The sequence below is a fragment of the Scyliorhinus canicula genome, chromosome 20 (genome assembly GCF_902713615.1).
Source record: "Scyliorhinus canicula chromosome 20, sScyCan1.1, whole genome shotgun sequence".
Classification (NCBI taxonomy): domain Eukaryota; kingdom Metazoa; phylum Chordata; class Chondrichthyes; order Carcharhiniformes; family Scyliorhinidae; genus Scyliorhinus; species Scyliorhinus canicula.
Window position 1 is genome coordinate 28,181,898 of NC_052165.1, and position 132,894 is coordinate 28,314,791.

Consider the following 132,894-nt stretch of genomic DNA (forward strand, 5'->3'; position numbering starts at 1 on the left):
TGAGGTCAGGGAACCCAAAGACACCAAACTTGGGTGATCCTTCATGATTTCTCATGAGGATCACAAGGAGGGAGTGTAGCCACCGAAGTTGGCCATTCCCTCAATACAAAATGGAGGAATGCAAAGCTTGCTGGGTAAAATGGACAAAGTTTGCAGCACAAGCAGGCTGCAACAAGCCACTGTGTATTCTGTCTGCTAAGAGAGCAGACAGCACCGAAACAAACATTCCACATACTAATGAGGCAATCTCCGGGACAGTTAACATAGTAATGGAACAATCCCAGGGACAATGGACACAAATAGGGAAGTGATTGCAACATTGTATGGGATACCAGACACCCTGGCACCAGCGGGGTCCGAAGACAAAGCACCTGAAGGCCCGCCCAGTAGCCGAGGGACAGCCTCAGTATTGGGGGGATTCAAACAAATCGATTGGGAAGAGACCCAATCGACCCCCAGCAGATAGAGTGTCCGCCCAAAAGGGCGCAAAGCCCTAGGACCTATAAAAGACAGGTCCCAAACACAGTTCGTTCTTCTTGACCAGCCCTCCTCTCTTAACCAGCTCTCTCGACCAGCTTTTTACCGAAGAAGACCTTGACCGAGAGAGAGGAGAGGTTCGGACAGCAGCCGCCAGCAAGTAAGTGTCTCACAACGATCGCTACCAGAGATAGACACTCCTGACCCCTTTTAACCTTTACCAACCTGAAGTCTGTGGACCCAGTGCAGTGCAAGAGGCTCTTGCCCCCCCCTGATCCGGCAGTTCCTTATACAGATAAGTATTGGTCTATTTAATGGTAGGAATAGTTTAGTCATCTTAGCGTGTGCATGAGTAGTTTATAATTGTATTATAATAAACTCATTTGTTTGAACTTACTAATTGGTGTATGGTTTTATTGCTTTGAACTTGACCTTGAAACTTGTGGTGGTATCTTAACGATACCTAGCTACTCCAAAGCTAAGTAACGAAACAGAGCCAAATCGAGTGTTAAGCACACTCACCAAGAACAAGCAACAATAGTCACAGCACAGCTGTCAACACCACCCTCCATAGCACAGGTACACAGACCTCGGTGGGACGTGTTAATGGACAGGCTTCTGCGGCACAATCTGGTGACCACCATACCGCTGATGATGCACATCAGGTGGAGGCAGGAGCCTCTAGGTGAGAGAGCGGTCAGAAGTCTGCTAGATCCCTGGACCCAACTGGGTCCCAGCCTGATGCTAAGTCAATAGTACAGAATAACTCAGAGCTGATGGAGATGATAGGGACCAACCTGGGCATTCAAAGGAAGATGTCAGTGTCACTCTAGCCGATCCATAGCTGCTTGGAGGAGTTCCAGAGGCTAGGGGTGCAAGCATCGGCAATGAGTGGTACTGAGGCCCAGTGCCAATAGCAGGCTTACCTTGATTGCGGCAATACTGTGACTGCAGAGCAGGTCAGAAGCTGGGAACCCTAACACGCTTGATGACTACCCAAAGCTTACTGACCATTTACAAGGCACACCAGAAGTAATTATAATAATCTTTATTGTCACAAGGAGGCTTACACTGCAATGAAGTTACTGTGAAAAGCCCCTAGTCGCCACACTCCGGCGCCTGTTTGGGGACGCAGAGGGAGAACTCAGAATGTCCAAATTACCTAACAGCACGCCTTTCGGGACTAATGGGATCAGGATAGGTGGACAGGCCATTGGGTGAGTCAAGTGGTTGGGAAGGTTAGCCGGGTGGAGTGATAGTTGGGTCAAGGGTTTGTTGTGTTTGGGGGGATATTGGGGGAGGGAGGTTTCAGTTGGGAGAGGAGGGTGGGATTTGGGTGTCCAGAGGTGAATCTCGGGGGCCAGAAGCATTGTTACCAGGGAGTTGGAATTGCTTTCCATCCTTCTAATCTTTCCTGCTGAGCTTTGCTGTTAAGTGGGTCGGAAACATCCAGAAGTCTCCGACTCCAGCTCAGAGTTGGAGACTCTTTTGGAAGGTTCCACGCACAGCAGACCTGTCTACCAGACATCCTAAACTCCTGGGCAATTACTGCATGGTTAGTATGTTGGGACATCCAAGGTGTCTCGTAGCATATCTTTGGGGATATTTCCAGGGTGCAATCATCCAGAGATCGGAAGTTCCAGGGAATCCAATCTCTTCTTTTCAATTCAAGTATATATCCATTAAACTATACGCTGTTTTCTCACCAGTGACCTAGCCAGGTCAATAATTTACCTTACGTAATTTTTAGTTGCAACTAATTCTTGCTAAGTCATTGCAATTTCTTATGAAATATAAAACTTTGACAGGGTTGATGGTCCAGTGAGCTAATATGTGTAATTTCTTACAGCATGTAACATTGGCTGAACAATTAGCTGTTGGACTGCAGGGGCCAAGGGAAATTATAATGCAAATCATTCTTTACATCTACTCATTCCATAACTGCACTGACAGGGGAACAGGTGTTCGACCAAGCTCACTGCTAAAAAGAATACTAAGTAAGGGGGAGTGTTATCAACAGATAGACTGACCAACAGCGAGAAAATTGGAGGTGCATCATTTAAATGCTTTAATTTTATCTCGTAGCGCACTGGCCAACACACATTGCACATATGTGCTATTTTAACCTAAATAAAAAGAGTTAAGATCTGCAATACAGAGGCACATTCAGGAATTTACCACTGAAATGTTGCATAAGGATTTTAATAATCTCTACCGAGGCAGGTGCTCCATGAGACAATTTTGCAACAAAATTAAGACTATAAAATCTTTCTTTTTTTATTTTACTTACGAGTGACTTCCGATTATGGTTGTATTACAGTATTATGTATCAGCTTGAAGAGATAACATATGATATTGTGATACACAGTCATTGACTAGTTAAGTAATTCCTTGTAATATCTCATGTCTCGAGTGGAAATCCACAAGTTGAATCCCAGAATCCTGGAAATAGCCTGTTGCTGTTCACAATAAATGGCACAATAAAATTCAGCAGAACGTTCAAGTTTCTGTTTTCACTTAATTACATTAATTGAATGAAACCAACACAGAACTGGGCTGTAAAATTCTTGAGTGTTTTTTTTAGGGACAATTGCCTGTTCTGGAAATTTCCACCCAGAAGAATACAATAACTAGTCTTTGAACCATAGCAGACCCTGTATTGTTCTCTCAGCCTCCTGAGGTCATCCGACCAAAGTTTATTTTTAATTATTTGGATGACTCACAAAAGCCTCAGTCACCACAGATTGCGAGAGCAGCTATGTTATGATCTCAGTAAAACAACATTTGAACCCATGTTCCACGTAAATCTATGTTTAGGTTGCTGCAGTGAATGAAGTGCAACTTAAGCATTCAGCATTCTGGAAGATAACGGTGTTTGTTCTCTTATGGAAAACTATATAAAGAAAAAAAGCTGACACCTCATGGAGCTGATGTTTGTGACATTGCATGCTGATAAATATTGTCTTTCCATCCTCTATAATATTAAACCCTTTGCAAGTGAAATATCAATGGGAATGCTGTCATAATGAATTCAAGCAATTGTGCTGCCCTCCACTCATTTAAAGAAAACATTAGCTTCAGAGTCTGATTCACCTAGAAGTAGCCAGCTGCAAAGTGCTAAGAAATATATATTTTTCCTGCATTCTGGATAAATACTTGCATGAATTTTCTTCCAGTAAAAATGTACCTGATTCTGAGGCGGTGGGACCAACCAGTACAAAATGGAAGGATTACACCTGGGCAGGACCGGGACTGATGTCCTTAGTATTAAACTGTATTTGCCAGAATGCTTTGTTACGATCCCCGGGTGAGTGCGCGATCAATTACAGCCCCACAGACCCCGAAGTCCCAACATACGTGAATTCACCAATAATTTGTATACTTTCCTGAGACCTTTGACCCTTGACTGGAAAAGGTGGTGGGGTTGCATTTCTGGTTAAAGAGGAAATTGACGTAATAATGAGGAAGGATATTAACTCTGATGATGTGGAATACATATGTGTAAAGCTGAGAAACACTAAGGGACAAAGACATTCATGGGGCTTGCATATAGATCCCCAAACTGTAGTGGTGATGTTGGGAATGACTTTAAACAGGAAATTAGAGACACATGCACTACATGAACATCAGTAATTATGGGTAACTTTAATCAAATTAGTAATAATACTATAGAGAAGGAATTCCTGGAGTCCATACAGGATGGCTTTCTGGACCAACACGTTGAGGAACTAGTGAAGAGGCCATTCTAGACTGGGTATTGTGTGATAAGAAAGGAATAATTGGTAATCTAGTTGTGTGAGGCCTCTTGGGAATGAACAACCATAATATGATAGAATTCTTCATCAAGGTGGAGAGTGACAAAGTTGATTCTGAGATTAGGGTCCTTAATCTAAATAAAGGAAACTATGATGGTATGAGGCACGGGTTGGCTACAATAGATTGGGGAAGTTACTTAAAGAGATGACGGTGGATAGACAATGGCAAACATTGAAAGGGTGCATGAGTGAACTGCAACAATTGTTCATTACTGTCTGGCGTAAAAATAAAACAGGAGAGGCATCCAAACCATGGCTACAAGGGAAATAAGAGAAAGTATTAGATCTAAAGAAGAGGCATACAAATTGAATAGACAAAATAGCAGACCTGAGGATTGGGATCAGTTTAGAATTCAGAAAAGAAGGACAAAGTGATTAAGAAGGGGAAAATAGGATATGAGATTAAGCTTGCGGGGAACATAAAAACTGACTGCAAAAGTTTTTATAGATATGCAAAGAGAAATAAATTGGTGAAGACAAATGTAGGCCCCTCGCAGTTAAGAACAGTAGAATAAAGAAATGGCTGACCAACTAAGTACATGTTTTGGTTTTGTCTTCACAAAGGAGGACACAAATAACGTACCAGAAATGTTGGGGAACACAGAGTTTAATGAGAGGGAGGAATTGAAGGAAATCAGAATCAGTAGGGAAATGGTGTTGGGGAAATGAATGAGATTGAAGGCTGATAAATCCCCAGGGCCTGGTAATCTACAGCCCTGGGTACTTAAGGAAGTGGCCTTTGAAATAGTGGATGAATTTGTGGTCATCTTCCAATATTCTACAGAGAAAACAAAGAATTATAGACCAGTCAGCCTGACACTGGTCATGGGGTAAATGCTAGAGTCCATTATAAAAGATTTAATAGCAGAGTGCTTGGAAAACAATGGCAGGATCGGACAGAGTCAGCATGGATTTACACAAATGTAATGTACAAATGTACTGGAGTTCTTCAAGGATGTAACTAGTAGAGTTGATGAGGGGAGCCAATGGATATGGTTTATTTAGACTTTCTAAAGTCTTTCGACAAAGTTCCACATAAGAGATTAGCATGTAAAATCAAAGCCCGTGGGATTGGAGGTAACGTGATGAATGTAGGCATTTTTTATACATATTTGATGATGGGTATCTGATATAGTAATATTTTTCAAAGCCTGGGTTAGGGTTTGTATTTCTTGATATAAACTTAGAAAACCCAATTTTTTTTTCCAGTTAAGGGGCAGTTTAGGATGGCCAATCCATCTACCCTACATATCTTTCGGTTTGTGGGGATGAAACCCACGCAGACATGAGGAGAATATGCAAACTCCACACAGAGTGATCCGGTGCCGGGATCGAACCCGGGTCCTCAACGCTGTAAGTCAGAATTGCTTGCTAACCACTGCGCCACAGTGCCACCCTTGGGTTAGGATGTAAATGTATCTGCTGCAGTAATGTTTTTTAAAATCCTGGTTTAAAAGACTGGCAGACACTGTGACTTTGGAAAGTGCCATTGAGAATGTGCAAGTGAGATTATCATTATTTCAAACCAGGCTTATGTTTAAAAGGAGAAGCTAATGAGCTTTTGTTATTAATTCGGAGGAGTAGATACTTAGAGGCATTTTGTTTGAACTTAAGTAATCAGCTCATGGGATTTGAGTTGGATAATGATGATGTAACAATGGGAGAGGCAAGTTCTGTGACAATGAGTTTTGGGGGTCAGTTCTGCCAGAAGCTGTGAGCTGAACAGCAGCATTTGTCAAATGCTGTGAAGTTAAGCAATAGTCTGACACAGACTATTCAAGTAGTCTTTCCAAGACATCTCAAGTATCTCTTTGCTCGCTAACCTTATATGGGAGTGGCTTTGACCTGTGATGGACTTTATTGGTGTAAACTTTCTGCTGTGAGATGAAGTAATGTTTGCTTTTAAGTTGCTACATGGTGCTTTCCTGCTGAGACAGTGAACACTGGACTAAGGGCGGCTCTAACAGATGTATCATCCAAAGACAATGGGTCAATGATGACCAGTGCTCCACGGACTGCAGGAGGTGTTATTCTAAGCTGTCAAAACAGCTGCGACCACATCCAGGACTGGCAACTCATGACCTTATGACCATATGTAATCACATGTGCAACATATGGATTGGACAAAGGTAAACTAATATGGACAGAATTGCTAACTATATATGGCTTGAACTGTGGTACTACTAAGTGAATTAGAATTGATAACTATATATGGAATGAACTGTAGTACTAAGGGAATTGATCGGTTGCATGTAAATGAGAATGCAAACTAATTCTGCTTTTGAAAGGGTATAGTAACCAGTTTAAGCCACAGCTCAATGAGAAAGTATACCAGCAGGACCGAGGGCTCCAGGACTTTCTGCCAGAACTCTGTAACAATAAATTGCTTCTTTTGCTCACGTTAAGGTCGCTAACCTTATATATAAGTGGCTTTGACCTGTGATGGACTTTGCTTCATTTGAGATAAAACCCGTTAGCAGTAAACAGGGTGTCCAGTTTATTTTATAATAATCTTTATTGTCACTGCGATGAAGTCACTGTGAAAAACCCCTAGTCGCCACACTCTGGCACCTGTTCGGGTACACAGAGGGAGAATTCAGACTGTCCAAATTACCTACCGTAATAGACCAACTTTCAGGACTTGTGGGGGGAAACTGGAGCACCCGGAGGAAACCCACACAGACACAGGGAGAATGTGCAGACTCCACACAGACAGTGACCCAAGCCAGGAATCGAACCTGGGACCCTGGAGCTGTGAAACACAGTGCCACCCACTGTGCTACACTGCTGCCCACATAACATTTTATGATGTTAAGATACCTCCATACTCCCAGAACGCCTTAATCCACTGCAATTCACATACTGCCACAACCGGTCCACAACAGACGCAATTTCCCTGGCCGTACACTCATCCCTAGAGCATCTCGACAACAAGGACTCCTACATCAGACTCCTATTTATTCACTACAGCTCCGCCTTCCACACCATAATCCCAACCAGGCTCAAATCAAAGCTCCAAAACCTAGGACTTGGCTCCCCACTCTGCAACTGGATCCTCGACTTTCTGACCCACAGACCACAATCTAAGAATGAACAACAGCACCTCCTCCACAATAGTCCTCAATACCGGGCCCTGCAAGGCTGCGTACTTAGCCCCCGACTCTACTCTCTGTGCGCACACGACTGCGTGGCAAAATTTGGTTCCAAATCCATCTACAGGTTTGCTGACGATACGACCATAGTTGGCCGGATCTGAAATAACGACGAGTCCGAATACAGGAGGGAGATAGAGAACCTAGTGGAGTGTTGCAGCGACGACAATCTCTACTTCAGTGTCAGCAAAACTAAAGAGCTGGTCATTGACTTCAGGAAGCAAAGTACTGTACACACCCCTGTCAGCATCAACGGGGCCGAGGTGGAGATGGTTAGCAGTTTCAAATTCCTAGGGGTGCACATCACCAAAAATCTGTCCTGGTCCACCCACGTCGATGCCACCACTAAGAAAGCACAACAGCGTCTATACTTCCTCAGGAAACTAAGGAAATTCGGCATGTCCACATTAACCCTTACCAACTTTTACAGATGCACCATAGAAAGCATCCTATCTGGCTACATCACAGCCTAGTATGGTAACTGCTCAGCCCAGGACTGCAAGAAACTTCAGAGAGTCGTGAACACAGCCCAGTCCATCACACAAATCTGCCTCCCATCCATTGACTCCATCTACACCTCCCGCTGCCTGGGGAAAGCGGGCAGCATTATCAAAGACCCCTCCCTCCTGGCTTACTCACTCTTCCAACTTCTACCATCGGGCAGGAGATACAGAAGTCTGAGAACACGCATGAACAGACTCAAAAACAGCTTCTTCCCCACTGTCACCAGACTCCTAAATGACCCTCTTATGGACTGACCTCATTAACACTACACCCCGTATGCTTCATCTGATGCCGGTGTTTATGTAGTTACATTGTATACCTTGTGTTGCCCTATTATGTATTTTCTTTTATTCCCTTTTCTTCCCATGTACTTAATGATCTGTTGGTCTGCTCGCATAAAAATACTTTTCACTGTACCTCGGTACATGTGACAATTAACAAATCCAATCCAATCCAAACCATTGCATTTAGTGGATTCTTGATGTGGTTGAATCAAATTGTCTATAGATAGGCATCTATGTTGCTGGGGACTTCAGGAGGAGGCTGAGATGAATTATCTGCTCTCACCTCTGGGTTCCCAACCAGCACAAGAAGGCCTAACAGAAAGTCTTTGGCCTATCTCTGGGCCACCCACTGGTAGTTTGACCGATAGCTCCTTTACTCCTCCTAGCTGAGGTTGATACTGAGAAACAGCTTCAAAATTGTACATGTCAAAAATTGGAGTCACGGGTTATCCCAATATCTTGTAATTGGTCACATATTGTGCCTATGAGGAACATATCTCAGGACATTTCTTTCCTTCTACAACTCTCCAATGAAGTTTGTTCCACTGAATATGATTTTGTGGTTCACTTTTAAAACTGAAGATCCTTTTTATCCAATCCCCACAGCAGTTTTTATCTGAAAACAGCTTCTTTAAAACCTTCCCATAAATCTGCTCCAAATTGTTTAATAGAATTTACAGTGCAGAAGGAGGCCATTCGGCCCATCGAGTCTGCACCGGCTCTTGGAAAGAGCACCCTACCCAAGCCCATACCTCCACACTATCCCCATAACCCCGTAACCCAGTAACCCCACCTAACACTAAGGGCAATTTGGACACTAAGGGCAATTTAGCATGGCCAATCCACCTAACCTGCACATCTTTGGACTGTGGGAGGAATCCGGAGCACCCGGAGGAAACCCACGCACACACGGGGAGGATGTGCAGACTCCACACAGACAGTGACCCAAGCCGGGATTCGAACCTGGTACCCTGGAGCTGTGAAGCATTTGTGCTATCCACAATGCTACCGTGCTGCCCCAAATAGGTATCATTTGGAATTTTTCATTTGAGGAAATAAGTGCTTTGAGATATGTTCCTCATAACATAAAGTAGGAGACAACTTCCGACACGTGAATAGATATTTTTTATATGTATAATTTTAAAGTTGTATATTTATAAAGAGATCATTTGGCAGACTTTCTTAATGCTGTTAACACTGCTGCCTCACAGAGCCATGGACCCGGATTCAATTCCGGCCTTGGTGACTGTGCGGAGTCTGCACATTCTCCTGTGTCTGCATGGATTTCCTCCAAGAGCTCCGGTTTCCTCCAACAGTCCAAAGATGTGCAGGCTAGGTGGATTGGTGATGCTAAATTGCACCTTAGTGTCCAAAAGATTAGATGGTGTTGCTGGGGTCGGATTGGGCCGTGGACCTAGGTAGGGTACTCTTTCCAAGGGTCGGTGCAGACTCGATGGGCCGAATTGCCTCCTTCTGCACTGTAGAGATTCTATGATTCTATTTTTGCATGCAGCCAAAACTAATGACAATATCCTCAAGCGAGTGATTGAATTCATTGCGCTGACGATGAACATGTAAAAAGCAATGAAATGAAACATAAGCTGCAAAATTGCAGCAGAAAATTTTATGCTGAACAAACATCTCAGTTATAGGAACAAAAACGTGCTCAGTGGTAAGAGATTGCCTGTGATACAGTTTCCATAGCACACTGCTCAGAGGTTATAAAGGTATGGTGGAGGAGCGATTATACCCTAGCAATTCAGAAGCTGTTCATTCATAGGTTTGCCATAGCAAGTTTGGAAAATGGATCTAAACAATCTAATAATTGGTATTTGTCCTGAAGATTTGATTGCTTCACAAAATGTCACTCTATTGAGTCTGACCTTCATATGATTGTAACCCATACCCCCTGTGGTGACCGAACAAGGAACTCAGTTGGACAAACAAAGCAAATGAGCCAGGGGATTGGCAATGCCATGTGACCTCAGTCCATCCTGAGGACAAATAACTGAGCCAGCATGCCCCAATACCTGCTAATACTACAGTACCTTCCTACGATGCACAGGGTTTGACTCTGAGCTCTCTGAAACAAGCAATTAATATTGTAGCTGCTAAAATATAACACAAAGACGTATAGTTCTTCTCTCCAGGGGAATACTCTAACTAACAGTTTATTCCAGCTGCATTAAAAACACACACTCACCAAACACACGACTTTATGGGAGCTCCTGAAGGGTATGAGTTCAAGTTGTACTCTGTCATTTTGGTTAATTTTCCAGTGCAGTACCGACCCCAAAGCCCACCACCTGGCCACCTCTCACCACTCCCCCCAGTCCTAGAAGACGTCCCCCGGCCAGTGGTGCAGATCTCGGGCAAGTGTGGCGGCTAGACACTGTCCGCAGCTGGCACGTCAGGCTCCTGACCGCTGGGACTGCACGTGTCCCACGGCGTCAGGAGCTCGGCCCATCGGAGGCGGAGCATCGCAGGTGGACAGGTTGATGACGCGCCAACGGCGTTGTGACTGCGCGCGATGCGTGTCCCAATGATGCCGATTTGGAGGTGGTGGATAATCGGCAATCGCTGTCAAACCATGCCGGCCCCAATTTCGGCGTCGGGAGCCATTCTCCGCCCGATTGCTGTTCTTGATTTCGGCGTCGAGCTACGGAGAATGCTGTCATATATCTGAAAACCCATTGATCTGGTCATTGTCACATTGCTGTTTGTGGGAGCTTACTTCACAAATGCACTTCATTGGCTGTAAAGTACTTTGGAATGTCATGAGGTTGCAAAAGGTGCTATATAAATGCAGTTTCGTCCTTTTGTTTATTTTGTTTCTAAATGCCACCAAGCTGATACTTATCCACTTATGTTCACTGTCATGGGAACTAAAATTTTAATAAATGGCTTCAATGTCTTTATAGGAAACAAGCTGGCTGGAAACTAAACCGGGGATCAAATCTGGTGCTTCTCTGTTCTGACAGGACATGGAAAACAGGAAAGGCACAATGGAACAGAGAGAAGACTGCTTGGAATGTTCCACCTTCACCATAACAGCTTTTTATTTGTGCAGGCGGTACATGATGTTAAAGGTCTGTTCATTTACAGCAGGTTTCCTGTGTCAATGGGTGGAATTTTCAGATTTTTTAGAAGTGTCCGAAATCCGCGCCCATGGTGGCCTGCCTCTGATTCACTCACCTCACCACGACTTAATGGTTGCAAGTAGTGGGGCTCACCATTGAAACACCTGTGCCCGGCGCTTGTTCCATTTCCAGTGGGAGCTGGGGCGGGGGGGGGGGGGGGGGGGGGGGGGGGGGGTGTCTCCATTGTCACTCCATAAGAGGACGGGGCTGCAGTGTCGTAAGAATATGAGTGACCTTCTTCGTGCAGCCTGGCTAAGTCTACCTCCTCATGTCCCGTGCAGCACCACTGAACCCACCCATCACACCTCCATGAAGATCTCACTCCCACACACCTCGTGGGGCCTAAACAGTTGCCATACTGACCCCCCCCCCCCCCAAATCCCATAATCCGCTCTGGTAGCTCCTCAGCTCCTCACATCCTCGCAGCCACTCACCTCCCCACGCATGCCAGACGACATTAGCATCTGACCTGGCATGAATCCTGCCTATACTCTTCCCATCTGATCGCTGGTTAAACTCGAGCACAGCAGGCGTGTGCGGACATAACCAGATTGAATAATGCCATGGTTCAGGACCCTAACCCCATTTGAGGACCGCACATGTGCAGAGGGCGGGGTGGGGTCAAAACGCACAAGTGAGAACCCTCAACACACCCAACCATGTACAAGACTCATGTGAGTGATCTTTATCCTATCAATGTCCCCCTGTCCCACACTAAGCCATCCTTCTTCCATTGCAGGTCAATAAGCAGACCAGCCCAGATCCTCTGGAGACCAGAGACTCGAGCAGCTCCAAGGGAAATATCTCGGAGACCAGCATTGAAGAAGCGACACAGCTGTCACGCACACGCTCCACCAGTGCAGAGACTCGCACCTCAGTGGGATTAACTCATAGGCAGGTTTCTGGGTCACTCACTCTGGGAGCACCTCACACCTGAAGATCTTCAACAGGTGGAGGCAGGGATATTCCAGGGATCAGGCACTCAGAGGGATGCTGGAGCCCAGGACCCTTCAGAGCCCCAGTTCTATGATGTGCCCCTTGATTGGGTCACCCCAGAGCAGCTGAACCTGCAAAGGCAGAGTCTTGAATATCAGGAAGACATGACAGCATCCCTCCTCAACTGCAAGGCCAACTGGAGGAGACCCATCACCTTCTGTCTGAAGAGATTGTGCCGTCATTCCGGCACAATGAGGTTGACGCTGCGAGGCTGGCATCGGCATTGAAGACCGTGGTGCAGGACATGGACTCCATGGTGGGTGACATCTGCTCCATGGTTCAGGTCATGGCCCCCTTTGCTGAGGGCACCAACTCCATGTTTCAGGGCTTCAACCGCACGAGTGGGAACCCATGAGTGTTACTGTCGGAGGATAGCGGGGCTACTGGATCTCACTGCAGCTGCCCCTCTATCCCATAGAGGAACCCAGGAGCTCCTGGGTACCTGAGGTGAAGAGGATCAACAGGAGCGCAGTCTCAGACCTTACAGCCACAGGAACCTGACATTCCCATCCCTGTGCACAAGAGACCTCCAGCCTCCACATTGAGGAGGGCAGCACTGCAATACCCATGATGTCAAAAGCAGGTCTGGACCCTCGAGGTCCCGGCCCTACAACAGACCCCTGCCAAGGTCATCTTAAGCAACAGGGTCAACTTCCACTGTGCAGGTGGTAAGTACGTCCTTCACATTCCCCCACAGGGCCCTCCCAATGTCTCTTTCACCACCCTCCTCCTTGGGTTCCTAACCTGCCATAATGTAAAATTCCACCCAAATGTGTTGCCAGTGGAACTATGGGTGAGAAGAGCAGTCAGTGTTGGTTTGGTTGTTTTTATTCCTGTGAGGGTAGATATCTTGAATCTGTCATGTGATAAATATTTGCTTGAAAACTTTTATTCCCAGTTGGAAGAGAATTCTTCCTGATATGAGTCGACATCCAACGTGTGATGAGGCCATTCTAGGACGTGCTCACTAAATGTTCATTCATGAGGGGCAATGGCCTTTAACTCAGCAACGAACACACGGCATGAATGATCAGAACTGTCTTGCCAATTAATGAGAGCATTTATGAGAGGTTTTGAGTTTTTAATTCCCCCTATAATTTTGCTTGCAAATTAAAAATAATTCCCAACAGACTTTGAAGCCCTCTATAATTTTGCTTTGGAACTGGAAAAGAATTGCTTCATTCTCATCCATCGTGAATCGTGGTTAATGATGTCACCAAATTGTTGATCAAATTGCACATTTTACTTTCTCCAAACCACTCTTTAAATCTAGGTTTTATACAACCTTGTGATTCACAATGTTATATTCTGCAATGATAACATAGCACTCTGTATTAATATATCATAATTCTAACTTTACAGTTCACTGTCTTAAGAATTAATTGTATCCAGAAAATTGACAGCAGATAGACATCTTTTCAATGCAATTTTTTGAATTTAATATTTCAATTTGCTCAGGAAACATTCTTCAATCTTCATGAGGTATTAACCCACCCCAGGCTCCAATATGTTGGCTTGGATTGTCCTTCACAAAACAATGGCGAGTAAAGGGAAGTCCTGACATTGTCTCATTGTCATCTTGCCATCTGACCTCTATTTCCTGTCCCCACCTCCACAGTTATTGCCTTGTTTTCTCTTTCCCCATGGTGTGACGGATCTGGGTACCAGGCTCCTGGTAGATTTTCCCCTTAACTACCTATGTTGCTGCCATTTCCTCAGTAACAGTGGTCTGTGAAGAGGCTATAACACCCCTGAAGTGTACATATGGAGGGAGGGAGCCTAGTAGCAGCCTCTTCTCTACCTATTGTGCCCTAGATAACTTAGTTAAACCCTACCTTTCTAGGCCTTAGTCCTTGCTGCAGCCTACAGAGCTCCAATTTTTGCCATATTTGCTGCTCTTCTGTCCAAGAATCATTTGAGAACCACAAATGTCCTCATACCCAGTGTAAAGTTGCTTGCTTGTATCATTATTCCGCAATCTAAGAGACAGCAATGAGAAACCCAACACACAGCTCGGAAATTTGCAAATACTCTTGACTTGAATGGCTGCCGGAGGGAAGCTATGCTCCAGAAAATTACCCACAGGCAAGGAGACAATTGGCAGAACAGACGAGAACTATTAAACCTATCCTGCCTTCAATCCAAAATCAAAATTACTCCAACCTCAGTCACAGAGCTTCAGTATGCAGATGACATTTATGTGTGTTGCTCTGTTTGGGTGTTCTGGTGAGTGTGACAAAAATTAGGGTTGTTCTTAGGACCTGTAAACCTGGTTGACCTGTACTTTCATCCATCCTTGATTTGCTCTTCGACGATAAATGTTTTCGGCTTGTCATTCTGATCATCAGGAGATCATTCTGGAACACTTCAATGGGAGTGGATGTGATCACAAACTCAACAATTATGTCTGTGAGCACTGCATCTGAAAAATCACTGTATGTACCCTTTTCTCTGCACTTGCTGATGAAGCGGTGGATGGATTCTGTCAGCTGTTGTCGGAATGAGGTGAACTCTAGTCAATGACTACTTCAGTTTAACGTGATTCAGAGCCAGTCTTCTAATGTAGACCATAACGTTTGGGGATCCTTTAGCTCTTCTACTGTTAATACTGACACGTTCAGCTTGCATAGACTTTCATTCACATTGGCAATAAATGCTGATTTATCCAGTGACAACCACATCACGTAAATGAATTTGAAAATACACCTGAGTCAAGAAACCGTAGCATTGGAAGCTATTTAAACATTTTGCATTTAGATAGCAGATCAGCTACATCTCATTAAACGGGGGAATTTTGTGGACATTCTGATAATATTCCTTCTCCTATCATACCGGAAACAAGTGTCACTGAAGCTGCTTTTGTACGTTTTTATGAAGCTCTGATCGTTATAATCGTAACTTTCTCTGGCCAAATTTTTACGACTATTGTTTTGTTTGACTCTCCCTCACTCGCTAGCGATCTGAGCCACACTCTGGTCACTCACCTTTCCAGACTGAGCTAAGGTCCTCTTCACGCACTGTCCTATTTACTGCAGTGACAGGCTATGCACTGCAATCTCACCATGAGGGATCCGCCAGCTTACCAGCTCTTTATTTGAGCCTATCTCAGCATTGTGCCTTCAAAGCTTTTCCGTGCAGTCACCACACTGTGATTTCAACACTCTCTGAAGTTTTGACTCTGTTGTAGTCTGAGTAAAATGCCAAGAATTGGCTCATGGCATGTGACCTGATCTAAGGCAGTTCACCATGTCATACCTATGCTTAATCTTGCTGCCACACTGTTTGACCACAGCTGTGCATCATGTTGTGTTTTTGTAATGGTATAAAGGCACCAATCACTCACAAGCCAGAAGGTAAACAAGTTAATTTATCAAGACTAGGGACATGAGAACATTTATGCATAGGTAGCATGCTTGAAGGTATCAGTAGCAGAGCTGTGTGTGTGCTCTGCTCAAATGCAAAAGTGAAACTAAGACTGGATTGCATGACACCCTTTCCTACTAGTGCTGTCATGCTGCTATTACTTGAAGGCACATTACAACAGAGTGTGTGTGCGTTCATGAAGAAACTGAGCTCCAGGTCATTGTCATAGCGATCACAATATGGTGGAATTTAAAATACAGATGGAGGGTGAGAAGGTAAAATCAAACACTAGTGTTTTGTGCTTAAACAAAGGAGATTACAATGGGATGAGAGAAGAGCTAGCTAAGGTAGACTGGGAGCAAAGACTTTATGGTGGAACAGTTGAGGAACAGTGGAGAACCTTCCAAGCGATTTTTCACAGTGCTCAGTAAAGGTTTATACCAACAAAAAGGAAGGACGGTAGAAAGAGGGAAAATCGACCGTGGATATCTAAGGAAATAGGGGAGAGTATCAAATTGAAGGAAAAAGCATACAAAGTGGCAAAGATTGGTGGGAGACTAGAGGACTGGGAAATCTTTAGGGGGCAAGAGAAAGCTACTAAAAAAGCTATAAAGAAAAGTATGATAGTTTATGAGAGTAAACTTGCTCAGAATATAAAAATAGATAGTAAAGGTTTCTGCAAATATATAAAACAAAAAAGAGTGGCTAAGGTAAATATTGGCCCTTTAGAGGATGAGAAGGGAGTTTTAATAATGGGAGATGAGGAAATGGCTGAGGAACTGAACAGGTTTTTTGGGTCGATCTTCACAGTGGAAGACACAAATAACATGCCAGTGACTGATAGAAATGAGGCTATGACAGGTGAGGACCTTGAGAGGATTGTTATCACTAAGGAGGTAGTGATGGGCAAGCTAATGTGGCTAAAGGTAGACAAGTCTCCTGGCCCTGATGGAATGCATCCCAGAGTGCTAAAAGAGATGGCTAGGGGAAATTGCAAATGCACTAGTGATAATTTACCAAAATTCACTAGACTCTGGGGTGGTCCCGGTGGATTGGAAATGAGCAAATATGACACCACTGTTTAAAAAAGGAGGTAGGCAGAGAGCGGGTAATTATAGGCCAGTGAGCTTAACTTCGGTAGTAGGGAAGATGCTGGAATCTATCATCAAAGAAGAAATAGCGAGGCATCTGGATAGAAATTGTCCCATTGCGCAGACGCAGCATGGGTTCATAAAGGACAGGTCGTGCCTGACTAATTTAGTGGAATTTTTTGAGGACATTACCAGTGCAGTAGATAACGGGGAGCCAATGGATGTGGTATATCTGGATTTCCAGAAAGCCTTTGACAAGGTGCCACACAAAAGGTTGCTGCATAAGATAAAGATGCATGGCGTTAAGGGTAAAGTAGTAGCATGGATAGAGGATTGATTAATTAATAGAAAGCAAAGAGTGGGAATTAATGGGTGTTTCTCTGGTTGGCAATCAGTAGCTAGTGGTGTCCCTCAGGGATCCGTGTTGGGCCCACAATTGTTCACAATTTACATAGATGATTTGGAGTTGGGGACCAAGGGCAATGTGTCCAAGTTTGCAGATGACACTAAGATGAGTGGTAAAGCGAAAAGTGCAGAGGATACTGGAAGTCTGCAGAGGGATTTGTATAGGTTAAGTGAATGGGCTAGGGTCTGGCAGATGGAATACAATGTTGACAAATGTGAGGTTATCCATTTTGGTAGGGATAACAGCAAACGGGATTATAATTTAAATGATAAAATATTAAAGCATGCTGCTGTGCAGAGAGATCTGGGTGTGCTAGAGCATGAGTCGCAAAAAGTTGGTTTACAGGTGCATGAGGCGAATGGAATTTTGTCCTTCATTGCTAGAGGGATAGACTTTAAGACTAGGGAGGGTATGCTGCAATTGTATAAGGTGTTAATGAGGTCACGCCTGGCGTATTGTGTTCAGTTTTGGTCTCCTTACTTGAGAAAGGACATATTGGCACTGGAGGATGTTCAGAGGAGATTCACTAGGTTAATCCCAGAGCTGAAGGGGTTGGATTACGAGGAGAGGTTGAGTAGACTGGGACTGTACTCGTTGGAATTTAGAAGGATGAGGGGGGATCTTATAGAAACATATAAACTTATTAAGGGAATAGATAGGATAGATGCGGGCAGGTTGTTTCCACTGGCGGGTGAAAGCAGAACTAGGGGACATAGCCTCAAAATAAGGATTGGATTGGATTTGTTTATTGTCACGTGTACCGAGGTACAGTGAAAAGTATTTTTCTGCAAGCAGCTCAACAGATCATTCAGTACATGGGAAGAAAAGGGAATTGAACAGAATTCAAGAAAATACATGAGAATAAATAATAGGGCAACACAATATATACAATGTACTACATAAGCATTGGCATCGGATGAAGCAGACATGGGTGTAGTATTAATGAGGACAGTCCATAAAAGGGTCATTTAGGAGTCTGGTGACAGTGGGGAAGAAGCTGTTTTTGAGTCTGTTCGTCCGTGTTCTCAGACTTCTGAATCTCCTGCCCGATGGAAGAAGTTGGAAAAGTGAGTAAGCCGTGTGGGAGGGATCCTTGATTATGCTGCCTGCTTTCCCCCGGCAGCGGGAGGCGTAGATGGAATCAATGGATGGGAGGCAGGTTCGTGTGATGGACTGGGCGGTATTCACGACTCTCTGAAGTTCCTTGCGGTCCTGGGCCGAGCAGTTGCCATACCAGGCTGTGATGCAGCTCGAGAGGATGCTCTCTATAGTGCATCTGTAAAAGTTGGTAAGGGTTAATGTGGACATGCCGAATTTCCTTAGTTTCCTGAGGAAGTAAAGGCGCTGTTGTGCTTTCTTGGTGATAGCGTCGACATGAGTGGACCAGGATAGATTTTTGGTGATGTGCACCCCTAGGAATTTGAAACTGCTCACCATCTCTACCTCGGCTCCGTTGATGCTGACAGGGGTGTGTACAGTACTATCCTTCCTGAAGTCGATGACCAGCTCTTTAGTTTTGCTGGCATTAAGGGAGAGATTGTTGTCGTTGCACCACTCCACTAGGTTCTCTATCTCCCTCCTGTATTCAGACTCGTCGTTATTCGAGATCCGGCCCACTATGGTCGTATCGTCAGCAAACTTGTAGATGGAGTTGGAACCAGGTTTTGCCATGCAGTCGTGTGTGTACAGGGAGTAGAGTAGGGGGCTAAGTACGCAGCCTTGCGGGGCACCGGTGTTGAGGACTATTGTGGAGGAGGTGTTGGTGTTCATTCTTACTGACTGTGGTCTGTTGGTCAGAAAGTCAAGGATCCAGTTGCAGAGTGGAGAGCCAAGTCCTAGGTTTTGGAGCTTTGATATGAGCTTGGCTGGGATTATGGTGTTGAAGGCGGAGCTGTAGTCAATAAATAGGAGTCTGATGTAGGAGTCCTTGTTTTCGAGATGCTCTAGGGATGAGTGTAGGGCCAGGGAAATGGCATCTGATGTAGACCGGTTGCGACGGTATGCGAATTGAAGTGGGTCAAGGCGTTCCGGGAGTATGGAGGTGATGCGCTTCATGATCAGCCTCTCGAAGCACTTCATTACAACTGACGTCAGGGCCACCGGGCGGTAGTCATTGAGGCACGTTGCCTGGTTCTTCTTTGGTACCGGTATGATGGTGGTCTTCTTGAGGGGACCTCGGAGTGGAGTAGGGATAGGTTAAAGATGTCTGTGAAAACCTCTGCCAGCTGGTCCGCGCAGGTTCTGAGTGCACGACCAGGGATCCCGTCCGAGCCCATCGCCTTCCGTGGGTTCACTTTCAGGAAGGCCGATCTGACTTCGGAAACTGTGATGGTGGGTATGGGTGAATTATGGGTTGCTGGGGCACTCGATAGCGGGTTGTTGGTTACCTGCTCAAACCGAGCATAGAATGCATTAAGTTCATCGGGGAGGGGTGCACTGCTGCCAGAGATACTGCTCGGCTTCGCTTTGTAGACCGTTATGTTGCTTAGTCCTTGCCACAACCGCCGAGAGTCTGTCTGTGACTCTAGCTTAGTTTGATATTCTCTCTTGGCATCTCGGATGGCTTTGCGGAGGTCGTACCTGGATTTCTTGTATAGGACAGGGTCGTCTGCCTTGAACGCCTCAGATCTGTCCTTCAGTAGGGAGTCAATCTCGCGGTTGAGCCATGGTTTCCGGTTGGGGAACATACGTACTGCTTTCTTTGGCACGCAGTCGTCCACACATTTGCTGATGAAGTCTGTGACGGTGGTGACATACTCATTTAAGTTAGTCGCTGAGTTCTTAAATATGGGCCAGTCCACTGTCTCCAAGCAGTCATGTAAGAGCTCTTCTGTCTCCTCAGATCAGCACTGCACAACCTTCTTAGCTGGATTCTCCCGCTTGAGTTTCTGCTTGTAAGCCGGGAGAAGGAGCACAGTCTTATGGTCTGATTTCCCAAAGTGCGGTCGGGGGATGGAACGGTAGGCGCCCTTGATTTTTGAGTAGCAGTGGTCAAGAGTGTTGTCGCCCCGGGTGGTACAGGAGATGTGCTGGTGGAATTTTGGCAGTACACTCTTGAGGTTGGCTTTGTTGAAGTCTCCGGCCACAATGAACAGGGCCTCCGGGTGTTCTGTTTCATAGTTGTTTATGACTGTGTACAGTTCATCCAGCGCCTTCCTCACTTCTGCCTGGGGTGGGATGTAGACCGCTGTGATAATGGCTGAAGTGAACTCACGTGGAAGATAGTATGGGCGGCACTTTACGGTCAAGTATTCCAAGTCTGGGGAGCAGTAGGTCACCAGGGTCACCACATCCAAGCACCAGGTGGAGTTGATGAGGAGGCAAACCCCTCCACCCTTTGCTTTGCCTGAAGATGCCGTGCGGTCCGCCCGGTGAATAGAGAAGCCTTCAGGTTGTATGGCACAGTCCGGTGAGGCGGGGGTGAGCCATGTCTCTGTGAAACAGAGCACACAGCAGTCTCTTACTTCCCTCTGAGAGGTAAGTCTGGCGTTAAGTTCATCCAGCTTGTTTTCAATCGCTTGGACGTTTGCCAGGAGTATGCTGGGGAGAGGGGTCTTGAAACCGCGTTCCTTCAGTCTAACCTGCAGACCGCTGCGTTTCCCTCGCTTTCTCGGTCGGCGGCTGCTGCTGGATGATCCTGGGATCCGATGGGAGACGTCAGCCCTTGTGGAAGGTAGGTGGTTGCGTCTGGCAGGGTCCAGGGCGCTGGCGGGGTCCAGGGCGCTAGCGAGGTCCAGGGCGCTGTTTACATTTCCGGGGTCGCGTCTGGCAGGGCCCCGGGCGCTGGTTGAGGTAGAGGGGTTGCTGGGGGGAGTAGATTTAGGACTGAGTTTAGGAGGAACGTCTTCACCCAAAGGGTTGTGAATCTATGGAATGCCTTGCCCAGTGAAGCAGTAGAGGCTCCTTCATTAAATATTTTTAAGATAAAGATGGATAGTTTTTTGAAGAATAAAGGGATTAAGGGTTATGGTGTTCGGGCTGGAAAGTGGAATTGAGTCCACAAAAGATCAGCCATGATCTCATTGAATGGTGGAGCAGGCTCGAGGGACCAGATGGCCTACTCCTGTTCCTAGTTCTTATGTTCTTATATTCCTCTCTGAAGCATGAGAAAATAGGCCTTTCACTAAATATCTGAAAAACTAAGGTCCCCTTCCAACTAGCTCACACAGCAAAACACCTTCCCCCCATCGATTCAGAACAATGGCAAGGTCCTGAAGAATGTGGACCATTGCCTTTTCTTGCCAAAGGCAGGTACGGTTGACAAAATGTATCATTGCCTCTAATGTGCCAGTTCAGGCTTTGGACCCAGGAATCGAATGGCACTGTGTGAATTCATTCGTGCCAATATTTCCTGGGAATTCTGCACTGAAAAAGTGCTCAGATACCTCCTTCAATGACTGGAAATCCTGGACGAATATTATTGGTAGGCTTTTTTGATTCATATTTATTGTTTTTAAAAAATTATTCATCTTTAATTGAACTGAGACTCCAGCACATTGCTGTGGATCTGAAGTCACACATAGCCCAGAACAGGTAGGGATGGTGGATTTCCTTCCCAAACAGGACATGATCGAACCAGGCAGCAATATCAAACTCATTGTTACACTTTTAATTCCAGATTTTTATTGAATTTAAATTTCACCATCTGCTGTAATGGGATTCGAACACATGTCCCCAGACCCTGCGCCTCTGAATTACCAGCCTAATGACAATACCACTAAATGTCCCCCTCTCTAGACGATCAATGGAGAACCCCTGGAGTCCTGACCAGCAACTATCCTGCAATAAGCATCAATAGGTTACCTGACCATTTATGTCATTGTGTACATGGGGTCTTGCCGTGAGCAAATTGGCTCTGATTTTTTTCCTGCATTATAATAGTGACTAAGCTTCAAAAGTAATTCGAAGAACATTGGGATAACCCGAGGACATAAAATGAGCTATACAGATATAAATTATTTCTTTCTGTAGAAGAACATTGGGATAATAGCAAGAACATCAACATGTAAATATAGTATCCATTCATTATTCAACGGAAGTTTATTCATTGGCAGTGAAGCATTTTGAGATGCCTGGAGGCTGTGAAAGACATTATATAAAGAAACAAATTTGTTCTTTCTTTCTTTACTCAATGGTGACATTTTCTTTTGATGGTTTGTAAATGATCTGGAAGCTATATTGCTGCTCTCAGATGCTGCAAATAGCCTGCAGTACATTTGCACAGGAAATATTATTAAAACTGAATTTATATCACATCTTATTACATCGATGCAGCTCAAAGTGCTGCACAAAGGGAATTTATGAAGTACTGTGACAGTTGTTACAATGAGAATGAGAAGGAAAGATTTGTGATCATAATGACCTCGTTCAGCCCCATCGCCCTCAAACACTCCAGGCTGGATTCTCTGATTTTTGTGGCTGTGTCCGGAGGAAGTGTCTGGCCTTGCGACCAAAAAAGTCGGCAGCTGCCCCCTCATCAATGCTCCGCATGGTGGGGAGCTAGCAGCCATGCCATGTAAAACCCCAGCTTCACCTGCAGATACAGACGGAGAATCATTGGGTCCGTAGCCGCGCATGGGCACAGTGGCGATCTGTGGCGTCTGCGCCGTACAAGATGGCGCCAGCTGCACGTGGACCTGGCCTGCCAGATAGTGCCCCCCTGTAACCCCCCTGGCCCCCCCCCCCCCCCGGACCACCTCCCACCAGTCCCCCCCAGTCCCCGCCGAAGCCCCTCTTGCCAGTGGAACGGCTCCCTCCTCCCCCCCCCACCCCCCCAACTGTGGCAGCGCTGGACACAGTCCGCAGATATTACGCGAGGTCCCCGAAAGCTGAGAGGACACACGACCGACGCCATCAGGAAATCGGCTCATTGGGGAGGAGCATCGTGGGGAGGTCCTCAGATAACATCCTGAGGTCGTCCCAACGGCATGTGGCGTACTCAGCGATGATGTTGTATTTTTTCATAAATTTAAAGTACCCAATTATTTTTTTTCCCAAAGTAAGGGACAATTTAGCATGGCCAATCTATCTAACCTGCACATCTTTGGTTTGTGAGGGTGAAATCCACGCAGGTATGGGGATAATGTACAAACTCCACACTGGCTGTGACCTAGGGCCGGGATTCGAACCTTGGTCCATAGCACCATAATCCCAGTGCTAACCACTACGCACATGACGCTCCCCCCTTCACAAATTCGGCGTCGGCAATCAGAGAATCCCGCCCTAAGTGCTGACGCTAGGACAGAATCGGCAGCAAAATTGGCGCCGCTCCCAGAGCAATTCAGGAACCATTAATGGGCGAGCACCAGCGCCATGTGGAACAAGACCGATTCCAATGAAAAATGGTCAGATTTGCTGGGGTTGAGATTCGCGTTCTGGAGGCTGATAAGCTGCATCCACATATTATCACTCCATTCCCCACACAGACTCATCCTATACAAAAGATGGCACTGGTTGCACTGGAGCGCACCTATCCTGTTGTTGGGTCGGCGGAGCCAGAGGGCACCCAGGGGGGTGGCCTGAGGGGACACCCATATGACCCGTGGCATTAAGTTCACAGTGGGCAGTCAGTGGCGTGAGAAGTTGCATGACTGCCTACAGGCTGTGACGATGGTGTGCTATGCCCGTCCACCCCGACCCCAAGGCCCCCCCCTCCTGGCCATCTCCGCGACTTCCCCTGGCCCTGGCAGAAGGCCCCCAGCCAGCAGTACAACTGTCAGCAAACTATGGCAATGTTGGACATTTTCCATACTCCATCTCTCTCCCTCAGCAGCCACGGCGCCTGTTTCCCGATTTTTGAAACCACAGTGAACCTCTGTGGCCATTCTGCCTGGCAGAGTGGAGCATCAAGGAGGCCATGGGGAATATCGGATAAGGCCCGCTAGTGACATGCCAATGGCATTTACTGTATGTGCAGAATAGAACTCATTGACACCGCTGTTGAGGAGCCTGGCAGCGCCGGCAACAATTTTGGCCTCACGTTGATTCTCCGCCCAATCGCCTTTCCAAATTTTGCCGTTGGCCAATGGAGAATCCTGCCCAGTATTTCTGGAGAAAGAGAGCGAGAGAGAGAGAGAGAGACACTCACAGCTGCTCCTCTCAGCATCTAGGACCCAACTGTCCTTTACTGGGTTCTCAGAATACCATCCCATTTGGGTAGGACCCAATCACTGCCTATCATTGGGCAGAATAAGGCCTTTGACCAATTCATTGGCTACCAGCTAACCAACCAAATCAGATCCCTTCGATCTCTCGGGTGCCAGAAAATCTGAGTTATGCTGTTCAAAAACTAAATATCCAATAGCATGTATAGTATTTTAGAACCTTTCAGGGAGGAGTGGTGACCACCAATCAGAGTAACTATGGAACTATTTATTAACAATATAACTAGGCACAGGGAATGATAATAATGCTACTCCCCCACACTCAGCACCATGGTTTGTACGCTCCACCTTAATTGACCAAACAGGTCACATGACCCACCGAGAACTTCCCCTTTATAGGAGCACACTACCACATCCAACCCCCTTTACGTGCCTGACCAACACATTTCAATAACAATGGAACTAATTACAACACTATATATCAAATGGATCTCAACACAGTTCCTTATAAGTTAGTCAGTTCAGGGACTTCCTGATCTTTTTGGAGCATTGTGAATCACGAGTGGGTGTCCCAGCAGTACAGGTAACTTTGGTTTGAACCTCAATGTATCAACATTAGGGGGAGACGGTGGGGTAGTGGTATTGTCATTGGACCAGGTTTGAAACCCGCCATGGCAGATGGTGGAATTTCAATTCAATAAAATAAAATCTGGAATTAAAAATGTCCAATGATGACCATTGTTGTAAAACCCATCTGTGGGCGGCATGGTAGTCCTTAATTGTCCTCGAACTGAGTGGCATTTTAAGAGTCTACCACATTGCTGTGGATCTGGAGTCACATGTAGGCCAGACCAGGTAAGGATTGCAGATTTCCTTCCTTAAAAGACATTAGTGAATCATAGAATTTACAGTGCAGAAGGAGGCCATTCAACCCATTGAGTCTGCACTGGCCCTTGGAAAGAGCAGCCTAATCCCGCAACCCAGCAACCCCACCCAACCTTTTTGGGCACTAAGGGCAATTTAGCATGGTCAATCCACCAAACCTGCACATCTTTGGGCTGTTGCCTGGGGAAAGCGTGCAACATAATAAAAGACCCCTCCCACCTGGCTTACTCACTCTTCCAACTTCTTCCATCGGGTAGGAGATATAATAATAAGAATCTTTATTGTCACAAGTAGGCTTACATTAACCCTGCAATGAAGTTACTGTGAAAAACCCCTAGTTGCCGCTTTCCGGCGCCTGTCTGGGTACACAGAGGGAGAATTCAGAATATCCAAATTACCTAGCAGCACGTCTTTCAGGACGTGTGAGAGGGAACAGGAGCACCCGGAGGAAACCCACGCAGTCACGGGGAGAATGTGCAGGCTCCACACAGACAGTGACCCAAGCTTGGAATTGAACCTGGGATCCTGGAGCTGTGAAGCAACTGTGTTACGCACTGTGCTACTGTGCTGCTAATTCCTGCCTGGGCAAAAGATACAAAAGTCTGAGAACACGCACGAACAGATTCAAAAACAGCTTCTTTCCCGCTGTTACCAGACTCCGAAACGACCCTCTTATGGACTGGCCTGATTAACACTACATTCCTGTATGCTTCACCCGATGTCAGTGTCTATGTACTTACATTGTATATTTAAACTAAGTATTTACTTTTTCTTTTAAATAATTTTAATTCAAATTTTCACATTTTCACAAAAAAGAAAACAGTAACAGAAAATTCAAAGAACAAAAAGAACAACCTCCCCCCATATATACAAAAAAGAAACAATAAATAAACGCCCATCGTTAGCGAAGATTCAACCCAAAACAAAAACAAAGAGATCCCCCCGGGTTGCTGCTGCTGCTGACCTTTTGATTTTACCGTTCTGCCAGGAGATCTAGGAATGGTTGCCATCTCCTGAAAAACCCTTGCACTGACCCCCTTAGAGCAAATTTCACCTTCTCCAATTTAATAAACCCTGCCATATCATTGACCCAGGCCTCCACGCTGTGTTGTTCCTTGTGTCTTAATAAAGCTCGTAGTCTCAAAGGTGGAGTAGATGCTTTATTCTGAATTTGTTCTGTCTTCAGACCTTAACTTACAGCTACCTCAAATGCTGCCTGTCTGCCTGTGTCTTGTTCCCTGTGTCTTGCTACCAATTCTCCCTTCTGTGAAGTGTGTCCTCACTTCCTGTCCCTCTGTATTTATAGCTCTCCCATGCTCCCTCTAGGGCTTGCTCAGTTGTAATGCATCTACACAGATCTACAATTACCACACACGCTTGGGGGCCTTGCATCCTTCCACTGAAGAAGAATCCTCCGCCGGGCTACGAGGGACGCAAAGGCCAGAACACCGGCTTCTTTCGCCTCCTGCACTCCCGGCCCCACTGCAACCCCAAATATTGCGAGTCCCCAGCCTGGATTGACCCTGGATCCTACCACCCTCGATACCGTCCTTGCTACCCCCTTCCAAAATTCCCCCAGCGCTGGGCATGCCCAGAACATATGGACATGGTTTGCTGGGCTCCCCGAGCACCTAACACACCTGTCCTCACTCCCAAAAAACCGACTCATCCTTGTCCCGGTCATATGAGCCCTATGCAGCACCTTAAACTGTATGAGGCTAAGCCTCGCTCATGAAGAGGAGGAGTTCACCCGTTCCAGGGCATCTGCCCACGTCCCCTCCTCAATCTCCTCACCCAGCTCCTCCTCCCATTACCTTTCAGCTCCTCCACTGAGGCCTCGTCTACCTCCTGCATCACCTGGTACGCTTCCGAGATCCTCCCCTCTCCAACCCACACCCCCGAGAGCACCCTGTCCTGAACCCCACGCGGCGGGAGCAGGGGGAACCCCGCCACCTGCCGCCTGACAAACGCCCTTACTTGCATGTACCTAAAGGTGTTCCCCGGGGGGAGCCCAAACTTCCCTTCCAGCTCACCCAGGCTCGCGAACTTCCCATCTATGAACAGGTCCCCCAGCCTCCTGACACCTGCCCTGTGCCAATCAGGAACCCGCCATCGATTCTCCCCGGAACAAACTGGTGGTTCCCCCGTATAGGGGACCCCATCGAGGCTCCCACCTCCCCCCTGTGCTGCCCCCATTGCCTCCAAATCTTGAGGGTAGCTGCCACCACCGGGCTCGTGGTATACCTCGTTGGAGGGAGCGTCAGCGGCACCGTTACCAGCGCTCCCAGGCTCGTGCCCACGCAGGATGCCATCTCCATCCTCTTCCATGCTGCCCCCTCCCCGTCCATTACCCACTTAGGCACCATCGCTGCATTGGCAGCCCAATAATACCCACAGAAGTTGGGCAGCGCCAGCCCCCCCCTATCCCTGCCCCACTCTAGAAACACCCTTCTCACCCTCGGGGTCCTGTGCGCCCACACAAATCCCGTAATGCTCCTGTTAACCCGCCTGAAAAAGGCCTTCGGGATAAGGATGGGGAGATACTGGAACAGGAACAGAAACCTCGGGAGCACTGTCATCTTGACTGACTGCACCCTACCCGCCAGAGACAGCGGCAGCATGTCCCACCTCTTAAACTCCTCCTCCATTTGCTCCACCAGCCTTGTGAGGTTAAGCTTATGCAAGGCCCCCAGCTCCTGGCCACCTGAACCCCCAAGTACCTGAAGCTCCTCTCCGCCCTTTTCAGTGGGAGCCTCCCAATCCCCCCCCTCCTGGTCCCCCGAGTGTATCACAAACAGCTCGCTTTTCCCAAAGTTAAGCTTATACCCTGAGAAATCCCCAAATTCCCGGACAATCCCCATCACCACCGGCATTCCCCCCGGGTCCGCCACATACAACAATAGGTCGTCCGCATAGAGCCACATTCGGTGCTCCTCCCCACCCCGGACCAGCCCCCTCCAATCCCCCGACTCTCTCAGCGCCATAGCCAGGGGTTCAATTGCCAGCGCAAAAAGTAGGGGGGACAGGGGACACCCCTGCCTCGTCCCTCGATATAATCGAAAATACTCCGACCTCCTCTTATTCGTGGCCACACTTGCCATCGGGGCCTCATACAACAGCCTCACCCAACTGACAACCCCTCCCCAAACCCGAACCTTTCCAGCACCTCCCACAAGTACCCCCACTTGACCCTATCAAAGGCCTTCTCTGCATCTAGCGCCACCACTATCTCCGCCTCCCCTTCCACCGCCGGCATCATTATAACGTTCAAGAGCCTCTGTATATTAGTGTTCAGCTGCCTCCCCTTCACAAACCCCGTTTGATCCTCATGAATAACCTGCGGCACACAGTCCTCAATCCTCGTGGCTAAGATCATTGCCAACAATTTGGCGTCCACATTCAAGTGTGAAATCGGCCTGTATGACCCACACTGCAGGGGATCCTTGTCTCGCTTAAGAATCAAGGAGATCAGCGCCCGAGACAGCGTCGGGGGTGAAGCCCCCCCCCTCCCTTTCCTCATTAAAGGTCCTAACCAACAGGGGGCCCAGCAGATCGGCATACGTCTTGTAAAATTCAACCAGGAACCCATCCGGCCCCGGCGCCTTCCCCGACTGCATGTTCCCTATCCCTTTGACCAGCTCCTCAGCTCAACTGGCGCCCCCAGACCCTCCACCCGTCCCTCCTCCACCCTCGGAAATCTCAGCCGGTCTAAAAAGCACCCCATCCCCCCTCCTCCGCCAGAGGTTCGGACCGATATAGTCTCTCATAAAAGTCTCTGAAGACCCCATTAATCTCTACCCCCTCCGCACCACATTTCCTCCCTGATCCTTAACACCACCAATCTCCCTAGCCACATCACCCTTACGGAGCTGGTATGCCAGCATCCTGCTCGCCTTCTCTCCATACTCGTACACCGCACCCTGAGCCTTTCTCCATTCTTCACCGCCAGGCCCAGGAGTTCATCCTCGTTCTCCGAATCCTTCTGTTGCAGCTCCCGAATCTCCGCAGCCTGAGCCGTCTGAGTCGCCCCGAGCCTGTCCAGCGATGCCCTCAACGGCTCCAGGATCTCAGCCTTTAGTTCCTGGAAGGAGTGCAGCAGCAGCTCCTCCTGCTCCCTCGCCCACTGCTGCCACGCTGCCGGTTCTCCGCCCGCCGCCATCTTGTCCTTTCTGCCTCGCACCTTCTTCTGCTGCAAAGTTGATTTTCTGGTTGCTCCGACTTCTAGTCCAGCCCATCCACCGGCTGCCAAGCCGTTCTCACCCGGGGAAAAGTCAAAACAGTGCCGTTGCGGGCCCTTAAAAGAGTCCGAAAGTCCAAAAATAGCGGGCGCCACCGAACGTGCAGCTTAGCTCCGCATCGCCGCAACCAGAAGTCTAAACTATGTATTTACATTGTGTACCTGTGTTGCCCTATTATGTATTTTCTTTTCATTTTATTTTCTTTTCATGTACTAAATGATCTGTTTGAGCTGCCCGCAGAAAAATATTTTTCTCTGTGCCTCAGCACATGTGACAATAAACAAACAAGATTTTGTTTTGCTGTGTCTTCCAATACCATCTCTGATGATTTGTAATAATGCATGTGGAGGTGCCAATATTATGGACAAATTTGGAATAAACCTTCCATAATAACTTACTATTCCAAGAAAAGATTTTAACTCCAACACATTATTTGGGTCTGGTCCTTCTTTAATGGTCCTAACTTTCACTTCCTTCGGGTGCAACCCTTGTGCATCTACTCGAAACTCTAAAAAAGTCACTTATTTTGTCTTAGAGGTGCATTTCTCTCTCTTTAATCTTACTCCAATTTCCTGAACCCTTTTAAAACTTCCCCAAGGTTGGTTCCTTTTCCGTGGCCCCTGTGATTAGCACATATCCATGTAAACAACTGCCTTAGGTGTATCTTGTAATAGGCTCTCTGTTGTGCGTTGAAAGATTGCACAAGTTGTTGACTGTCTGGTGTATTGGCGTAGGCCCTTATGTGTGTTGCTGGTGACAAAATCTCTTGATGCCTCTTACAGCTCCAGCTGCTGGCATGCATGATTCATGTCTAATTTAGGGGCCTCACGGTAGCATGGTGGTTAGCATCAATGCTTCACAGCTCCAGGGTCCCAGGTTCGATTCCCGGCTGGGTCGCTGTCTGTGTGGAGTCTGCACGTCCTCCCCGTGTGTGCGTGGGTTTCCTCCGGGTGCTCCGGTTTCCTCCCACAGTCCAAAGATGTGCGGGTTAGGTGGATTGGCCATGCTAAATTGCCCGTAGTGTAAGGTTAATGGGGGGATTGTTGGGTTATGGGTTACGTGGGTTTAAGTAGGGTGATCATTGCTCGGCACAACATCGAGGGCCGAAGGGCCTGTTCTGTGCTGTACTGTTCTATGTAACTTAGAGTAAATTAGATCTCTAGCTAGCTTGGTATACAAGTCCTCTACTTTAGGTATTGGATTCATGTCCACTTTTGCCACTTGATTGACTGTTAATTTATAATTACATATTTGTACAGTCCTATTTGGCTTAAGTATTGGCACAATGGGAGTTGCCCACTCCATGACTGCATGAGCTTGATAATGCCCAAATCTTCTAATCTTCTACGTTTAGTTTCCACCTTCTGCTGCAGAAAACAGAGCGTGGGTCATGCTCTGAAAGATTTTGGTGGAGCCCCTGGATGACGTAGATTTTTGCTTTCAAGCCTCGTATTTTGATTAGTTCTTTATGAAATACCTCCTGATATATCCGGAGGACGTCATGTAGGTCTCCTTCATTAATTTTGGAAATTTCTTGCCAATTCAATTATTTTCTGAAACCAGTCTCGTCCCATGAAGCTTGACCCTCAACTATAATTAACGGCAGTTGGGCAGACTGCTGCCTATAACTGACAGGTGCTGTAGTTGTTCCCAAAAACCCATATAGCCTCCCCAGTACATGGCAGCAGCCTGGTTACCTTATTTATTGATCTCAGGGGCTTGACCCCTCCCTGTAGATATTAATAAGTTTGTTCTCCCACTACTGAGATGGAGGCTCCTGTGACGAACCTCCATTTTGAGAGGACGATGTTAACTATCAATACGATCATGATGGGTGCCACTTTGCCCACCTGAATATTATTTAACCTGTACACATCAAAGGGCAGGATCCTGCGCAAATCAACAGGGCGGGAAAAAATGGCGCAAATCCTAGGGGAACCACTCCGGCGTCGAGCCGCCCTAAAGGTGCGGAATCCTTCGCACCTTTGGGGGCAAGGATGGCGCCGGAATGGTTTGCGCCATGCCGGCTGGCGGGGAAGGGGCTTGGCGCCACACCAACCGGCGCTGAAGGGCCTCAGCCGGCCGGCATAAGTTGGCGCATGCGTTGGAGCGCCAGCATCTGTTGGTGTCATCCCCGTGCATGCGCAGGGGGGGTTCACCTCCGCTTCGGCCATCGCGGATCGGTACAAGGCTGACGCGGAGGAATCGAGTGCCCCCACGGCACAGGCCCGCCCGTGGATCGATGGGCCCTGATCGCAAGCCAGGCCACCGTGGGGGCACCCCCCTTTCGGGGCCAGATCACCCTGTGCCCCCCCCCCCCCCCCGAGAACCCCCGAGGCCGCTCACAGAGCTGGGACCCGCCGGTAGGGACCAACCTTGATTTCCGCCAGTGGGACCCTCGTTAAACGGGCGGGAATTCGGCCCATTGCGGCCCAAGAATTCAGGCCGTTCCGGGGCCCATTGCGCTGCGCCGGTCCTTGCCATTCTCCGAGGTGGGCGGCGCGATTCACGCCGGGGCGATTTCTGGGGGGGCCAGAGAACTCGGAGTACGTCGGGGGCCGGTGGGGGGGTCGGAGAATCCGGCCCCTGATTCGTGCTCTGAATTACTCTCAATACTGTGCACTAGAGGTGGGATTTTTTATCTAGTGCTGGGCAGGTCCTGTTTAGCCTTGCACCTGTTTCTTATTAGCCCCTTCCTGCCACAAGCGTAACACATAGCTTACCTAAACCTACACTTCTCCTGGGGGTGGGCCTCCCACAGCGGTAGTATTTTTCACCGTTCATGGTTTGTAGACTGAATCTCCTATACCTCTGCAGTCTTGCTGGTTCTGTACTTCTTGGTTTGTTATACTCTGAACCAACAGCCCTGGTGAGGCCATTAACACTGCCATTAACAATTTCCCTCCAAATCTGGTGGGCCTCGCCAACTCGCACGCTTTGAAGTTCCCTCGAGCCTTTTTCTGCATTTTCATAAGCAGGAGCAATTTCTAATACCTTCTTTAGGGTTATTTCTGTTTCTGCCAATAGCTTCTTCTGTGTGACAGTGCAATTCACCCCACCCGTGGGCAGCAGGGTGGCATAGTGGCTAGCATTGCGGCCTCACGGCGCCGGTATCCCAGGTTCAATCCTGCCTCTGGGTCACTGTCCATGTGGAGTTTGCAGTCTCCCCGTGTTTGCGTGGGTTTCGCCCCCAAAGATGTGCAGGGTAGCTAAATTGCCCCTTAATTGGAAAAAATGAATTGGGTACTCTAAATTTATTATTAAAAAAAATAAATACTTCATCCCACACACTAGTTGGTCTCTCAACATCTCATTAAGGAAACACCGAAATTCACAATGTTCCAACTGTTTGCCTCAACCTCACCATGAAAGCTGCTATCGCCCCCCAAGCAGCTCTTTCCTTTGAATTAAATTTATATTTCTGCATAGTCAGCGAGCGCCTCAGGTGATAATGGCCTTTTACTATTTGAATGGGTTCTTCGAATGTTTTAGGGTCAGGGGTGTCTGGTGAAGTCAAGTTCCTTGTCAACTTATATGTTTTTGCACCACAGGCTGTTAACATTATTACGCTTTGCTTCTTCTCCTCCACTACTTCATTTGCTTTGATGAAATATCACAGGCGTTCAACATATTGAACCCAATGTTCCAAATTAGGGTTGAACTTTCAGAATAGAGTTATTATGATAACTCACTAACTGCTGAATAGGTGTACTTCCAATGACTTGTACACGTGGTCTGCTCTGCCATTCTCCGCGGTTCGTGAAAAGTGCTCCGTTCATCCTTGTTGCCAAAAGTAATAACTTGGAAGGAGTGGCAACGATCAAGTAGAGTGTGTAGAAGTATTTATTAACAATATAACTATGTACAGAGAATGATAATAATGCGACCGATGATTTTGACTCCAGTTTCTACTAGCCTGGAAAACTGGCGCCCAGCCCCAGGGTTCGCATGCTCAGGCTCGATTGGATGAACTGGTCATGTGACCCTCTAAAGGGGCACGCTACCACTGAGAAGAAGCAGAACAGATTCACCCGGATACTGAGAAAAAGCAACATCTGAGAAAACACTAATTCAAAGGAAGACAAAGAGGCTAGTTTCATCGGAACAAAGGAGAACAATGGGTGATTTGATGAGGGTGTTTAAAATTCTGAAGAAACTGAGGGCCTGATTTTAATTCTGTGTATGTTTTTTGAGTGAGTTAAAATCTCACCCTCTGGTTTCCAGTGATTTAGGAGCTCTAGGTAGAACAGGGGGACATGGATTCAAGACTGAGCTTTTGAACAGAGAGGAGGCAAATGCAGGTGAATGGAGTTAGTGATTGAACAGGCACCATTTTGTCTCTGTCCTAACTTGCAATGACAGACAGGGGTGAGACATTTGACCTGTTACCCATTTCAACTTTGGACAGAGACCATGGTGCCTGTTCAATCACTAACTCCAGGTAGTCTCACAACACTTTGTGTCAAAAAAGCGACCGGCTGCTCATGCATCTCCTGCCAACTATTGGGCATTAAAGAATGCAGTCCTAGCTATGTCACCAATGTGCCAATGTGAATTTGCTGTCACATGGACAATTTTCATCCAGCTTACTATGTCCTGTATTCCATGACCTTGCCAATTCTGATCTCTGTAACCTTCTCCAGTCCTGCAATCCTCAGAGATCTCTGTGCTGCTCCAGTTGTGGCCTGTTCTATACCCCAATTGCTCCACTACTGGTGGCCGTGCCTTCAGCTACATGGATCACAGGCTCTGAAATTCTCCCCCTTAGCTTCTCAACTTCATTCTCCAACGTTAGCTATCTTATTGGCCAAGATTTTTGGGTAACTGTCCTATAATATCTTTGTGTGATTCAGTGTCAGATTTTGTTAAATGATACTTCTGAGAAGCACCTTGATGTATTTTGCTGCATTTAGGGGTTGAAACAACTGCAATTTGCCATTTTTATTATTTATATTCACAGGGAATGCAGACCATTGAAATAAAGCTGAGTCATGTAGGGCAGCATAACCAGTTAAACACTTCATGGATTTTCTCCCAGGCAAATGTTTATACCTAATTGTTTCCTGGTGTACAGTGAATCATATCTGGCAGAGTGCTGGGCAAGAGGAAGATGCCACAAACACAACCTTTTAAAGAACATGTAAATATGTTCAACGGTAACCTCTCTTGCAGAGTTTCAATTTCCTCCCAATCAGGCTTGTGTCCCACTCCAGAGACTTGAGCACACAATCTAGGCTGATACTCTAGTTCAGTACTAAGGAAGTGTTGCAGTCTTTTGGACACAACACTAAACTGAGGGTGGAATTCTCTGTTTTTGAGACAAAGTGCAGTAGTTGACGTGTCTGTGGCAGCTTTCCTGCTGGTCAGAGTGGCGGGAGCCCGTGCGAGATTCTACGCTTGGAACTTCATTAATTATGTACAGGTGAGTTCACTTCTGACTTTCCTGGCAGCTGATTTGTCTGGTGGGTTCGAAGGTCCCGACACCATATTTAAACATTGATTCAGCATGCTCATATCACTCTCTCCAGCCCACCTGCCTTCACCAGACCGTGTCGGATATCAATAACCGAGAGGAAAAAGACTAATGGCCGCAAGAGGAAGTCTGTTCCTCGATTCAACCACCCTTTTCCTCAGCCCATCACCTGTGAAGCGCCCATGCCCCACTTTGACCTCTACCCACCGTATCTGGAGTGTTTATGTATCCCCTTCCTGTAAATGATGTGATATTCGTTTGACCTCCCTTGTTTATGAGCTTTTCATGCAGCCTTGTCGGGGTCCAGCTTCCCTCCCCTGGGTCTTCCCTCTGTCCTTCATTGTTCGACTTCTTCATCCAGCTCCTTGCCTCTCTGCCTGTCATCGCGAGCCTCTACCCTTTCTCCCACCTCCTACCACACTGCCCTCCTTGTCTTCATTAGGCCACCACCCCCACCCACGGCCTCAGTCTTGCACTGCACATCTGGTTGAACTTCTGACCCTTATTGCGCTGGCTGTATGAGTCACGCAGCACAGTGCTGCCAATGGACACTGATGTGTGGTACTGGGGGAAGGTGACCTCTGTACTCCCCAAACCCAGGAGCAAGGCTGATCCAAAACAGTGAGATAGGAGGGTTTATGGGTTCAGCAGCACAGTGCGGACCATGGAGACCCCAGCTCGGCAAGGAGCTGGAGGGCAGGAATCAGTCTGCCCCAGCAGAGTGGTAAACAACGCGTCTGGAGCAGCACAGCACCAGGAAGAAAGGCTTTGTGATACTCACCTGTTGCCAATTGATATTCGTCTTGTCCACGGCACTCTTCAGCAATCAGGGGCTGGATTCTCCGACGCCCCGCCGGGTTGGAGAATCGCCGGGGGGCGGCGTGAATCCCGCCCCCGCCGGCCGCCAAATTCTCCGGCACCGGATATTCGGCGGGAGCGGGAATCGCGCCACGCCGGTCGGCGGGCCCCCCCGGCGATCCTCCGGCCCGCGATGGGCCGAAGTCCCGCTGATGTAATGCCTCTCACGCCGGTGTGAATCAAACCACCTCCCTGACCAGCGGGACTGGTGGCACGAGCGGGATCTGGCCCCGGGGGGGGGGGGGGGGGGGTCCACGGTGGCCTGGTCCGCGATCAGGGCCCACCGATCCGCAGGTGGGCCTGAGCCATGGGGGTACTCTTTTCCTTCCATGTTGGCCATAGCCTCCGCGATGGCCGACGCAGACGTGACCCCCTCTCCTGCGAATGCGCAGGGATGACGTCAGCAGTTGCTGATGCTCCGGCGCATGTGCGGACGTCCGCCGGCCGGCGAAGTCCCTTCTGCCCCGGCTGCTGTGGCGCCAAAAGTCTTCCACGCCAGCCGGCGCGACGGGAACCACTCCGGCGCGGGCCTAGCCCCTCAAGGTGAGGGCTTGGCCCCCAAAGGCCTGGAGAAATCCGCACCTTTGGGGCGGCCCGAAGCCGAAGTGGTTCACGCCACTCCATCCCGCCGGGACCTCTCGCCCCGCCGGGTAGGGGAGAATCCAGCCCCAGGTTGTAAACCAACGTAATTTCACGCTAGTGAGACGCATGATCGGAAGATCTTTAAAAAAAAATGTATTTTATTCCAAACATGTATCAAAACAGGTTACAGCGAATAAACACCCCAGAAGACACATTTCCCAACAATCAACTTATAGTTTGTACAGATTTTTTCCCATTTTCAACACCCGCGACGAACAGCCCCTCAAACACAGTCACAAATTTTCCTCAAACCCCACTTAAGAGCCCCTTAACTCATACTTTATCTTCTCTAATCGCAGGAAGTTGTACAGGTCACCCAACCAAGCCGCAAGTGATGCCGACCACCACTGCATCAAAATTCTCCGCCGTGCAATTGGAGAAGCAAAGGCCATGACATCATCCTTCCTCCTCTTCATGAGCTCTGGCTTCTCAGAAACCCCAAATATCGCCACCAAAGGGTTCAGGTCTACCTCCTCCTTCACTATCCTGCCTAAGACCACGAACACGCCCGCCCAGAATCTTTCCAGTTTTTTGCAACCCCAAAGCATTTGCGCGTGATTCGCTGGCCTCCGCCTACATCTCTCACACTCATCTGCTAGAACGGAAGAACCCTAAAAAAACCCACTCATTCTCGCCCGAGTCATATGCACCCTGTTCACCGCCTTACACTGTATCAGGCTCATCCTTGCACAAGAGGAGGTCCTGTTTACCCTACACAGTGCCTCACTCAATACTCCCAAATTGATCTCCCCTCCCATCTCCGCTTCCCATTCAATCTTCACCACCCACTCGCCTCCCTGCTCCCCCAACCACTTGTATATATCCCCAATTCTTCCCTCCCCTTCCACATTCAGGAGCAGCAGTTGCTCCAGCAGGATGTATCCCGGCAAACTAGGGAACCCCCTCCAGACCTTTCGTGCAAAGTCCCTGACCTGCAGATACCTGAACTCACTCCCCCTCGGCAGCTCTACCCTCTCCTTCAGCTCCTCCAGACTGGCGAACACCTCCTCCAAATACAGATCCCTCACCTTGATCAGCCTCACTTCTCCCCACCTCCTGTATACACTATCCAGCCCCCTACTCAAACCTTTATTCTCGCACAGCGGCGTTAGCACTGACATTCCTTCCACCTTAAAATGCCTCCTCAACTGATTCCATATCTTCATCGTGGACTGCACCACCGGGCTCCCTGGATACTTACTCGGAGCCATTGGCAACGCCGCCGTCTAGACCCCTTACAAGATTCCTTCTCCATCTTAACCCACTTTACCTTTTCTCCTTCCCTCCACCGCCGCCACTTGTCCAAATTCGCCGCCCAATAATAATGAAGCATGTTCGGCAATGCCAACCCCCCTGCTGTCTCTGCCTCTTTAGCAGGGTCCTCCCCACCCTCGGCACCTTCCCCGCCCATAAAAAGTCAGAAAGAACGTGTCCACTCTCCAAAAAAAGGCCTTTCGTATAAAGATCGGAAGAGCTTGAAAGATAAACACGAACCTCAGCAGAATATTCATTTTCACCAGTTGGATAATCCCCGCCAACATTAAGTGCAGTATTTCCCACCTCTTCAGATCCTCCCTAGACTCCTCGACCAGCTTCGTTAAGTTCCAGTTATGGGGCCCCGTCCCTTCCATCGCTACCTGAATCCCCAAATGCCTAAACCTATCCCTCGCTACCGTAAATGGTATTCCCCCCTAAATTAGCCCGCTGTGCCAGCTCATTCACCGGGAATATCTTGCTTTTCCCTACATTCAGTTGTACCCCGAGAACCCTCCAAACCTCCCCAGGAGGCACATAATCCTTCCCATACTCTCCAATAGATGCGAAACATACAGCAAGAGGCCATCAGCAGAGAGCGACACCCGATGCTCCCTCTGTCCCCTCATAATCCCCCGCCACTCTGCAGACCCCCTGAGAGCCATTGCCAACGGCTCTATGGACAGCACAAACAGCAGCGGTGACAGCGGGCACGCCTGCCTCGTACCCTTGTGTAAGTTAAAGCTTTGTGAGCTCATACCATTTGTCCTCGCCCTTGGCGCCACATACAGCAACCGTAACCGTGCCACAAATCTCGGCCCAAACCCAAATCTTTCCAAAAATTTGCCACTCCACCCGATCAAATGCCTTCTCCGCATCCATGGACACTGCCATCTCTGATACCAGAGCCCCTGACGGATTCGTGACCACATTTAACAGCCGTCTTCTTTTACTCGTGAGCTGCCGCCCTTCACGGAACCTGTTTTATCTTCTGCAACCACCTCCGGGACACAATCCTCCATCCTCCCCGCCAACAACTTAGCCAATACTATCACATCTGTGTTCAACAGTGCTATGGGCCTATACGATCCACATTCCACCGGCTCCTTTTCCTTTTTTGGAATTAGTGTGATTACTGTCTGCGTTATCGTCTCCGGCAACTCCGCCTTTTCCAGTGCTTCATTAAACCCCCCAACAGATGTGGTGCCAGGTCCGTTGCAAATACCTTATACAATTCCGCCGTGTACCCGTCCGGCCCAGGGGCCTTCCCCGACTTCATACCCCTGATACTATCCAGCACCTCCCTCAGCCCCAGGGGCTCCTCCAACGCCTGTGTCTTTGCTTCCTCCACCTGGGGAAATTCCAGCTCGTACAGAAATGATTGGAAGTTCTGATGGGATGCCAGCAGGAATCTATTTTAATGTGTGTTCATGCAACTTAATGCCATTAACCCATCACTGGGAAAATTGCAATGTCATTTTACGCTGGTGGTTTTCCGACTTTTGGCTCCCATCATATTCCGAGGGAGAATCCCACCCTGAGTCCTTTTAAAAGAGGCAATGATGCTATTTGGAAAACTAGTAAGAGAGTTCTTCTCCTGTGTTACTGGCCAATATTTATCCCCTGACCAACGTGACTAAAGTAGTTTGTTTGGTTATCATTACTTTGCTGTTTGTGGGAACTTGCTGTGTGAAAATTGGCTGTGACTATGCTTCAAAATTACTTAACTGGCTGCCAATGCTTTGGGATTTTCTGAGGTTGTGAAAGGTGCTATATAAATGCCAGTCTTTTGCTTCCTGGATATCAGAGGTTGTTTTTCAGGAAACAACTTTTATAATGCAAATTCCCCCACACGCAAATTATAAAAAGAATCAATGAATGTCTTTGAGGGGAATATCTTGTACATCCATGGTGACTGATCCCTCTGATAAATCCTCAAATTGAACAGTGAGTAATTTCCATTGTGTTCAGCGGTGCTCTCTGGATTTTAAATGAACTGTTGGGGCCCCATCAAAATTTGAGTCAATTGATCTTCCACAATTCATATCTCTTAATATGAAGCATTGTAAAGGTGCATTGTGATGTTTGTGGAACAACATCTATTACTTACGCACTGATGAAAATGAAATTGTTTGCCTTTTTCTTGATTAAATGGCAATACAGAATGCAGCAGCCGTGCCTTCAAACCTGTTCCTCTGCTGAGTTGGATCAGAGCTGATTTGAACATTAACTCCATTTACATGTCTTTGCTCCAGTCCCTTAATTCTTCAGGTCACAAAAATCTATCAACTTCAATCTTAAAATTTTCAATTCCACAGTTTTTCTTTTCAGGAAGGGGGCAAGTGGAAGAGTTCCAAATTTCTATTGCCCTTTACGAGACGAAGCACTAATTTTAAGGCGATGCTCCATTGTTCTGGATTTCTCCATCTGAGGAGATGGAGAATAAAGAAAGCATGGTTTGCATTTATGAAATGGCAGTACCATAGCACAGTGGTTAGCACAGTTGCTTCACAGTTCCTGGGTCCCAGCTTCAATTCCCGGCTTGGGTCGCTGTCTGTGCGGAGTCTGCACGTTCTCCCCGTGTCAGCATGGGATTCCTCCGGGTGCTCCGGTTTCCTCCCACATCCAAAGATGTGCAGGTTGGTGGATTGGCCATGCTAATTTGCCCTTAGTGTCCAAAAAAATGGTTAGGTGGGGTTACAGGGATATGGTGGAGGTGAGGGGATGGGGTGGAGCTATAGGCATAGGTAGGGTGCTCTTTCCAAGGGACGGTGCAGACTCGATGGGCCGAATGGCCTCCTTCTGCACTGTAAATTCCATGAATCTATAATGCCTCATGGCCACCGGGTATCTTAAAAAGTGCTTTATAGGCAATGAAGTGTAATCATTTTAATTAGATCCTCCCTCAATATTCTACTTGGAAGTACAAAATGTTTCAGTATCCCCTCCTAGATATCTACCTATTATGATTTCTCTTCTCAAAGATGTGTGTGCCATCCTTTCCAGATCATCATGCCTTGTACTGAATGTTTTCGTTAATGGAATATACAATTAAACCTAACATCCTGGAGGGACGACGTATCAAGTAACACAAATGAAGGAGTGGGAATCAGGACGTGATAGTTTCCTGGTAGAAAACAAAGGTAATAATACATCTGGTTACAACTGGCAGTGAGCCATTGACCAAAACCTACTGGAACAGTGCATCATTAGAATGACATATCAAAATTGTTTCCTGAATGAACTTGTAAATAAAAATTAATTTACAGAGTAAGACAGATGAGATCCTCTATAAATTGCCCTCAGCAAAGCCAATAAAAATCTCTTTGTGCCATGGGTTTATGCCATTGAACTTAATGATGACAATGAATTTGATGGTTTTATGGTGTTATTATGAGTTTCCACACCTCAGTAATTCGAGGTTTGCCATATGGAATATTGGTTGGGAAGGAAAATGTGACTTTGGTTCTCTAGTTTCTAAAGTTTTCCTCCATTGAAATTTTCCTTATGGTCCGAGTTTGCTGTTCACTAAATGAATGGAGATTAATTACTATTATTAATCAACAACTTGATTCTCGGAGTATGACCCTAAATTCAGGAGACTGTTGGAAATGAGTAAAGTTCTTGGGCTGGATTCACCGGTCGGTGACACAGGAATTGAGTTTGTCAATCGGCCGGAGAATCAGTGTTCCCGACCAAATAGGGGGTGGCCCTGCTTTCGTGATGCTCCACCCCCTCCAAAGAGGCGTACGCACGGCGCGCCATGTATGGACGGCCTCAGGACATTGCCTGAGACCCAGCCCCTGATGCTCCGCCCCGACCGGCCGCGTTCCCGACGGTGTCGGTCCCGTGTGGTCGGGAACTTGTCGTCACGGCTGCCGACTCAGTCCAGCGCTGCCACAGTCGGGGGAGGGCTGATCCGCAGGCAGGGGGGTCTTTATTAGGGGCTGGGGGCACTTTGGGGGGGGAGGGTCTAGGATGCGCTAGCTGGCCAAAGGGGGGGGGGCACTATATCACGAACTGGGTCCGTGAGTGCCCTCTGCCATGTAGTATGGCGCGGCACCGTGTCTGTGTATTTCCACCGGGCACTCCGGTTTGCTCCCACAGTTTGAAGATGTGCAGTTTAGGTGGATTGGCCATGCAAAATTGCCACGTGGTATCCCCTGATGTACAGGTTTTGTGGGGTTGGGGGATACATCGGGGGAGTGGGCCTAGGTGTAATGCTCTTTTAGAGGGTTGGTGCAGACTTGATGAGCCAAACCACCTCCTTCTGCACTGTAGAAATGTTTCTATGTACGCCCAAGTTCCTTTGTGTTGCAGTTTTTCTCCATTTCTCCATTTAAATAATACTCTGTTTAGCACAGGGCTAAATCGCTGGCTTTGAAAGCAGACCAAGCAGGCCAGCAGCACGGTTCGATTCCCGTAACAGCCTCCCCAAATAGGCGCCGGAATGTGGCGACTAGGGGCTTTTCATAGTAACTTCATTTGAAGCCTACTCGTGACAATAAGCGATTTTCATTTTTCATTTCATTTCATTTCTTTTGTTCTCCCTTCCAAAATGAACAACTTCACGTTTTCCCACATTATACTCCATCTGCCAACTTTTGTGCCCACTTGCCACAGTGGATGCACAGTGACGGTGGCTACCTGCCTGGTAGCCAATTAATGCCACTGGAGGGCCTGATTGGGGATAAGGTCCTGCCACCGCAATGATCTTCCTGAGGTTGAATGTACCAGTCTGAAGTTGAAACCTGGCAGGTACCTGGAGGTGTCCTCCCTGTGTCAGTCCATAGGCCAGCATTTATTGCTCATCTCTAATTGCCCTTGAGAAGAAGGTGGTGGTGAGCTGCCTTCTTAAACTGCTGCAGTCCATGTGGTGTAGGTACATCCAGAGTGCCGTTAGGGAGTAAGTTCCAGGGTTTTGACCCAGAAAGGAATGGCGACATATATTTCCAGGTCAGGATGGTGACTTGGAGGAGAACTTGTGGGTTATGATGTTCCCATGTATCTACTGCCCTTGCCCACCTAGGAGGTAGAGATCGTGGTTTTGGAAGGTGCTGCCTATGGAGCCTTGGTGAGATGTTGCAGTTCATCACAGCTGCTATTGTTCATTGTGGTGGATGTATCCTCTAAATCTACACATAGAGCTGCAGGGATCTGAGAGTCACAGTATTCTTTAGACGGGTTTCTCTTCTCACAATGATGGCCTTCCAACTTGTGGCTCTAACAGTTGCACACAAAGACTCGATTCGGTACAAGAGAGGCTTTATTACAGTGAGATGCTATTCCTTCGGCTGCAGCTGTAGAATGGCATCTCAGGGAAACTTATAAATATTTATACTGCTCCCTGTGGGCGGAGCTAGTCAGCAGGGGCTTACCGGAAAACCTGTAATATAGGCACTGTCATACATCCCCTAATGCACACACACATATATATACAGTGGTAGATCACCACATTCACCCCCTGTAAAAAATGAGTCCGGCGGGGGTGATGTGGAACTATAATACATAAACGTGATCTATTTACAGAGGGGGGGAAAAAGGAACCAAGTGTCCATCGGGCAACCTGGTGCCCGTCACAGGTTGAGTCAGACCGACGGTCGTAAGTTCCGTTGAGAGCGACGCAGCAGTGGTGGCGACGTCTGCACAAGCGGTGTCAGCGTCGACGGCGTAGGTGCTGGCGGTGTTGGTGATGGCCAGTGGCGGGATGACTCCGGGAGCGAGCTGAAATCTTCCATGTCCTCTGGTGTGGGCAGGGGAACGAGGGATGGACCTGGTGGGGCTGAGGTCGGGGGCGCCGGGGAAAAGGAGGGTGGCGCGTGGGTAGGGAGGAGTGTGGGCATGGGATCGGCACCCGATGGAGCCAGGTCCTTGAGCGAGACTGTATCCTGGCGGTCGTCGGGGAGCTCCACGTACGCATATTGGGGGTTCGCGTGGAGCAGGCGTACCCTGTCCACCAGGGGGTCTGCCTTGTGGAGCCTGTCATGCCTATGAAGTAGGATCGGCCCTGGAGCTGCGAGCCAAGTCGGGATCAACACCCCGGATGTAGACTTCCTAGAGAAGGCAAAAACACGTCCATGGGGTGTGTTGTTAGTTGCGGTGCACAGCAGTGACCGAATGGAATGGAGCGCGTCAGGGAGGACCTGCTGACAGCGAGCGGCTGGGAGGTTCCTGGACCGTAGGGCCAGCTGGACGGCCCTCCATACCGTCCTGTTCTCCCTCTCTACCTGCCCGTTTCCCCGGGGGTTGTAGCTGGTCGTCCTGATGGAGGCGATACCTCTGCTGAGCAGGAACTGACGCATCTTATCGCTCATGAATGAGGATCCCCTGTCACTGTGGATATAGTCGGGGAAACCGAATAGAGCGAATATGGAATCAAGGGCCTTGATGAAGTTGGCAGACGTCATATCCGGGCATGGCATGGCGAAGGGGACCCTAGAGAATTCATCGACCACACTAAGGATGTAGGTGTTGCGGTCGGTGGAAGGGAGGGGCCCTTTGAAATCCACGCTGAGGCGTTCAAAGAGGCGGGACGCTTTCACCAGGCGCGCACGGTCTGGCTGGTAGAGGTGCGGCTTGCACTCTGCACAGACCTGGCAGTATCTGGCGACTGTCTGTACTTCCTCGACGAAGTAGGGCAGATTGCGGGCTTTGACCAGATGGTACGACTGAGTGACCCCCGGATGGCAAAGGCTCTCGTGCAAGGGACGGAGCTGGTTCACTTGTGCACTGGCACATGTACCTCGGGAGAGGGCGTCTGGGAGCTCGTTGAGCTTGCCGGGGCGAACCTTCCAGCCGTAATTATAGGTGGAGAGCTCAATTCTCCACCGCAACATTTTGTCGTTTTTGATCTTGCCCCGTTGCGTGTTGTCAAACATGAAGGCTACCGACCGTTGGTCAGTGAGGAGAGTGAATCTCCTGCCGGCCAGGTAATGCCTCCAGTGCCGCACCGCTTCAACGATTGCCTGGGCCTCCTTCTCAACAGAGGAATGTCGGATTTCGGAGGCATGGAGGGTGCGGGTCTGCCTGCCTGGTTTGAGTGGTGGCAAGGGCGACATCTGAAGCATCGCTCTCTACTTGGAAGGGCAGTGTCTCATCTACTGCGTGCATCCCGGCCTTGGCTATGTCTGAGCGAATACGAGCGAAGGCCTGTTGTGCCTCGGCCGTGAGTGGAAATTGTGTGGACTGGATCAGTGGGCGGGCCTTGTCCGTGTAGTATTGTGGAACCCACTGGGCGTAGTAAGAAAAGAACCCCAGGCATCGTTTGAGAGCCTTGGGGCAGTGGGGGAGGGGAAGCTCCATGAGGGGGCACATGCGGTCGGGATCGGGCCCCGTTGTGGACTACGTAGCCAAGGATGGCTAAGCGGTCTGTGCTGAACGCGCACTTCTCCTTGTTATAAGTGAGGTTGAGGAGAGATGCGGTGTGGAGAAATTTAGCAAGGTTGGCGTCATGGTCCTGCTGGTCGTGACATTGTCTAAGTACGGAAACGTGGCCCGCAGTCCGTACCGGTCAACCAATCGGTCCATTTCTCACTGAAATACCGAGACCCCGTTAGTGACGCCGAAGGGAACCATAAGAAATTGATACAGTCGACCGTCCGCCTCGAAGGCAGTGTAGGGACGGTCCGATTTACTGATGGGGAGCTGGTGGTAGGCGGATTTCAGGTCAATTGTTGAGAAGACCCGGTACTGTGCAATCTGATTGACCATATCAGATATGCGAGGGAGGGGGTACGCGTCGAGCTGCGTGTACCGGTTGATGGTCTGGCTGTAGTCCACGACCATCCTGTGTTTCTCCCCAGTTTTAACCACCACCACTTGGGCTCCCCAGGGACTGTTGCTGGCCTCGATAATACCCTCCCAAAGCAGCCGCTGGACCTCGGACCTGATGAAGGTCTTGTCCTGGGTATTGTACCGTCTGCTCCTGGTGGTGACGGGCTTGCAATCTGCAGTCAGATTGGCAAAGAGGGAGGGAGGGTCAACCTTGAGGGTCGTGAGGCCGCAAACGGTGAGTGGGGGTAGGGGTCCGCCGAATTTGAGGGTGAGGCTCTGGAGGTTACATTGGAAGTCCCAGTAAAAGTGTCGCACAGAGGTTGGGGAGAACGTACAGGCAGAAACGGTTGAAGTCAACGCCCTGTATGGTGAGTTTAACCAGACAGCAGCCCCGGATCAGGACAGAGTGGTATCCGGAGGCCAGGGAGATCCGCTGGTTGGCGGGATGGACCGCGAGGGAGCAGCGCCTTACCGTGTCTGGATGGATGAAACTGTCCGTGCTTCTGGAGTCGATGAGGCAGGAGGTCGCGTGGCCGTTGACAAGCACCATCACAGAAGCGGTGGCCAAGTTGCGAGGACGCGATTGGTCAAGCGTCATGGAGGCGAGTAGCGGGCGATCGACCAAAGAGTCCGATGAGTAGCAGTAACGACCCGGGTCCCGTGGTCCCGTTCCGAGGGGAGGACAAAATGGTGGCGTCTGGAGTACCTGCGGGGAAGAAGATGGCGATGCCCATGCAGCGCATGTTGCGGGGGCGGGGCAAGATGGCAGCGACCATGCAGCGCATGTTGCGGGGGTGGGACAAGATGGCAGCGACCATGGAACGCACGTGGAGTCAGAGGATGAAGATGGTGGCACCCAGGGCGCGCACATGGCGAGGGTGGCGAAAGATGGCGGTGCAACTGCGCGAGACTGACACACCGCTGCAAAGTGGCCTTTCTTGCCACAAGATTTGCAGTTCACGGTGTGGGCCGGGCAGCGTTGGCGGGGGTGCTTCTGCTGACCGCAGAAGTAGCAGCGGGGACCCCCAGGGTGCATGGTGTGGCGAGCAGCGCAGGCATACTGCGCGGGAGCGGCCCCAGTCGGGCGTGACGGTTGCGGGGTCCACAAGGGGTAAGATGGGTGGGCCGCGCGACTGGCGGGGTAGGATTGCACATTACGGGAAGCGGCCGTCATTGAGAGTGCTAAGGTCTTTGTTGCCGCAAGATCGAGTGCGGCCCCTTCCAGCAGTCATTGCCGGATGGGGTCCGATGCAATACCCGCTACAAATGCATCCCGCATGAGTAGATTCGAATATTCCATGGCCGAGACGGCCTGGCAGTTGCAGTCCCGTACTAGGGGGATTAGGGCCCGCCAGAAATCCTCAATCGACTCACCCGGTTGCTGAACGCGAGTGGAGAGTACATGTCTCGCAAACATAGTGTTCATCGACTGAGCGTAATTCTCTTTGAGCAGTTCCATGGCCCGGGCGTAGTTGGGCGCATCCTGAATCAGCGGGAACACGCTGGAGCTCAATCTTGAGTAGTGGAGTTGTACCTTCTGAGCCTCCAATGGTGCAGGGTCCGCTGTGGTGATGTAGGCCTCGAAAACAGCCAGCCAGTGGTTAAAGTATTTCCTGGCGTGTGGCGACTGCAGATCCAGCTGCAGGCGATCAGGCTTAATTCTGATGTCCACGATGTTGAAAAATCTCACTGTAATAAATTGTGGCGCTAACAATTGCACACAAAGACTCGATTCGGTACAAGAGAGGCTTTATTACAGTGAGATGCTATTCCTTCGGCTGCAGCTGTAGAATGGCATCTCAGGGAAACTTATGAATATTTATACTGCTCCCTGTGGGCGGAGCTAGCCGGCAGGGGCTTACCGGAAAACCTGTAATACAGGTACTGTCATACATCCACTAATGCAAGCACATGCATATATACAGTGGTAGATAACCACACAACTATTTAGATATTTGAATTTCTACTCAGCCTCAGATGGTATCTCCATCTTGAGGCACTGCTGCTATCTTTTACAAGTTTCACTGGCACCCACCTCTCCCAGTGGAGCTGCTAGCCATCTACTTCTGATTGAGCGACTTGCCTTGGAAATCAGTTTGACATCTCTAATCGGACTGCAAATATGATGGCGGGCTCTGTGGTGTTCTTTAAGGTTCTAATCCAAGGATAGTTGGCGCAGTGGTCACAAAGACCACAACTAGCTTTTAGATTGAAAGCTAAAGATTTATTTAAACTATTTAGTTGGATTCGACACTTACTCCTATATATTAAACAGATGATAATAAACATACAATCTAAACTCATCTACTACTAATCTCTACACTATTACAATAACTATGATCTGCTCGCACTCACACTATCTTTCCTACAGTCTGTCTTCTGGCCTTCTCCTTAACCTCTCACCCAGAAGGCTTAGCATCGATGCCTTATATAGTTCGGCATCTAGCTTCCTCCAGTGGTTGATTTGGACATAACATTAACTCTTACAGTTCTGTACATTCATCATAATGACACAGGCTCTAAATTAGCTGACGTCAGGAAAACCATGCAGGCAGGCAGGCAGAGAAGACCCATTGTGGTCAGTACCACAAAATCATTGTGATGCCTGAGAAGCTTCTAAGACCAACAGATTCTGTCTTCTCTGTGGGAAGCTGTGCAATGTACTATCCCTAACTTTTTTTTTTTTAATTTAGAGTACCGAATTCATTTTTTCCAATTAAGGGGCAATTTAGCTTGGCCAATCCACCTAACCTAGCCTGCCCATCTTTGGGTTGTGGGGGTGAAATCCACGCAAACACAGGAAGAATAGGCAAACTCCACACAGACAGTGACCCAGCGCCGGGATTCAAACCTGGGACCTCAGCACTATGAGGCAACAGGGCTAACCCACTGCGCCACCGTGCTGCCCATTGTATCCCTAACTTGAGATCAATTAGGGATGGGGAATAAATGCTGGCCTAGCCAGTGAGGCCTACATCCCACAAGTGAATTTAATAAAAACACAGCTTTCATTCCTTAAATTCCATTGTTGGGAGCAAAGAATCATATTAATAATTACCACTTAACAGCACAATAGAACTGAGACCTAAACAGAAAGTTTTGGAAACACTCAGCATGCTCTGAAGAAAAAGCATACATGTCGAAATTTCTGGTATTTCTTTCATCAGAATTGTTGACTTTGCAGATGAATGATTTGCAGGAATAGTGGGAGTAATAAAATCAGGGTGGGGGGAAGAAAAAGATCAGTTCACGAGGAAATAAATAAGTTGTAAAGTGATTAGTTGAGGAGATGATTAACTGACTAGAAGTGAAAATAGTGTAAGCCAAAAAGAGGCATGAGAAGAATTTGTGAAATAAAAGACATTTTCCAGAGACAAGACTATAAAAATGTATTGCCAATAAAGGCTTTGCAGGTCGGATAGCTGGGGTTCAAGATAGGATATGGTGGATAAACTGTACAAAGTGTCATGTCCTTTCATTTGATATTTATTACTTGTTCAGCTATAAGTACAGCGAGTTTGAGCTCAGAATTCTGAATTCAGCGCAACATAGAGCACACAAACAGGCCATTTTTATCTTAGGCGGGCAGCACGGTGGCCTAGTGGTTAGCACAACCGCCTCACGGCGCTGAGGTCCCAGGTTCGATCCCGGCTCTGGGTCACTGTCCGCGTGGAGTTTGCACATTCTCCCCGTGTCTGCATGGGTTTTGCCCCCACAACCCAAAAATGTGCAGAGTAGGTGGATTGGCCACACTAAATTGCCCCTTAATTGGAAAAAATAATTGGGTAATCTAAATTTAAAAAAAATTTTTTTTTTTTTTTCTTAGGCTATGGGACAGGCTTGAAGAAAGGACAAAATGGCTTCCTATGCCCCCATCTCACCATCCGCACAAGCACCTAGATTGCAGGCCGCTGGAGCAGTCTAAATGTCCTATTTTCCAAGACTCTGTAGAAATCATGGGCTAGATTTTACTTTCATTCTGTAAGATATTGAGAACTCTACCCAATTGGTTAAATAAATGTTCAGAAATAGAGATAGTTTAAATAATCTACATCTGTATTTATGGGTATTAGAAATAAAGTATAAGTTTAAGTTTAATTTGTGTTTCTGCATTTGTGTGGTAACAAAGAGCTAAAACTTTAGTTTAGCTTTATGTTAAACAAAGGTGCCTATAATTTAGTTTCATTTTAAACTTTGCCTGCATTGTAACTGAGATTTCATTTTTTTTTAAACTTAGAGTACCCAATTATTGTTTCCAATTAAGGGGCAATTTAGCGTGGCCAATCCACCTAGCCTGCACATCTTTGGGTAGTGGGGGTGAAACCCACGCAGACATGGGGAGAATGTACAAATTCCACACAGACAGTGACCCAGGGCCGGGATTCGAACCCAGGGGCGAAATTCTCCGACCCCCCGCAGGGTCGGAGAATCGCCCAGGGCCGGCATAAATCCTGCCCCTGCCGTGGCCGGAATTCTCCGCCACCCGGAAATTGGCGGGGGCGGGAATCACGGCCCACCGATCAGCGTGCCCCCCTCAGCGATTCTCCGGCCCGCGATGGGCCGAAGTCCCGCCACTGAGAGGCCAATCCCGCCAACGTGGTTTCAACCACCTCTGGTGGCGGCGGGATTAGTGGCGGCAGCAGGCCCCCGGGGTCCTAGGGGGGGGGTGCGGGGCGATCGGACCCCGGGGGGTGCCCCCACGGTGGCCTGGCCTGCAATTGGGGCCCACCGATCGGCGGGAGGGCCAGTGCCGTGGGGGCACTCTGTTTCTTACGCTGTCGCCACGGCCTCCACCATGGCGGAGGCGGAAGAGAACCCCCCCTACCGCGCATGCGCCGGCGGTGACGTCAGCGGCTGTTGACGCACTGGCCCATGCGCAAACCGGCGCTCCCGCCGATCGGTCAGCCCCGACGCTGGGCGGTGGCGGAAAAGACCGTTGGCACCGGTTTTGCCGCCAGTCGGCGTGGCGCCAACCACTCCGGCACGGGCCTAGCCCCTAAAGGTGCGGAGAATTCTGCACCTTTTGGGAGGCCCGAGGCCGGAGTGGTTGGCGCCACTCTGCTACGCCGGGACTCCCCGCCCCGCCGGGTAGGGGAGAATCCCTCCCAGATCCTCAGTGCTGTAGGCAGCAATGCTAGCCACTGTGCCGCTGTGCTGCCCTGTAACTGAGATTTCATGAAGTAAAAGCAAATTCAGGGTTAAAAAAATTACTCTGTTGCTTAGCAACCAGAGGCTCACACTGAGAAGCAGAAGCAGTTGAGTTCAGTTGAAACCAGGTAACCAAGAAGCACAAAGCTATCCACAGAAAATGCCAGTACATGCAGGACAATACAGGGAGACAGAAAGCAAGTCCTATAAGCTAAAAATGAGAAAGTTCCAGAAACAAGGAAAAGGGGAAGAGGAAAGCTCTGGGAAGATGGTTAGGTCAGGTGGCTGGACAGCTGGTTCATGATGTGGAGTAATACCAACAGCATGGGTTCAATTCTTGTACTGGTTGAGGTTATTCATGAAGGCCCTGGCTTTCTCAACCTTGCCCCTCACCTGAGATGTGGTGGCCCTCAGATCAAATCACCCCAGTCAGCTCTCAAGGGGAAGATCAGCATCTGGGATTGTGGCAACATTTACATTATAAATTCAAAATAAGAGACTGAAGGTGGAAAGGGAGATGAAGAAACACTATTTATGAAGGGTGGTGGGAGTGTGGAATTTGTTGTCCAAGTTGGTGGTGGGGGCAGAGACCCTAATCTCTTTTAAAAGGTACCTGGATCTGCACCTTAAGCGCTCTAAAGTACAGGGCTATGGGCCGGGTGCAGAAAGGTGGGATTAGAAAGGACACCTGGGTGTCCTAGAGCTGCCATGGACAAGATGGGCCGAATGGCCTCCTTATGTGCCTAAACCTTTCTGTGATTCCATTCTGCGATTTTATTGGTTTACATGGACTGTGTATTTACTTAGAGTAAGAGATAGATTTCAGAATGTGTTACCCTTACAATATCTGTAAAAATAAAGCTGGGGTTAAGGAGTAATGTATTATAGTTAATCTTTTCTTCTTTAATACGTAGCACAGTGGTTACCACTATTGATTCACAGCACCTGGGATCCAGGTTCATTTCGCGGCTTGGAACACTGTGCGGAGTCTGCACGTTCTCCCCATGTCTGCGTGGGTTTCCTCCTGGTGCTCCGGTTTCCTCCCACAGTCCAAAGATGTGTGGGTTAGGGGGATTGGTCATGATAAATTGCCCTTAGGGGAATAAAGAAACGGCGGAGGAACTAAATTTGTACTTTGTTTCTATCATCACAAAGAACACATGAACAATGTAGCAGAAGTTCTGAGAAACATCAGTTTTGGTGGGACATTGAAGGAAATTAGTATTAGTAGAGTAATGGTTTTGGGGAAATTAATGGGATTGAAGGCAGATAAATCTCCAGGGCCTGATAATCTCCATATCAGAGTACCTAAGGAAGTGGCCCCAGAAATAGTAGATCCATTGATGTTCATTTCCAAAATTTTTTGGACTCTGGAATAGTTCCTACAGGTTGGAGTGCAGCTAATATAACACTGCTATTCAAAAAAGGTAGCCATGATGTGGAGATGCCGGCATTGGGCTGGGGTGAGCACAGTAAGCAGTCTTACAACACCAGGTTAAAGTCCAACATGTTTGTTTCAAACACTAGCTTTCGGAGTACTGCTCCTTCCTAAGGTGAATGAAGAGGTATGTTCCAGAAACATATATATAGACAATTTCAAAGATGCCAGGCAATGCTTAGAATGCAAGCATTTGCAGGTCATTGAATCTTTACAGACCCAGAGATAGGGGTAGCCCCAGGTTAAAGAGGTGTGAATTGTCTCAAGCCAGGACAGTTGGTAGGATTTTGCAAGCCCAGGCCAGATGGTGGGGGGTGGATGTAATGCGACATGAATCCCAGGTCCCGGTTGAGGCCATACTCATTTGTGCGGAACTTGGCTATTAGTTTCTGCTCGGCGATTCTGCGTTGTCACACGTCCTGAAGGCCGCCTTGGAGAACACTTATCTGGAGATCAGAGGCTGAATGCCCTTGACTGCTGAAGTGTTTCCCGACTGGAAGAAAACATTCCTGCCTGGCGATTGTCGTGCGATGTCTGTTCATTCGTTGTGTCTGCATGGTTTCGCCAATGTACCACGCTTCGGGACATCCTTTCCTGCAGCGTATGAGGTAGACAACGTTGGCCGAGTCGCACGAGTATGTACCGCGAACCTGGTGAGTAGTGTTCTCACGTGTAATGGTGGTATCCATGTCGATGATCTGGCACGTCTTGCAGAGATTGCCATGGCAGGGTTGTGTGGTATCGTGGTCGCTGTTCTGAAGGCTGGGTAGTTTGCTGCAAACAATGGTTTGTTTGAGGTTGCGCGGTTGTTTGAAGGCAAGTAGTGGCGGTGTGGGGATGACCTTGGCAAGATGTTCATCTTCATCGATGACGTGTTTGAGGCTGCGAAGAAGATGTCGTAGTTTCTCAGCTCTGGGTAAGTACTGGACGACGAAGGGTACACTGTCGGTTGTGTCCTGTGTTTGTCTTCTGAGGAGGTCGGTGCGGTTTTTTGCTGTGGTGCGTTGGAACTGTCGATTGATGAGTCGAGCGCCATATCCCATTCGTACGAGGGCATCTTTCAGCATCTGTAGATGTCTGTTATGCTCTTCCTCGTCTGAGCAGATCCTATGTGTACGGAGGGCTTGTCCATAGGGGATGGTTTCTTAATGTGTTTAGGGTGGAAGCTGGAGAAGTGGAACATCGTGAGGTTATCCGTGGGCTTGCGGTAAAGCAAAGTGCTGAGTTGACCGTCTTTGATGGAGACGAGTGTGTCCAAGAATGCAACTGATTTTGAGAATAGTCCATGGTGAGTCTGATGGTCGGGTGGAACTTATTGATGTCATCGTGTAGTCGATTCAGTGATTCTTCGCCGTGAGACCATGCAGACGCTGCGACAATGAATGAATGGACATCATGCGACAATCGCCAGGCAGGAATGTTTTCTTCCAGTCGGGGAACACTTCAGCAGTCAAGGGCATTCAGCCTCTGATCTCCAGGTAAGCGTTCTCCAAGGCGGCCTTCAGGACGCGCGACAACACAGAATCGCCGAGCAGAAACTTACAGCCAAGTTCCACACACATGAGTACGTCTTCAACTGGGACCTGGGATTCATGTCGCACTACATTCATCCCCACCTGGCCTGGGCTTCCGAAATCCTACCAACTGTCCTGGCTTGAGACAATTCGCACCTCTTTAACCTGGGGTTACCCTTATCTCTGGATCTGTAAAGATTCAATGACCTGCAAATGCTCGCATTCTAAGCATTGTCTGGCATCTTTGAATTGTCCATATATATGTTTCTGGAACACACCTCTTCATTCACTTGAGGAAGGAGCAGTGCTCCGAAAGCTAGTGTTTGAAACAAACATGTTGGACTTTAACCTGGTGTTGTAAGACTTCTTGCTGTATTCAAAAAAGGAGTTATAGGATTACTATAGACCAGTGATCAAACGGCGGTAGTAGGGAAGTTGCTGGAGTCTATTTTCAAGGATCTCACAGCACAACATTTGGAAAGCAGTGGTATAATCTGACAAAGTCAGCATGGATTTAGAAAAGTGATATCATGGTTGACAAATCTACTGGAATTCTTTGAAGATGTAACGAGTTGACCAGGGAGAACATGTGGTTTATTTAGACTTTCAGAAGGCATTCGACAAGATCTCACATAGAAGATTATTGTGTAAAGTTAAGGCGCATGAGGTTGCGGGTAATGTCTTGAGATGGATAGAAAGCTGGTTAGCAGACATCAAGCAAAAAGTTGGAATAACTGGGTCTTTTTCCGATTGGCAGACAGTGACTAGTAGGGTACCACAAGGATCTATGCTAGGACCCCAACTGTTGACATTGTATATTAATGATTTGGACGAGGGAACTAAATGTATTATCTCCAAATTTGCAGATAATACAAAGTTGGGTGTGAGGGTGAGCTGTGAGGAGGATGCAGAGATGCTTCTGCGGGATTTGGACAGGCTGAGTGAGTGGGCACACGCATGGCAGATACAGTATAATGTGAATAAATGTGAGGTTATCCACTTTGGTAACAAAACTAGGAAGGTAGATTATTATTTGAATGGGTATAAATTGAGGGAGGTGGACACTCAGCGAGACTTTGGTGTCATTGTGCATCACTCACTGAAAGTAAGCGTGCATGCACAGCAGGCAGTAAAGAAGGCAAATGGTGTGTTGGTATTCATAGCGAGAACATTTGAACATAGGAATAGGAATGTTTTACTGCAATTATATGGGGCATTGGTGAGGCCACACTTGTGGGCAGTTTTGGGGTCCTTATCTGAAGAAGGATGTTCTTGCTATGGAGGGAGTGCAGCAAAGGTTTACCAGGCTGATTTTTGGTATGGTAGAACTGTCATATGAGGAGAGACTGTCGGTTAGGATTATATTCATTGGAGTTTTGAAGAGTGAGAGGGACTCTCATAGAAACTTAGAAAATTCTGACAGGATTAGACAGGATAGATTCGGAAAGAATGTTCCGGTTGTTGGTGAGTTCCGAACGAGGGGTCATAAGAGGGTAAACGGTAAACCTTTTAGGACTGAGGTGAGGAGAAATTTCTTTGTCCAGAGAGTGGTGAATCTGTGAAATTCACTACCCCAGAAAGCAGAAAGTTGTTGAGACCAAAACGTTGTGTGATTTGAAGAAATAATTAGATATAGCTCTTGGAGCTAAAGGGTTATGGGGGGAAGGCGGGGTCAGGTTATTGAACTTGATGATCAGCCATGACCATAATGAATGGCAGAGCACGCTAGAAGGGCCGAATGGCCTCCTCCTGCTTTTAGTTTCCATGTCTAACTCTATGTATAATTGAAGTAAAAAAGGCAAAAACATAATAATATGAACAACATGGTGGCACACTGGTTCGGACTGCTGCCTCACAATACCAGAGACCCGTGTTCAATTTGGACCTTGGGTGACTGTGTGGTGTTTGCACATTTTCTCCGTGTCTGCTTGGGTTTCCTAGAACCATCGAATAGAACAATAGAGTTCCGACAGTGCAGAAGGAGGCCATTCAGCCCATTGAGTCTGCACTGACTCTCTGAAAGAGTACCCTAACTAGGTCCACACCCCCGCCCCATCCCCGGAACCTAATCTGTACATTCCTGGATCTAAGGGTCAATTAAGCATGAACAATCCACTTAACCTGCACATCTTTGGACTGTGGGAGGAAACTGGAGCACCCAGAGAAAACCCACACAGACACCGGGAGAATGTACAAACGCCACACAGTCACCCACAGCGCGATAACGGAGCGCTGGTAAGTGCGCATTTTTCCATCTCTAAATCGGTGGCCCATAGATTTCCGCCACTAGCTACAGGCCATCATTTTCATTGCATGGGACAATGGGAGTTTCCAGGATTTTTCCTGGTGTTTTGTAGACTACTGACAAGTTCATCCACAGATGAAAATGACAAAAATAGCCTTCTTCATTCAATGATCTTCAGAGCTTGGGAAGTGTCTGTTTGTGATGTTAATTGTCAACATTCAATGGGTAATTGCACATAGGGTCTGATAAGTGATGAAGATATTATTATCTCAAGAACTTACTTAGATCCTCAGAACCTTTTTCCAAGGGTTAAATTTGAAACGGTTCTCAACCACTTCACTTTCTTAAGCATTGAACATTTACCTGCCAGAACACCTTGCAATATCTTACGCTTCTTCTTTAACTTTTCAAATCAAAGCTAATGCAGTATTTTTATCTACATAGCTTACCGAGCCCAGGAGAAGAGAGCTCTTCATAGAATCCCTACAGTGCAGAAGGAGAACATTAGGGCCATCAGGTCTGTACTAACCCTCCAAAAGAGCACCCTACCAAGGCCCAATTCCCCGCCCTAACCCCGCACCCCACCTAACCTTTGGACCCCAAGGGGCAATTTAGCAAGGGCAATCCACCTAACCTGCACATGTTTGGATTGTGGGAGGAAGCCAGATCACCCGGAGGAAACCCACGCAGACACGGGGAGAATGTGCAAACTTCATGTAGACAGTTACCCGAGGCGGGAATTGAACCTGGGAACCTGAAGCTGTGAGGCAGCACTGCTAACCACTGTGCCATCGTGCTGTCCCAAAATTCCAGGTTTATTAATTGAATTTAAATCCCATCAGCTCTCATGGTGGAATTTGAATCCATGCAATCAGGGCAGTAGTATAAATCTTTAGATTACTAACCACTACACCACCATCATAATAATCTTCACTTTACCAAGATCAAATCGATTTCACTGATCTTTGATTGGAAATTCTGATCTGTGCTGCCAGCAGCGTGTTCTTAAGTTATGCCTGGCATCCGTGTTATTTTGCTACCGAAAACTGTACAATGCTGAGTTTCAACACACCCAATGGGCTGAGCCAGAAAGTTGTAGGTTCAAATCCCACCAAAAATATTTGTCGCACAAAAGCTTAGCTCTCATGTGATCGTATTTTCCTCAAAACAAGTTATTAAGACACAAAACAAGAAGCCAGAAGACAAAAGAGAATGTGGGACGAAGAGCTGTAGTTGAAAGAATGACAGAGTTGAAGGGGTCAGAGTCTGAAGAAAAGACTGTCTAAAAATGATCTTCCAAATAAAGAAAGGTTTGCATTTATATAGTGCCAAAGCACTTCACAACCAATGAAGTGTCTTTTGAAGTGTTGTCTCTGTTGCAATGTAGAAAATGCAGCAGCCAATTTTTCACAGGGCAAGCTGCCCCATACAGCAATATGACAATTACCAGAATAATCTGTTTTTTGTAATGTTAATCGACAGGCAAATCTTGGACAGGACACCATAGAATCCTTCCGAAGGGGGCCGTTCTGACCACCGGGTCCACTGATCCTCTGAAAGAGGCACCCTACCTAGGCCCACTACCCCACCCTATCCCCGTAACCCAATAACCCTCACAAACCTTTGGACAATAAGGGGCAATTTTGAGTAGCCAATCCACCTAACCTGTACATCTTTGGACTATTGAAACAGTCCCACAGAATATTTATATCCATCAGAGGGGGCAGATGGGACCTCAGATTAACATCTCGTCCCAAAGGCAGCTCCTCTAACAGTGAAGCACTCCAGTGTCAGCTTTGATTTTATGCTGTGAGTATCTAAAGGGGGATTTGTACATCCAACACCCTGACACAGTGGTAAGAGAGTACGCGCACCTGAGTCACAGTTGATACTGTTGTGGAACTGGAGATTATCAATCACAGTTTGTCAGATCAGCCACAAAACACTTGCTTGTAGTCAAATGTTTCATTAATTATGAGCGATGTAAGGGTTGAACTGTTTCTGAAAATATCCAAAGAACTTCATTCAAAAGTAAGTTACTTCTCCCTGATGCAGCAGAAGGAAGCTCTTTTCTCCTCCGCCGGAGTCTCACTTCCGTCCTCAACCACAAACTCACGTAGCCACCATTTTAAATTTGCGGCTATAAGGATTGTCAAATCCGTCCTTCCTTTTGGTTACAGCCCACCAACCACCTGATGGCAGCAAGCTATCAGATTGGACAAATCCATTAAGGAAGGATGAACAGGCTTGAGTCTCTTTTGTCTTGAAAATAGAAGGCTGCGGGGTGACTGAGGAGAGGCCTTTTTGATAGACTGGAAACCCCATGAAAATGTTTTCACTTGTGGAAAGAGCAGAACTATAGTGGTGATTGGTATATGCTAATCACCAAGAAATCAAGTAGGGAATTCAAAGAAAACATCCTTATCAGAGAGTGGTGAGAATGTGGAACTTGCTACTACAGAGGGTAGTTGAGCTGTATAGGATAGGTATAATTAAGGGGAACTAGATAATCTTATGAAGGAGGAGGGTATATTATAACGAGGTTGACTGGAAGAAAGCTCAAACTTTGGCTTTGCTAAATTGCCAGTCTGCTTAGTCGACACCCAAAACTGGATGAGCAGAAATTTCTTCTGATCAAATATTGGGAAACACTGAGCCTTTGACTTTGGCTTCTGCCCCACCATTCCATAGCCAGTGCCTTCATCCTGCACCCTGACAAGTGAGACGTAACCAGGCGGTCATATTTTAGCCTGAGACGAAGTTCGGCCACATATGTGTGCCGCCACTAAGGCTGCCGATTTCCATAGCCGTAATAAGAATCTTTCCCCCTGCCTCAGTTCATCGGCTGTTGAAACCCTCCTTTAAGCCTTTGTTACTGGTGACATTAACTATTCCAATGCAAACCTGGCTGACCTCACACATTCAACCCTGCGTAACATTGAAATCAACCAAACTCTGTTGCTGGTCTTACTTGCATCAAGTTCTGTTCACCCATCACCCCTGCACTCGCTCACCAAATTACCTCCTAGGCAAGCAAGACATCCAATATAAAATTCCCTTGTTTGTTTTCACTCCTCTCCATCATGGTGATCGCCTTCAGCCACAAAACCCACTGAGTGATCTGTGCTCCCCGAATTCCTCCCCAATTTGAATGCCTCCATGATTGGCGATCATGTCTTCACTTGCCTAGGACCCAAGCTCTGGAATTCCTAATCCTCTTTTATCAAACTTCTGGTTATGTGCCCTCATATTGCCTCACATGACTAACTATCTAATTTTGTTTGATCGAGCTCCTGGGCAGCAGTTTGGGATGTTTTATTATGTTAAAGATGCTCTACAAATATAAGAACACAAAAACCTATGTGAAATTGTTGGTTCAGTTTCTGTGTCATTTATTCTAGGAAATGAAATTGGATCTTTTAAACATTTGAAATAGATTGTTGGGAAGGAGCCTCATTGATGCATCAAAATATTGAACACTAGAAGTAGGATAAATTCAGAATCTTAATTCAAAGCAAGCAAAGTGTAGTATTGTTAAAGGATAGGCTTGCAGACCACCAATGTACAAACAAACTTTTTTATTGGAAAAGTGTTTCCTCTACAGGCTGTTAGTATAGCTGCCCATTTGTCCACATAAAGTGTCGATGACATCATCTATATATCATGTGACTGGACTCTTAAAGTGACCTTATTCCAACTAGGAACAAACATGAATACACACTTTCCTCCCCTTTACATTAAAGGTTCCTGCAATGAAACACAGCATAATGCAATCAAAAATTACAATACTAACAATGAATAAGCACAACAATCAATAAGTTAGATGTTTTTGAGGGCTTCAATTGCTGTGTGTTTGCTGGTGAACCTCGGGCATCCACTTTTTCATGTTGAATGCAACCTCTGGTGTTTTCGGTTTTGCATTGCCGTCTGTTTGGATGCCCTCCACAGTTGTCTCAACTGGGATCAACGTAGTGTCCGCAGGTTGACTCAGTTGAACAGTCATGAACTGGTGTACTGTATTCCATAATGGTTTCTGTTATTGTCAAATTCCCAGGAATGCCTAGGTCCTCACTTGCCACACTTTGTTGTGGACTCTCGGTTGACACTTTCTCTGGCAAACTGGATCTAGTTCCTAAAAATTGATCAGCGTGTCTTCTCCACACTCCACCATCCCAAAATTGAACGAGTAGGAGACTGATCATATCTGTGCTAAGATGGTGGCAGGTGTCCACTTTTCACTGGTGGTATAGTTCCTTTCCAATACTTCCTGACCTTTCTGAAAAAGGTAGCCATGAGGTAGCGATGCCGGCATTGGACTGGGCGGGAACAGTAAGAAGTCTTACAACACCAGGTTAAAGTCCAACAGGTTTATTTGGAATCACTAGCTTTCGGAGCGTAGCTACTTTACTCACCTGATGAAGGAGCAGTGGTCCAAAAGCATGTGATTTCAAATAAAACTGTTGGACTTTAACCTGGTGTTGTAAGACTTCTTACTTTCTGTAAAACACAGCATTTCCTCGCCCTTTCTTAGATTGCAAGTCTGACTTTGCTGTTTCCTCTCAACACTTTTGCATGTCTGAAGCGGCTTCAGCAAATCAAAAGCTGTGCATAACTGACTTTTTCAATGAATAATGCCAGAGAACTTTGGGTTGTGAAATGTGTTGCATTCCTGTACGTCATCAAGAATTGCCTCAGTTATTTTGACAATGATCCTTGCTCAAGAGTTACCTTCAACGAATGCTTCATTGTCTGAACACACTTTTCAGCCAGCCCATTTCATAGATTTCATAGAATTTACAGTGCAGAAGGAGGTCATTCGGCCCATCGAGTCTGCACCGGCTCCTGGAAAGAGCACTCCACCCAAGGTTAACACCTCCACCCTATCCCCATAACCCAGTAACCCGACCCAACACTAAGGGCAATTTTGGACACTAAGGGCAATTTTATCATGGCCAATCTACCTAACCTGCACATCTTTGGACTGTGGGAGGAAACCGGAGCACCCGGAGGAAACCCACGCTCACACAGGGAGGATGTGCAGACTCCGCACAGACGGTGACCCAAGCCGGAATCGAACCTGGGACCCTGGAGCTGTGAAGCGATTGTGCTATCCACAATGCTACCGCGCTGCCATTTGAGGCAGGATGATAAGGAGCGGATCAAATGATTTGTATTCCATTCTCCTTTAGATAATTTGTGAATTCTTGTGAAATGAGCTGTGGCCCATCGTCACTAATAAGTTATTCAGGGTAACCCCAATCCTGCAGAATAATCTCAACCCTGTCTTTCTATCGTTCCCTCCGAGGTCACAGTCTTCATAATGGTGACTTCAGGCCATATTGAGTTCATGTCTGCCACAATGAAAAAACACTTGTCCTCTGGTCCGGCAAAATTCAATGAAATCTGTGCTCCAGCCCTTCTGGTGATTCTCATGGGTGGAAATGGTTCTAGTGGTGCAGGTTTTGAAGGGGGTCTGAATGACCCCCTCTGTGTGGTTTTCAGGGAAGGGAAATCTGCTGTGCTTCATGGTCTGACCTACGTGTGAATTTGCAGCAATGTGGATTATCTTTACTGCCCTCTCAAATCACTTAGTGAGCCACCCATTTCAAGGGCAATTAGGGATGGGCAACAATGCTGGTATTACCAGAGATGAACCGTAGTCCATTCGGTGGCTAGTGGTGTACCTCAGGGAATCGGTTTTGGGTCTGCATTTTTTAATAATTTAAATAGATGATTTGGAGTTTGGGGGCCAGTCCAATGTGTCAAGGTTCGGAGATGACACTACGATGTGTAGCCCGGATGTGGAGATGCCGGCGTGGATGGGGTGGGACACCTGATGAAGCAGCTGTGCTCTGAAAGCTAGTGATTTGAAACCTGTTGTAAGATTTCTGACAAATGGTTGAGCAAGTGTGCAGAGGACACTGAAGGTCTGCAGAAGAATAGAGATAGTTTGAAGTGAGTGGGCAAGGGTCTGGCAGATGAAGTACAATGTTGGTAAACGTGAGGTCATCCATTTTGGTAGGAGTTACAGCAAAATGAACTATTATTAAATGGTAAAAAAATTGCAGGCATGTTGCTGTGCAAGAGGGACTTGGTTGTCCTTTCTGCATGAATCGCAAAATGTTGGTTTGCAGGCGCAGCCAGGTAATTAAGAAGGCAAATGGAATTTTGTCCTTCATTGCTAGAAGAATGGAGTTTCAAAAGAGGGAGGTTATGTTGCAGTTGTATAGTGTGCTGGTGAGACCTATCTATGTACAGTTTTGGTCTTCTTACTTGAGAAAGGATGTACTGGTATTGCAAGGGGTGCAGAGGAGATTCACTAGGTTGATTTTGGTGTTGAGAGAATTGGCTTATGGGGAGAGACTGAGTAGACTGTGACTATACTCATTAGAATTTAGAAGAATGAAATGAAATGAAAGAGGAGGGAATCTGATAGAAAGATATGCAATTATGAAGGGAATTGTTAAGTTAGAAGTGGGGTGGTTGTTTCCATTGGTGGGTGAAATTAGAACTAGGGAGCATAGCCTCAAAATAAGGGGGAGCAGATTTAGGACTGAGTCGAGGAGGAACTTTTCAACCAAAGGGTTGTAAATCTGTGAAATTCCCTGCCTCGTGAAGCAGTTGAGGTTATCTCGGCGAATGTTTCGAAGGCAAAGTTAGATCGATTTTTGAACAGCAAAGGACTTAAGGGTTATGGTGAGCGGCGGGTAAGTGGAGCTGAGTCCACAAAAAGATCAGCCATGATCTTAGTGAATGATGCAAGCTCGAGGGCCAGATGGCCTACTCCTGTTCCTAGTTCTTATGAAAGAATAAAGGAAAAAATATATAAGTAACCCTTACATCTCTTCACTCAAAGGGTTGTGAATTGTTGGAATTCTCTAGCCCATAGTGCTATAGATGCTCCATTGTTGAGTATGTGTAAGGCTGAGATAGAAACATTTTTGGTCTCTCGCAAGATTGTTGTGATTCAGTTAGAGAAGAGTAAATTTTTGGTTTAAAGCAGACAAAGCTTGAAATCCCAGTTGACCACTTAGAGAGAAAAAAAGTCATAAGACTTCATAGTTTTAAACAAACCAAATGCATTTTACTATACAAATTCAGCAAAGTAAAACAATCTACAATCTATCTAATACTCTAACATTCAGAATTAATATCAATTAACAGGCAAACTGTATTTAAACACACCAAATTGTGCATTAAATGACAGATGCAACCAAGGAAGATCCCATGGCAACCCAACCAGATGCCAGTGACCACTGTGGGTCACAAAGTCTTATTAAAATTCTGCGTCCTTCACAGGCGATTTCAACTCTTCCCTTTTGAAGATTTGGCCTCTGAATTTGCTCAAAAGTCACTCCGACTCGGACTACCTTATTGACTCTTCATCTCCTGATGGTTCAATCTCCACAGTAACTTCATTGAAACCTACTTGTGACAATAAGCGATTATTATTCTTATTATCTCTTCCCCTAAGACTATTCCATGGGATTCATCAAGCTACACTCCCACATCGAATTACTGGCACAATGCCAAATATTTCGCAAACTGCTCACTAAACTGACACCTGGACGTTTCTGAATATCAATGTATCGGTTGCACCAACGATACATTGCTTCCAGAGTGTCTCTAAACCCTGACTCTCCAGGGTGGAACCAAAAACATTTCCCATCTTCTCAGCTCCCCAAGGACTCTGACCTACCTGCCTGGAGCCTGCTAACAACTCCCAGGTTTCTCTTTTAGCTGTGAGCCACACAATGCCAAAACTGCAACCAATCCCCTGTCCCAAGAACCACACAGATAAATTGGAACCAGTGATCGTTCTTGAGCTCCACTCATCTCCATGATGATAGCGCTTTGGAGTTCAGTGAATGCTTTTAAACTAGCCTGACTCTAACTCCCCAAAACAAAGCATCTCTGTAGACTGCACTTTTTTTTGCAAGCAGTGTAACATTACCTCTCCATTCTCCAGTAAGTGAGCCCACCTGTGTTTTTATGGCTCTTCCCTTTCTTGCTGTTAATTCCTTCAGTCAGCATGACCCCAACATTTTAAGTGTAATAGACTCCAAGCTGCTTTAGTTGCATTTATCCCATTTACTACAGTTACACTTTTATCTTCCCAGAACCAAGCATTACCTCTGAAATATAGTAACATGAACTAGAATCCTGTCACAGAATCCAGGGAAATGTGGAGAGGGCAGGAAAGTGGAGTTGAATCCAAAGATCAGCCATGATCGCACTGAATGGTGAAGTAGGCTTGAGGGGCCAAATGGTCAGTCTGCTCCTGCCCCTATTATGTTCTTCTGACCTGTGTCACAATTTGCATCAGTATGCAAATTTTCAATCTTTTATTCAGTTTAACCAAACAATTCTACTGATTATATATAAAATCTACAGCAATGTTAACATTTCTGTAAATGCCTTGTCTATTTGGATAACTGAATAATGTTTCCTAATCTGCTTAGGGGAAACCTTCTGTTAGCCCACATTTGATCATATCCATAGAACATCTCCTATGATTATTGCATTAAATTGTAAATCCTTACCCAACCATTCTCAAATTAAAAAGGAATGTTATATTGTGTGATTTTTAATGGAAAACCCCATAATTCCAGCCCTGATTTCCATCTCTTCAGGAAAAGAAAAAGAGGTGAGTTTTGGAAATACTGACATTGAAAAAACATTTCAGAGTAACCAAACCCTTTCGAGATAGGAACAGAATTGCTCAAAATTTATAAGCGGATCAGTCAGCATCTGTTAACAAAGCAGACAGGATATGGGCCGGGATTCTCCCCTACCCGGCGGGGCGGGGGGTCCCGGCGTACCGAAGTGGCGAGAACCACTCTGGCATCGGGTCTCCCCAAAGGTACGGGATTCTCCGCACCTTTAGGGGCTAGGCCCGCGCTGGAGTGGTTGGCGCCCTGCCGACCGATGCGAACGGCCTTTGGCGCCCTGCTGACCAGCGCCACGGCTGGCCGAAAGGACTTCGCCGGCCGGCGTGAGTTCGTGCATGCGCCGGAGCGTCAGGGCCGCTGATGTGGGGGGGGAGGGGCGCCGACTGGCGCGGCGCGATTCCCGCCCCCGCCGATTCCCGGGTGGTGGAGAATTCCGGCCACGGCGGGGGCGGGATTTACGCCGGCCCCGAGCGGTTCTCAGACCCCCCGGGGGGTAGGAGACTTCCGCCCCTGATGTATTAGGTTAGGTACTTTGTCAAAACTGCAGGCTTAAAAGTTTCAGTTTTCAGTTCTATTGAAGAGTATTCTCCCAAAATGACCTGTGCTGTTCTCTCTATACAGACACCATGGGCTGGATTCTCCATTATTGGGACTATGTTCCCACGCCGGTGTCAAAACGGTAGAGTTTTATGCCAGATAAACTTGATCAAAGGGCCACAAATCTCTAGCCCTACAGGGGGCTAGTAGGAACCGGGAGTAAATCTCGCAGCTTTTGCTGCAGATACGGGCCCCCCACTTCCAGGTCAGAGGGCGCGCATGTGCAAGGTGGTGGCCTCCAGCTGCCGCGCTGTGCTCCATGGTGGACCCTGATCGCGGGGTTAGACCCAAAAAAGAGACACCCCCCCCCGATTGGCTGTGTGCCCGACCCTCAACCCCTGCACAAGCATTCCACCGCAGCCTATCAGGCCCCCCCCCCTCTCTGATCGGCCTTCCCCCAACCAGAGTGGCCACGGACTGAGTCTGCGGCTGCCCGGCGAGTATCCCGATCGGCTGGAGCACATTACTTCCACGCCGTTGGGACATCGGCCGGTCCGGGACGGAGAATCGCTGAGCAGGCCTCTGGCAATGGCCCCAAGTAGGTCCCAGGCGGTGCGGCGTTCTTCCCGGAGCCCGCAGAATCGGTGAACCGTCGCCGGTCCTGATTTCTTGCGGGAACATGGATCCTCCGTTCCCGCGCTGGCCGCGATTTTGGGGCAATGGTGCGGAGAATCCAGCCAATTGTGTTTAATTTCTACCATTTTCGTTATTATTTCCAGTATTTGCAATGTTTTGGATTTAGATGGGGATATATGTCCTTGAAAATCATAGGCTGGGCTTTGTGGAGTGGGGGAGGTTGGGATACCTCATCTGTGCGCTCCCACCCCCCTCACCCCCAGCATATATGTTTGAGCTGAAGCCACCGTTCTGCTTTGCCGGCCTGCTCCGCAACCATCTAATGGCTGTCAGGGGAGTTAATAGCTTGGGGTGGACTGTTGGACCCCATCTGGGGAGAAGGTCGCACCTCCGAGAGCTGCTGGTCGAGAGCTGTCTGGTCCCACAGCATCATTGGGAGTGGTGGCCACTGTCGGGATTACAACCAGTCTACAGCTGATTGAACCCCGACTTTAAAGTAGATCTAGGTCCCCTCTAGGACCAAACCCCGGCAAAGCTGGATGCCGGCTTGCCTGGGCAGTGCAGGGCCAGAGGGGGGAAACATGGGGGGGTGGGAAGACCTTGCCAAAGGGGCCTCTGATGGGCACTGGGGGTAGAGGGGGATGTAAAAGTGGCACCCCTTGATCGGCCACCTTTTCGCCCATTGAGACCTGCCAAGCTGGCCACTTGTGCCCATTGGGGTGGGGGCAGGTAGATAGTCACCACGAATGGCACTCTTGGCATGCAGCCCAATTTTACATCCCCCCCGCCTCCAGCTGCCAAGCCACCTCGGGAGGGACGTTGTGTGAGTACTATACCTCCTCATTTATACTGAATTCATAATTTAAAGTATTTAATGCTCAGGTGTCAGATATCAAGGAGAAGTTAAATAACCATATGAGGAGAAGAGAACAGAGGGCTATGAGGATAGACTTGGATGAGAAAATATGGAGGCCCATGAGGAGCATACATGCCAGCATGGACGGGTGGGCCGAATGGCCTGTCCCTGAGCCGTATGCCCAATGTACCTTTTATACCAAAATATTTGAGTGTGCTTTATCATTCATTTTAAAGTTAATAAAAACAAAACACAGAACAACAGGTCCATTTAAGTTTCTTTTGACTTCACCTGCCTGAGTCTGTCCAGTGACCACTCGAGTGAACAAAGTGAAGATAGGATAACACAAATCGCTCAGCTGCTCACTCACACCCATTGCTCTCCGACTCCGACTGTTGGCGAAGAGGTACCGTCTTCACCCATGAACAGTTTGCTCTTAATTACCTACAAAGCGAAGGAAAGGTGAGGTTGAATTTTTTAAAACTTTAACAACTCTCACTGATAACAAATTTGGCGTGCAAATTAATTAAAAAATTAAAAACACGTGGGCAAGGTTATTTTCAGAAGATAGGAGACATGGCTAGAATATTTATAATGCTCTAGCTCAAAATGACACTGTAAGTAAAGCGGATTAGGCATTTTAATTACTATTAACGTGCAGAGCATTTTCAAGGCCGATAGTTAATCTCGAAATAGAGTAGCATATATATTTTTTGTTTTATTTCTAAATTATGCACTTGGAGCATTGAAGCTCTCTTTAATGCCCACGCCTTGGCCATTCAATCTGGAAGCAATTCAGCAAGTTATCTGACAAACACTGATATCCAGATTAGAAACGTTAGCTCTGTTTTCTCTCCACAGATGCTGTCAGGATCTACTGAGATTTTCCAGTATTTTCATTATCATGTCATTATGTGTCATTATCTTATTTATTTTGTTTCCCACACTCCCCCAATCGCCTGAATCGATGCAGCCCAAAAGATTGTTGGGATAGTAAGAAAGCGAGGAGGAATGGGACCAATCGAGTTGCCCTTTCGACTGAGCTCAGGGCCTCACGGTAGCATGGTGGTTAGCATCAATGCTTCACAGCTCCAGGTCCCAGGTTCGATTCCCGGCTGGGTCACTGTCTGTGTGGAGTCTGCACGTCCTCCCCGTGTGTGCGTGGGTTACCTCCGGGTGCTCCGGTTTCCTCCCACAGTCCAAAGATGTGCGGGTTAGATGGATTGGCATGCTAAATTGCCCGTAGTGTAAGGTTAATGGTGGGGATTGTTGGGTTTACGGGTATACGGGTTACGTGGGTTTAGTAGGATGATCATTGCTCGAGCACACATCGAGGGCCGAAGGGCCTGTTCTGTGCTGTACTGTTCTATGTTCTATGAGCTGGCAAGGCCTCAAGGGCTGAATGGCCTCCTTCTGTGTCATATTATGATGCTATGTGATTGTATGATATGGCTATGAATTGTATATATGTAAACAATAAGAATCTCGCTGCTTCGCAGTCTAGGATTTTCATTTCGGCTGAATTATATTTTAAAACCAATCATAGAATCATAGCCATTGTGATATAGGGGAAGCCATTCAGTCCATTGATTCCTGCTACTCATAGTATTTTCAAGCACTATCCGACACATTCATTGATAAATGAATTTTAATGATAGGTGCCTTTGAGACTGTTTCAGCTATTGTTTCCCAAAACCTTGCAACATTTGGGCACCGAGAAAATACATTCAACGTTGCCTCTTGATAACTTTCATTTCTGTTGCCAATCAGTTTGCATTCCGAATATTATTCTTTAAGTATTATCACATTATGTTCACAATCATAATGCTTCTAACATTGACAATGTTCAGTGCATGGCCCTTTCATACCGAATCCTCAGGATATTCCAGTCCCTGATTTGATACGCATTTGTGTATTTTTTTCAGATCAGATTAAATATTGTGTACTGTTACCTTAGGGGTGAGGGAGGTGGGACACATATAACATTACAACCAGCATTGGTTAGCATTGCTGCCTCACGGCGCCGAGGGTCCCAGGTTCGAACCCGGCCCTGAGTCACTGTCCGTGTGGGGTTTGCACATTCTCCCCCGTGTTTACGTGGGTTCACCCCCACAACCACGGCAGCACGGCAGCCTTGTGGATAGCACAATTGCTTCACAGCTCCAGGGTCCAGGTTCGATTCCGGCTTGGGTCACTGTCTGTGTGGAGTCTCATATCCTCCCCGTGTGTGCGCGTGGGTTTCCTCCGGGTGCTCCGGTTTTCCTCCCACAGTCCAAAGATGTGCAGGTTAGGTGGATTGGCCATGCTAAATTGCCCTTAGTGTCCAAAATTGCCCTAGTTTGGGTGGGGTTACTGGGTTATGGGATAAGATGGAGGTGTTGACCTTGGGTAGGGTGCTCTTTTCCAAGAGCCGGTGGAGACACGATGGGCCGAATGGTCCTCCTTCTGCACTGTAAATTCTGTAAGTTCTATGACAACCCAAAGATGTGCAGGGTAGGTGAATTGGTCACGTTAAAATTGCCTCTTAATTGGAAAAAAATAATTGGGTACTCTAAATTTTTTTTAAATTACCGTGCAAAGTGAATTTAGCTATACAGATTACCTTATAGATAATGCAACTAGCTATCTGAAATAAGATCCTTATTCATAAAGTGTTAATCTGAAAATGTGAGGCTGAAATTCAGTCTTAAGCCCCTATTTACTTAATATGCAACTTCCAATTTAAAATTTACACAGTTTCCCTTTATCCCAGCAATTAAAATATATTCAAAAACAATTTGAAATGGCATTATTTTGAAATAGAGATGCGAACAAAAACTATAAGAAGTTTGAATTTAATTTCTCTTAATTTTAGAGAAGTGACAATTTCACAGAAAGGAATCTGTGTCCCTGCAGTACTTATTCTCCAGCAGCAGGTGGGAGTGTCGCACTGCCTACAAACTGACAAACTTGTTAAACTTGCTCGCTTGACAGACACAAGGGGCTTTTTATTTTCTGTGCGTGTGGCAACGTTATATCCATGGACAATCCCTCAAATTTTTCAATTGTTTTCCTCATTGCGCCGTTACATATAATTTGCAACAAAAGAGGTTGCTCAATTTTTGTAGTTATTTTTGGAAAAACAATCATCTGGATAATCAGGAATGCCACAAGTTGATCATGCCAACTTGTGTACCCAGATGTCAGGTTCTTTCCAAATGTTCTGCATGAAGAATGCAAAATGTTGCTTTCTTGGAGCATGGATCAGTTCCCGGGATTGATCCTTGCTTCAGTAGTGGTGCTTGTAACTGGCCAACACCATTTGCCCTAAAAGCAGTACTAGGCATATTGACCTGGATATTACAGCATCTCAAGTTCTTTCGCTGCTGACCCCAAGGAAAAGCTGACTCAAATCTAGCTACAGTGAGAAATCGAGCTCTCTCAACATGTGACTGGCCGTAGCATTGCTCAACAGGGATTCTCAACGTGGAGCTGCAGTGATGCCATCAGACTGTCCAAGCAGCCAATTGCATTGATGAATTCTCACAGACAGCTAACCAGAAAATGGAATGCATGAATAACCAAATGGCTTTGTTAAAGAAACTACGGAGAGTGAAATGAAGACTGAGACATGCACATAAGGTAAAAATAGAAGATGTAACATCATGAACAAAAATTATTACAAGAAAAGCTAATAATTAGTCATAATGGATATTTTTTATCAGTGATATGAGAGGGGAAAGAGTAAGTGCTCAATCTATTGACTGGCTTTGCTGATTGCTGGCTTAGGCTGGGAGAGGCTTGGGAATGTCCACAATGTAGCCTGTGGCAGAGGACCAAGTAACAGACGCAACTTCTGGATTTCTGGATTCATTCCTGGGATAAATCCTGAAGTTGCCGTCAGATAGAAGGGTAACAGTTTGACATCAAAACCCGCAGATTCTGGGATAATGTGAAAAGCACACGAAAAATAACCCTAATATGCCTGATTTGAGTGATGGTCTGTCTAACATCCAGAATTTCCTTCACCACAGAAATCTCTCAGTTGCTCAGACCTATACCACAGAATCACAGAATTGTTACGGTGCAGAAGGAGGCCCTTTGGCCCATAGTAGCTGTGCTCGCTCTCCAAACGAGCATCATGACTTAGTGCCATTCCACTGCCTTTCCCCGCCCCCCGCCACCCACCCATTGCACATTGTTTATATTCAAGTAACCATCTAATGCCCTCTTGAATGTCTTGATTGAACCTGCCTCTAAAACAGTGCATTCCAGATCCGAACCACATGTTGTGTGAAAAAGTATTTTCTCACATCACATTTGTTTGTTTTGCAAATCATTTTAAATCTGTACCCTCTCGTTCTTGATTCTTTAATGAGCGGATACAGTTTAGGGGCAGCACGGTAGGATTGTGGACAGCACAATTGCTTCACAGCTCCAGGGTCCCAGGTTCGATTCCGGCTTGGGTCACTGACTGTGCGGAGTATGCACATCCTCCCCGCGTGTGCGTGGGTTTCCTCCGGGTGCTCCGGTTTCCTCCCACAGTGCAAAGATGTGCATGTTAGGTGGATTGGCCATGATAAATTGCCCTTAGTGTCCAAAACTGCCCTTAGTGTTGGGTGGGGTTACTGGGTTATGGGGATAGGGTGGAGGTGTTGACCTTGGGTAGGGTGCTCTTTCCAGGAGCTGGTGCAGACTCGATGGGCCGAATGGCCTCCTTCTGCACTGTAAATTCTATGATAATCTATGATTTCCTTCTACTCTATCCAGTCCCTCGTGGTTTTGAAAATCAAATCTCATCTTAGTCGTCTTCTCCCCAAAGAGAACAGTCCCAACCTCTCCAATCTATCCTCATAACGGAAGTTACTCATCCCTCGAAGCATTTCTCTGAGCCTTTTCTGTGCTCTCTCCAACGAGTTCACGTCCGTCCTATAGTGTGGTGCCCGGAATTGTACAAAATGCTCCAGCTGAGATCCATTTAGTGTCTTGTATATGATCAGTATAACCTCCTTGCTCTTGTACTCTATGCCCCTCTTTATTAGCTGCTCTGCCCACCTGCCCAGCCACCTTCAATTATCTGTGCACATATACACCCAGGTCCCTCTGCTCCTTTCAAGAATTTTACCCCTTATTTCATATTGTCTCTCCATGTTCTTCCTGCCAAAATGCATCATCTCACCTTCTCCACATTGAAATTTATCTGCCACGTATCTGCCCACTCCACCATCTTGTCTATATCCTTTTGAAGTTCTACACTGTCCTCTTCACAGTTACAATACTTCCAATTTTTGTGTCATCCACAAACTTTGAAGTTATCCCCTGAAGACCAAGATCTAGATCATGAATATATATATCAGGAAGGGGCTGGATTCTCTGATCCTTCGGCTGTGTCCACACACTCTCAGCTGTCAGAATTTCTCCATTCATCCCCCTTCAGGGTTGAGTAACAATGAAGTGCTCTAACCACAGTGATTGACAGGTTCTGGACCACTTCAAACAGAATTAAGTGCTTTTTAATCACCTCCCTTCAAGCTTGAGTGATTTTGAAGTGGTCAGCTGGCAATTGACAGCACTTAACTCTGTTTGAAGTGGTCCAGGACCTGTGGGAGGGCAAACCAGGCCCAATTCAGCTTCAGCCAGGGAACATAACATCCTAAACGGAGAATTATGTCCAGAATTTCCTCATCTCTCATAATGCTCGGGGTAGCATCTACCTCCTTGAGTAAAGATAAATAAATAATTCATTTACTCTGCCTTTCTGCTCTGCTGTAACCAATTAGACCTCCTCTAGATCCTTTACTTACTGCATAATCGCATTTTTTCTTTCGCCAGCATCCCATTAGTCATTTAATCTCTTCTCTCCATTCTGTCTATCATAAATCTTCTTCTTTGACCATTCCTTGCCCTTCCTTTCTCCTCTGAACCCACTTAAAATCTTTTCAATTGAACCTCTTCAAATTCTAATGAAAGATCATCGCTCTGAAGTGTTAACTCTGCTTTGGCGCTCCACAGATGAGACCATACATGTTGAGTATTTCCAGTCATTTTGGTTTACTTTCATAATATGTCTCTTCTGCTGTAAAATTCAAAGCAAAGTTGTAAATGTGTTGGGTTCCCGAAACACTGACAACAATGACTTGGGACAAAGAGTAGTTTATTCACTAGCTAGCAGCCGCTTGATGCTTGTAACTTTGTCCACACTCCCAGGGAGATCTCCCAAGTGCTCTCTTCATAACCGTGTCGTCGTCAAGTGACCACTCGTTCTACAAAAGTCACAAATTATTTGTTATTTCACGAGTTCTGAGTTGTTTTTGAAACTTTCTGTTGTTCTTAAGCCACCGATGTCTGAAAGATCATTCAGCCCCCATCCGTGCATCCTCCACAATGCGCCTTTCATACCTATTCTCAGCATCAATCTACTTATGTTGGTCTCGACAGCTCTGGTCTCGACAGCTCCAATCACCCTGCGTCAGAATGTTTGGGGAGAAACATTTCCGGATTTCTGCACGCCAACGATGGTGTGGTCCAGTTTGAAGGTCTAGCTTTGCGGATGAGAATATCCGCTACTCGAAACAGAATATTTTTACGACGCCACCCCCCCCCTCCATCCCCACCCCCATTCCAATCCTCTATTATCCTCCCTTACACCCCTCATGCACACACTTAAGCATTCACCGACCCATGTTGTAATCCCTTCAAATGCCCATACAACTGTAAAAATTAAAAAGAAAATAAGGCCTTGGAGAAAAAAACACTCCCCATCCATCGCCTCAGTTGGATGGGTGGCCAGTGGGGATCAGATTGGTGCCAACCGCATGACCTTCAAACCCCTGTTTCGGTTGGGGTGCGTTTGGAACGTGCTGCCTTGCCCCACCCGTGGTAGAGGTCGTGGCACCGTGGTCAGACCTGCCCTTGGGCAGAAGCCAGAAGAAGATCTGAACTTGCCGCGGACCAAATGGTGTAGGCAGGGATGGCGCTGATCTCAAGGGGGAGGGGAAGGTGTGGGCAGGGGAACATCTGTCGCGAACCACACTGATGGTATCTGCGAGGGTGTCCCAACTTGGACCAGCGATTCATGGGGGTGCATCGCTTTGTGTTCGGAATGGTGTGAGGAATCAAAGTGAAGTCCCAGTGAGAATGAGAAGCCCAGTTCATAGAATTTACAGTGCAGAAGGAGGTCATTCAGCCCATCGAGTCTGCACCGGCTCTTGGAAAGAGCACCCTACTCAAGGTCAACAACTCCACCCTATGCCCATAACCCAGTAACCCCACCCAACACTAAGGGCAATTTGGACACTAAGGGCAATTTAGCATGGCCAATCCACCTAACCTGCACATCTCCCTGTGGGAGGAAACCGGAGCACCCGGAGGAAACCCACGCACACACGGGGAGGATGTGCAGACTCCGCACAGACAGTGACCCAAGCCGGAATCGAACCTGGGACCCTGGAGCTGTGAAGCGATTGTGCAATCGAAAATGCTACCGTGTTGTGTAACAATTATTAATATCTATTTGTTAAAGAGAAATGACAAATATACATGAGCAGAACTCCAACACTCTGGGACAATGAAGTATATGAATCAATAAACACACAAACCGTTTATGTCAAACGTATCCCTTGTTCCAAACCAGAGTTACGATCCCTGAACTCCTGAAGATTGTTCCCTTCCCAAACAACATCTAAATTAAAAATCCAGAGTTACCACACAATACATTTCAGATAGTCAGGCCTGGGAAACATCTTTTCCTGGTCCAGAAAGATATTTAAATTGTTTCTGATGGTTTCTGCATGAACTTGGCCCTAAAACGTAGATGCTAACATAGAACATAGAACATAGAACAGTACAGCACAGAACAGGCCCTTCGGCCCTCAATGTTGTGCCGAGCCATGATCACCCTTCTCAAACCCACGTATCCACCCTATACCCATAACCCAACAACCCCCCCCTTAACCTTACTTTTATTAGGACACTACGGGCAATTTAGCATGGCCAATCCACCTAACCTAGGCTCCTGGCTGTTAGATTTGGGACGGGTGTTGGCAACTATCTATTATTTTTCCAGACACTTTTAAAATCGCATTTCATTTTGCCTTTCGACTGCTGGCTACTGCTATCGCTAGGCTGATTTTGACCTGTTGCTGGGCAGCCCCACGACATTTGTTGCTGGGCAGATTGCATCTCATCACGCCTGCTAATCTCATGTTACTGCTGTTTCTAGGCAGATCTCTACCTGTTGCTGAACAGACCTGCTGCTGGGCAGATCCATGACCCACAACCTACCTGTTTTTCATTGCCAGTGAAAATAGAGAGAGGTGGGAATTTGAGAAGGGCTTCTGCGGGTAGCTGAGGAGATGAGTAGCCATCTTTGCTCACAGGCAAAGAGCCCTGCAGTACTGGGCTTGCTGCCCCAGTGCTCGCTGGGGTGTGGGGGGGGGGGGGGCACCCTCAGGTGAGGGGACAACCTCGGTTGGGGTGGGCCGCCATGGGAGGGAGGGAGCCGCTGGGGGTGGGGGGGGGGGGCAACTGCGCACGGCCCTTGGATCATGTGTACCCGTTCAGGGGCAACACTTGTCCCTGTCCGTCTTCTCCACCAACCAACCGTAACTCCCACCGACTGCTGAGGCATCTGGCCATGCAGCTGAAGGTTATTGGTGAATTGGCAATTGTGGTTAAGTGAACAACTCACTCATCCCAACTGGATTCCCGTGGATGGGCGGGCCATGAACCATGCGGGAGATCTTGTCTAGCAATCCAATCAGACCGTAATGTCTGGATATTGTGCCTGAACACTGCGGGAGACCACACCACAGATGCATCAGCCAACATCTGTACACCCAGGGGATGGGACACAGCTCCGGGGACATGCACATGGCCGGAGGGTGAATGAATGCAACGAGGCGGGGACGAGAACCCGATCCAGGTAACGTATATACGACTTTCAGGGGTACAGGGTCTGGGGTCAGCTGAGGGGTGCCCGCTGCAGCCGGGTGTGCGTGGGAAGGGCGTTCTGGGTGTGGAGGGAAAGACCTATGGGGGAATGGAGGGTCCCAGAGTGGGAGTCTAACACCCTCTCCCAATTCCTTACATATTGAAAGGTATGGACGGTATTTTGGACCCCGCAGAACAGGCCCTAGTTGTGCAGTTGGAAGGCCAGACGGTGGCAACAGCAGCATCTGCAGAGGCCTGAGGCATCGGCCCATGTGCCGGACCCAGCCCCACATCCCGAGGACCTGGCCGCCTATCAGGCCCCGGTGAGACCCAGATGGGGGAGGCCTGTGTTGGCCCAGGGTGTAGAGGCGCCACAGGCCATTCAAACAAATGACGGACAGCACATGCTGCAGGAGGCTCAGCTCAACAAGGAGATGGTGCGGCACCTATGCCATGCCCTCACGGACTTGGTTCCACGTGGAGGAGGAGGACATCTACTCCCTGTGGCCATCAAGGTCACCGAGGCCCTGAACGTCTATGCCTCAGGATCTTCCAGGGCTTGAGCAGGGACCTCTGTGGCATCTTGCTGACCACAGCCCATAGGTGCATCCGACAGGTCATGGATATCCTCTTTGCCCACGCGAAAAACTATATAAACTTTGACATGGACCAAGCCCGACAAGATGCCCGGACAGCTGGATTGTCCGCCATCGCCAGGATGCCGCAGCTCCAGGGGCTAATAGAGTGCGTGGATGTCGCCTTGAAAGCGCCAGACCAGCTGGGAATGCCCACATTAACAGGAAATGGTTCCACTACCTGAAGATACAGTTTGTGTGCGACCACTACATGCAGATGGTGCACGCGAGTGCCTGTTTCCCGGGGAGTGTGCACGACAGTTACATCCTGGGGCAGTCGGACATCCCCGGCCTCTTCGAGGACCACCCCAGGATGGCTGGCTGGCTCTTGGGTATAAGGGGTACCCGCTGAGGACTTGGCTAATGACGGCAGTATGGAGGCCTGGAGCTGAGCGGAGATCCGCTACAACGAGGCCCATGTGGCCACCAGGGCTATCATTGAGCAATGCATCGGACTCCTAACGATGCGCTTCCGATGCCTTAAGCACTCCAGTGATGCCCTGCAGCACACTGCCTGGAGGGCTGCCTGCTTTGTGGTAATCTGCTGTGTCCTCCACAACATGGCACAGTAATGGGGCGGCGTGCTGGAGGTGGGTGATGAGGAACATATGGCCACTTCTGAGGAGGAGGATGAGGAGGCGTCGGGCCAGCAGGGGATGGAGGACGATCCTGGGGATGAACTGAGCAACAAACGTGACGAGCGGCAGGACAGGCGGAGGGGCAGGGAGGCCTTCAAACCCGTCCGCTTCACGTAGGACGTGGCCTGGTCCATCATCGCTACCTCACCCCCCCCCCCCCCCCCCCCCACACCATTTCCCACCTTCCCAGGGTATGTGCAACATCACTCCAGGGTGATGGGACTGTGTCAGCACTGCCAGCAGGTTACTGTTTAGGGCAGGTAGGGTGATGATAACCTGCAGAGATCTGAGATCTAAGCACTGGTGTTCCTCAGTCTATTCCATAGTCTGACCCCTGCCTGTCTGATGGGTGCTCGCCCACATGGCGTGCCCTGGGGAGGGGTTGGGGGGGGGTGGGGGGAGGGGGGGGGGTCCGTGAATGGCTGGAGAGATGGGTCAAGTCTTCGGAGGTTGGCTCGCATTGCAGAGGAAAGTAACAGGTTGTGGTCATACTGGTTGTGGTGAAGGGTTTTTAATGTTTCACATGAGTCCAACGATGTCCCACTCACCCCACCACATCCTCACCCACCTTCATCCCCTACCTACTCCTCCTCTCCCCTTCCCCAGTGCACTCAGTGTTCCACAAAGTGTTTCGCCTTCCTAGCTCTACCCTTATGTCTAGGTGTGTCCTCTGGATGCACATCCAAGGTGGAGGCAGCCAACTGCTTACCACATCTGAACTAAACTGGACTAGCCCTATTGATACTATTATTAGCCCTATAATTATTATATATTGTGGCTATCAGGGCAGGTCAAAGGCTAGGAGTCCTACAGCGAATAACTCACTTCCTGACCCCCCCAAAGCGTGTCCAGTATCTACCGCCACCGGCTAACAATCGACACACCATGGGGTTGGGAAAGGAAAAGAGATGTAAATAAGTTGTACGCAAATCAGTATCAACTCTTCCATAACTACTGATCCCACAATATTTGATCAGCATGTTTACTGTTTTGGGGTGCGGGGTGGGGGGGAGGGGGGGGGAAGGGGGGGGGGGGTTGCATCTACAAGGCACAAGTCAGAAGTGTAATGGAAAACTCTCCACATGCCTGGATGCGTGCAGCTCCAGCAACACTAAAGGACAAAGCAGCCCGCTTGATTAGTCCCCCTTTCACAAACATTCAAACCCTCCACCACCGAGGAACAGTGGCAGCTCTGCGTACCATCTACAAGATGCACTGCACTAACTCATCAAGGTTCCTTAGACAGCACCTTCCAAACCCATGACCACTACCATCTAGAAGGACAAGGGCAGCAGATACCTGGCAACCCCACCACCTGGAGGCTCCCCTCCAAGTCACTCACCACCCTGACTTGGAAATATATCGCCGTTCCTTCACTGTTGCTGCGGCAACATTCTGGAACACCCTCCCTAACAGCACAGTGGATGTACCTACACCTCAAGGATTGCAGCGGTTCAGGAAGGCAACTCACTGAATGCATAGGCATATCCATGTATAACTGTACATAGTTGCACCAATGTATATATTTGTATATAACAGCACCAGTGTACCAGCCACTGACCAATGTAAGGACAATTATGACCTCCCGCCAGCAGGTGGAACCAGACACTTATACAGACATATATATACACACTGGGGGACAGACCAGACACAGGCACTGGTAGTAGGATGGACAAGGGGACAGTCATCACCCTCCTTACCTTCACAGTCACGTAGAGAGAATTGTTTGTACACAGAAATGCGTGGTTACCATCCAACGTGTCAAGAATAAATACTTACAGCAATCATATCTTTGTGTTCTATGTTTACCTTCATGATCAGGGAAACCATCGAACACAATATTAACGTTGCCCACCGAGGTGTGTGCCTCTGTGCTGGTGGAGGGTGGGGATGACAGCTGTGACAGCGTAAGTCCTTTCTTCAAAGCAAACCACCCCCGGCACCCCAAAACAGTACACACGCTAATCAAATATTGTGGGATCAGTAGTTATGGAAGAGTTGATATTGATTTGCGTACAACTTATTTACATCTCTCTTTTCCTTTCCCAACCCCATGGTGTGTTGATTGTTAGGCCGGTGCTGGTAATGCATTACTGGTCAAGCTTCTGATTACACAGCTCAAGGTTAATGTTGTACAAACATTTCCTTGGAGTCACATTTTCAGAAGCTTGTTTACTTCATGTTTTCCTCATGAAAGGAGCGTAATGCATGCCAGGTACTCAAGGTAATTTTTGGAATGACTTGAAATGTTTTCCATGGAGATGATATATTTAACATCTGCTCCACATTGCACAAGAATATTTGTTTTAAAAGCTTCAGACCTTCTCCACCCTTTTTTGATTCGAGCTGACGGATAAATCACACAAACCCGCATATTTATTGACGCCAAAATGGCTGTTTAATCTCGAAAGCAAACCTAGCCACCATTTTATTTATTCTCTGGTGGGATGGGCTTCACTGGCAGGGCCAGAATCCACTGCCCCCTCCCAATTGCTCTTGAACGAAGTGGATTGCCATACCAGTTCAGAGAGCTGTTAAGTGCCAACCTCATTGCTGTGGGTCTCGAGTCACGTGGTAGGCCAGACTCGTGAACCGTAGGGGTTCTGTGACAAATGACAGCAGAGGCTAGCTAGCTTTTCACTTCCAGATGACTAATCAAATTTAAATTCCATCAGCTGCCATGGTGAGATTTGAACCTATTGCCCACCATACGACATACAATAAATACACAATGTAAACACATAGACATTGGCATCGGGTGAAGCATACGGAGTATAGTGCTAACAACAGTAGAGAAGAAGCATAGAGACACCAGTTCATAAGAGGGTCTTTCAGGAGTCTGGGAACAGCTGGGAAGAAGCTGTTTTTGAATCTGTTGAAAAATGAAATGAAAATCGCTTATTGTCACGAGTAGGCTTCAATGAAGTTACTGTGAAAAGCCCCTAGTCGCCACATTCCGGCGCCTGTCCGGGGAGGCTGGTACGTGTTCTCAGACTTTTGTATCTTCGCCCGATGGAAGAGGTTGGAAGAGAGAATAACCTGGGTGGGAGGGGTCTTTGATTATGCTGCCCGCTTTCCCAAGGCAGCCGGAGGTGTAGCCAGAGTCAATGGATGGGAGGCGGATTTGCGTGATGGACTGGGCTGTGTTCACGACTCTGTACTTTCTTACAGTCTTGGGCTGAGCAATGTCTAGTGACATTGATGTGTCCATACCATTGAGTGGTATTCAATGCTGTGCTGCCGTATGTTTACCTAGGTATTGGCAAGGAATTGAGATTACAGTAGAAAATGAGGAGGCCCACGCTGCTGGCTAGAATCAGTGTAGGATTGAGAGAGCCTTAAGGAGAGTCAGCTGTTATTTGGCTTGGTGAAGAAGTAAAGAATCATCAGCATTGGCAGAAAAAATTAGACTTGTGAACAGAAAGAATGAAACATGCCGCAAATTACTAGGATGCATAACAAGACTCACAAAAACATGAGGGGGATTTACAGGTCTTTTTGGTATGATAGAGTAGTGCATAAACCTTATTACAAGGAAACCGGCAACTCTGACCAATAGGTTTGTGCTGTCATTTGCCCTCCAAGTGAGCAGATGTTTTTAATCAAATTTACTCACCTCATTCCCGTATCCGTTCAACGTTTTTCCTACCACCAACTATCTGATCTTCAATCTTCTAGTTTCAGTCACCAAACCTGGAAGTGAATGAATTTGATAGACTCGCAATCTCTGTGTAAAGAGATTTCTCCAGCCGCTGTTCCATAATGTTTAATCTTCTATCTGTCTCATCCTTTCTGAATTTTAAACATTCTGCACCATTAAACTGCTGTTAGTTGAGCTGCCCTATAATATCACACAGTCACTATAACCTCACAGTCACTATAATCTCACAGTCACTATAATCTCACACAGCCACTATAATCTCACACATTCACTATAATCCCACATAGTCACTATAATCTCACATAGTCACTATAATCTCACAGTCACTATAATCTCACACAGCCACTATAATTTCACACAGCCACAATAATCTCACAGTCACTATAATCTCACACAGCCACTATAATCTCACACAGCCACAATAATGTCACAGTCACTATAGTGTCACAAAGTCACTATAATCTCACACAGTCACTAGAATCTCACAGTCACTATAATCTCACAGTCACTATAATCTCACAGGCAGTACTGTATAATCTCACACATTCACTATAATCCCACATAGTCACTATAATCTCACACAGCCACTATAATCTCACAGTCACTGTAATCTCACACAGCCACTATAATCTCACACATTCACTATAATCCCACAGAGTCACTATAATCTCACACAGCCACTATAATCTCACACATTCACTATAATCTCACACAGTCACTATAATCTCACACAGTCACTATAATCTCACACAGCCACTATAATCTCACAGTCACTATAACCTCACAGTCATTATAATCTCACAGTCACTATAATCTCACACAGTCACTATAATTTCACACAGTCACTATAATCTCAGTCACTATAATCTCACATAGTCACTATAATTTCACAGTCACTATAATCTCACAGTCACTATAATCTCACAGTCACTATAATATCACAGTCACTATAATCTCACACAGCCACTATAATCTCACAGTCACTATAATCTCACACAGTCTATAATTTCACACAGCCTCTATAAACTCACACAGTCACTATAATCTCACACAGTCGCTATAATCTCACACAGTCATTATAATCTCACAGGCAGTACAAATTCACACACCCTCTATAATCTCACACAGTCACTATAATCTCACATAGTCACTATAATCTCACAGACAGTATAATCTTACAGTCACTATAATCTCACACAGTCACTATAATCTCGCACAGTCACTATAATCTCACACAGCCACTATAATCTCACAGTCACTATAATCTCACACAGCCACTATAATTTCACACAGCCACTATAATCTCACAGTCACTATATCAGAGGGACATAGATAAACTGCAGAGCTGGGCTGAGAAGTGGCAGATGGAGTTTAATGCGGAAAAGTGTGAGGTGGTTCACTTTGGAAGGAGTAACAGGAATGCAGAGTACTGGGCTAATGGCAAGATTCTTGGTAGTGTAGATGAACAGAGAGATCTCGGCATCCAGGTACATAAATCCCTGAAAGTTGCCACCCAGGTTAATAGGGCTGTTAAGAAGGCATATGGTGTGCTAGCCTTTATCAGTAGGGGGATTGAGTTTCGGAGCCACAAGGTCATGCTGCAGCTGTACATAACTCTGGTGCGGCCGCTCCTGGAGTACTGCGTGCAGTTCTGGTCACCATATAATGGAAGGATGTGGAAGCTTTGGAAAGAGTTCAGAGGAGATTTACTAGGATGTTGCCTGGTATGGAGGGAAGGTCTTACGAGGAAAAGCTCAGGGACTTGAGGTTGTTTTCGTTAGAGAGGAGAAGACTGAGAGGTGACTTAATAGAGACATATAAGATAGTCAGAGGGTTAGATAGGATGGACAGTGAGAGTCTCTTTCCTTGGATGGTGATGACCAACACGAGTGGACATAGAACATAGAACATAGAACAGTACAGCACAGAACAGGCCCTTCGGCTCTCAATGTTGTGCCGAGCCATTATCACCCCACTCAAACCCACGTATCCACCCTATACCCGTAACCCAACAACCCACCCCAATTACCTTACTTTTATTAGGACACTACGGGCAATTTATCATGGCCAATCCACCTAACCCGCACATCTTTGGACTGTGGGAGGAAACTGGAGCACCCGGAGGAAACCCACGCACACAGGGGGAGGACGTGCAGACTCCACACAGACAGTGACCCAGCCGGGAATCGAACCTGGGACCCTGGAGCTGTGAAGCATTTATGCTAACCACCATGCTACCCTGCTGCCCCCAAATAGCTTTAAATTGAGGGGTGGTAGATATAGCACAGATGTCAGAGGCAGTTTCTTTACTCAGAGAGTAGTAGGGGTGTGGAACGCCCTGCCTGCAACAGTAGTAGACTCGCCAACTTTAAATGCATTTAAGTGGTCACTGGATGGACATATGGATGAAAATGGAATAGTGTAGGTCAGATAGGCTTCAGATGGTTTCACAGGTCGGCGCAACATCGAGGCCAAAGGGCCCGTACTGCGCTGTAATGTTCTATGTTCTATGTTCTATCACATAGGCATTATAATCTCACACAGTCACTATAATCTCACAGTCATTATAATCTCACACAGCCACTATAATCTCACAGTCACTATAATCTCACACAGTCACTATAATCTCACAGTCACTATAATCTCACACAGTAACTATAATCTTGCACAGTAACTATAATCTCACAGTCACTATAATCTCGCACAGTCACTATAATCTCACACAGTAATTATAATCTCACACAGTCACTATGATCTCAGTCACTATAATATCACAGTCACTATAATCTCACATAGTCACTATAATCTCACAGTCACTATAATCTCACAGGCAGTATAATCTCACACGGCCACTATAATCTCACACAGGCACTATAATCTCACACAGTCACTATAATATCACAGTCACTATGATCTCACATAGTCACTACAATCTCACAGTCACTATAATCTCACACAGCCACTATAATCTCACATAGTCACTATAATCTCACAGTCACTATAATCTCACATAGTCGCTATAATCTCACAGTAACTATAATTTCACACAGCCACTATAATCTCACAGGCAGTATAATCTCATAGTCACTATAATCTCACACAGTCACTATAATCTCACAATCACTATAATCTCACACCGTCACTATAATCTCACACAGTCACTATAATTTCACACAGGCACTGTGATCCCACATAGTCACTATAATCTCACACAGCCACTATAATCTTATAGTCACTATAATCTCACATAGTCACTATAATCTCACACAGTCACTATAATCTCACACAGCCACTAGAATCTCATAGTCACTATAATCTCACACAGTCACTATAATCTCACACAGCCACTATAATCTCAGTCACTATAATATCACAGTCACTATAATCTCACAGTCACTATAATCTCACAGTCACTATAATCTCACAGTCACAATAATCTCACACAGCCACTATAATCTCACACAGTCACTATAATCTCACATAGTCACTATAATCTCACATTGTCACTATAATCTCACACAGCCACTATAATCTCACACAGCCACTATAATCTCACACAGTCACTATAATCTCACATAGTCACTATAATCTCACACAGCCACTATAATCTCACAGTCACTATAACCTCACAGTCATTATAATCTCACAGTCATTATAATCTCACACAGTCACTATAATCTCACATAGTCACTATAATCTCACACAGCCACTATAATTTCACAGAGCCACTATAATTTCACAGTCACTATAACCTCACAGTCATTATAATCTCACTGTCACTATAATTTCACACAGGCACTATAATCTCACACAGTCACTATAATCTCACATAGTCACTATAATCTCACACAGTCACTATAATTTCACACAGGCACTATAATGTCACAGTCACTATAATCTCACACAGCCACTATAATCTCACAGTCACTATAATATCACAGTCACTATAATCTCACACAGTAACTATAATCTCACTCAGTCACTATAATCTCACAGTCACTAAAATCTCACAGTCACTATAATCTCACAGTCACTAAAATCTCACAGTCACTATAATCTCACAGTCACTAAAATCTCACAGTCACTATAATCTCACAGTCACTAAAATCTCACAGTCACTATAATCTCACAGCCACTATAATCTCACACAGTCACTATAATCTCACATAGTCACTATAATCTCACACAGTCACTATAATCTCACATAGTCACTATAATCTCACACAGTCACTATAATTTCACACAGGCACTATAATCTCACACAGCCACTAAAATCTCACAGTCACTATAATCTCACAGCCACTATAATCTCACACAGTCACTATAATCTCACATAGTCACTATAATCTCACACAGTCACTATAATTTCACACAGGCACTATAATCTCACACAGCCACTATAATCTCACAGTCACTATAATATCACAGTAACTATAATCTCACTCAGTCACTATAATCTCACAGTCACTAAAATCTCACAGTCACTATAATCACACGGCCACTATAATCTCACAGTCACTATAATCTCACAGTCACTATAATCTCACATAGTCACTATAATCTCACAGTCACTATAATCTCACATAGTCACTATAATTTCACACAGCCACTATAATCTCACAGTCACTATAATCTCACAGTCACTATAATTTCACACAGCCACTATAATCTCACAGTCACTATAATCTCACATAGTCACTATAATCTCACAGTCACTATAATCTCACAGTCACTATAATCTCACACAGTCACTATAATATCACATAGTTACTATAATCTCACAGTCACTATAATCTCACATAGTCACTATAATCTCACACTAACTATAATTTCACACAGCCACTATAATCTCACAGGCAGTATAATCTCATAGTCACTATAATCTCACACAGTCACTATAATCTCACAATCACTATAATCTCACATAGTCACTATAATCTCACAGACACTATAATCTCACATAGTCGCTATAATCGCACAGTAACTATAATTTCACACAGCCACTATAATCTCACAGGCAGTATAATCTCATAGTCACTATAATCTCACACAGTCACTATAATCTCACAGTCACTATAATCTCACACCGTCACTATAATCTCACACTGTCACTATAATTTCACACAGGCACTGTGATCCCACATAGTCACTATAATCTCACACAGCCACTATAATCTTATTGTCACTATAATCTCACATAGTCACTATAATCTCACACAGTCACTATAATCTCATACAGCCACTATAATCACACAGTCACTATAATATCACAGTCACTATAATCCCACATAGTCACTATAATCTCACACAGCCACTATAATCTCATAGTCACTATAATCTCACACAGTCACTATAATCTCACACAGCCACTATAATCTCACACAGTCACTATAATATCACATAGTCACTATAATCTCACATAGTCACTATAATCTCACACAGCCACTATAATCTCACACAGCCACTATAATTTCACACAGTCACTATAATCTCACATAGTCACTATAATCTCACACAGCCACTATAATCTCACAGTCACTATAACCTCACAGTCATTATAATCTCACAGTCATTATAATCTCACACAGTCACTATAATCTCACATAGTCACTATAATCTCACACAGCCACTATAATTTCACAGAGCCACTATAATTTCACAGTCACTATAACCTCACAGTCATTATAATCTCACTGTCACTATAATTTCACACAGGCACTATAATCTCACACAGTCACTATAATCTCACATAGTCACTATAATCTCACACAGTCACTATAATTTCACACAGGCACTATAATGTCACAGTCACTATAATCTCACACAGCCACTATAATCTCACAGTCACTATAATATCACAGTCACTATAATCTCACACAGTAACTATAATCTCACTCAGTCACTATAATCTCACAGTCACTAAAATCTCACAGTCACTATAATCTCACAGTCACTAAAATCTCACAGTCACTATAATCTCACAGTCACTAAAATCTCACAGTCACTATAATCTCACAGTCACTAAAATCTCACAGTCACTATAATCTCACAGCCACTATAATCTCACACAGTCACTATAATCTCACATAGTCACTATAATCTCACACAGTCACTATAATCTCACATAGTCACTATAATCTCACACAGTCACTATAATTTCACACAGGCACTATAATCTCACACAGCCACTAAAATCTCACAGTCACTATAATCTCACAGCCACTATAATCTCACACAGTCACTATAATCTCACATAGTCACTATAATCTCACACAGTCACTATAATTTCACACAGGCACTATAATCTCACACAGCCACTATAATCTCACAGTCACTATAATATCACAGTAACTATAATCTCACTCAGTCACTATAATCTCACAGTCACTATAATCTCACAGTCACTATAATCACACGGCCACTATAATCTCACAGTCACTATAATCTCACAGTCACTATAATCTCACATAGTCACTATAATCTCACAGTCACTATAATCTCACATAGTCACTATAATTTCACACAGCCACTATAATCTCACAGTCACTATAATCTCACAGTCACTATAATTTCACACAGCCACTATAATCTCACAGTCACTATAATCTCACATAGTCACTATAATCTCACAGTCACTATAATCTCACAGTCACTATAATCTCACACAGTCACTATAATATCACATAGTTACTATAATCTCACAGTCACTATAATCTCACATAGTCACTATAATCTCACACTAACTATAATTTCACACAGCCACTATAATCTCACAGGCAGTATAATCTCATAGTCACTATAATCTCACACAGTCACTATAATCTCACAATCACTATAATCTCACATAGTCACTATAATCTCACAGACACTATAATCTCACATAGTCGCTATAATCGCACAGTAACTATAATTTCACACAGCCACTATAATCTCACAGGCAGTATAATCTCATAGTCACTATAATCTCACACAGTCACTATAATCTCACAGTCACTATAATCTCACACCGTCACTATAATCTCACACTGTCACTATAATTTCACACAGGCACTGTGATCCCACATAGTCACTATAATCTCACACAGCCACTATAATCTTATTGTCACTATAATCTCACATAGTCACTATAATCTCACACAGTCACTATAATCTCATACAGCCACTATAATCACACAGTCACTATAATCTCACAGTCACTATAATCTCACACCGTCACTATAATCTCACACTGTCACTATAATTTCACACAGGCACTGTGATCCCACATAGTCACTATAATCTCACACAGCCACTATAATCTTATTGTCACTATAATCTCACATAGTCACTATAATCTCACACAGTCACTATAATCTCATACAGCCACTATAATCACACAGTCACTATAATATCACAGTCACTATAATCCCACATAGTCACTATAATCTCACACAGCCACTATAATCTCATAGTCACTATAATCTCACACAGTCACTATAATCTCACACAGCCACTATAATCTCACACAGTCACTATAATATCACATAGTCACTATAATCTCACATAGTCACTATAATCTCACACAGCCACTATAATCTCACACAGCCACTATAATCTCACACAGTCACTATAATCTCACATAGTCACTATAATCTCACACAGCCACTATAATTTCACAGAGTCACTATAATCTCACAGTCACTATAACCTCACAGTCATTATAATCTCACAGTCACTATAATTTCACACAGGCACTATAATCTCACACAACCACTATAATCTCACAGTCACTATAACCTCACAGTCATTATAATATCACAGTCACTATAATTTCACACAGGCACTATAATCTCACACAGTCACTATAATCTCACATAGTCACTATAATCTCACACAGTCACTATAATTTCACACAGGCACTATAATCTCACAGTCACTATAATCTCACACAGCCACTATAATCTCACAGTCACTATAATATCACAGTCACTATAATCTCACACAGTAACTATAATCTCACTCAGTCACTATAATCTCACAGTCACTAAAATCTCACAGTCACTATAATCTCACAGTCACTAAAATCTCACAGTCACTATAATCTCACAGTCACTAAAATCTCACAGTCACTATAATCTCACAGTCACTAAAATTTCACAGTCACTATAATCTCACAGCCACTATAATCTCACACAGTCACTATAATCTCACATAGTCACTATAATCTCACACAGTCACTATAATTTCACACAGGCACTATAATCTCACACAGCCACTAAAATCTCAGTCACTATAATCTCACAGCCACTATAATCTCACACAGTCACTATAATCTCACATAGTCACTATAATCTCACACAGTCACTATAATTTCACACAGGCACTATAATCTCACACAGCCACTATAATCTCACAGTCACTATAATATCACAGTAACTATAATCTCACTCAGTCACTATAATCTCACAGTCACTAAAATCTCACAGTCACTATAATCACACGGCCACTATAATCTCACAGTCACTATAATCTCACAGTCACTATCATCTCACATAGTCACTATAATCTCACAGTCACTATAATCTCACATAGTCACTATAATTTCACACAGCCACTATAATCTCACAGTCGCTATAATCTCACAGTCATTATAATTTCACACAGCCACTATAATCTCACAGTCACTATAATCTCACATAGTCACTATAATCTCACAGTCACTATAATCTCACAGTCACTATAATCTCACACAGTCACTATAATATCACATAGTTACTATAATCTCACAGTCACTATAATCTCACATAGTCACTATAATCTCACAGTAACTATAATTTCACACAGCCACTATAATCTCACAGGCAGTATAATCTCATAGTCACTATAATCTCACACAGTCACTATAATCTCACAATCACTATAATCTCACATAGTCACTATAATCTCACAGTCACTATATAATTTCACACAGGCACTGTGATCCCACATAGTCACTATAATCTCACACAGCCACTGTAATCTTTTTGTCACTATAATCTCACATAGTCACTATAATCTCACACAGTCACTATAATCTCACACAGCCACTATAATCACACAGTCACTATAATATCACAGTCACTATAATCCCACATAGTCACTATAATCTCACACAGCCACTATAATCTCATAGTCACTATAATCTCACACAGTCACTATAATCTCACACAGCCACTATAATCTCACACAGTCACTATAATATCACATAGTCACTATAATCTCACATAGTCACTATAATCTCACACAGCCACTATAATCTCACACAGCCACTATAATCTCACACAGTCACTATAATCTCACATAGTCACTATAATCTCACACAGCCACTATAATTTCACAGAGTCACTATAATCTCACAGTCACTATAACCTCACAGTCATTATAATCTCACAGTCACTATAATTTCTCACAGTCACTATAATTTCACACAGGCACTATAATCTCACACAGTCACTATAATCTCACATAGTCACTATAATCTCACACAGTCACTATAATTTCACACAGGCACTATAATCTCACAGTCACTATAATCTCACACAGCCACTATAATCTCACAGTCACTATAATATCACAGTCACTATAATCTCACACAGTAACTATAATCTCACTCAGTCACTATAATCTCACAGTCACTAAAATCTCACAGTCACTATAATCTCACAGTCACTAAAATCTCACAGTCACTATAATCTCACAGTCACTAAAATCTCACAGTCACTATAATCTCACAGTCACTAAAATTTCACAGTCACTATAATCTCACAGCCACTATAATCTCACACAGTCACTATAATCTCACATAGTCACTATAATCTCACACAGTCACTATAATTTCACACAGGCACTATAATCTCACACAGCCACTAAAATCTCACAGTCACTATAATCTCACAGCCACTATAATCTCACACAGTCACTATAATCTCACAGACACTATAATCTCACATAGTCGCTATAATCGCACAGTAACTATAATTTCACACAGCCACTATAATCTCACAGGCAGTATAATCTCATAGTCACTATAATCTCACACAGTCACTATAATCTCACAGTCACTATAATCGCACACCGTCACTATAATCTCACACAGTCACTATAATTTCACACAGGCACTTTGATCCCACATAGTCACTATAATCTCACACAGCCACTATAATCCTATAGTCACTATAATCTCACATAGTCACTATAATCTCACACAGTCACTATAATCTCACACAGCCACTATAATCACACAGTCACTATAATATCACAGTCACTATAATGCCACATAGTCACTATAATCTCACACAGCCACTATAATCTCACAGCCACTATAATCTCACAGTCACTATAATATCACAGTCACTATAATCTCACACAGTAACTATAATCTCACTCAGTCACTATAATCTCACAGTCACTAAAATCTCACAGTCACTATAATCTCACAGTCACTAAAATCTCACAGTCACTATAATCTCACAGTCACTAAAATCTCACAGTCACTATAATCTCACAGTCACTAAAATCTCACAGTCACTATAATCTCACAGCCACTATAATCTCACACAGTCACTATAATCTCACATAGTCACTATAATCTCACACAGTCACTATAATCTCACATAGTCACTATAATCTCACACAGTCACTATAATTTCACACAGGCACTATAATCTCACACAGCCACTAAAATCTCACAGTCACTATAATCTCACAGCCACTATAATCTCACACAGTCACTATAATCTCACATAGTCACTATAATCTCACACAGTCACTATAATTTCACACAGGCACTATAATCTCACACAGCCACTATAATCTCACAGTCACTATAATATCACAGTAACTATAATCTCACTCAGTCACTATAATCTCACAGTCACTAAAATCTCACAGTCACTATAATCACACGGCCACTATAATCTCACAGTCACTATAATCTCACAGTCACTATAATCTCACATAGTCACTATAATCTCACAGTCACTATAATCTCACATAGTCACTATAATTTCACACAGCCACTATAATCTCACAGTCACTATAATCTCACAGTCACTATAATTTCACACAGCCACTATAATCTCACAGTCACTATAATCTCACATAGTCACTATAATCTCACAGTCACTATAATCTCACAGTCACTATAATCTCACACAGTCACTATAATATCACATAGTTACTATAATCTCACAGTCACTATAATCTCACATAGTCACTATAATCTCACACTAACTATAATTTCACACAGCCACTATAATCTCACAGGCAGTATAATCTCATAGTCACTATAATCTCACACAGTCACTATAATCTCACAATCACTATAATCTCACATAGTCACTATAATCTCACAGACACTATAATCTCACATAGTCGCTATAATCGCACAGTAACTATAATTTCACACAGCCACTATAATCTCACAGGCAGTATAATCTCATAGTCACTATAATCTCACACAGTCACTATAATCTCACAGTCACTATAATCTCACACCGTCACTATAATCTCACAATGTCACTATAATTTCACACAGGCACTGTGATCCCACATAGTCACTATAATCTCACACAGCCACTATAATCTTATTGTCACTATAATCTCACATAGTCACTATAATCTCACACAGTCACTATAATCTCACACAGCCACTATAATCACACAGTCACTATAATATCACAGTCACTATAATCCCACATAGTCACTATAATCTCACACAGCCACTATAATCTCACAGCCACTATAATCTCACAGTCACTATAATATCACAGTCACTATAATCTCACACAGTAACTATAATCTCACTCAGTCACTATAATCTCACAGTCACTAAAATCTCACAGTCACTATAATCTCACAGTCACTAAAATCTCACAGTCACTATAATCTCACAGTCACTAAAATCTCACAGTCACTATAATCTCACAGTCACTAAAATCTCACAGTCACTATAATCTCACAGCCACTATAATCTCACACAGTCACTATAATCTCACATAGTCACTATAATCTCACACAGTCACTATAATCTCACATAGTCACTATAATCTCACACAGTCACTATAATTTCACACAGGCACTATAATCTCACACAGCCACTAAAATCTCACAGTCACTATAATCTCACAGCCACTATAATCTCACACAGTCACTATAATCTCACATAGTCACTATAATCTCACACAGTCACTATAATTTCACACAGGCACTATAATCTCACACAGCCACTATAATCTCACAGTCACTATAATATCACAGTAACTATAATCTCACTCAGTCACTATAATCTCACAGTCACTAAAATCTCACAGTCACTATAATCACACGGCCACTATAATCTCACAGTCACTATAATCTCACAGTCACTATAATCTCACATAGTCACTATAATCTCACAGTCACTATAATCTCACATAGTCACTATAATTTCACACAGCCACTATAATCTCACAGTCACTATAATCTCACAGTCACTATAATTTCACACAGCCACTATAATCTCACAGTCACTATAATCTCACATAGTCACTATAATCTCACAGTCACTATAATCTCACAGTCACTATAATCTCACACAGTCACTATAATATCACATAGTTACTATAATCTCACAGTCACTATAATCTCACATAGTCACTATAATCTCACACTAACTATAATTTCACACAGCCACTATAATCTCACAGGCAGTATAATCTCATAGTCACTATAATCTCACACAGTCACTATAATCTCACAATCACTATAATCTCACATAGTCACTATAATCTCACAGACACTATAATCTCACATAGTCGCTATAATCGCACAGTAACTATAATTTCACACAGCCACTATAATCTCACAGGCAGTATAATCTCATAGTCACTATAATCTCACACAGTCATTATAATCTCACAGTCACTATAATCTCACACCGTCACTATAATCTCACAATGTCACTATAATTTCACACAGGCACTGTGATCCCACATAGTCACTATAATCTCACACAGCCACTATAATCTTATTGTCACTATAATCTCACATAGTCACTATAATCTCACACAGTCACTATAATCTCACACAGCCACTATAATCACACAGTCACTATAATATCACAGTCACTATAATCCCACATAGTCACTATAATCTCACACAGCCACTATAATCTCATAGTCACTATAATCTCACACAGTCACTATAATCTCACACAGCCACTATAATCTCACACAGTCACTATAATATCACATAGTCACTATAATCTCACATAGTCACTATAATCTCACACAGCCACTATAATCTCACACAGCCACTATAATCTCACACAGTCACTATAATCTCACATAGTCACTATAATCTCACACAGCCACTATAATTTCACAGAGTCACTATAATCTCACAGTCACTATAACCTCACAGTCATTATAATCTCACAGTCACTATAATTTCACACAGGCACTATAATCTCACACAACCACTATAATCTCACAGTCACTATAACCTCACAGTCATTATAATATCACAGTCACTATAATTTCACACAGGCACTATAATCTCACACAGTCACTATAATCTCACATAGTCACTATAATCTCACACAGTCACTATAATTTCACACAGGCACTATAATCTCACAGTCACTATAATCTCACACAGCCACTATAATCTCACAGTCACTATAATATCACAGTCACTATAATCTCACACAGTAACTATAATCTCACTCAGTCACTATAATCTCACAGTCACTAAAATCTCACAGTCACTATAATCTCACAGTCACTAAAATCTCACAGTCACTATAATCTCACAGTCACTAAAATCTCACAGTCACTATAATCTCACAGTCACTAAAATTTCACAGTCACTATAATCTCACAGCCACTATAATCTCACACAGTCACTATAATCTCACATAGTCACTATAATCTCACACAGTCACTATAATTTCACACAGGCACTATAATCTCACACAGCCACTAAAATCTCACAGTCACTATAATCTCACAGCCACTATAATCTCACACAGTCACTATAATCTCACATAGTCACTATAATCTCACACAGTCACTATAATTTCACACAGGCACTATAATCTCACACAGCCACTATAATCTCACAGTCACTATAATATCACAGTAACTATAATCTCACTCAGTCACTATAATCTCACAGTCACTAAAATCTCACAGTCACTATAATCACACGGCCACTATAATCTCACAGTCACTATAATCTCACAGTCACTATCATCTCACACAGTCACTATTATCTCACAGTCACTGTAATCTCACATAGTCACTATAATTTCACACAGCCACTATAATCTCACAGTCGCTATAATCTCACAGTCATTATAATTTCACACAGCCACTATAATCTCACAGTCACTATAATCTCACATAGTCACTATAATCTCACAGTCACTATAATCTCACAGTCACTATAATCTCACACAGTCACTATAATATCACATAGTTACTATAATCTCACAGTCACTATAATCTCACATAGTCACTATAATCTCACAGTAACTATAATTTCACACAGCCACTATAATCTCACAGGCATTATAATCTCATAGTCACTATAATCTCACACAGTCACTATAATCTCACAATCACTATAATCTCACATAGTCACTATAATCTCACAGTCACTATACTCTCACACAGTCACTATAATATCACATAGTCACTATAATCTCACAGACACTATAATCTCACAGACACTATAATCTCACATAGTCACTATAATCTCACAGACACTATAATCTCACATAGTCGCTATAATCGCACAGTAACTATAATTTCACACAGCCACTATAATCTCACAGGCAGTATAATCTCATAGTCACTATAATCTCACACAGTCACTATAATCTCACAGTCACTATAATCGCACACCGTCACTATAATCTCACACAGTCACTATAATTTCACACAGGCACTTTGATCCCACATAGTCACTATAATCTCACACAGCCACTATAATCTTATAGTCACTATAATCTCACATAGTCACTATAATCTCACACAGTCACTATAATCTCACACAGCCACTATAATCACACAGTCACTATAATATCACAGTCACTATAATGCCACATAGTCACTATAATCTCACACAGCCACTATAATCTCATAGTCACTATAATCTCACACAGTCACTATAATCTCACACAGCCACTATAATCTCAGTCACTATAATCTCACAGTCACTATAATCTCACAGTCACTATAATCTCACACAGCCACTATAATCTCACACAGTCACTATAATCTCACATAGTCACTATAATCTCACATAGTCACTATAATCTCACACAGCCACTATAATCTCACACAGCCACTATAATCTCACACAGTCACTATAATCTCACATAGTCACTATAATCTCACACAGCCACTATAATTTCACAGAGTCACTATAATCTCACAGTCACTATAACCTCACAGTCATTATAATCTCACAGTCACTATAATTTCACACAGGCACTATAATCTCACACAGTCACTATAATCTCACATAGTCACTATAATCTCACACAGTCACTATAATTTCACACAGGCACTATAATCTCACAGTCACTATAATCTCACACAGCCACTATAATCTCACAGTCACTATAATATCACAGTCACTATAATCTCACACAGTAACTATAATCTCACTCAGTCACTATAATCTCACAGTCACTAAAATCTCACAGTCACTATAATCTCACAGTCACTAAAATCTCACAGTCACTATAATCTCACAGTCACTAAAATCTCACAGTCACTAAAATCTCACAGTCACTATAATCTCACAGCCACTATAATCTCACACAGTCACTATAATTTCACACAGGCACTATAATCTCACACAGCCACTAAAATCTCACAGTCACTATAATCTCACAGCCACTATAATTTCACACAGTCACTATAATCTCACATAGTCACTATAATCTCACACAGTCACTATAATTTCACACAGGCACTATAATCTCACACAGCCACTATAATCTCACAGTCACTATAATATCACAGTAACTATAATCTCACTCAGTCACTATAATCTCACAGTCACTAAAATCTCACAGTCACTATAATCACACGGCCACTATAATCTCACAGTCAATATAATCTCAGTCACTATAATCTCACATAGTCACTATAATCTCACAGTCACTATAATCTCACATAATCACTATAATTTCACACAGCCACTATAATCTCACAGTCACTATAATCTCACAGTCACTATAATTTCACACAGCCACTATAATCTCACAGTCACTATAATCTCACATAGTCACTATAATCTCACAGTCACTATAATCTCACAGTCACTATAATCTCACACAGTCACTATAATATCACATTAAGAAGTCTTACAACACCAGGTTAAAGTCCAACAGGTTTGTTTCAAACACGAGCTTTCGGAGCACTGCTCCTTCCTCAGGTGAAGAAGGAGCCGTGTTCCGAAAGCTCGTGTTTGAAACAAACCTGTTGGACTTTAACCTGGTGTTGTAAGACTTCTTACTGTGCTCACCCCAGTCCAACGCCGGCATCTCCACATCATGGATAATATCACATAGTCACTATAATCTCACAGTCACTATAAACTCACACAGCCACTATAATCTCACAGTCACTATAATATCACAGTCACTATAATCTCACTCAGTAACTATAATCTCACTCAGTCACTATAATCTCACAGTCACTAAAATCTCACAGTCACTATAATCTCACAGTCACTAAAATCTCACAGTCACTATAATCTCACAGTCACTAAAATCTCACAGTCACTAAAATCTCACAGTCACTATAATCTCACAGCCACTATAATCTCACACAGTCACTATAATTTCACACAGGCACTATAATCTCACACAGCCACTAAAATCTCACAGTCACTATAATCTCACAGCCACTATAATCTCACACAGTCACTATAATCTCACATAGTCACTATAATCTCACACAGTCACTATAATTTCACACAGGCACTATAATCTCACACAGCCACTATAATCTCACAGTCACTATAATATCACAGTAACTATAATCTCACTCAGTCACTATAATCTCACAGTCACTAAAATCTCACAGTCACTATAATCACACGGCCACTATAATCTCACAGTCACTATAATCTCAGTCACTATAATCTCACATAGTCACTATAATCTCACAGTCACTATAATCTCACATAATCACTATAATTTCACACAGCCACTATAATCTCACAGTCACTATAATCTCACAGTCACTATAATTTCACACAGCCACTATAATCTCACAGTCACTATAATCTCACATAGTCACTATAATCTCACAGTCACTATAATCTCACAGTCACTATAATCTCACACAGTCACTATAATATCACATTAAGAAGTCTTACAACACCAGGTTAAAGTCCAACAGGTTTGTTTCAAACACGAGCTTTCGGAACACCTGAGGAAGGAGCAGTGCTCCGAAAGCTCGTGTTTGAAACAAACCTGTTGGACTTTAACCTGGTGTTGTAAGACTTCTTACTGTGCTCACCCCAGTCCAACGACGGCATCTCCACATCATGGATAATATCACATAGTCACTATAATCTCACAGTCACTATAAACTCACATAGTCACTATAATCTCACAGTAACTATAATTTCACACAGCCACTATAATCTCACAGGCAGTATAATCTCATAGTCACTATAATCTCACACAGTCACTATAATCTCACAGTCACTATATTCTCACATAGTCACTATAATCTCACAGTCACTATAATTTCACACAGTCACTATAATATCACACAGTCACTATAATCTCACACCGTCACTATAATCTCACACAGTCACTATAATTTCACACAGGCACTGTGATCCCACATAGTCACTATAATCTCACACAGCCACTATAAGGTTATTGTCACTATAATCTCACATAGTCACTATAATATCACAGTCACTATAATATCACAGTCACTATAATTTCACACAGGCACTATAATCTCACAGTCACTATAATCTCCCAGTCACTATAATCTCCCAGTCACCATAATCTCACAGTCACTATAATCTCAGTCACTATAATCTCACAGTCACTATAATCTCACACAGCCACTATAATCTCACACAGTCACTATAATCCCACATAGTCACTATAATCTCACACAGCCACTATAATTTCACACAGCCACTATAATCTCACATAGTCACTATAATCACACACAGTCACTATAATTTCACAGAGCCACTATAATCTCACAGTCACTATAACCTCACAGTCATTATAATCTTACAGTCACTATAATCTCACACTTTCACTATAATTTCACACAGGCACTATAATCTCACACAGCCACTATAATCTCAGTCACTATAATCTCACATAGTCACTATAATCTCACAGTCACTATAACCTCACAGTCATCATAATCTCACAGTAACTATAATCTCACAGTCACTATAATCTCACACAGCCACTATAATCTCACACAGTCACTATAATCTCACATAGTCACTATAATCTCACACAGTCACTATAATCTCACACAGCCACTATAATCACACAGTCACTATAATATCACAGTCACTATAATGCCACATAGTCACTATAATCTCACACAGCCACTATAATCTCATAGTCACTATAATCTCACACAGTCACTATAATCTCACACAGCCACTATAATCTCAGTCACTATAATCTCACAGTCATTATAATCTCACAGTCACTATAATCTCACACAGTCACTATAATCTCACACAGTCACTATAATCTCACATAGTCACTATAATCTCACATAGTCACTATAATCTCACACAGCCACTATAATCTCACACAGCCACTATAATCTCACACAGTCACTATAATCTCACATAGTCACTATAATATCACACAGCCACTATAATTTCACAGAGTCACTATAATCTCACAGTCACTATAATCTCACAGTCATTATAATCTCACAGTCACTATAATTTCACACAGGCACTATAATCTCACACAGTCACTATAATCTCACATAGTCACTATAATCTCACACAGTCACTATAATTTCACACAGGCACTATAATCTCACAGTCACTATTATCTCACACAGCCACTATAATCTCACAGTCACTATAATATCACAGTCACTATAATCTCACACAGTAACTATAATCTCACTCAGTCACTATAATCTCACAGTCACTAAAATCTCACAGTCACTATAATCTCACAGTCACTAAAATCTCACAGTCACTATAATCTCACAGTCACTAAAATCTCACAGTCACTATAATCTCACAGTCACTAAAATCTCACAGTCACTATAATCTCACAGCCACTATAATCTCACACAGTCACTATAATCTCACATAGTCACTATAATCTCACACAGTCACTATAATTTCACACAGGCACTATAATCTCACACAGTCACTATAATCTCACAGCCACTATAATTTCACACAGTCACTATAATCTCACATAGTCACTATAATCTCACACAGTCACTATAATTTCACACAGGCACTATAATCTCACACAGCCACTATAATCTCACAGTCACTATAATATCACAGTAACTATAATCTCACTCAGTCACTATAATCTCACAGTCACTAAAATCTCACAGTCACTATAATCACACGGCCACTATAATCTCACAGTCACTATAATCTCAGTCACTATAATCTCACATAGTCACTATAATCTCACAGTCACTATAATCTCACATAGTCACTATAATTTCACACAGCCACTATAATCTCACAGTCACTATAATCTCACAGTCACTATAATTTCACACAGCCACTATAATCTCACAGTCACTATAATCTCACATAGTCACTATAATCTCACAGTCACTATAATCTCACGGTCACTATAATCTCACACAGTCACTATAATATCACATAGTCACTATAATCTCACAGTCACTATAAACTCACATAGTCACTATAATCTCACAGTAACTATAATTTCACACAGCCACTATAATCTCACAGGCAGTATAATCTCATAGTCACTATAATCTCAAACAGTCACTATAATCTCACAGTCACTATATTCTCACATAGTCACTATAATCTCACAGTCACTATAATCTCACACAGTCACTATAATATCACACAGTCACTATAATCTCACACAGCCACTATAATCTCACACCGTCACTATAATCTCACACAGTCACTATAATTTCACACAGGCACTGTGATCCCACATAGTCACTATAATCTCACACAGCCACTATAAGGTTATAGTCACTATAATCTCACATAGTCACTATAATATCACAGTCACTATAATATCACAGTCACTATAATTTCACACAGGCACTATAATCTCACAGTCACTATAATCTCCCAGTCACTATAATCTCCCAGTCACCATAATCTCACAGTCACTATAATCTCAGTCACTATAATCTCACAGTCACTATAATCTCACACAGCCACTATAATCTCACACAGTCACTATAATCCCACATAGTCACTATAATCTCACACAGCCACTATAATTTCACACAGCCACTATAATCTCACATAGTCACTATAATCACACACAGTCACTATAATTTCACAGAGCCACTATAATCTCACAGTCACTATAACCTCACAGTCATTATAATCTTACAGTCACTATAATCTCACACTTTCACTATAATTTCACACAGGCACTATAATCTCACACAGCCACTATAATCTCAGTCACTATAATCTCACATAGTCACTATAATCTCACAGTCACTATAACCTCACAGTCATCATAATCTCACAGTAACTATAATCTCACAGTCACTATAATCTCACAGTCACTAAAATCTCACAGTCACTATAATCTCACAGTCACTATAATCTCACATAGTCACTATAATCTCACAGTCACTATAATCTCACAGTCACTATAATCTCACACAGTCACTATAATCTCACACAGTCACTATAATATCACATAGTCACTATAATCTCACAGACACTATAATCTCACATAGTCGCTATAATCGCACAGTAACTATAATTTCACACAGCCACTATAATCTCACAGGCAGTATAATCTCATAGTCACTATAATCTCACACAGTCACTATTATCTCACAGTCACTATAATCTCACACCGTCACTGTAATCTCACACAGTCACTATAATTTCACACAGGCACTGTGATCCCACATAGTCACTATAATCTCACACAGCCACTATAATCTTATAGTCACTATAATCTCACATAGTCACTATAATCTCACACAGTCACTATAATCTCACACAGCCACTATAATCACACAGTCACTATAATATCACAGTCACTATAATCCCACATAGTCACTATAATCTCACACAGCCACTATAATCTCATTGTCACTATAATCTCACACAGTCACTATAATCTCACACAGCCACTATAATCTCAGTCACTATAATCTCACAGTCACTATAATTTCACAGTCACTATAATCTCACTCAGCCACTATAATCTCACACAGTCACTATAATCTCACATAGTCACTATAATCTCACATAGTCACTATAATCTCACACAGCCACTATAATCTCACACAGCCACTATAATCTCACACAGTCACTATAATCTCACATAGTCACTATAATCTCACACAGCCACTATAATTTCACAGAGTCACTATAATCTCACAGTCACTATAACCTCACAGTCATTATAATCTCACAGTCACTATAATTTCACACAGGCACTATAATCTCACACAGCCACTATAATCTCACAGTCACTATAATCTCACAGTCACTATAATTTCACACAGGCACTATAATCTCACACAGTCACTATAATCTCACATAGTCACTATAATCTCACACAGTCACTAATTTCACACAGGCACTATATTCTCACAGTCACTATAATCTCACACAGCCACTATAATCTCACAGCCACTATAATCTCACAGTCACTATAATATCACAGTCACTATAATCTCACACAGTAACTATAATCTCACTCAGTCACTATAATCTCACAGTCACTAAAATCTCACAGTCACTATAATCTCACAGTCACTAAAATCTCACAGTCACTATAATCTCACAGTCACTAAAATCTCACAGTCACTATAATCTCACAGTCACTAAAATCTCACAGTCACTATAATCTCACAGCCACTATAATCTCACACAGTCACTATAATCTCACATAGTCACTATAATCTCACACAGTCACTATAATCTCACATAGTCACTATAATCTCACACAGTCACTATAATTTCACACAGGCACTATAATCTCACACAGCCACTAAAATCTCACAGTCACTATAATCTCACAGCCACTATAATCTCACACAGTCACTATAATCTCACATAGTCACTATAATCTCACACAGTCACTATATTTCACACAGGCACTATAATCTCACACAGCCACTATAATCTCACAGTCACTATAATATCACAGTAACTATAATCTCACTCAGTCACTATAATCTCACAGTCACTAAAATCTCACAGTCACTATAATCACACGGCCACTATAATCTCACAGTCACTATAATCTCACAGTCACTATAATCTCACATAGTCACTATAATCTCACAGTCACTATAATCTCACATAGTCACTATAATTTCACACAGCCACTATAATCTCACAGTCACTATAATCTCACAGTCACTATAATTTCACATAGTCACTATAATCTCACAGTCACTATAATCTCACATAGTCACTATAATCTCACAGTCACTATAATCTCACACAGTCACTATAATATCACATAGTCACTATAATCTCACAGTCACTATAATCTCACATAGTCACTATAATCTCACAGTCACTATAATCTCACAGTCACTATAATTTCACACAGCCACTATAATCTCACAGGCAGTATAATCTCATAGTCACTATAATCTCACACAGTCACTATAATCTCACAATCACTATAATCTCACATAGTCACTATAATCTCACAGACACTATAATCTCACATAGTCGCTATAATCGCACAGTAACTATAATTTCACACAGCCACTATAATCTCACAGGCAGTATATCACATAGTCACTATAATCTCACACAGTCACTATAATCTCACAGTCACTATAATCTCACACCGTCACTATAATCTCACAATGTCACTATAATTTCACACAGGCACTGTGATCCCACATAGTCACTATAATCTCACACAGCCACTATAATCTTATTGTCACTATAATCTCACATAGTCACTATAATCTCACACAGTCACTATAATATCACAGTCACTATAATCCCACATAGTCACTATAATCTCACACAGCCACTATAATCTCATAGTCACTATAATCTCACACAGTCACTATAATCTCACACAGCCACTATAATCTCACACAGTCACTATAATATCACATAGTCACTATAATCTCACATAGTCACTATAATCTCACACAGCCACTATAATCTCACACAGCCACTATAATCTCACACAGTCACTATAATCTCACATAGTCACTATAATCTCACACAGCCACTAATAATTTCACAGAGTCACTATAATCTCACAGTCACTATAACCTCACAGTCATTATAATCTCACAGTCACTATAATTTCACACAGGCACTATAATCTCACACAACCACTATAATCTCACAGTCACTATAACCTCACAGTCATTATAATATCACAGTCACTATAATTTCACACAGGCACTATAATCTCACACAGTCACTATAATCTCACATAGTCACTATAATCTCACACAGTCACTATAATTTCACACAGGCACTATAATCTCACAGTCACTATAATCTCACACAGCCACTATAATCTCACAGTCACTATAATATCACAGTCACTATAATCTCACACAGTAACTATAATCTCACTCAGTCACTATAATCTCACAGTCACTAAAATCTCACAGTCACTATAATCTCACAGTCACTAAAATCTCACAGTCACTATAATCTCACAGTCACTAAAATCTCACAGTCACTATAATCTCACAGTCACTAAAATTTCACAGTCACTATAATCTCACAGCCACTATAATCTCACACAGTCACTATAATCTCACATAGTCACTATAATCTCACACAGTCACTATAATTTCACACAGGCACTATAATCTCACACAGCCACTAAAATCTCACAGTCACTATAATCTCACAGCCACTATAATCTCACACAGTCACTATAATCTCACATAGTCACTATAATCTCACACAGTCACTATAATTTCACACAGGCACTATAATCTCACACAGCCACTATAATCTCACAGTCACTATAATATCACAGTAACTATAATCTCACTCAGTCACTATAATCTCACAGTCACTAAAATCTCACAGTCACTATAATCACACGGCCACTATAATCTCACAGTCACTATAATCTCACAGTCACTATCATCTCACACAGTCACTATTATCTCACAGTCACTGTAATCTCACATAGTCACTATAATTTCACACAGCCACTATAATCTCACAGTCGCTATAATCTCACAGTCATTATAATTTCACACAGCCACTATAATCTCACAGTCACTATAATCTCACATAGTCACTATAATCTCACAGTCACTATAATCTCACAGTCACTATAATCTCACACAGTCACTATAATATCACATAGTTACTATAATCTCACAGTCACTATAATCTCACATAGTCACTATAATCTCACAGTAACTATAATTTCACACAGCCACTATAATCTCACAGGCATTATAATCTCATAGTCACTATAATCTCACACAGTCACTATAATCTCACAATCACTATAATCTCACATAGTCACTATAATCTCACAGTCACTATACTCTCACACAGTCACTATAATATCACATAGTCACTATAATCTCACAGACACTATAATCTCACAGACACTATAATCTCACATAGTCACTATAATCTCACAGACACTATAATCTCACATAGTCGCTATAATCGCACAGTAACTATAATTTCACACAGCCACTATAATCTCACAGGCAGTATAATCTCATAGTCACTATAATCTCACACAGTCACTATAATCTCACAGTCACTATAATCGCACACCGTCACTATAATCTCACACAGTCACTATAATTTCACACAGGCACTTTGATCCCACATAGTCACTATAATCTCACACAGCCACTATAATCTTATAGTCACTATAATCTCACATAGTCACTATAATCTCACACAGTCACTATAATCTCACACAGCCACTATAATCACACAGTCACTATAATATCACAGTCACTATAATGCCACATAGTCACTATAATCTCACACAGCCACTATAATCTCACACAGTCACTATAATCTCACACAGCCACTATAATCTCAGTCACTATAATCTCACAGTCACTATAATCTCACAGTCACTATAATCTCACACAGCCACTATAATCTCACACAGTCACTATAATCTCACATAGTCACTATAATCTCACATAGTCACTATAATCTCACACAGCCACTATAATCTCACACAGCCACTATAATCTCACACAGTCACTATAATCTCACATAGTCACTATAATCTCACACAGCCACTATAATTTCACAGAGTCACTATAATCTCACAGTCACTATAACCTCACAGTCATTATAATCTCACAGTCACTATAATTTCACACAGGCACTATAATCTCACACAGTCACTATAATCTCACATAGTCACTATAATCTCACACAGTCACTATAATTTCACACAGGCACTATAATCTCACAGTCACTATAATCTCACACAGCCACTATAATCTCACAGTCACTATAATATCACAGTCACTATAATCTCACACAGTAACTATAATCTCACTCAGTCACTATAATCTCACAGTCACTAAAATCTCACAGTCACTATAATCTCACAGTCACTAAAATCTCACAGTCACTATAATCTCACAGTCACTAAAATCTCACAGTCACTAAAATCTCACAGTCACTATAATCTCACAGCCACTATAATCTCACACAGTCACTATAATTTCACACAGGCACTATAATCTCACACAGCCACTAAAATCTCACAGTCACTATAATCTCACAGCCACTATAATTTCACACAGTCACTATAATCTCACATAGTCACTATAATCTCACACAGTCACTATAATTTCACACAGGCACTATAATCTCACACAGCCACTATAATCTCACAGTCACTATAATATCACAGTAACTATAATCTCACTCAGTCACTATAATCTCACAGTCACTAAAATCTCACAGTCACTATAATCACACGGCCACTATAATCTCACAGTCAATATAATCTCAGTCACTATAATCTCACATAGTCACTATAATCTCACAGTCACTATAATCTCACATAATCACTATAATTTCACACAGCCACTATAATCTCACAGTCACTATAATCTCACAGTCACTATAATTTCACACAGCCACTATAATCTCACAGTCACTATAATCTCACATAGTCACTATAATCTCACAGTCACTATAATCTCACAGTCACTATAATCTCACACAGTCACTATAATATCACATTAAGAAGTCTTACAACACCAGGTTAAAGTCCAACAGGTTTGTTTCAAACACGAGCTTTCGGAGCACGGCTCCTTCTTCACCTGAAGAAGGAGCCGTGCTCCGAAAGCTCGTGTTTGAAACAAACCTGTTGGACTTTAACCTGGTGTTGTAAGACTTCTTACTGTGCTCACCCCAGTCCAACGCCGGCATCTCCACATCATGGATAATATCACATAGTCACTATAATCTCACAGTCACTATAAACTCACACAGCCACTATAATCTCACAGTCACTATAATATCACAGTCACTATAATCTCACTCAGTAACTATAATCTCACTCAGTCACTATAATCTCACAGTCACTAAAATCTCACAGTCACTATAATCTCACAGTCACTAAAATCTCACAGTCACTATAATCTCACAGTCACTAAAATCTCACAGTCACTAAAATCTCACAGTCACTATAATCTCACAGCCACTATAATCTCACACAGTCACTATAATTTCACACAGGCACTATAATCTCACACAGCCACTAAAATCTCACAGTCACTATAATCTCACAGCCACTATAATTTCACACAGTCACTATAATCTCACATAGTCACTATAATCTCACACAGTCACTATAATTTCACACAGGCACTATAATCTCACACAGCCACTATAATCTCACAGTCACTATAATATCACAGTAACTATAATCTCACTCAGTCACTATAATCTCACAGTCACTAAAATCTCACAGTCACTATAATCACACGGCCACTATAATCTCACAGTCACTATAATCTCAGTCACTATAATCTCACATAGTCACTATAATCTCACAGTCACTATAATCTCACATAATCACTATAATTTCACACAGCCACTATAATCTCACAGTCACTATAATCTCACAGTCACTATAATTTCACACAGCCACTATAATCTCACAGTCACTATAATCACACGGCCACTATAATCTCACAGTCACTATAATCTCACAGTCACTATAATCTCACACAGTCACTATAATATCACATTAAGAAGTCTTACAACACCAGGTTAAAGTCCAACAGGTTTGTTTCAAAACACGAGCTTTCGGAACACCTGAGGAAGGAGCAGTGCTCCGAAAGCTCGTGTTTGAAACAAACCTGTTGGACTTTAACCTGGTGTTGTAAGACTTCTTACTGTGCTCACCCCAGTCCAACGACGGCATCTCCACATCATGGATAATATCACATAGTCACTATAATCTCACAGTCACTATAACTCACATAGTCACTATAATCTCACAGTAACTATAATTTCACACAGCCACTATAATCTCACAGGCAGTATAATCTCATAGTCACTATAATCTCACACAGTCACTATAATCTCACAGTCACTATATTCTCACATAGTCACTATAATCTCACAGTCACTATAATTTCACACAGTCACTATAATATCACACAGTCACTATAATCTCACACCGTCACTATAATCTCACACAGTCACTATAATTTCACACAGGCACTGTGATCCCACATAGTCACTATAATCTCACACAGCCACTATAAGGTTATTGTCACTATAATCTCACATAGTCACTATAATATCACAGTCACTATAATATCACAGTCACTATAATTTCACACAGGCACTATAATCTCACAGTCACTATAATCTCCCAGTCACTATAATCTCCCAGTCACCATAATCTCACAGTCACTATAATCTCAGTCACTATAATCTCACAGTCACTATAATCTCACACAGCCACTATAATCTCACACAGTCACTATAATCCCACATAGTCACTATAATCTCACACAGCCACTATAATCTCACACAGCCACTATAATCTCACATAGTCACTATAATCACACACAGTCACTATAATTTCACAGAGCCACTATAATCTCACAGTCACTATAACCTCACAGTCATTATAATCTTACAGTCACTATAATCTCACACTTTCACTATAATTTCACACAGGCACTATAATCTCACACAGCCACTATAATCTCAGTCACTATAATCTCACATAGTCACTATAATCTCACAGTCACTATAACCTCACAGTCATCATAATCTCACAGTAACTATAATCTCACAGTCACTATAATCTCACACAGCCACTATAATCTCACACAGTCACTATAATCTCACATAGTCACTATAATCTCACACAGTCACTATATCTCACACAGCCACTATAATCACACAGTCACTATAATATCACAGTCACTATAATGCCACATAGTCACTATAATCTCACACAGCCACTATAATCTCATAGTCACTATAATCTCACACAGTCACTATAATCTCACACAGCCACTATAATCTCAGTCACTATAATCTCACAGTCATTATAATCTCACAGTCACTATAATCTCACACAGTCACTATAATCTCACACAGTCACTATAATCTCACATAGTCACTATAATCTCACATAGTCACTATAATCTCACACAGCCACTATAATCTCACACAGCCACTATAATCTCACACAGTCACTATAATCTCACATAGTCACTATAATATCACACAGCCACTATAATTTCACAGAGTCACTATAATCTCACAGTCACTATAATCTCACAGTCATTATAATCTCACAGTCACTATAATTTCACACAGGCACTATAATCTCACACAGTCACTATAATCTCACATAGTCACTATAATCTCACACAGTCACTATAATTTCACACAGGCACTATAATCTCACAGTCACTATTATCTCACACAGCCACTATAATCTCACAGTCACTATAATATCACAGTCACTATAATCTCACACAGTAACTATAATCTCACTCAGTCACTATAATCTCACAGTCACTAAAATCTCACAGTCACTATAATCTCACAGTCACTAAAATCTCACAGTCACTATAATCTCACAGTCACTAAAATCTCACAGTCACTATAATCTCACAGTCACTAAAATCTCACAGTCACTATAATCTCACAGCCACTATAATCTCACACAGTCACTATAATCTCACATAGTCACTATAATCTCACACAGTCACTATAATTTCACACAGGCACTATAATCTCACACAGCCACTAAAATCTCACAGTCACTATAATCTCACAGCCACTATAATTTCACACAGTCACTATAATCTCACATAGTCACTATAATCTCACACAGTCACTATAATTTCACACAGGCACTATAATCTCACACAGCCACTATAATCTCACAGTCACTATAATATCACAGTAACTATAATCTCACTCAGTCACTATAATCTCACAGTCACTAAAATCTCACAGTCACTATAATCACACGGCCACTATAATCTCACAGTCACTATAATCTCAGTCACTATAATCTCACATAGTCACTATAATCTCACAGTCACTATAATCTCACATAGTCACTATAATTTCACACAGCCACTATAATCTCACAGTCACTATAATCTCACAGTCACTATAATTTCACACAGCCACTATAATCTCACAGTCACTATAATCTCACATAGTCACTATAATCTCACAGTCACTATAATCTCACGGTCACTATAATCTCACACAGTCACTATAATATCACATAGTCACTATAATCTCACAGTCACTATAAACTCACATAGTCACTATAATCTCACAGTAACTATAATTTCACACAGCCACTATAATCTCACAGGCAGTATAATCTCATAGTCACTATAATCTCAAACAGTCACTATAATCTCACAGTCACTATATTCTCACATAGTCACTATAATCTCACAGTCACTATAATCTCACACAGTCACTATAATATCACACAGTCACTATAATCTCACACAGCCACTATAATCTCACACCGTCACTATAATCTCACACAGTCACTATAATTTCACACAGGCACTGTGATCCCACATAGTCACTATAATCTCACACAGCCACTATAAGGTTATAGTCACTATAATCTCACATAGTCACTATAATATCACAGTCACTATAATATCACAGTCACTATAATTTCACACAGGCACTATAATCTCACAGTCACTATAATCTCCCAGTCACTATAATCTCCCAGTCACCATAATCTCACAGTCACTATAATCTCAGTCACTATAATCTCACAGTCACTATAATCTCACACAGCCACTATAATCTCACACAGTCACTATAATCCCACATAGTCACTATAATCTCACACAGCCACTATAATTTCACACAGCCACTATAATCTCACATAGTCACTATAATCACACACAGTCACTATAATTTCACAGAGCCACTATAATCTCACAGTCACTATAACCTCACAGTCATTATAATCTTACAGTCACTATAATCTCACACTTTCACTATAATTTCACACAGGCACTATAATCTCACACAGCCACTATAATCTCAGTCACTATAATCTCACATAGTCACTATAATCTCACAGTCACTATAACCTCACAGTCATCATAATCTCACAGTAACTATAATCTCACAGTCACTATAATCTCACAGTCACTAAAATCTCACAGTCACTATAATCTCACAGTCACTATAATCTCACATAGTCACTATAATCTCACAGTCACTATAATCTCACAGTCACTATAATCTCACACAGTCACTATAATCTCACACAGTCACTATAATATCACATAGTCACTATAATCTCACAGACACTATAATCTCACATAGTCGCTATAATCGCACAGTAACTATAATTTCACACAGCCACTATAATCTCACAGGCAGTATAATCTCATAGTCACTATAATCTCACACAGTCACTATTATCTCACAGTCACTATAATCTCACACCGTCACTGTAATCTCACACAGTCACTATAATTTCACACAGGCACTGTGATCCCACATAGTCACTATAATCTCACACAGCCACTATAATCTTATAGTCACTATAATCTCACATAGTCACTATAATCTCACACAGTCACTATAATCTCACACAGCCACTATAATCACACAGTCACTATAATATCACAGTCACTATAATCCCACATAGTCACTATAATCTCACACAGCCACTATAATCTCATTGTCACTATAATCTCACACAGTCACTATAATCTCACACAGCCACTATAATCTCAGTCACTATAATCTCACAGTCACTATAATTTCACAGTCACTATAATCTCACTCAGCCACTATAATCTCACACAGTCACTATAATCTCACATAGTCACTATAATCTCACATAGTCACTATAATCTCACACAGCCACTATAATCTCACACAGCCACTATAATCTCACACAGTCACTATAATCTCACATAGTCACTATAATCTCACACAGCCACTATAATTTCACAGAGTCACTATAATCTCACAGTCACTATAACCTCACAGTCATTATAATCTCACAGTCACTATAATTTCACACAGGCACTATAATCTCACACAGCCACTATAATCTCACAGTCACTATAACCTCACAGTCATTTTAATCTCACAGTCACTATAATTTCACACAGGCACTATAATCTCACACAGTCACTATAATCTCACATAGTCACTATAATCTCACACAGTCACTATAATTTCACACAGGCACTATATTCTCACAGTCACTATAATCTCACACAGCCACTATAATCTCACAGTCACTATAATATCACAGTCACTATAATCTCACACAGTAACTATAATCTCACTCAGTCACTATAATCTCACAGTCACTAAAATCTCACAGTCACTATAATCTCACAGTCACTAAAATTTCACAGTCACTATAATCTCACAGTCACTAAAATCTCACAGTCACTATAATCTCACAGTCACTAAAATCTCACAGTCACTATAATCTCACAGCCACTATAATCTCACACAGTCACTATAATCTCACATAGTCACTATAATCTCACACAGTCACTATAATTTCACACAGGCACTATAATCTCACACAGCCACTAAAATCTCACAGTCACTATAATCTCACAGCCACTATAATCTCACACAGTCACTACAATCTCACATAGTCACTATAATCTCACACAGTCACTATAATTTCACACAGGCACTATAATCTCACACAGCCACTATAATCTCACAGTCACTATAATATCACAGTAACTATAATCTCACTCAGTCACTATAATCTCACAGTCACTAAAATCTCACAGTCACTATAATCACACGGCCACTATAATCTCACAGTCACTATAATCTCAGTCACTATAATCTCACATAGTCACTATAACCTCACAGTCACTATAATCTCACATAGTCACTATAATTTCACACAGCCACTATAATCTCACAGTCACTATAATCTCACAGTCACTATAATTTCACATAGTCACTATAATCTCACAGTCACTATAATCTCACATAGTCACTATAATCTCACAGTCACTATAATCTCACACAGTCACTATAATATCACATAGTCACTATAATCTCACAGTCACTATAATTTCACATAGTCACTATAATCTCACAGTCACTATAATCTCACATAGTCACTATAATTTCACACAGCCACTATAATCTCACAGGCAGTATAATCTCATAGTCACTATAATCTCACACAGTCACTATAATCTCACAGTCACTATAATCTCACATAGTCACTATAATCTCACAGTCACTATAATCTCAGACAGTCACTATAATATCACACAGTCACTATAATCTCACACAGCCACTATAATCTCACACCGTCACTATAATCTCACACAGTCACTATAATTTCACACAGGCACTGTGATCCCACATAGTCACTATAATCTCACACAGCCACTATAATCTCACACAGTCACTATAATCTCACACAGCCACTATAATCTCACACAGTCACTATAATTTCACACAGGCACTATATTCTCACAGTCATTATAATCTCACACAGCCACTATAATCTCACAGTCACTATAATATCACAGTCACTATAATCTCACACAGTAACTATAATCTCACTCAGTCACTATAATCTCACAGTCACTAAAATCTCACAGTCACTATAATCTCACAGTCACTAAAATTTCACAGTCACTATAATCTCACAGTCACTAAAATCTCACAGTCACTATAATCTCACAGTCACTAAAATCTCACAGTCACTATAATCTCACAGCCACTATAATCTCACACAGTCACTATAATCTCACATAGTCACTATAATCTCACACAGTCACTATAATTTCACACAGGCACTATAATCTCACACAGCCACTAAAATCTCACAGTCACTATAATCTCACACAGTCACTATAATCTCACATAGTCACTATAATCTCACACAGTCACTATAATTTCACACAGGCACTATAATCTCACACAGCCACTATAATCTCACAGTCACTATAATATCACAGTAACTATAATCTCACTCAGTCACTATAATCTCACAGTCACTAAAATCTCACAGTCACTATAATCACACGGCCACTATAATCTCACAGTCACTATAATCTCAGTCACTATAATCTCACATAGTCACTATAACCTCACAGTCACTATAATCTCACATAGTCACTATAATTTCACACAGCCACTATAATCTCACAGTCACTATAATCTCACAGTCACTATAATTTCACATAGTCACTATAATCTCACAGTCACTGTAATCTCACATAGTCACTATAATCTCACAGTCACTATAATCTCACACAGTCATTATAATATCACATAGTCACTATAATCTCACAGTCACTATAATCTCACATAGTCACTATAATCTCACAGTCACTATAATCTCACATAGTCACTATAATTTCACACAGCCACTATAATCTCACAGGCAGTATAATCTCATAGTCACTATAATCTCACACAGTCACTATAATCTCACAGTCACTATAATCTCACATAGTCACTATAATCTCACAGTCACTATAATTTCACACAGTCACTATAATATCACACAGTCACTATAATCTCACACAGCCACTATAATCTCACACCGTCACTATAATCTCACACAGTCACTATAATTTCACACAGGCACTGTGATCCCACATAGTCACTATAATCTCACACAGCCACTATAATCTCACACAGTCACTATAATCTCACACAGCCACTATAATCTCACACAGTCACTATAATTTAACACAGGCACTATATTCTCACAGTCACTATAATCTCACACAGCCACTATAATCTCACAGTCACTATAATATCACAGTCACTATAATCTCACACAGTAACTATAATCTCACTCAGTCACTATAATCTCACAGTCACTAAAATCTCACAGTCACTATAATCTCACAGTCACTAAAATTTCACAGTCACTATAATCTCACAGTCACTAAAATCTCACAGTCACTATAATCTCACAGTCACTAAAATCTCACAGTCACTATAATCTCACAGCCACTATAATCTCACACAGTCACTATAATCTCACATAGTCACTATAATCTCACACAGTCACTATAATTTCACACAGGCACTATAATCTCACACAGCCACTAAAATCTCACAGTCACTATAATCTCACAGCCACTATAATCTCACACAGTCACTATAATATCACATAGTCACTATAATCTCACACAGTCACTATAATTTCACACAGGCACTATAATCTCACACAGCCACTATAATCTCACAGTCATTATAATATCACAGTAACTATAATCTCACTCAGTCACTATAATCTCACAGTCACTAAAATCTCAGTCACTATAATCACACGGCCACTATAATCTCACAGTCACTATAATCTCAGTCACTATAATCTCACATAGTCACTATAATCTCACAGTCACTATAATCTCACATAGTCACTATAATTTCACACAGCCACTATAATCTCACAGTCACTATAATCTCACAGTCACTATAATTTCACACAGCCACTATAATCTCACAGTCACTATAATCTCACATAGTCACTATAATCTCACAGTCACTATAATCTCACAGTCACTATAATCTCACACAGTCACTATAATATCACATAGTCACTATAATCTCACAGTCACTATAAACTCACATAGTCACTATAATCTCACAGTAACTATAATTTCACACAGCCACTATAATCTCACAGGCAGTATAATCTCATAGTCACTATAATCTCACACAGTCACTATAATCTCACAGTCACTATAATCTCACATAGTCACTATAATCTCACAGTCACTATAATCTCACACAGTCACTATAATATCACACAGTCACTATAATCTCACACAGCCACTATAATCTCACACCGTCACTATAATCTCACACAGTCACTATAATTTCACACAGGCACTGTGATCCCACATAGTCACTATAATCTCACACAGCCACTATAAGGTTATAGTCACTATAATCTCACATAGTCACTATAATATCACAGTCACTATAATATCACAGTCACTATAATTTCACACAGGCACTATAATCTCACAGTCACTATAATCTCCCAGTCACTATAATCTCCCAGTCACCATAATCTCACAGTCACTATAATCTCAGTCACTATAATCTCACAGTCACTATAATCTCACACAGCCACTATAATCTCACACAGTCACTATAATCCCACATAGTCACTATAATCTCACACAGCCACTATAATTTCACACAGCCACTATAATCTCACATAGTCACTATAATCACACACAGTCACTATAATTTCACAGAGCCACTATAATCTCACAGTCACTATAACCTCACAGTCATTATAATCTCACAGTCACTATAATCTCACACTTTCACTATAATTTCACACAGGCACTATAACCTCACACAGCCACTATAATCTCAGTCACTATAATCTCACATAGTCACTATAATCTCACAGTCACTATAACCTCACAGTCATCATAATCTCACAGTCACTAAAATCTCACAGTCACTATAATCTCACAGTCACTAAAATCTCACAGTCACTATAATCTCACATGGCCACTATAATCTCACAGTTACTATAATTTCACACAGCCACTATAATCTCACACAGCCACTATAATCTCACAGTCACTATAATCTCACATAGTCACTATAATCTCACAGTCACTATAATCTCACAGTCACTATAATCTCACAGTCACTATAATTTCACAGTCACTATAATCTCACAGTCACTATAATCTCACATAGTCACTATAATATCACACAGGCACTATAATCTCACAGTCACTATAATCTCACAGTCACTATAATCTCACACAGTCACTATAATATCACAGTCACTATAATCTCACATAGTCACTATAATATCACACAGGCACTATAATCTCACAGTCACTATAATCTCACAGTCACTATAATCTCACACAGTAACTATAATCTTACACAGTCACTATAATCTCACAGTCACTATAATCTCACATAGTCACTATAATATCACACAGTCACTATCTCACAGCCACTATAATCTCACAGTCACTATAATATCACAGTCACTATAATCTCACATAGTCACTATAATATCACACAGGCACTATAATCTCACAGTCACTATAATCTCACAGTCACTATAATCTCACACAGTAACTATTATCTTACACAGTCACTATAATCTCACAGTCACTATAATCTCACAGTCACTATAATATCACACAGTCACTATAATCTCACAGTCACTATAATCTCACAGTTACTATAATCTCACACAGGCACTATAATCTCACAGTCACTATAATTTCACAGTCACTATAATCTCACAGTCACTATAATTTCACAGTCACTATAATATCACACAGTCACTATAATCTCACAGTCACTATAATCTCACAGTTACTATAATCTCACACAGGCACTATAATCTCACAGTCACTATAATTTCACAGTCACTATAATCTCACAGTCACTATAATTTCACAGTCACTTTCGTCTCACAGGCACTATAATCTCACACAGTCACTATAATCACACAGTCACTATAATCTCACACAGTCACTATAATCTCACAGTCACTATAATCTCACAGTCACTATAATTTCACAGTTACTATAATTTCACACAGTCACTATAATCTCACACAGGCACTATAATCTCACATAGTCACTATAATCCCACACCGTCACTATAATTTCACATAGTCACTATAATCACATAGTCACTATAATCTCACACAGTTACTATAATTTCACGCAGTCACTATAATCTCACACAGGCACTATAATCTCACATAGTCACTATAATCCCACACCGTCACTATAATTTCACATAGTCACTATAATCCCACACCGTCACTATAATTTCCCACAGGCACTATCTGACTGTACAGTGTGCACTCTTTTCCAAACCTACTGCTACATGTACTTGCTTTGACACAGGCAGATACAAACTCCTCTCCTTCAACCAACACACTGAGACAAAAAGGAAAATAAAGGGCAATTTATTATATTTATGAACAATGATCATTTGTTTAAATAATTATCCGAAAATATCTTTGTGAACACTTGTGATTTAAAATTTAAAGAAGGATTTTTCAAGGCTGCTTCACATGAAAAAAATTGTTTCCTTTTTAATTTCTTTACACGCGGTCTGACTTCATTTCACCCTCAGTGAACAGGCACAGTTATAATTTGTGCTGGTGCGTAACACATTTTCTGACCGAGTTTGCCATTGCGGCATAGATTTATTTTAGTGTTGTGCCAGGTTTTTGATTTAATAATTGTGTGTAATGTTAGTACACAGTTTTCAAGTGAATGATCCGTGTGACTGCAAGTACCAGACCTGCTGTAACTTCCCATCTCTCAGTGAAAGCCGAATCTAATCTGGATGTGGTTTCAGCAAGTATTTACCAGTTGACCCACGTGCTGACTTTGGAAGAAGGTTGGGAGCTCTGCCCGTGCAATGCTCCCTTCTTGATGGTTCTCAGCTTTTACAAGGAATTTTCTGGGAAACTCCTTCAGGGTCATGTCATTGGTCGAGATGGCATTTTGCAGCTAATGGGATCACTAGCTTTGGCATCTACTATTGTCTGTCTCTCATCCTCCGGCTAATAAATGCCTGCTGTGACTCTAGCAAACTTGTCTCTGAGTCAGAAACATGCGGGTTTCATATCCAGTGCGGTTCATAATCCAGCTTCTATAACCTCTTTAAAGCCATTCTTTCAACGATGAGGGCTGCAACATTTACAAGAGGAATTGATTTGAAAAGTAGTAAAACAGTGAGAGATCTGTATTGAACCATGGTTCGGTTACATTTAAAGGCTGAAGTTTACACCTTTCATTCATCCATAATGAATTGTAATTATTTTTACTTTCATTCAATGCATTGTAATGAATTTTATGATACTTCTCATTGTAACAGGCTTGTAATTCACAATATTATGCTTCTAATTTTTTTTTTTCTTTAAAAAAAAAAATTTAGATTACCTAATTATTTTTTCCAATTAAGGGGCAATTTAGCATGGCCAATCCACCTACTCTGCACATTTTTTTTTGGGTTGTGGGGGCGAAACCCACGCAGACACGGGGAGAATGTGCAAACTCCACACAGACAGTGACCCAGAGCCGGGATCGAACCTGGGACCTCAGCGCCGTGAGGCAGTTGTGCTAACCACTAGGCCACCGTGCTGCCCTGCTTCTAATCTTTTTGGCTGAAAACCAGTTCTCTTTCAGTTCTCTTTCACCATCATTACCTCAGATACTTTTGGAAAGATATTGGCTCAACAATTCTTGCTTAAACCTGAAGTTTTCTTGAATGCTCTTGGGTGACTTCCACTGCGACTCAGGTAGTATCACCCATACCTCCAAGTCTCCAAGACCAGGGCTCAAGTTCCACTTTAGAGCTTGAGTGTAAAAATCAGTTCCTGGTGCAATACTGAGCAGGTGCTGTCTGTCAGATGAGACACTAAGCTGAGGCCTTGTCTTCCCTAGGCAGTGTGACTTTGAAGAAGAGAATGGATCGCCGGTGTGCTGAGCGATAACTATGTCTCCAACACCATCATGAGAACACTGCTGTTTGAGGGGCTTTCTGTGTGCAAGCTAACAGCCATATTTCTTAAACGACAACACTTCAAAAGGTTTGAGATATCTGGTGGTTGTGAAAAGTGCTATATAAATGCAAGCTTTTAAAAATATTTTCGGAACATTAAGCTTCTAATTGTCATTTCATTGCTGACAAACCATTTTTGCATACACGTAGATATAACCGCACTCTAGATGATAATATCATTATTAATGATTGTTAGCTTAAACGCTCTGATATTTTAGCCTAAGATTTCCTGGGAACTGTACGATGGCATGCTGGGTTGAGTGTGTGCAGCTGATGTCCTTTCTGAATCATTTAACATTTCCAGTAGCCAAGCCAGACTATGTTCTTATACTAAGGCACTTTGCATTCCTATTTATAACAGTGATAAATGAGATCAAAAAACCATCTGCATGTCAACGTGTGCATCAGATTTCATCTAACTGGCAAGCTATCCAACTTGAACAGGCACTGCATGTTTACCAAGCTCAGCGAGGAGTTGATGTACAGAATCCTGTTTGCTGATGACAGCACATTTCAAGCATTTTCCCTGAAGTGTCTGCAGAGGCCAGATTTGCAGAATTAGTAAAGAACTAATACTCACCATGAACTGTAAGTGAACAGGTGACACACTGTGTTGCAGCCAATGAAGAATACCCCAGACCGTTCACCACCAATGAAAGGATATGCTGCATCGTACTTCACCTATTGGAGAGTGCTATTGAACTCTGCTGTTATTGATCAAACAGTACATGTTCACAATGGAATAATCAACTTGTCCCTTGGCAACCGAAGGTACAGGTCTGTGCATGGGAAGGCATGGCACGGTAGGGCATGGCATAGTGGTTAGCACTGCTGCCTCACAACGCCAGGGACCCGGGTTTGATTGCGACCTCGGGTGACTGTGAGGAGTTTACACTTTATCCCCGTGTCTGCGTGGGTTTCCTCCGGGTGCTCCGTTGTTCTCCCACAGTCCAGCAGGGTGAAGGACAAGATATTTCAGATTTAATCAAGCTTGCTATGTTTGCAGTAAATAAATACCATCATTGTATGCCAAACATATTAACACTGTCTCCTGCTTCGAACGTAAATTTGTAAATAAAACATGTGGATTTTAGAGAGTTAAAACTATACAGCTCATATTAAATGACTGCATCTGAGATCAAATAATTTTCCCCAATGTCTATATTCTGCCCTTAGCATGTCAGAACTCATCAAAACTTTCCTTAAATCGCGTATTATTTGGAAATAAATGCTCTCTAAAACCAAGTCAGTTATTTCGATCTAGTGTGGCTGAATATTTTCCCGACTGGCATGGAGAATGTTTCAGAACATTACGAAATAATGCCAATATCCTGGTGCTGTTTTTGGGTTCCATCTTATTGAGATAGAAGACAGAATCCCTGTGCAGTTTCTTTTTAACCAGGGTCATAGACATATTTCTAAGTGTGCTAAAGCATTGTAAATCAAATAACATTGACTCAATGCTAATAAAATTACCATTCTTTTGCTGGGAATTGTTATATTTGTGCTCTGTGCACCTCAGATATTGAAAATATTCAGCAGATTGTGCAGAGAAAGTAATTAAGAATGTATTGAGATGCTGACAACTTTGTATGTGTTTGTTAGCTCATTGGTGCTGTTATTCCTTTTTCTTCCCATTAGTTCCTGGGCCACTGAAGTCAGTTCCCCCATTTCTACTTTTTTTCCACCTTATCTTTGCTTCCTCAACTTCTCCGATATTCTTTATCTTTTTTAAATGATTTCTGTTAATTGTACTATTACCGCATATTCGCCACGAAACATTGCAAGACTCGGAAAATGAGAAGCCTGCTGGTGAGATTTAATTTTCTGATTCTCCCTGCCCCTTGTCAGTGACTTAATGAGGTTCCCACCCACGAAATTCGCGAAACTCATTTCAATACATTTAAATCAACGTTCAGATTGTGTGTGACCACACAATGCGAATCATGCTTGTGTGTGCCTGTTTCCTGGGGAGAGCCCATGTCAGTTACATCTTGGAGTGCTTGCAGATTTCAGATGGCTCTGAGGGAGAGCAGCATGTAGAGGGATGGCTGCTCAGGTACAAAGGCTATCCAATAAGGAGGAAGACATGGAGAAGATGTAGGAGCACCACATCTCCTCACTGAGGAGAGGGTCGAGGAGGGCGACGAGGCGAAACCCACAGAGGAGGAGGCAGGTTCTCGGGCCACGAGCAGGGCTCGCTTGGGCTATTGGGCTAGGGAAGACCTCATAGCCTCTAGGTTTGGGGATAAGCAGGATTAGGGGTGAGGATATCTCCAACCGTGGGGACTGCTACCTCAGCATTAGTGTGATGCCAGTGGTAGGTTTCCATGATGGTGCCTGATACCAAGGGCAGGGTAATAAAGCCATTGGCCAGTCACTGCAGGAGAATTATGGTGATCTGCAGTGAGGACAAAACGATGGTGCTGTCTTCCTCAGAGATATGTCTGACTCCTGCCAGACAGAGAGCTGAACACGTCACCAAACAAAGGGCTTATCATGGGGTTCAGAGATGCAGGTTATGCCCTCAGCTGCTCCAGTCACCTTTGAGGTAGAATCCTGGCGTGTTCCTTCAACTCACCTCTGGGGTGGGTCAGCCTCTCTGCACTTTATCAGCCCATGACATCCTCATCACTGGAGAAGTCTGGCTACAATGAGAGGCCTGAGCGTTGATGTGGCTGAACGCATCTTCACTGAGTTATCAGTGTGGGAGGTGGGAGAGACATAACACTGCCACTCTCGCACTGCACAGGGACGAAGCGTCGAGTATGTATGGGGGTTTGGGGAGCATGGTTCCATGAAATGACAGGCAGGAGGATCTGGTGGTGACCAAAGTGATGCTTATTTACAAGTGCCTATTTATGTGGTGAGCTATCTTAACAAGTGCCTGTGTTCACTCATGCCCTCTAGGTACCACACTGCATCTAGGTGTCTGCCCAGGATCCACAGCTGAGGTTGAGGTGGGCTGCTGCCTTCCATGCCCTGTTGCCCGAGATTAATTTGGCAGGTGTCTCCTGGAGAGCCTGGACCTTGAGGGTCTGAGCGTACCTTTGAGCAGTATGGGTGTAGCAATGCTGTCCTCCTCGATGTGCAGGGCTGGAGTTGTGTCACTGAAGTGGAAGGGTGTTTGAGATGGGTTGGACACGCCCAGGGTGTACAGGAACCCCTGTGCTCCTCCGTGGGATAATGGGGCAGCTGGAGTGAGATCCAAAAGCCCTGCCATCCTCTGGCCCAGGCACTCATGGATTTCCACCAGCGCCTGCACCAAGAGAAGCCCTCAGCCAAGAAGGTCACGCCCTCAGCCATGGAGAGGACCATCCCTGCTGCACCAAGGTCCTCCACTGCGGATGCCACCCTTGTAGTGTTGGCCTCGTTGCATAGGAGTGATAGCACCATCTCCTCAGACAGAAGACGATTGGACTTCTGCAGTTAGCCTTGCAGTCAGAGGAGGGATGCTGCCATTCCTTCCTGATTCTCGCGACTTCAGTTCCTTGCAGTTCCATCAGCTCGGGGATGACCGGACCCAGGGGCACGTCATTGGCCAGGAGCTCAGAAGCGTTCCAGGGCCCCAGCATCCCTCCGAGTGCCGAATCCCTGGGATGGCGTGCTTTGTTCTGCTGTCGCGCATCAACTGTGAGGTGCTTGCCAATGAGTGATCCAAAAGCCTGCCCACTACTCAATCTCACCGAGGTGTGAGTATCTTCACTAGTGGAGGGTGCGGGTGACAAATGTGATGCCTCTTCAATGGTTATATCCTAGAAGTCTCCCTCAGAGCTGCTCCGGTCTGGTGATTCCAGGGATCCCGAGGATGGTCTGGGCTTCCCGTATGATTGCCCCTCAATGATGATATTAGCACATCCTGGTGGATAAAAAATGCAACATGTTTACTGATGTGAAGCTTGAGTAATGACCGCTTGTCCTAAGGAATCTCACCTTTGCTCGCTGCCTCCATTTGACTATCAGCAGAGGCACAGTCAGGCTCCTTCCCTGACAGCTCAAGGGCACTTTCCTCATGCGGGATCAGGTCCAGAGCTCCCGCATGACACCGTGTGGCCGTGCCCTCACTCCGGTTGTGCTTGAGTTTTTCCTGCAGAGATTGGGAGAGTGTAGGCAGGAGTTCAGCCAGGTCAGGTGGTTGAGGAGTGGCATGTGTGGGACTGAAATGGGAGCAGAGATATGAGGAGCAGAGTTAAGACTGGGGGCCGGGGAGAGACGAAAGCATTCTCACCTGTGGGCAACCCATGAAGTGACTGGCTGAGAGATCACCTTGGAGGCGCAAGGGGTGGTGAGGGAATGGAGTGAGAGATTGGAGGTGACAGACATACCCTGGCATTACGAAGAAGGTCACTCATCTTCTTCCTGCACTGCTGCCCCGTCCTCATGGAGAATGTTGGCCCTCACCAAGGCAGCTATTGCCTCCCACGTGGGAGTGGAAACCCTGTTGGTGGGCCGCCTTCCAGATTCCCAGTACAGGACTTCCTGCCTCTACTGCACATCATCCAGGGGCGTAGTCAGGGCTTCCTCTGTGAAACTCTGCACTGGCTTTTATGCTGCCATCACTCTCATGGATCTGGATCAAATGCTGGGCAATTTTTATATGGAGCTCCCCAGTGATTAGGTTTTTCCAGGGCAAGGGAATCAGCAGTATGGCATGATTCTCGTGGGGAGAAAGACTTTTCTTTAAGAGGCATGAGGTTCCGTGAGAAATCTCGCCGACTCAGTCAACGGGATTCAATCAGTTTTTCTCGCCGGGACCGACAGTTTGTCACTTTTTGGTAATGTTTCGCCCATTGCATGACAGGTATTTTCCTCATGTTCCAGAGAGTTCCTCAAATCTACCACCAGCAGTAAGGCTTCTGCCATCATCACAGTGGTCTACATCCCACCCTGGGTGGAAGTGAAGAAGGCTCTTGATGAATTGTACACCGCTATTAAAAACAGTGAAAGAGAATACCCAGAGGCCTTGTTCATCCTGGCTGGGGACTTCAACCAGGCCAAACTCAAGTGTTGTGCCAAAATTCTACCAACACATTTCCAGTCATATCAGGGGTCCCAACATCCTTGACCACTGCTACACAAACATCAAATCCATCCCCAGAGCGCACTTTGGAAATTTTGGACCACAAGATGGTGCTCCTTCTCCCGGCATATAAGCAGAAACTTAAGTGGGAGAATGCAGTTAAGAAGGTCGTGCAATGCTGGTCCGAGGCAATGCAAGAGCTCCTTCGCGTCTGCTTGGAGTCAGTGGACTGGTCCACATTCAAGAACTCAGCGGCCAACCTACATGGTTGACAGCTTCGAATTCCTAGGTGCACACATTACCAATGATCTATCGTGGTCCATCCACATCGACGCTACAACTAAGGAAGCACAACAGCACCTATACCCTCAGGAAACCAAGGAAATTTGGCATGTCCACATTGACTCTTTACCAATTTTTTAGATGCACGATTGAATCATCCTATCTGGCTGCATCACTGCTTGGTATGGCAACTGCTTGGCCCAAGACCGTCAGAAAATACAGAGTGTCATGAACACTGCCCAGTCCATCACGCAAACCCACCTCCCATCCAAAGACTCTGTTTATATCTCCCGCTGCCTTGGGAAATCAGGAAGCATAATCAAAGGTCCCTCCCATCCAAGTTATTTTCCCTTCCAACCTCATCCATCGGGCAGAAGATACAAAAGTCTGAGAACATGCACAAAGCATCTTCTTCCCCACTGTTACCAAAATCCTGAATGGCCCTCTAATGGATTGAATTTATCTCTCGAGGCATCTTCTCTACTGTTGTAGCGCTATACTCCGTTTGCTCACCCAATGTTTATGTCTATGTATTTACATTGTGTATTTAACATATGTCCTATGTTTTTCATCTATAGAATGATCTGCCTGAATTGTACATAGCACAATAGGTTTCACTGTACCACGATATACGTGACAACAAATCTAAATCAAATTAAATCAAGGCCTGACTTGATGATTCTTCTCCCCCCTTTCATGTCGGGACAAATCTCCCAGGATCGTTAAATGACTGGAACATGCAACAGTTTGATAGGCAGGAAGAAGTTCGAGCTTGGCTGGGGTTACGACCCTGCCTGCACATCCTGTGACATTGAGTCTCTTCAACTAGAGGCCATCTCCCTTCCACATCCGACTATGGTAGCTCTCAAAGCCACTTCTCCCTGCTGACCAGAAATTCTGCTGTCCACCTGTGATATTCATTGATTTGAAGGAAAGCCTGTAACCTAATCTCAAAGGCAGATTCCTTTATCCCCTTCCACATGGCAACATGAAATATATCAAACTTGCATTATTGCTATACTTGACCCCAAATTTCCTTCGGCCTAGAAATAAATGGAGAGTTTGCAGCACAACCTAACACCAAAAACACCTTCTGGAATGTTTGGACTCTCAGAGTGGACTCAAGGGGGGGCGATTCTCCGAGCCCCGCGGCGGGCCGGGGAATCGCCGCAACTGCGCCATGACGCCCTGATGCCGGCATGCGATTCTCCGAGGTGTGGAGAATCGGCGCCATTTGTGCCAGCGCGTTTGACGCGGTCCTGAGTGTGGGCCGCTGGAATTGGTGGGGCCGCCGTTCTCCGGCTCGTATGGGCCGAGCGGATATGACAGAGTCCCGCTGGCGCCATTCACCCCTGGTCGCTGCCAGCGGGAACTCTGCGCGAGCGCGAAGGGTCGGGGGCAGCCTGTGGGGCGGCGAAAAACAATCCTTCACCGGGGGGGGGGGGGGAGGGGATGGGGGGGGGCCGCCGACGGGGTCTGGCCTGCAATCAGGGCCCACCGGTCGGCGGGCCGGCATCTCCCCCCGGGCCTACTTTCCTGCACGGCCGGCCCCTGAACACTGACGCCACGTTGAGTGTTGAGTCGGGGCCGGCATGCTGAAGATGTCCCCCACGCATGCGCATGTTGGCGCGGCCCAACTGCGCATGCGTGGGTTGGAGCAGTGCCCATTTGGTGCCGGGAAGGGAGGCGGGAGCGGCGTGAACCTGTGGGGGACAGAGTCGGTCGTCTCCGTGCCGTTTCGCACCGTCGTGAAACGTGACAGCGTTCACGATGGCGCGAACACCAATTCTTCATTTTGGAGAATCGCCCCAACGGTAACTCAAGAGAATTTGCCATTATTTCTAAGTATAAATACCATGCACCTTTTTCGCAGCAAAACAATCTGAGCCTTCCTTTGTTCTTTAACAATCAAACCACCCAGGCTTTCTGTCAGGCAGACCTCAGAACAGATCACATGACCGTGTTCATTTACCATAAATTTGAAGTTACAGTCCAAAAATGGAATAATTGTATAAACCTCATTATTCTATCAGTACAATTTCATTCACGGTAAATATTTGGAAAACTTTTTTATATCACATCTGTTGTCATTGTTGTCAGCTTCTACAGGGAACATAGCAACTCATGATTGATTGGATACAGTCACCAGAGCCAATGCAACGACAATTATGGGCTGGGTTTTTGTGTTCTAAAGAAAGTCGTGAATGGGTGCGGGAATCGGAAAGAACATAGGCCATTGGGCTAGGTATTTGAATTTACCCAAAAACAGAACCTCATGCAACAGTTTGATAGGCAGGAAGAGGTTTGAGCTTGGCTGGGGTTACGACCCTGCCTGCACATCCTGTGACATTGAGGTTGCCATTGACAGATGGCAGGGAAATTTGTTTTCAATGCCTTAAGTCTTTTCTTTACGAAGATCCAGCCCTGAATCTTAGATTGCACGTCAGGACTCACTTAACCGCTTATTTCTGTTTTGCACAATTGTCCTTTCTGATGTGTGCAATGATCTAGAAATGTTTACATTTACTCCGATTTCTGCAAATTATGGCATTCTATTACTTCTCCTGTAAATAATGGACAGGACTGAGAAAGAAACTGTTGAGCACAGACAGTCCAAACTGCACACACAGCACAAGGATTTGCAACTTTTCGCAAATACTTTTTGACACAAAATGTTCTTAAGGGCAGGTCCAGGATATTACCCAAAGAAATGTTTACTCAGTGATTTAATAGGGTGCGCCACTCAACCTTGGATTTCTGGTTCCCCCCCCCCCCCCCCCCCCCCCCAAGTAGTGTGTTGATAAATTGCTTTTTGAATACTTTGTTTCCTCTTACTGATTCCTCCCTGATTTCTGCATCCTTTACAGTATTACGAAAGGATTTTAGTGCAGAGAGGGATTTGAGATCAAAGTAGATAGTTCCACAAATACAGTACTCTAAACTTCATGAAAGAAAAGTAGCTCAATTTATGTAGCTGTCATAATTTACACACAGGTATATGATGGTGCACAGACAGGCAGCGATTGATACAGGATGACCATTGAACACACAGAACACAGCAGCCAATCACCAGACAGGACACGACCACTATAAAGCCAGAGGGCACTAGTTTTCCCGCTCTCTCGGGATCCAGCCTCTGAGACAGTCCGAGCTCGTGAGCAGCAACTAGAACATACACCTTGTGGTAGTAAGATAGTCTGGTCAGGTTAGCCTCAGGTCTCCAGTAAAGTCAGCATAGTGTCAACCCACAGTTAAAGTATGTATGATAGTTAAGAGTTCAATAAAATCGAGTTGCATTTCTTCAAGTGTTGGAAGCCTGTCACTCTCACTACTGCAGTAAATGCAGTCCTCGCAGACCCAGCTTACCCAACACATCATGGTACCAGTGAGTCATGCTCGGGTTTGACGGACCTACCTTGAGATAGTCTGCCTTTGACCAGCGATCAGCCATCCGGTAACATCCGTCCGTCCTCCCCCGCAGCTCCGCATCGCCGGCAGCCTCGGTGCTAACTGGAAGATTTTCAAGCAGAAGTTCCAGCTGTATCTTGAAGCCACCGACCTCAAAGCCGCATTGGATGCCAGGAAGATCGCTCTCTTCCTCTCTGCAGCCGGGGACCATGCTATCCACATCTTTAACTCCCTCACCTTTGCTGAAGGCGAGGACAAGACAAAGTTTAAAACAGTCCTGCTGAAGTTCAACAGCCACTGTGACATCGAAGTTAATGAGAGCTTTGAATGCTACGTGTTCCAGTAGATGCTTCAGGGTAAGGATGAACCTTTTCAGTCCTTCTTAACCCATCTCCGCATCCTCGTGCAGTCCTGCAACTACGGCTCCACTTCCGATTCCATGATCCGCGGCCAGATCGTTTTCGGGGTCCACTCCGATCCCCTTTGCCAGCAGCTCCTTAAAGTTAAGCAGCTCACCCGCACCATCGAGACCTGCATCTTACACGAGCATGCTAACAAACGGTACTCCCATATCAAGGCGGCAGAGACGGCATGGCAAGGCCCCCATGACGCGGAGCGGGTGCAGGCTGTAAAACAGCTCCAGGGCCTGAGTCTGGAAAAGGGCGGCCATTTCACGTGCTTTTCCCGGGCTCCTGCGCATGCGCGCCACGACCAAGGGGACGGCAAGCCCGATGACAGAACTGCACAGATGCGCACATCGTTCGACTGCACTGTGCATACGCGGTGGTGCACGGAGCGTCCTGACGTCGGCGCCATGATGTGCAACAACTGCGGCTCCGCCCATTTAAAGCGGCAATGTCCCGCCAAATCTCGACGCTGTCTTCAGTGTGGCAAGGTTGGCCACTACGCAGCTTGTGCAGATCTGCTCAACTGCCTAACACACAGCGATCCCAGCCGCAGCGCAGGAACGTCCGGACAGTACAGCAACCTGTTGCAGACTCCGACTCCGACATGCTTCCAGATCCCGACACCGAGGGCCTCACATCCCCATTCCGGGTGGGCATCATCACCAAGTATACGATGCTTTCAGCAAAGAAGGTGAAACAACAGCCAGTGATGAGCATTGATCCAGATGACGAGTGGTGTGCCACCCTTATGGTCAACAAGGATCGCATACGCTTCAGGCTGGACACCGGCGCTTCAGCGAACCTCATTTCAAAGTCTGACCTTGACACCATCCACGTCAAGCCAAACATTCTTCCACTGGCTTGCCAGCTCCTAGACTACAACGGCAATGCCATTGCTGCCAGTGGCTCATGCCAGCTTGTGGTATCCCATCGTTCTTCAAAAGCAACCCTGCATTTTGAAATTGTAGGAACCAACAGAACTTCCCTGCTCTGTGAACTTCGGGCCTGCAAATTCCTGAATCTTGTGCAGAGGGTTCACACCATATTGTCTGCAGAGGCAACGGCCTCGCCAGATGTCAACTTCCAAGCACAACTAGATGACATCATAGCACAATACCACAACGTCTTTGAAGGTATGGGCACACTCCCTTACCGATACAAGATATTGCTGAAGCCAAATGCCACACCTGTGGTTCATGCACCACGTCAGCTGCCGGCACCCCTTAAATACCGCCTCAAGCAGCAGCTGCAAGACCTCCAGGACCAGGGTGTCATTTCTAAGGTCACGGAACCCACGGACTGTGTTAGCTCCATGGTTTGTGTCAAAAAACCGTCAGAGGAACTTCGCATTTGTATTGACCCCAAAGATTTGAACCGTAACATCATGAGGGAACACTACCCTATACCTAAACGAGAAGAGCTCACCAGTGAAATGGCTCCAGCCAAGTTTTTCACGAAGCTGGATGCCTCCAAGGGGTTTTGGCAAATACAGCTGGACGCGTCCAGTCGAAAGATGTGCACATTTAACACCCCGTTTGGCCGGTATTGTTACAACCGGATGCCCTTTGGTATGATCTCCGCCTCGGAGGTGTTCCACCGCATAATGGAGCAAATGATGGAGGGCATCGAGGGGGTGCGAGGGTACGTCGATTATATCATTATCTGGTCCACAACTCCTCAGGAGCACATCAATCGCCTCAAGCAAGTGTTCCACAAGATCCATGAGCATGGCCTCCAACTCAATAGAGCAAAAAGCTTGTTGCTTCAAGCATAAATCAAGTTCCTTGGCGACCATATTTCACAGTTCGGTGTGCAGCCAGATGCAGACAAGGCGTCGGCGATCAATGCCACGAAGACCCTGGAGGACAAGAAGGCTGTCCTCCGCTTCCTAGGGATGGTCGACTACCTTGGGAAGTTTATCACCAACCTTGCATCACACACCACAGCTCTCTGCAATCTCGTTAAAAAAACTACAGACTTCCAGTGGCTCCCCGCTCATGAGCAAGAGTGGCGTGAGCTCAGGGCGAAACTCACCAAGGCCCCGGTACTGGCGTTTTTCGACCCCGCCAAGGAGACTAAGATCTCTATCGACGCGAGCCAGGCTGGCATTGGGGCAGTACTCCTCCGGCGGGACGATTCCTCCTCCTGGGCCCCAGTCGCATATGCCTCTAGAGCCATGACACCTACTGAGCAACAATACGCTCAGATTGAAAAAGAATGCCTGGGCCTCCTCACAGGGATTGACAAATTCCATGATTATGTGTATGGACTCCCCAGATTCCCGGTCGAGACGGACCACAGGCCATTGGTTCACATCATCCAAAAAGACCGCAGTGACATGACGCCACGGCTACAACGTATCCTCCTCAAACCCCGCCGCTACAGTTTCAACCTGGTCTACACCCTGGGTAATTGTGGCCGACGCACTCTCTAGATCCATCACCACGCCATGTGAGCATTGGACTTTGTTTGTCAGATAGACGCTCAGGTGAAGTTTTGTGCATCCAACCTTCCGGCCACTGATGAAAGGGTCGTGTAAATTCGTCAGGAGATGGCCAGGGATCCTTTAGTCCAGCTTGTTTTGCGACATCTTATGGATGGTTGGCAAAAGGGGCAGTTCCCCCAGTTTTATAATGTAAAGGACAATCTAGCGGTAGTGGATGGCATACTAATGAAGCTGGACAGGATAGTAATCCCACAGAGCATGCGAGAGCTGGTCCTCGGCCAAATCCACGAGGGTCACCTGGGGGTCAAAAAGTGTCGCCATCGAGCCTGAGAGGCAGTATATTGGCCAGGCATCAGCCAAGATATCGCCAACACGGTCCTCAATTGCCCAACGTGTCAAAGGTTCCAGCTGGCTCAGCCTAATGAGACTCTACAGCCACATGAATTGCTGTCGTCCCCATGGTCCAAAGTTGGTATTGACCTCTTTCATGCAAAGGGCCGAGACTATGTCTTCCTCGTGGACTACTTTTCCAACTACCCCGAGGTGGTCAGACTGACTGACCTCACATCAGCAATAGTAATCAAGGCAAGCAGGGAGACTTTTGCCCATCATGGCATTCCACTTACAGTTATGACTGACAATGGCCCGTGCTTCTTCAGCCAGGAGTGGACGGATTTTGCCCGGCTGTACAATTTTAGGCACGTCACTTCAAGCCCCCACTACCCCCAGTCGAATGGGAAAGCTGAAAAGGGGGTCCACATCGTTAAAAGACTGTTGTGCAAAGCTGCTGACTCGGGTTCGGATTTCAACCTGGCGCTGTTAGCCTACAGGACGACTCCTTTGTCCGCTGGCCTGTCCCCAGCACAGCTCCTAATGAACCGCACATTACGGGCGACGGTGCCGGCTATCCACATCCCGGACGTTGACACTTATCCGGTCCTGCAGAGGATGCAACAGTCTCGGGCCCAATGCAAGTCGGCGTACAACGCCCATGCCACAGATCTCCCTGCTCTGGTCCCTGCTGACCGAGTTTGTGTTCAGCTACCTGACGGTGGCTAGTCTGCCACGGCTGTGGTGGTTAATCAAGTGGCCCCAAGATCGTCACAGCTTCTGCAGTCAGACCGTCCTTCCTGAAAGTGAACCCACGGAAGGCAACGGGCCCGGACGGGATCCCTGGTCGTGCTTTCAGAGCCTGCGCAGACCGATGGCAGAGGTATTCACAGACATGTTTAACCTGTCCCTACTCCACTCCGAGTTCCCCACCTGCTTCAAGAAGACCACCATCATACTGGTACCAAAGAAGAACCAGGCAACGTGCCTCAATGACTACCGCCCGGTGGCCCTGACGTCAGTTGTAATGAAGTGCTTTGAGTGGCTGATCATGAAGCGCATCACCTCCATACTCCCGGAACACCTTGACCCACTTCAATTCGCATACCGCCGCAACCGGTCCACATCAGACGCCATTTCCCTGGCCCTACAATCATCCCTAGAGCATCCCGAAAACAAGGACTCCTACATCAGACTCCTATTTATTGACTACAGCTCCACCTTTAACACCATAATCCCAGCCAAGTTCATATCAAAGCTCCAAAACCTAGGACTTGGCTCTCCACTCTGCAACTGGATCTTCGATTTCTGACCCACAGACCACAATCAGTAAGAATGAACACCAACACCTCCTCCACAATAGTCCTCAACACCGGTG

General features: G+C 44.5%; 2 long non-coding RNA genes across 2 annotated transcripts; both read left to right on the forward strand.

Moving 5' to 3' along the window:
* Nucleotides 1-6,096: 6,096 nt before the first annotated feature.
* Nucleotides 6,097-13,579, forward strand: LOC119954638. Its single transcript, XR_005458285.1, has 3 exons — nt 6,097-6,421; nt 11,154-11,321; nt 12,112-13,579. It is a non-coding gene; the product is annotated as an uncharacterized LOC119954638 (long non-coding RNA).
* A 21,074-nt stretch (nt 13,580-34,653) lies between these two features.
* Nucleotides 34,654-119,676, forward strand: LOC119954637. The gene is made up of 3 exons (XR_005458284.1): nt 34,654-34,876; nt 40,688-40,824; nt 119,506-119,676. It is a non-coding gene; the product is annotated as an uncharacterized LOC119954637 (long non-coding RNA).
* The last annotated feature ends 13,218 nt before the right edge of the window (nt 119,677-132,894 follow it).